This window comes from Crotalus tigris, unplaced genomic scaffold, assembly GCF_016545835.1.
Source record: "Crotalus tigris isolate CLP2741 ecotype Arizona unplaced genomic scaffold, ASM1654583v1 scf7180000018759.1681925, whole genome shotgun sequence".
NCBI classification, from domain to species: domain Eukaryota; kingdom Metazoa; phylum Chordata; class Lepidosauria; order Squamata; family Viperidae; genus Crotalus; species Crotalus tigris.
The window spans coordinates 905,612-1,027,507 of record NW_024097185.1 but is presented as its reverse complement, the minus strand read 5'-3'; the positions used below and the strand labels follow the sequence as shown (position 1 = coordinate 1,027,507).

General features: G+C 37.8%; 3 protein-coding genes and 1 non-coding gene across 10 annotated transcripts; 1 reads left to right on the top strand and 3 right to left on the bottom strand.

Moving 5' to 3' along the window:
* The first annotated feature begins 1,039 nt into the window (after positions 1–1,039).
* On the top strand, positions 1,040–20,966 carry CNOT11 (CCR4-NOT transcription complex subunit 11). Of its 4 annotated transcripts, XM_039355779.1 has the most exons (8): positions 1,040–1,721; positions 3,939–4,103; positions 7,275–7,427; positions 8,151–8,353; positions 11,023–11,225; positions 18,229–18,325; positions 19,362–19,495; positions 20,655–20,794. In XM_039355779.1, the coding sequence occupies exons 1-7, from the start codon at positions 1,190–1,192 to the stop codon at positions 19,485–19,487; spliced, it is 1,479 nt and encodes a 492-aa protein (XP_039211713.1). In that variant the 5' UTR covers positions 1,040–1,189; the 3' UTR covers positions 19,488–19,495; positions 20,655–20,794. The 4 variants fall into 4 exon arrangements, with proteins under 4 accessions (XP_039211713.1, XP_039211712.1, XP_039211714.1 ...); XM_039355778.1 differs by lacking the exon at positions 20,655–20,794 and having other exon boundaries at positions 19,362–20,648; XM_039355777.1 differs by lacking the exon at positions 19,362–19,495 and having other exon boundaries at positions 1,041–1,721; positions 20,655–20,966.
* A 5,779-nt stretch (positions 20,967–26,745) lies between these two features.
* LOC120313682 lies at positions 26,746–26,852 on the bottom strand. The gene has a single exon (XR_005558219.1). It is a non-coding gene; the product is annotated as a small nucleolar RNA SNORD89 (small nucleolar RNA).
* A 2,406-nt stretch (positions 26,853–29,258) lies between these two features.
* RNF149 (ring finger protein 149) lies at positions 29,259–42,735 on the bottom strand. Of its 3 annotated transcripts, XM_039355772.1 has the most exons (7): positions 41,829–42,735; positions 39,263–39,513; positions 37,303–37,371; positions 33,604–33,686; positions 32,045–32,141; positions 31,411–31,591; positions 29,259–30,810 (listed from the first exon to the last, which is right to left on the bottom strand). In XM_039355772.1, exons 1-7 carry the CDS (start codon positions 42,295–42,297, stop codon positions 30,752–30,754), a joined length of 1,209 nt encoding a protein of 402 aa, XP_039211706.1. In that variant the 5' UTR covers positions 42,298–42,735; the 3' UTR covers positions 29,259–30,751. The 3 variants fall into 3 exon arrangements, with proteins under 3 accessions (XP_039211706.1, XP_039211707.1, XP_039211708.1); XM_039355773.1 differs by lacking the exon at positions 31,411–31,591; XM_039355774.1 differs by lacking the exon at positions 29,259–30,810 and having other exon boundaries at positions 31,448–31,591; positions 32,032–32,141.
* An 890-nt stretch (positions 42,736–43,625) lies between these two features.
* Positions 43,626–66,903, bottom strand: CREG2 (cellular repressor of E1A stimulated genes 2). Of its 2 annotated transcripts, XM_039355776.1 has the most exons (5): positions 66,150–66,903; positions 56,919–57,088; positions 51,516–51,629; positions 50,288–50,371; positions 43,626–44,701 (listed from the first exon to the last, which is right to left on the bottom strand). In XM_039355776.1, coding segments are annotated over exons 1-5 (825 nt in total). In that variant the 5' UTR covers positions 66,606–66,903; the 3' UTR covers positions 43,626–44,700. The 2 variants fall into 2 exon arrangements, with proteins under 2 accessions (XP_039211710.1, XP_039211709.1); XM_039355775.1 differs by lacking the exon at positions 43,626–44,701 and having other exon boundaries at positions 49,139–50,371.
* Between the last annotated feature and the right edge of the window lie 54,993 nt (positions 66,904–121,896).

The window sequence follows — 121,896 nt, the reverse complement described above, 5'->3', positions numbered from 1 at the left end:
GTAGGAAGATGGTATATTTTAAGGTATCCAAAGTATTAATTTTGTTTAATTTCAGATTTCATGCTTATGGGATTTGAACTACTTTTGCACTGGAGCACAGAACTAGTTTAAATCTTCCACAAGATAACCTATTCAGATCTGATAGTCATGAAAATAATTGTCTCAGCTTAACAAACATCAGGTTTGTTTAAAATTAAATGGATAAAATAAGATAAAAACTCAGGATGAAATCAGAGAAATAAACTCCGTTAAACCTCACAGAATGTACCTGATAACATAAAGGGAAAAGTCTCCTTGAACTGCGTTTGACTTCTACCGTAGTGACTTTATAGATACATCTATGTTGATTTCCTGATAATAGTACTGAAGAGGTGTTGCCGTTGTCTTCTTAGGGCTCCCCCGCTCCAATATTCAGATATAGGCTACAGTCTATTTCTTGATAGCCACCTCAAGAAGTACTAACCAGGTCTGACCTAGCTTAGCTTTTCAAGATCAAGCAAGATGCGAAATAGGGAGGTACCTAAACCCACAGATTTTACATTCTAAGCCTAGGTGTAAAAATATTCTTCAGTCTTACCTCTAAATATTAAGATGAAATTGATTGAGTTTTTATTTAAAATTCCATTTGGAAATTAAACTACCAATCTATTAACATAGCAACATATTCGTTCCAGATTTCTAAAATCAACATGCAACGAAAATAATTTCTTCCTTTTGTTTTCCTGAGATGGCGTCTTTAAACAGCTAATAAAGTAGCTCCTATTTTCCATTCTTTCTTATATAGCAATGTTTCTTAACTTCGACAACTTTAAGATGTGTGGACTTCAAATCCCGGATATCCCGTTAGCATAGCTGGGTAGGGATTTCTGGGAGTTGAAGTCCATACATCTTATATTTGGCAAGGTTGAGAAACACTGTTCTATCGATATGCTCTTCCTACTATTTTCCTGGCTTTACGGCAGTACTGAAAAAGAGTAACCATTTCAAATGCTACAAATCGTTTTAGGGTAGCAGCGACGGGGGGGGGGACGGGGGACGCGGGAGGGGGAAAGAATGGGGGGCGGAGTGGCGGCTCGTTGAGGCACGCGCACAGGGAAGGGAAAACAAAATAATGAGGGGAGAGTAGCTAGATAGGTCGAGTGCACGGACGCGCACCGAGGGCCGCCGAGAGCGGGAAGGGTGGAGCTGGATGCTAGCGAGTGGGGTCCGTCTCAGTCCCGAGCCTGGCCGTGTTGTGGAAGCGGCGGCAGGTTCAGTTCCCGGTGGTGGGGCCGGCGCTGCTTCCGTCGCCGGTTATAGTAGCAACAGCAGCGGCAGCAGCAGTGAAACCGTCGCGTCGCTGCCAGGAAAGATGAGCCTTTCTCCGAAGGAACTGACGAGCCTGCTGAGCATCGTGTCTGAGGAGGCCGGAGGCAGCACTTTTGAGGGCCTCTCTACCGCCTTCCACCACTACTTTGGAAAGGCCGAGCATTTCCGCGTAGGCTCAGTCCTGGTGCTGCTGTTGCAGCAGCCGGATCTGCTGCCCACGCCACCGCAGCGCCTGACCGCCCTCTACCTACTCTGGGAGATGTACCGCACCGAGCCGCTCGCTGCAAACCCCTTCGCCGCCATCTTCGCCCACCTCTTGAATCCGGCGCCCCCAGAGCGCGTCCCCGCCGGCTCGGGGCCCGGAACTGCAGGGAGCGGCGGCGGGGACGAAAACGAAAGGCCGCCGCTGTCAGGTAGCTCTCTCACCTGGCCTCCGCTTGGGCCAGGGCGAATAACCATGGGGTCGGCCCCTTTTGCCATTTCGGTAAAAGCCTAGACCTCCTATGGTATTTAAAAAGATGAAACTTGTTTTGAAATGGGGGACGAAGCAACATGAATTCTTTGGAGGCTGGGTTGTAATATCTGAGCATTTTGCAACTTCTCCCTCTTTTAAACTGAGTGGTCAACCCTAGTTCAGTAGACTCAACCAGACTGAGAGGAATAATTTCGACATAATTGTAATTGCAATAACTGCTTCTCCTGTAACTCTTCATTAATTATTTTCGAATATCTCAGTTTTCAACTTCGATTGTTGCTGAGACTGAGATCCCCAGTTTAATGCTAAATATGACCTGATGAAAAATTGGAAAACATCCCTATTCTGTTCTAATTTAATCATCTCTGTGTTATATAACCTACAGGTTTTGGTATAAAAATGCACAATATGAAAGTAGACAATTGATGAATAGGTAGTATGTATCCTGTGGTAATCAGCATGCTTTTTGTTAATAGCAGTATTTGTACAGTAACATCATAAATACACATAAATATCAAGCATGACTTTGAACTACATTTGGAAATTAGGTCCCATACTGGAAGTAATATTTCTGCTGTCCTCTGTATATAATTGTTGACTAGAAAGTGATTAATAACAGCTAATGATTTGTTTAGATCACGATTGTCAAATTCGCCAAGTCAGATGACGTGTCGCGATGTATTGCGACTCTTTTTGCACTGCCGGCAATGGGGTGGGCGCAGCTTCGGTATGATGAAACCGGCCCACGGGCTGGCAGTTTGACACCCCTGGTTTAGATAAATGACAAATTGCCAGTATGATTTTATCTATGGGTAAGATCAGTGAATTGTGGCAATAAATGAAGCTATAGGTAATGTTTTATATTTGTTGATATCAAGGAACACTTATTTGTGGAGCCAATGATATATGCATTATTATGGTCATGTGAGCAACATTCTCTTCAGGTTGGGAAAGATGATGGTGGACTTTTTCCTGCCTTATTTACATTTTACCTTCCATTATTTCTACCTCTTCTCTATGGTTCAAGTTCTCTTAGCTTAATTTACAGCTGAACGGAAGCTTCGTATTTCATGTTATTGTATAATTTACTATACAAAAAATGAGATATTGCTTGTGAAAACCTAACTCAGTATTTTCTTAATGGACACTTCTACTCTGCTTACTTGATGGTCTTGAAGACAGAAGGAAAAATGTATTTTCACAATTCCCTCAATCCAGAACCTTACTTTTAGCACTGCCTTTGTCTCTCTTTCCACATTTTTCTGAATGGATTTAATGGCGAAAATTTTTTCTGCAGACCAGAGAGTGTGGGTTTGTGTGCTGCCTGCATCCCATGGATGGGGCTTTGCTTGTTTGTGCAGACCGGTTGTTGGCATACTGCCGCCCGATATCGGTCCACGGACTGGGGCTTGGGGATCCCTGACCTAGGGAACCTGGATTACCAGATAGCAATAAGACTTATATATCACTTGACAGTGCTTTAGAGCCCTCTCTAAGCAGTTTACAGAGTCAGCATATTGTCCCCAACAATCTGGATCCTCATTTTACCGATCTCGGAAGGATGGAAGGCTGAGTCAATCTTGAGCCTTTGGGATTTGAATTACCGAACTGATGGCAGTCGGCAGTCAGCAGACTGCCATCATGGCTCTAGATTAGTGATGGCGAACCTTTTAGAAACTGAGTGCCCAAAGTGCAACCCAAAATCCACTTATGCATCGTCGGGTGCTGGGTGGGTGTGGCCCATTGGCTGGGCGTGGCTGCGGTGGTAACAGCAGACTGGGTGGGACTAAAAAGTTCAATCAATCCCAACTTTGCGAGATCTTTTTTTTCCCGCGAGAAGTTTAAATTGATTGATTGAACCAGCGGCGGAGGCCTAAAGCGAAAAGGTTTTATAAAACCCAGCTGAAGGCCTAGGACTGGGGCAAGGGCGTGTGTGCCCACAGAGAGGGCTCTGTGTGCCCCCTGTGCCACGCGTGTCATAGGTTTGCCATCATGGCTCTAGATGGATGGTTGGATGATGAGAATCCCCTTTCCCTGCTTTTATCCCAAGAATTTCACTGAATTCATACTATTGTGGATTGAGCTCACAACAATAAAAATGCTATAACTTCTTTGAAAAACGCTACTACTATAAAATAACTTCTTTTGTTTTTAGGCTTTTTGCCCCCTATTACTCCACCAGAAAGGTTCTTCCTTTCTCAGCTGATGTTGGCCCCTCCTAGAGAACTCTTCAAAAAGACTCCAAGACAGATTGTGTCAATGGATGTAGGAAATATGGGCCAATCTGTAGATATAAGCGGTCTTCAGTTAGCATTAGCAGGTAACAAATCATTTCTACAGACATCTTTTTTAATGAAAATATGAAATGTGATTAAACTTGCATGTGAATATAGGGAGTCCTCAACTTACAACAGTTCATTTGGTGACTGTTTGAAGTTACACGGCACTGAAAAATGTAACTTATGACATTTTTCACACTTAAGACCATTGCAGCATTCCCATGGTCACGTGTTCAAATTTCGGATGCTTGGCAACTGACTCATTTATGATGGTTGCAGTATCCCAGGGTCATATGACCCCCTTTTGCCACCTTCTGAGAAAGTCAATGGGGAAGCCAGATTCACTTAGTGTCCATGTTGCTAACTTAACAGTTGCAGTGATTCACTTAACAACTGTGACAAGAAAAGTCGTAAAATGAGGCAAAACTCACTTAACTAATGTCTCATTGAGCAACAGAAATTTTGGGCTCAATTATGGTCATAAGTCAAGGACTCCCTGTATTTTTCTTTTTCCTCATAACTCATAGCACATTTTTAGTTTTACCTGAAGTTAATCATATGGGTTTCTGCAATATTAATTATGTATAGTTTTGGAGAAATAATTTTTGATATATTAGAAGGTAAATGATTTCCAATTTGGTATGGAGTCGCTGTCTGTTTTTGTTCATAAATCAACAAAGCACACAAGTAATATATTGTTTTGTCATTATTTGAAAACAAATACCCTATACTTAAAACAAAAATTTCCTTTTTAGAAACTTTCGTTTATAGAAATATTGATTCTATATGTGATGGGTCATTTGTGCACCGTGAGAATAGCAAATCCGGTTTCAAGTTCTAAGCCTTTGCTATGTTAATATCATTGAAATGACAAATACTCTGAAATGCAATGTGCTTGTATAAGAGCTGTGATAGAACTTCTAAAATTGCCTTTTGTGTGGTTCATAGTCCCACAAATTCATATTCCTTACAAGCTTGTCCCCCCCCCAAGAACTCACTTATTTATGAAATTTTATGCTAATATTGTTGACTATAGAATACTTCATTAGTACAAGGTAAAGGAGATTTACTATTTTCCCTGCTTAGAGAAGAAAGAGTTATAATTGAGTTGATGCTGAGGTTGTATTATCAGATTAAATTTTTTTTTAGCTTTTGACCCTAGCTATAAACTTTCAAGTTTTCAAACTCTTTCTTGTAGCAAGCTGACTTGAAACTCATATCAATCAGTACTATGGTCATATTGAGATTAGAATCTATTCTCATAATATTTTTATAAAGATGAATGAAACTATGAACAACTTTAATTTTTAATCTGATTCTTAGATTATTAGTTAGATATTTTAATGGACCTGGTCATTTGAACGTCAGACTTTTTCCTCTTTATTTGTTCTATTTACCTTCTTGCTCTCAAAGAGCTCTAGAGAATTTGAAAATTTGCATGCTATTTTGTGGCCTTTACCTAATAAAGAAATTGCTCTGATGTTTTTTTTTCTGAAGACTAACATGGCTACCTTTGCTTTTCACCTAAAGAAAATATAGTGTAAGTAACACATGAGCTTATTTTTTCTAATCTTTATCAGAAGTGTGAGAAAGGCATGGATAGTAGCTTCATGCCATTTATATCAGTAAGCATAGCTCACACATTACAGTAGTAAATTAATTTTGGTGGACCCTTCTATAAGCAGCTATTTGCGATATACATTATAGAATGATGGCTAAATTCATTCTCTTTCTTTTGAGGTTTAAAAAAGTAACTGCTCACTGTATCTTGGGAAGAGTGATCTAATCTTAATATTTACAGTGGATTTTTGTTGTTGTTATTCTGTCTCTCACTGTTAAAATAAATCTACCATTACTATAGACTGTCATTTCTTTTTCAGTGGGCAAACATACAAAATCAGCAGGGAATTAAATATTTTTTTCTCTCACTGTAGAAATTAATTCCATGGGATTATTGAAACACATTTCAAAATAATATATTGAATGAAATTGCCATGATCAAAATCTTTCTTAAAAATTAACCCTGAACATTGATACTACACATGCTTGCATTTTATTTTGTTTTATATCTAAGTCTGTCCTTTTTAAAGTAAAGATAATTTTGTTATAAACAGTAGTGGTATATAAGTCTGTCTCCAGACAATAAAAATATTAGATTTTTTTTTCTATATCTGTCAGCAAATTAGTTACCATTTAACTGCCAGTGGTACCTCAGTACTGTTCATTAATTGGTTCTTGAAGGTGCAATGAGTACCAAAAATGATCAGTAACAGACAAATATTTCCCATAAGGAATAATGTAGTGAATCACAAGACAACTGACATTGACAAGTTCTAGCTTGTCCATTGAGTACCAAACAAATGATGAGTACTGGGACAAAATTTTTCCATCAAAATGCTTTGAGTACCAAATTCAATGAGTTTCAAATCAGTTGGGTACCAAGGTGCCACTATATTTAGAAACTTTGGCTCTGGGACAGGTGCCAAGTTTAGAGTTTAAAAACTGTAGTGGAATGATTTGATGTTTTATAAATGTAATATGTGGAGACAAAATGTTTCCTTTTCAGCTATGAAGAATGCTGTATAAAGGCTAAGAATAACATTGTTGCTTCATAGAAACCACAGGGTTTTTATCTCTTAAGAGGCATAAACAAGAGAACAATAAAATTCTGCAAACATGCAGGAAGTGTTATAGAGCTCAAAAGGTAATAGTGATGTTGTGATAATCATCTTGTTAATTCAAATAACTGAGTATTTATTTATGGAATAATTTGTGTAAACTATTTTGTCCACCAATAGTCACTTGTTGGAAACTCAGCTGTATCTCTAAAAATAAAGTAGCATGGTCAAAGAGCTGTTAGAGATTAAAAGTTTTGGATTTTAAAGAAGAAATGATTTATTTATTTGTATTTGTAGTTATTTTATAAGTATCTCAAGGCAGCAAACAGACCTTCCTCCTCCTATTTTCCTCACAAAACAATCCTGTGAAGTGATTTGGGCTGAGAGAGAATGACTGCCCAAGGTCACCCAGCTGGCTTTCATGACTAAGGTGGGACTAGAATTCAGGGTCTCCTGATTTCTAGCCTGGTGCCTAATTTTTACAGCTAATCCTAATTTCTCATTAACAGAAATAGTGTGAATTTGTCACAAGTTTATTCTTGTTCTTGTGATTCAAGATTTGGGAAATTGAAATTGAATTAATTTTTCTTTCAGAACGTCAGTCTGAGCTGCCAACACAAAGTAAAGCTAGCTTTCCTAGTATTCTCAGTGATCCTGATCCAGATTCTTCAAATTCTGGGTTTGACAGCTCTGTTGCATCCCAGATTACTGAAGCCTTAGTGAGTGGGCCAAAACCACCTATTGAAAGTATGCATCATTTTGGAATATTTATTATAGAGTTACAACATAACAATTAATCATTTATTTTCCATTCCTTATTTCTGTTCATGTTTATATTTGAAAATAGTGGTTGTAGTTACTGTTGTTCATATGAATGTAGTCCTTCAGTTTGAAAAGCAGAGGATAAGGAGAAGATAGTTGCATATTTTCCATTGTGGTTGAACATGGAGCAGTGCCTTAGCTACTATATTGACTTTGCATAAACCTGTACTATATTCTACTGTTTATATTGATATTTTATATTGTATTATGTTATATTTTATTTAGAGTCACAATTGTTTTTTGTAGGGCCTTAAATTCTGTTCCTTATGCTTTGATTTTCCAGAATATAGTTTTGTTGGGCAGAATGGCATGGTGACATATTACTATTTTATTACTAACTCAGTTGGCATTGGAGAGTTTTATAAAGGATATCTCTGCAAAAAAATATGCTGCTTTATATAAAATTAGAGTCAATAAGTGCTAAGAAAGATCAGCATAGAAATATGCTGGTTTAGATGCTTGAGATTGTCAGTTTCTGGAATAGATAATACACTATACTACATGTTGCAAAGTAAACTACAAAGAATAATATAATGTATTATATATAAAATACAGAAGCATAGATCATACACTTGGGAACATTTTGATTGCTGGGTAAATATTTTAAAAGAGATATTTTTTAAAAAAGAATGTAATATATTTTTCCAGGTCATTTTCGACCAGAATTTATCCGCCCACCACCTCCACTCCATATTTGTGAAGATGAATTAGCTTGGTTAAATCCAATAGAGCCAGATCATACAATTCAGTGGGATAAGTCAATGTGTGTTAAAAATAGCGCTGGAGTGGAAATCAAACGAATCATGGCCAAAGCATTCAAAAGTCCTTTGTCATCACAGCAACAAACGCAGGTATGTTGTTAATTGCTGACTTGTTTAATTCTTTTAAAATAATATCTTAATTTTAACAAAATTAAAGCTAGCTCAAGTTTACTAGAACCCCAAGATTGTGATATAAGATTAACAGTTCAGTAATCACATCAAAAAGTAAAAATTAACATTCCCTATAACCTTTCTATGAGTTGCTGCTTTAAGATCATTGTCTTGACTTGACTTATATGCTGCCTTGCTATTGAAATTGAGAACTCAAAGCACTTTTCAGTGTTCACTAATTTTCTTAATGTTTAAGTTATTAAAACATAAAGATTGGCTTTTAAAGATTGGGGTAAAAAAAAGAATCTTCTTAAAGACACAAGAAAGAAGTGGCCAACTAACTACAGAAGAGCTGTAATCTGTATACTATGAGTTCACTCTGACAACTGATGGACTCTGAATGGTTGTTACAGGGAGCTGGAGGCTATTCCTGCTAGTCTACTGCATCTGAAACCTTGGTTGCCACTAAGATAAGATAAGATAACCTTTATTGCCATTTTTTTTACTGTGGGCACAATGGCACACATCAAAAATGAAATTTAGTTGCCCGCTCTCAAAGTGAAACACATACATGACACACACCTAAACATACTATGTATAAAACCCCTACATATACATAACAAATAAATATTAAATACTGTCCATCTTGAATATATAATGGAAGGAGGAAGCTTGAGAGTTCACAAGGTTAATGCGGTATGGAATTAACTATGGCTGAATATGGATGTTCTGTTACGGATACCATGAAGCCTCCTCCCAGAAGGTAACAAGGAAAACAGGTTGTGAAGAGGATGTGTAGTGTCCCAGATGATCTTACGGATCCTGCTCAAGCAACACTTCTGTGCTATGTCCTGGATGGGAGGGAGGGAGCTGCCAATGATCTTTTCGGCCATCCTCACCACTCTGCACCGCCTTCCTGTCTGAAGCAGTGATGCTTCCAAACCAGACTGGGATGCTGTATGACAGGATGCTCTCGAATGTCCCCCTGTAGAAAGTGGTCAGGACAGGGGAAGGAAGATGTGCTTTTCTCATGCGACGCAGAAAATGCAGGCGCTGCTGTGCCCGCTTCACCAGTTTCTCACTGTTGAGCGACCAAGCCAGCCTACTCGTTAGCTGCATACCCAGGAATTTGATGCTGGTAACCATCTCCACAGGTGAATCATTAATGCACAGAGAAGTGTGGCTGTGCCTGCCTTTTCTGAAATTGACAATGATCTCTTTGGTTTTTCCGGTATTTAAAACTAGGCTGTTTTTCTTACACCAGTTCACCAACCCCTCAACCTCCTTGCGGTAAGCTTCCACCTTGTCATCCTGAATAAGGCCCACTACTGTTGTATCATCTGCGAACTTCACAATATAGTTGGTGGCAAACCTAGCACAACAGTTGTGGGTCAACAGGGCGAACAGCAGCGGACTTAAGACGCAGCCCTGAGGAGAACCTGTGCTTAAGAAAGAACCTGTGCTCAAGAAGAGAAAACAGCTTTAGATTGGATTGTGCCTTTACAACCTCTACCATCTGATGGATCTTGTCACTCCCCATGGTTTACAGAGGACTTAAGGCAGATGAAACAAGAGAAGAGACAAATAGAGCATCACTGGCATTCTACAGGGAGAAGAACTTGATATGAATTAGAACTGCTGTTAAGGCCTACCTTGTGGTGATAGGTTGAGAGGCTCTAATCAGCCACTCAGGCCGTAGTTACCATTCAGTTGGATTACTGTAGTGCAATAAACATGTGACTAAATTTGATGAATGAATGAATGAAGGAAGGAAGGAAGGAAGGAAGGAAGGAATGAATGAACGAACAATTGCAGAGAAGGCCGTTTCCTTTATATCCTGTAAACGTCTCTGAACACGGGCAACTTCAAGAACAGCTTATTCTGCAGTTCTTAATATCCAGACAGGTTTATAATTAAGAAGTTGTTTCTCAGGTAACTAGATAATTGAGAGGTTGTATCTCAGGTAACCAGGTTGTACTATTTTATGGCTTAATGTCAACATTAAATGTACCAAAAAAAGAAATTAATAGTTGAGATCATGATTCCAGAGCAGCACTATCTTACACTAATTTCTAGTCTAGCAGCCACTTTGTGAAGCAACTGCAGTTTCTTAAACTTCTCAGGATGCTTCTTGCAATATCTACAACCTACAAATCTAGGGTATACCCTATCTATGATGAGCACAACCCTCCAGAGAAGAATCAAAACTAGTTAATAAATTGATTTTTTATTTATTAAATTTAAATTTTGTTTTTTATTTAATTTCATATTGACTGATTTTTAATTCAATATAAGTATGGTACATGTCTCTAAAGTTCTATATGACTTTTATTGGCTTCAGATAGGGGATAGAATAGAGTCCTGAAGGACTCTATTTAAATTGCTGACTTGTATATTTTTGTACTTTAATGTTTGAACATGAATGCTTAAACTATTAGCTCTACAGAAATCACTTTTACTAGCAATAGAATTTAAAACCTTTATTGGCAATTCCCCTCATTTTTGCACATCATGCCATATTGGCTGTCAATAATTACTGCGATTTTTCTATAATTTTATTTTAACTAGTAATTTAGATAAATAAACTAAGTTGAAAGGTAATCTCTTAATTGTTAATACTTAAACTGTTTTCCATTTTTAAAATGCAGCTTCTTGGAGAATTGGAGAAAGATCCTAAGCTTGTTTACCATATTGGCCTCACTCCTGCCAAATTGCCCGATCTGGTGGAAAACAATCCTTTAGTAGCTATAGAAATGCTGCTTAAATTAATGCAATCAAGTCAGATAACTGAGTACTTTTCAGTATTAGTCAACATGGACATGTCTCTACATTCAATGGAAGTTGTAAATCGGTAAGTAAAATGCTTTTATTACTATATATATTTAGTTAAACAAGTTTGATTTTTCAACATCTATATGAAGCTAGTTTGCAAAATTCCATCACAGTTTTCTCCCATGAAGAAATTATACTTTGAATGATTGTATTAGTGAAGTAAATGTAGTCCTCAACTTATCACTGGAACCAGAATTTAGTTGCTAAACAAGTCAGTTGTTAAATAAATTACGCCCAACTTTAATGATTTTTTTTGATCCAGTTGTTAAGTGAATCACATGGTTGTTAAGGGAATCTATTGCTTGTTGGAAGCTGGCTGGGAAAGTCGCAAATGGTGATATGACCTTGAGACACTGCAACCATCATGAACACATGCTGGTTGCCAAACATCTGAATTTTGATCACATGAACAGGGGGATGGTGCATAAGTGTGAGGACCAGTCATAAGTCACTTTTTTCAGTGCCATTGTAACTTCAAATGATCACTAAACAAATAGTTGTGAGTCAAGGACTATCTGTAATTTGATCTTCACACATTCTGTGGAAAGTAAGTGGTAGTTTGGAATATAATCTAAAGCCCTAAATCAGTGATGGCGAACCTTTTAGAGACCGAGTGCCCAAATCGCAAACCAAAATCCACTTATTTATCACCAGGTGCCAGGTGGACATGGCCCACTGGGTGGGCATGGCTGTGGTCATGGCAGATTTGGTGTGGCCAGGGTGGGCGTGGTCACCTCGATATTGCTCGTGGGGAGGGATGCCTGTGGGAGCCGGGCAGGTTGGGGGAGATCCAGGGGGTCTCTGGCAGGTGGGGCGGTGGGCAGGAGACTCATCCTGCAGGGTGAGATGAGGCGAGGCAAGGCAAGATAGGGTGGGGGTGCCATTGTCGCAGGGCAAGGCAAGACAAGGTCCAGGGCAGCTGCTGCCTGACACCATCAGCCCTCACACACAGAGGCCAGCGAGCGTATGGGGGCCGACAGTGTCCGTCAGCAGCCACAGCCCCACTTTGGAGCTCCACAGCCCGCCGCCAGCAGTTCAGAGAAGCCGCCTCTGAGCTGGACTGCTGGCTGACAGCTGAGGAGGTGATGCAGCGGGTCGTGCCCAGAAAAAGAGTATGCGAGGCCAGGAGGGATGGGACGGGGGGGAGGGAAACTAGCCATGCTGGGATGCATCCCGGCATGTGGGACCTCGGCGAGTTAGCGGGCAGCTGGTTGAAGAGGGACAATTGCCATCTCTGGGGCATGGTGTGTGTGCCCACAGAGAGGGGTCTGAGTGCCGTCTCTGGCACACGTGCCATAGGTTCACCACCACTGCCCTAAGCCCTTGACCCTTTGAGATATTAGGACAATGATCACTATAGGTTAGTTTACTATCCACTCTAGTAACATCCTTGTTTTCCTGTATAAATGGCTAATTGTGATTATGGGAGGTACTTTATAATTATCCTTTCACTGGTGTTCTAATTGCAGTTTCAGATGCTATATTAAGATAGAGCAGATCTTTTTTTTTTATTAAAAGTTTTAAAAAAATTTATACAATATATATCCCAAATCCCTCCCCCCTCCCCCACTTCCCAAAGCTGATTACAGGGTTAAAAATAAACAATCATAATTTAACTAACATTATCCAACTATATTAGCAATCAAATCCATAACATACTTTAACTCCTTTTCAAGATAAATATTAACAAATTAAAAACATAAATAATATAATTAAAACATAATACTAAAAATAATATAAATTCAACCATCTTAAACTATTAATAATAATCTAAAATTTACGCATAAGCTAAATAATAATTTTCAGTCTCATATTTATTCTGAATATAATCAATCCATCTTCTCCAAACAGAAATATATTTTTCTTGTGAATAATCCTTCAGATATGTGGAGATTTTTGCCATTTCTACTAAATTAGACACCTTAAGTATCCATTCTTCCATAGTAGGCAAAGAATTTTTCTTCCAATATTGCCCCACCAATAATCTTGCAGCTGTTATCAGATTCAACATCAAATTAATTTCTTTAACATCAAGATCTACAATAACACCTAACAAAAATAATAGTGGCGTAAACTTTATCTTTCTCTTAAAAATCTTTTGAATATTCCACCAAATCTTAATCCAAAAAGCTTTTATATCTTTACAAGTCCACCAAATATGATAATAAGTTGCATCTAAGCTTCCACATCTCCAACATTTGGGCTGTAAATTAGGATACATACAGGACAGCTTTTGAGGATCCAAATGCCACCTATAAAACATTTTATAAAAATTTTCTCTTAAATTTTGAGCTTGAGTAAATTTTACATTTCTAACCCAAATTGTCTCCCATGTGTCCAGTAGAATCGGCTCTTGAATATTTTGAGCCCATTTTACCATACAATCTTTAACTAACTCCGTTTCAGAATCCAATTCTATTAAAACATTATAAATTGTCTTTATATGGGCTCGAGTTTGGTCTTTAATCTGTTTTATCAAATTCACATCCTCTAAAGTAATACCAACCTTTTGATCTAAAGTCCATCTTACTAACAATTGGTTGTACTGAAACCAAGAATGTACAATATTTTCTTGCTTCAATTCAGCTAAAGCTTTTAATTGCCAATCCTTCCCTACCAAACTAAGTAATTCCTTATAAGAAATCCTATCCAAATTCACTCCCCTAGATACCCTCTCTATTGCGTGTCCAGGAATTCCCCAAATTGGAATTTTAATAGTTTAACCTATAGTAATACTTCTTCCAGACACGCAATAAAGCATTTCTTAAAATATGAGATTTAAAAACCTGATCTATTTTTTTATTATAAATTAAATATGCATGCCATCCATATAATAAATCCCATCCCTCAAGAAAAAGTATATTTTTATTAGTTAAATTAAGCCAATCACTAATCAATGTTAAAGCCACCACATCATAATACAATTTTAAATTAGGCGCCTTAAGCCCTCCTCTTTCCTGTGCATCTTGTATAATCTTCCTTGTGGGTCAGAATCAATTAATTTTGGCGATAAATCTTTCCTCATGTAAATAATTACTCCCCCTTTTTTCTGCAGAGCAGAGGCTATAAAATGTAATCCCAGCCGGGAGTTAATCAAATACTTTTGGTCCTTTGGAGTAATATGAGTCTCTTGCAAACATACAACATCATTCTTATGTTGTTTCAAATAGTGAAAAACTTTCTTTCTTTTCTGTGGTGAGTTCAAACCATTAACATTCCATGTCAGAAACTTAGCCATCTTTAGTGGCCTGAAGCCTCTGGAACACTGCTTGTAGATCTGCCATCGATGATCTCTTCGGTCTTGTTCCTCCCACTGGCTCTGAGGTAATCGAATGTGATGTAGATCCAGCATCCACTTTTTGCTGTTCTTTTTCTTTACGTCTATGAGCTGCACGAGTCATTCTCTGTTCCTTTGGATCATCTTTTGTCTCCAAACACTGTTGCATAGATTCAACCTGCAAATCTCCTGAGACTAATGACATTGCTCTTTCAGCCAGCTGTTCTTCAAGCTTTTCATCAATTCTCTTAGATCGTGGAAATGGTGGTGTGCCTGCCTTCAGAACAGAAGCATAAAAATCTCTTGCTTTAAAAACTGTATTAAGTCTATAACGTGTTCCATCATAGTTCACCACTATTCCAACAGGTAAATCCCATCTGAACTGAACCTGTCGTTTTTTAAGCTCCTCAGCCAAAAAAGCAAAGTCCTTTCTTTTTCTAAGAATTTTTGAAGGTATTTCTTTTAAAATTATAACATCTTGAGCTGCAATTTGAAATCCCTGCTTATAAAAAGCCTGTATAATTTCATTACAAAGTGATCTTCTGCAAAAATAAATAACCACATCTCTAGGTAAATTTCTTTGCCTCGCAACCCATGAATTAACCCTAAAAACTTTTTCTATCTCTCTCAAAATTTCTTCAGGTTCACATCCCAAAATAAGAGCTAAATCTTCTGCAATTTCTTCTCTCAGATTCTCTTGCAAATTCTCCTTCAGCCCTCTTATACGCAAAGCAAATTCCATGTCTCTATATTGTGACATAGTAATTTCATTCTGTGTTATATCAACATTATTTTCAACTTTTCCAACTCTATCTTCTAATCTTTCAACATTTCCCACCACTTTGTCCACATGCTCATCCATACGCTCTACATGGGCTGCTAACCCTTGGAGAGAGCCAGCACTATATCTTCTCTCATCTCCCTATTTTTCTCCTCAAAAAGCTCTGCCATCTCGTTTAATCTGTCGTGCTGTTTTCTCCAAAGCATCTTGTAAGTCTTTAAGTGTTAATGCCGGCAGTGGGGAGAAGGTGGGGGAGACTTCGGCTTGGATTGCTATACAGTCTGAATTACCGGCGAGGAAATTGAGCTTTTAGGGAGAGCAGAAATTCCAGGGCGTTTAGAAGCCATTTCCAAACCACTTCTTATAAGTCTTATATGATCTTATAAAACCAACAGCTACAAAAGATGAAAAGAGGGGATAGTAAAAACAATTCCCCCCCCCAAATAAGAAAGGAAAGCTTGCTCTTTAAAAAAAGTAACCAAAGTCCGTTACGTTGTTTAAACTTTCTTGCTAAATGAAAGTGAAAGTCTTTCTTAACATTGTCCTTTCAAACAAAGAAACGGCATTCCTCCACCATTTTGCTCTTCTTCCTTTTTTTAAAAATAATGGATGAAGAAGATACTTTAATTATTTCCTGAGTTAAAGTCCCAAGTTCTCACAATCCTGATCCTCCTGATCAGCTCCGTCCGCTTTTAATTTTACTCACAGATCTCTTTAAACAGTAGATGTGGAAGCAGCGTCTAGCTTTGTTTGGGGTGCGGAGATAGCCTGACTCCGAGGGAATTCTCCCCCTTCGTCCTCCCCCCAAAAATTTATGGAGGACCTGGGGAATTCAACCTCTATCCGAGAAAGCTCACCTCCTCCCCTTCTCCCAGGGAGGGAGGCTTCAAGCCGCGAAACAGCTGTTGTTCGCTGTCTCTGCAGGCTTTAACACATTCCCAGGACAGATGGCTAAAGAAAAGCCGCCATCGGCGCGGTAATCGCCACCGGAAGCCAGGATAGAGCAGATCTTGTCTATATGCATGGGAGGGAGAATATTGGGGAAAGAGAATTGTAAGGAGTCTTGCATGGAAGTGATGTTCTAATGAGAGACACTTGCAGTTATTTAATTGGACTCAAACACAGTTACTCTGTAATTTTTATATCAGTACAATTTGTATTGGTGATTCTTCGAGATAAATTTCAGCAATATTTACTCTTTTTGGTACTATGATTAACACAGTAGCTGTTCAAATGTAATATTTGACTACATTCAGTTTATAAAAAGCCAATATTCAAACATGCTGTAGTGATACATAATGGCATCTTATGGTATGACTGAAAACAATTGTTCATTCTTTTGAAGACTGCAAAGTTTCCTTTCCCTTGATGATAGGAAAGATAACATTCTAAATGGAATATTTTGATGTGAACTATGAGCAGCAGCTTTTGAGAGTCAATCAGAAAAATATATTCATATATCCATAATCTAACCAATAATTATTATTTAGTTGCATTCTGAGGAAGGATAGATATTACATTAACTGGGTGTCCTCTACCACAGCATGTTATTTTGGTCCATTTAAATATTTTATGTATTATAACATTTAATAATAGTATTGTTAGTCATGCTAGATGCTTTAATTTAACAAAAAAGAGATATAACAAATATTTTGAATGAAATATGGCAACAATCGTATATAATCACTCAGAACTACTGTTCCCCTTCTAGTTGAAAAATTTAAAAGCTTCATGTGGATAGTGTTTGGAGTACTAATCAATCATCTTTTTAAAATTAGGATAAATGTTGCCTCTTCTATCAGAATATCTTAGCTGTATTCTATCTCAGGTATAAACTTGCAGTATAAATTGAGATATAATGGAAATTATTTATAATTTAGCTATAGCTGAATGAAGTACAATGAAGAATGATTAACTCTTGTTAGGGCCTATAAACTTTTTATGTATTTTGTATAAATTGGGCAAGATAATTGGTGAAAGATGAATTAGTGGACAAAGATAAGCAGTCCAAAATGACTTAAATCAGTGGCTCCCAACCTTTTGTATACCCTGCACCCCTAGAACTCTTCTGATATATTCTCGCACCCCTTACAAAAGTTCGGGGTGAATTATGAATATACACTATAATTTTGAAAATCCAGGTTTGTGTACCCCCTGGAATATCATTTTGCACCCCCAGTTGGGAACCTCTGACCTAAAAGAACAGAATGTTTAGAAGCACAGAATATAATGGAACAAGAATACAATGTATATATTAATAAAAAACAGCAAAATAAAATTTTTTAGAAAATATTTTTATATCATGCCTTTATTATTTTTATAAATAACTAAAGATGATGAACATATCTAATATTCCTTCTTTGTCCTATTTTACCCATAACAATCGTATGAGGTGGGTTAGGTTGAGACTAATTGGCCCAAGATCATCCAGCTGGCTTTTCCTGAGGGACTAGAACTCAGTGTTACGATTTCTAAGCTGATGCCTTAGCCCAGTGATGGTGAACCTATGGCATGGGTGCCAGAGGCGGCATTCAGAGCCCTCTCTGTGGGCACGCACGCCGTCACCCCAATCATAGGCCTTCAGTTGGGTTTTATAAAACCTTTTTGCTTTAGGCCTCCACCGCCTAAAAAAAAAAAGGTTCAATCAATCACTAGATTTCAACTTCTTGTGGGAAAAAAAAAGATCTTGCAAAGTTGGTATTGATTCATTGAATTTTTTAGTCCCACCCAGTCTGCTGTTACCACCGCAGCCACACCCAGCCAATGGGCCACACCCACCCAGCATCCGACGATGCATAAGTGGGTGTTGGGTTGCAGTTTGGGCACTCGGTCTCTAAAAGGTTCGCCATCACTGCCTTAGCCACTAGGCAAACTGGCTCTCTGTTATGATACAACTGAAGTGACAGATGGATTATCAGCAAAGATGGCCAATTTGAAAATAATTAACTTCTAAATATTTAACAGGCTCACTACTGCAGTTGATCTTCCTCCAGAATTTATTCATCTTTATATATCCAATTGTATTTCTACTTGTGAACAAATTAAGGATAAGTATATGCAGGTAAGTGTCCAAAGACATACTATAGCCTTTTGGAATAAAAGAATTGAAAATGCAGCATTTGACACAGAAAAAATTCAGGGAAGCAAAATATATTGTGGCAGAGTTTAAGAACTGCAAAAAACCTCTTGACTAAAAAAATAGATTTTAGTTCCTTATGTTTTTATCATATTTCACATACAGTATACAGTATACACATAAGATGTTGCATACATAGAAGACCAAGGGCAGAAACAAAAATCACATTTAAGTTTCTTCAGAATATAAACTTAATAACAAAATTCTGTTTATCTCTATACTTTAAATATTTCTCTAGAATGAATAGAGCAGAATACTTCAGTGCCTCTGTATAAATTTGCTTATTCATATGCTTAAATATGTTATTGACAGCCAAAATACAAAAACAGTCATTGCTGCAAAGAACTTTCTGGTTGGATAGGAATATTGCTTTAATGGATAAATGTAGCCCTGTAGTTTCTGGATATTTTTCACAATTCAAGGGTCCATAACTTTATTGGTTTTACATTTGAAGGAGGATTTTAACCTTTTGAAATATTTATATTTTGTATTGATATTTATCTCTTTCCATTTGAACAAAGATGTTTTTTCCACATTTTTCCCCTTTAAAGGGTGAGATGTTGAGCCTATGCTCCACTTACATGTCAGATTTTATTAGCATGCCATTTTCCTGACCTTGATGAATGCAGACATTCCTTAACTGAACTATAGGGAGAAAGGAAGATGACTTAGATGGAGACCTGCAATATCCATTGCCTACGCAAATTAAGTCCACAATGAAATAACACCCAGAAGCAGCTCAGGCAGAAACCTCCCCAATTCAGAATTTGTTGCAATATTTTATTATATCTCAATAAAAATAGCCTACCTATGGAGTTGATTTTTACTTAGTGGGGCTGACATCAGGTGACTAACCATTTGATGATATATAATGACAGTACTCTCAAGGTGAATCTAGATTGGAAATTGAATGAAAGAACTTAATCTATTCCTGCTTTTCCCCCAAATCTTAAAACTTCAGATAATGGTGCATATTGTGAGGATAAATGAATCATTTGCAATGGTGCATATTGTGAGGATAAATGAATCATTTGCTGCTTTCACCATCCTTACAGGAGGCATCACTTTGAAGATAATAGCTTTTTGAAGTTTCACGTAAGAAACTACTAGATCTATTAAGAGACTTCACTGTTAGCTATTCTGCTTATCATGGAAGAAACTCATTTTTGATCTTTCCTGTTTTACATTAATTCTGTTCCAGAGATAACATTTCTGCATTAAGTCAACCATCACATATTCTTGCACAAATCCTCTGGAATGACTTCTTTCATTAGTAAACTCTTACCAAAACATAAGTCAAATTTGGGAAAAGGTCATAAACTGCTTTTAGTCATCAGTTTCTTTTTTTCTTATCACTTTTGAGGGAAGAGAAGAAGAAACAAAGTGGGAGATGTAATGCTTTGCTGTTGGTATCTAGACAGGTGCATAACTTCAGTTTTCTTTTACAAAAACAGATTTATAAGCTTGTTTAGCATAGCCTGGATTATTACATTCATTAGAAAGAATAATCCGCCATTAAATTGTGAGAAACCTATTAGTGTAATATTTGCATATTTTTCATTATAATCTTTTCTGGTTGAAAGTAGTGAATATAAAAAGGGAAACAAAAAGGGCTTATCTTTAGAACATTAGAACAAAAAAATCCGATTTCACCTTGCCTTAATTCCTTTGAAACAGGTAGTCCCCAATTTATAACCACAATTGAGACCAGAATTGTTTTTAAGCAAGGTGGTTCATTTCTACCTGATTTTATGATCTTTTTTGCCGTGGTTGTTAAGTGAATCATTGCAGTTAAGTGAATCATGACATCATTAAGCAAATCTGGCTTTCCCCATTGATCTGGCTTGTTGGAAGCAAGCTGGAAAGATTGCAAATGATGATCACGATTCAAAAATGCAACTGTCCTAAAATAACTGCTAGTTATCAAGTCCTAAATTTTGATCATATAACTGTGGGGATGCCACAATGGTTATAAATATGAGAACTGGCTGTCACTTTTCATAACTTTAAAGGGCCACTAAATGAAGGGTTGCAAGTTGAGAATACCTGTAATTCGGAGTTAATTTGAAATAATGGCAACATTTCAGCAAATACTTATGTGGTATTAGGAATATCAGTTAATTACAGAATTCTACAATCTTGCAAACCTGGATAAATTATGAGTTGACTTGGCTTCTTCAACAGATTTTTTGCTATAATATCAAAATTATTCAAATGTTTCTTTTAAAAAAAACATTGTTTCTGTTTGCTTTAGAATCGGCTGGTACGTCTTGTTTGTGTATTCCTGCAATCCTTGATTCGAAACAAAATAATTAATGTACAGGACTTATTTATAGAGGTACAAGCCTTTTGTATTGAATTCAGCCGGATAAGAGAAGCAGCTGGACTTTTTCGATTGCTGAAGACACTCGACACTGGTGAAAATCCTTCAGAAACAAAGATGTCCAAATAAGACTGATGTGGAAGATTTTTTTTTATTTGATTATTGTGCAAAAATTTCTGTATAGTTTTTTGTTGCTTGCAATTAAAATATTTGTGCTTTATTAAATAATGCCTTTCTGTTGAAGCTTTTGTTGATGATAGAACAACCTGAACTAATTTGAACTTTAAGTAAATTAACCTGATGTTAAACCTGAAACTCTACATGGGTGTCAACCTACCTAGCAAAATATTGTTATTGTCATCTGTGTCCCAACTAATTTTTATTTTTAATCAGTTTTTTAAAAAATAAATTAGAAAAAGTTGAGAGCTTACATATTGTCAATTAACGGATCACCCACTAAAAATGATAAACTACGGACCCAAGAATCATTCTTGCAAAGGTAACAGGCTGCTATGGAGCTTTAGAACAGGAATGTCAAGCTCGCAATGTCACGTAACGTGTTGCAACTTTTTTTCCATTGCTGGCAATGGGGTGGGCGCGGTTTTGCTATGATGCATCCGGCCGGTAGTTTGACACTCCTGCTTTAGAACATCTCTTTTTAAAAGATGCTTCTTTTTCAAAGTGCTACTAAAAGCTATGAGTAGACTGCTCTTGTTGAAGTATATGTTTGATTCAATCAAGTGCTTAACTAGGATTGTTTTGAACAAGTTTAAGATCAATGGCACATTAAACTCCTAGGATTTCCCAGTCAATATAAAATTGCTGAGAATACTGGGAATTTAACTTTATGCATCGGGAAATAGCGGCTGTCAATAATAGATCATGGCAGTGATCTTGCTAATGTGAAATACTGTATTTACCTCTGATCGAGAAGTGGCATTTTGAAAGCGATTTATTAGCCTATCATTTACTGTGCAAAATGGTTAGTTAAACCTATAATAGTTTTATAGTTTTTCAGGAGTCTCCTACTGAATTATTATAGTTCATACTAAAACTTCACAAAAAATAAAAAAGGATATTTATAAATATAATGGGAGAAATTCATGCTATTTTTTGGGGCAAAAACATTTAAGGCACTCCTTCAATAACTTAGAATAAAAGATTGTTTTAAAAATACACAAGCAGTAATAAGTTCTAATGGTATAATAACAACTAATAATTAAGCCTTACACCTCATAAATTAGAACAGGATACTGTAAAGATTTAATAATCAGTTTTCTACAACAAAAATAGATGTTTTGATATCTAATATTCATTTCAACATATTCTGACACTTTCAAGTCTTGACAGAAAAAACTAGTGTAATTCAGGACACTTCTATTTCATCTCCCAGGTATTTTTATAGCCAATTGTCCTCTGAAAATGGATGTTCAAAAACACATTCAATTCTATTTCCAGAAGACATTTTCAAGGCATCATCAAATAGCAATCATTTTGACTTAATTAGTTCATGGGGGCTGTGTCTTATTGATCAATGCTGGGTATGCATAGATCAATGGTGCCTAAATTGGTGATATACTTACTGTATAGTGTTCTATAACAGGTTCTTAATGAGAACCCCACCACCTTCATATAATATAAAAATGTAGCAGAAACATTTATTTTGTAATATACAAACAATAGCTTATTTATAAAAGTATCCTATGGTCAGTAAACTTAAGTTTTGAAAAATTTCATTTTTATACAAAGGCAGAAATGGCTTATTTCCACCAATATTTTCTCTAGATCTCTGAAAAACTAAAGGCTGGGAAACAAGGAAATACCCTGCAAAATCATAATATAGTTATAAAATAAATTCCTTGCACAAAACAACCTTAAACATTTGATTCCTAATCCTTTACAGCAGTGGCCCCCAACCTTTTGGGCACCAGGGACCAGTTCTGTAGGGGTTTTTTTGTGGACCGGAGGGGGCGTGGTTTTGTGTGTTGCCTGCATTCCATAGACTAGGGATTGGGGAGCCTTGCTTTACAGAATCTAGGTAGCCTACTGAAAAATATAGCAAAAAATCCAAGAAATTTGGAAATAAAAGGACCTGCTTCTCAGGAGTTTATTTAAAACTAGTAGATAGACAAAAACACAATAATATAGGTAAAAGGATTTATTTGACTTATAGTATTGGTCCATTTATTAACTGATTCTATTGAGATGTCTCTATTTTGGGCAGGAAGAGAATCAAGTACAAGGCTGCATGGTTTAACTTGTGCCTAATGCAGCCGTTGTTTACTTTGTAATCATTTAATGAGGGGAAAAATTATTTGATCCCCTGCTGATTTTGTATATTTCCCCACTGACAAATAATCAGTCTATAATTGTAATGGTAGGATTATTTTAACAGTGGAGGCAGAATAAGAACAACAACAAAAAAAAAAATCCAGAAAAACACATTTCAAACAAATTATAAATTGATTTGCATTTTAATGAGTGAAATAAGTATTTGATCTATCAATCAAGATTTCTGGCTCCCAGGTGTCTTTTATACAGGTAACAAGCTGAGATTAGGAGACTCCCTTTAAGAGAATACTCCTAATCTCAGTTTATTACCTGTATAAAAGACATCTGTCCACAGAAGCAATCAATCAGATTCCAAACTCTCCACTGTGGCCAAGACCAAAGAGTTGTCCAAGGATGTCAGAAACAAGATTGCAGACCTTGGGGCTTCTGGTTCTGCACAGCTAGAACAACAGCTGTGAAGATCCGTGCCCTACAGCTGATTTCTCTGGGGACCCTGAATGGGCCCAAAGCCACCCCAAAGAGGTGGCAAGGAAGGAGGGAAGCCTCGCTGATCCTGGGGAGACAGTGGTCGATCCGGATATCTGAGGAAAACTCTCCAAAAACTGACAGTAGGCAGGCTAGTGTCATTTGTGACTCTAGCTCAAGCTACATGCAGCCAAAGCCAAAAAGCACTAAATTAAGTATGATTGTAAACAGCATGAGTGAACTGGATAAAAATATTGATTCTCTCTTCTATCTGACTGATTTCCTGAAAAAAAAAAAAACTAGAAGTAAAAATCCTCTGAAACTGAGGGTGTTCTTTGCTCCACCCTCCTCTAAACATAAGCAGCGAATTAAGTTTTGGGGGGGGAATACAGAAAATTGAAAGATGGACTGGTACTAACATCTAATGGTAGATGAAAATACTGCCCTAAATATACAGCCCAGAAAGAAAAGCCTGTTGTGACCTTCAGGGTTTTCATTAAACAAAGAGCAGTTGTAACAAAAGAAAACATTGTGGACTATCTACAAAGTGAGAACTATAAAACTTAGAAAAAATTGACCTTCCTGGATTATAAATATTTAAATTGTGACTTTAAAGTGGTCATTATGGAGCATCAGAGATCTGCAGAAAGAACATACCAAGAAAAAATAAATAATTACCAGGAGGAAATGTATGTTCTGTTACAACAAATGCAAATGATATTAATTTCAAGCCATGAATTAAAAATGAATTTGAAAATTTAAATGAATGCATTCTCAATTTAATGTCACAATTAAATGATCAGAAAACAAAAAAAGAGAGATCATGTAAAGTAGACAACTGAATATAAACTAGTGGAGACTCAAGTAGAGAAAGACTTACAAGAAACATTGAACATGGAAAAGATAACTTGTATTCTAAGACCACAAAGTAAATGTGAGGATAAGGAAAAAGATTTGACAAAATGGATTGCTGAGCTGAGCTGTCGGGAGTACCACAAGAAATGGGGAGACAAGGGATGATGAGAGAAATCTTCAATGAATATGAAGGGGCAAAATCTTTTTACAAATACATGATGTTTGATTTGCCTACTATATCCACAACATTTACAAGATTATGGAAAGACTCTTTGATTCAATGGGATATATTGCTTGGGAAAGATGCTTGGCAAAAGAGGGCTAAAATGAGAATTGAGGAATTAGATGATGGGATGTATCAGAGGGAATATTTAAAAATTAAACTCTTGTTTGAATATGGTTGAAAAAATTGGAAGATTTTAATTTAAGAGGGATGAACTGTCCAAGTAAGACAGTATTTTCTCTTTCCTTTTTTGATATGAGAAATAGAAAAATGTTTGGGATGATCAATATAAAGGAAATGTTTTAGATATTTAAATGTAATTGATTTTAAGAAAATTCCAATGGATAACTAAAAATGGGAAAAATGTTTTGAATAGAGTTAAAAGATTAGATGATTGGATTTATTAAATGGAACATTTAAAGATTAAACATAGGTTTAATTATGGATAAAAAGAACAGAAAAAATTGGAAATGTGTATATTAGTTCAAGAGGGATATGTATTTTAAGTAGTATATTATTTTCTTATTTTTCTCTCCCTTTTTTCCTCTTTCTCATCTTTTCTGTGTTTTTCTTTTGTGTCTTTTTCTTACATTTTAAGACATGAAACTAGATTTAAATACTTTAAGATAATTAACTCTGGGAAAATTTTAACCAGTAAGAATGTTTTAAACATTGTAGGGAAAATAAATTTAAATAAGAATTATAAATAGGATTCATGACGAGGCAACCAAGATGACCAGATAGAAAAGAAGCATATTGATGTGATTCTTATTGGTAGAAATTTTAGAAAAATCTTTATATTTGTTATCTATCAAATTAGTAAGAATTGTATTAATTTAAGGTTGCAAAGAGAATATTATTGAAAGAAGAGAAAAGCAAATAAAGCTATTCTGTGGACTTTGGAATACAGAAACTGACTGATTACTTTGTAAACATAAACCCAGACAACATGCTGTTTACCAAATATCAAGGTGTTTATGTTAAAAAATCAATAAAATATATTTTAAAAAAAGATTGCAGACCTTGGAATGGGCTACAAGACTATTGCCAAGCAGCTTGGTGGGAAGGTGACAACAGTTGGTGCGATTATTTGCAAATGGAAAAAACACAAAATAACTGTCAATCTCCCTCGGTCTGGGGCTCCATGCAAGATCTCACCTCGTGGAGTTGCAATGATCATGAGAATGGTGAGGAATCAGCTCAGAACTACACAGGAAGATCTTGTCAATGATCTCAAGGCAGTAGGGACCAAGAAAACAATTGGTAAAGCACTATGCTGTGAAGGACTGAAATCCTGCAGTGCCTGCAAGGTCCTCCTGCTCAAGAAAGTACATGTAGAAGCATGTCTGAAGTTTGCCAATGAAAATCTGAATGATTCAGAGAACTAGGTGAAAGTAGTGTGGTGAGATGAGACCAAAATTGAGCTCTTTGGCATCAACTCAATTCGCCATGTTTGGAGGAGGAATGCTGCCTATGAGCCCAAGAACACTACCCACACCGTCAAACATGGAGGTGGAAACAGTATGCTTTGGGGGTGTTTTTCTGCTAAGGGGACAGGACAACTTCACTGCATCAAAGGGACGATGGACGGGGCCACGTACCATCAAATCTTGGATGAGAACCTCCTTCCCTCAGCCAGGCATTGAAAATTGGTTGTGGATGGGTATTCCAGCATGACAATGATCCACGGCCAAGGCAACAGAGTGGCTCAAGAAGCACATTAAGGTCCTGGACCTTAATCCCATAGAAAATATGTGGAGGGAGCTGAAGGTTCAAGCTGCCAAACATTAGCCTCGAAACCTTAATGACTTGGAGAAGATCTGCAAAGAGGAGTGGGACAAAATCCATCCTGAGATGTGTGCAAACCTGGTGGCCAACTACAGGAAATGTCTGACCTCTGTGATTGCCAAGAAGGGTTTTGCCACCAAATCATTTTTTGCAAAGGGGTCAAATACTTATTTCACTCATTAAAATGCAAATCAATTTATAACTTTTTTGAAATGTGTTTTTCTGGATTTGTTGTTATTCTGTCTCTCACTATTAAAATAAGCCTACTAATACAATTATAGACCGATCATTTCTTTGTCAGTGGGCAAATGTATAAAATCAGCAGGGGATCAAATAATTTTTCCCTCACTATAGAAAAGGACTAGCTGCAGAAAGCATAGACTGTTTTTTTATGGTGCTGCCAAGGTCAGATAAAAAGGTCGCTTCGGGAACTTTGCCATCATGCCTTGAGAGTAAACTGTTAAGAGGCACTGCAATTCGGCCTTTCATTGTCATCACTCCTCAGCAGCACATAGGGTATAAATTTTCTATAGATATTTAGTCAATTTGCAGTTTATGTAAGATAAATTTCAGTTAGTTCCAACTTGTAATTGAATAAACTGTAAAAAAAATAAATTTAAAATTCTACCTAAATAATCCACAAGTAAGAACACAGGCTTTTATGATGCCATATTCAGAGAATGCTGAAGCACACTTAGTTTAGCAACTAAAAATCAACTTAAAAGTTTCGTATTTCACAATTTCAGCACGTTTTCATATGCTGCTTTCAAAATTCTTAAAAGGATAAATACAGAGATAAATATGCAAAATAGTTGTTACAGAATAAAATGGCTAGTACTTAAGACATTGCAAATGTTCCATTTTAAAATAGAATTTTAAGATTGGCTTAAGTTATGGCTTGTTTCAGCCCCGTGACATTAAAATAACTGACGTAACATACCATTTTGTGGAAAGTGCAAATTCAGATTACACACACTGAAGACATCAGTTGTTTTATTTTTTTATGTTTTTTTGTAATATATTTTATTGAATTTTTTTAAAAACATAAATCACTTAATAATTGGTGAACAGTGTGTTGTCTGGGTTACATTTGTAAAACAATCATTAACAATTAATTTCTATAATCCATATTCCACATAATAATTTTAGTTCATTTCCTCTTTCTCCAAAATATCCTCTTTTGCAAACATTGAATTAATACAACTCTTATTATTTTGATAAATAACAATTGAACATATAATTTTTTCCAATATTCCTAAAAATAATAATTTCAATATAATATTTCTTTTCTATTCAGTCATTCTGGTTGCCTTATCATAGATCCTCTTACAATCGTTATTTTAGTTTATTTCTCTTACCAAATTCTAGATATTGTTACTGGTGAAGATTTTCTCAAAGATTAATTACATTTACAAATTTAACTCTATTTTTCTGTATAAGCCATCTCACACTTTTACATTTCTTAAGAAATAGATAAACAATGAAAAGAAAAAGAAAGGAGAGCAAGAGTAAAGAAACATAAGAAATAACATACTACTTAAAATATATATCCCTCCTAGGCTAATATATATTTATTTCCTCAATTTCTTATTCTTTTTAACCATAATTAAGAATATCTTTAATCTTTAATCATTCCATTCAATACCTCTAGTCATCTAGTCCTTTAACTCTTATTCAAAACATTTTTTTTATAATTTTCTTAAATTCACATTTAAGTATCTAAAACATTTCCTATATTTAAATCATTTCAACTTTTTTTTATTACTCATATCAAGAACAAGAACACAAAAGAGAAAAAAGCATACTATGTTAGAGAATTCATCCCTTTTAGAATAGCATATAGGTTACAACATTTTTCTATTTCTTTAACCATATTCAAACAAATGTTTCTTTTTTAAGTATTCCCTCTGATAAGTCCTTTCATCTATTTTCTTGATTGCCACCTTAGTCTTTTTCCTTTGCCCAGTATCTTTCTTGATCGATGTATTTTGCTGAATCAAAAGGTTTTTCTGTATGTTTGTAAATGTTGCTATAAATATAAAAAGTAAATCACTATCTTTATTAAGGGCATTTGCCCACTCATTTTTATTGGGAATCTTTTTCCTTCTTTTTCTCTCTGCTTCTCTTGTCACTTTTTGTCTCTCCAGTTCTAGTGTTTTCCCTGGTATCTCTGTAGTACGTTTTATCCAGCCTTTTTTCTTGTCCTCAGGTTTATTTTATAGTGTTGAAATATAAGTTTTTTTTTCCAAATCTAGTATTTCTTGTAAATTTTTCCACTTGGATTAAGTCATATTCCTTTGTTTTGTAGAATTCCATCTTTAAGTCTCTATCCTCAAATTTATGATCAGTCATCTGTTTTGACTGTTCTTTCTCCGTTGTATTTTCCTGAGGGTTTTTTTGGTATAAAATTGAGTTGGAGATGAGTTGATTTATATTTTCAAAGTTATTCTGGATTTCTTTGTGATTTGATATCATTGTTATTTGAATTAGTTGCAACATATCATATACCTCCTCTTGAAAAATATTCATTTTTTCTTGATAAGTATTTCCTATAAATCTCTGATTTTCCATGATCACCAAAAGTCCAGATTACCGCCCCCCCTGGAAATAGCTTTGGATTCAAAGTTGAATAAATACTTATAATCCAGACAGTTCAAAAAAGTTTTTTTTTGTTCCCTCAGGTTTGTAAGTCTCACTTTATCTACACAGCTGTTCTCTATTGTTAAAGCTTAGGTCACAAGTAGAGATTAATTTTTTCCCTAGATTTTACCATTACTGTCATAATCCTCATCCACCAGTAGGTGTCAGCACTGGTTCATTTGTCAGATTTTATTCCTCCATGAAAGGTTCAATTTGCTGCTTCCATTAGCAAAAGGGTGGGGCAAAAAAACCCCCCTTCACTCTCTCGGAGATTTTTTTTTTTTTTTGCTTCTTGGAATTTCCCCCCCTTCAGGAAAGTTGATAGGTAGGATAGAGAAAATCAATGTTCTTATCTAGATTCAAGCACACTGTTTAAGATCAGCTTAGAATAGTGCTTTTGACTTCAGTTACTCACAACTTGGGCTAGACTCTGGTGTTAAGCTAGCCTTTCTCCTGTTGGTTTCTGGAAGGCTTCTTCTGGACTGATTGGGTTGACCACCATCTCTCTGTGGTCCCTAGGACTTCTTTCCTTCATTGACATCTCATTGGGGCGGCTTCTGGCCTATTTAGGGTCCCCTAACAGGAAGAAACTCAGTTGGAGAGCACCGAGTCCTGAACCCCTCAAGTACTTCGCTGTGCGCAGAACCGGAAGTCTGAAGACATCAGTTGCTTTAACCCTAGCAACAACATTTCTTGGTAGATAGCTGCAGGCTTATGGATATTAACATTGATAACATGTGGCATATATCTGGCTTGTTTTTACCCAGGGTGAAATCTTCAGAACATATATTTTTCGGAAATCAAATAAAATATTTTTCTCTCCTTATTTAAAGCTCTGGTTTTAGCAAAAAAACAAACAAAAAAAAAAACCAACAACACCAAACACCTTGTTTCAGACAATAATAGTCTAATTTTAAATTATATATTTTTTCAGGTATTCTAGAAAGTTGTTTGAATATACATAACTATAAATAGATACTTCATCACTTTCCTTTGAGTGATTTAATAAATAACTAATGCAATGGGCTGAATTTGATTATATATAATATGGTTGATATACGCCTAAGGCCATGTGCTTTTCAGTTTCTGTATAAAGGTACATCGCTGCTATCTAGCACATTAAATGAATGAAGCAATATTCCAATTTGAAATATTGAAGTAGAAATGTAATTCTACAAGTACCCAGTATAGGTAAAAACCAAACAAAAAACCAAACACCCGAATTGTGCTACAGTTATGTAGCACTACATATAGAGTTTTTTCTTTCTCTTAGATGTATATTAAGACTTTTAGAACCGCTTTTGTTTTACATGTTTAAGCTAAGCCGTATTTTACAAGAAAATAATTCTTAATTATGCATATATAGTATAATATATCCCATATAGTTTATTTGTGCTGTTTATACTTGTATTACTGTTCCAAATGTATTTTTGAAATAATTATAATTTGCTTTTTTCCTGATAAGATTTTATTTTGTTTCAAACAAAAAGACAAAGATAGAAAGAGGTAGGAATGGCATACTATGAAAGGAACCATTTCCCCCCAGAATAAGAGTAACAACCTGACATCTTCAGATAATCTTTTTAAAAAGCAGTTTCTTTCTCTTCCTCCTTCTCGTGAATCAAAATCAGAACTAGTGTATCTTATCTTGTATAGAGAAAAGCTTTGTAAACAGGAAGCATATATTTCCTAAGCTAGATTCAAGTCCATAACATTTTTTAAAAAACATTTTTTTTACTATCAGTTCAAGTTTCTCAAATTCTCATTAAATTTGTAGTGATCCAGAAGGCAAATGATCATGTTGATTATCTCCACTGTCCAGTTCTATAAAAAGAAATATGAAATTCATGACGATGAACTACACTCTAAATGTAAGAATTATAACAAGTAATATGCTTATAATATGCATTGCATCAGAACATAATAAAAATATTAAGCTAAGCATACTTTGAACAATAAAAATATCCCAACTTGGCCTACAATCAGTATTAAATACAAATGAAATGAATCACTAAATGCATTAAATTTGAATTTCCAAAACAGTTAAAAACAGTTTCCTAGAACAAAATATAATTATTTGTATTCCTGTTTTTTCCATTCTTTTCCCTAGCTCATTTTCATTTTACCTTCCATGTATCATATTTATTTCTTATGGAACTATTTGTAATTATTGTTCTGACTGAAAGAACAAAATCCATACTACTGTACTGAATTCTAATGATAAGTATGTCACATATTTTCTAATCTAGAAAATTATATAATTATATAATTTTGAGATCAATGCTCTATACAAACAACAACCATGTAAGTGCTTATGTGGTTTCTCAGATATTTAAATGATACAAAGGTAAAAATAAAACTAAGTCTAGATTTACAAAGTAAAACTTTGTTCCTAGAAAAAGAAAAATCTCCAAAATTACCTACCAAGTAAAATTGTCGTTTCACACAGATTTTCTTTTAAAACATTATTTAATGCAACTGAGCTAATAGAGGATGCTGATAAGCCACTTGTTTCGTTACTATCTTCCTCTATAAAAATATTCCAGTTCTCAGTTGGTATGTTATTACTCATTGATTCAGGCACTGCAACTTTTTTAGATTCTCCCTTTAAAGTTAGAGGAAAAAATCATTAATTACTATGGAAGGGATAGAACCTGAAGAGAAGAAGCTTAATTGATAAATTCCAAGAATAAAATTATTAAATTTGATGGAATCAGACTTTACAGTATCTGAAATCAGCAAAATGACAGTTTATCCACTGCTTAAGAATATCTCTGAAGAAAAGCAAGCATTTTAGCAATAAGTATGGTTCACAGAAGCACTTACAATATTATATTGCCACACATACCAGGGAAGAACAACCTTTGAACTTTACTTTATATGCAGTTACCGGATTGTTTTTCTATACCCCCACCCAGTGCGCTTTCCAAACCTCAATGGCAAACTTTTGAAAATCTGAGATTTCTTACTCATTTTAATGGACAAATAACACAAGTTGTATAAAATATTTTGCCTTACTAAAAATAAATATATTTTATTACATACGTTTGCAACATACCCAATATCCTAGCGCTTTCATGATATCTAATTTACACATTGGACATGTTCTCTGTTCCAGCAACCAGGGATCAATGCACAGCTTATGGAAGATATGTCTAAAGATAGAAACACTACCATCAAAATCAAGTATAAGGACATTCTAAACCAACTTTTATATTTATAGAATAAAATCAGCTGGTCAAAAAATGATAATAAAAGCTTAATATAGGAAGTTTTGAGTTTGACAAACTCTGAATAAAGAAATGCCTCACTTGCCAATTATGAGCCTATTAATTAGGCTCATAATTCATATCTTTACAAGATGCTATGTTCAATAGCAGCACAATTATAAACTAACACAAAAATGTAATATGCAATGAAAGTTATAGGTGGCACTCAGAGAACTGTTGGAGAATAGATATCAGTTATGCTTCCTTGTTTGTGCAAAGCAAAATTTACAGGTGTGTTTAATTTCTATTTCATTCTCTTTTATTTAGAAGATTTCAATTACCATGAGATAGTTTCTGCCTATCCCACAAGATCAGGCAAAAATGACATGCTCCATCACTGAAGCTATATTGATTAGTGAGTCCTCAGACATGTCCCTTTTCTATCATGGTGCCCATCTTACAGGATTAACCTCCTCCCTGACATACACAGCCAACCTTGCTGCTTTCTGCAAATCCATAAAGACCTGGCTATATTGTGGGGCTTGATTGTTACCATAATGTTACCTAATATCATAATGAAATGTCTGCAAGAAAACAACCAAGCTCAGAGACCACCAAAGACCCCACAGTTTAACTCAATATTCTCTTCTATTGGGACCTGGCAACTGGAGCTCTTATGAGGGTAAATTCTGCATATTTTATTTTCGTGGGACTATTGATATTTATTTTAAACCATTTTAACTGATATGGCTATGATTGTTTTTATTGGTCTTGGTAAATAGGTTACTATATAAATATGTTAAATAAATAAAAAAATAAAAGTTACGTATATGAAAGCAAGCCCTGATCTGATAAATTTCCTAAACAAGCAATCAAAACAGACTGATATTTCTTGTAGTATGAATTATTGTTAAAATATTTTATGACCTGAAGACATAATTAATGATCACTCATTTAAGGAGAATAAATTATCCAATGTGAGATCAATAAGGAAAATGAACTACCTCTTCTAAATATATTCTAGCAGAAATAGGTTTTGTAATGAAATTTTATAATGTTTGCCTTTAGATCTGATATTTCTATTCCATAAAAAATAGCAATTCTTACAATACTTTAAGTTGTAAAAAATTTAAAAAGAAAACTTGCCTTAACATCAACCAAAACAAATTCTCTTAAATTTATTAGATTTAGTGTATATTCCAGTTTTTCCCAGTGTGGCATACAATGTACTTCTTTCTCCTGTAACAGTCACATTGTGACATAGATTTAGTGACTCCAATCTTTATACTTGAATGAACTACATATTGGCTAATAGTTTCAATGTGTGTACCCCCTTTTAAACATTCTGTGAACTTTTTTTGTTAAATATTTCTAATTGAAGCAAAGTTAAAATGTTTAATAAACTTACTTGCAAGGCAGAAGTCGAACAGTATCTTTTGCTTTATAGTTTTCGATGCATATAGCACAATTTTCTGCATCAATAGCCCAACACTTAAAAAAAATAAAGCCACATTTAAGTACATTGGTAATACAAAAACAGCTTGAAATATATACACTCAGGGCCAATTCTGAGAAGAAGCAATCAATGTATTCAGTTAGGCAGTAGAACCAGAATTTTTGAAAAAATGAAAGACTAGGATAATTGTGAGCAGTGTTGCTGTCTTCTATTGTTTTTACTGAAACCCTGAATTCCATTAGTTGGAACTTTGTACAAAGGAAATAAGATTTGAAAATTAAATAAGTCTAAGACCTGGAAGCAAGTAGTTGTCAATTGCTTCAATTCAGTTGTCAATTATAATGTTTGGAAGAGCACTGAGTTGGTGGTATTTAAAACTGAGATGGCTAATTCCATGTTATACAAAGATCTACCAGACTATGTACCTCTGTTACATAGTCTAATAGGACTAGGATATGGCAGACATACTGTATAAGTATTGAAGTATATTTTTCTTTCTTTTTGAAAATACATTTAAATCAAATTATCTTGATATTAGCAAAACGTGTTAACTCTGAGCCAAGGAAGTCTTGATCTGGTTGAATCTGGATGAAACAGACAGGCATTAGACTAGAGTCTGGAAAGACAGAGTTGCTTTTTACTCCAAAGAATTCTCTTCTAGCTCTGGTGATAATTCTGCATGAGGAAGCAGCTCTGTAATTTGAGAATCCTCCTGGACTTCTAGCTATGGTAGCAAGGAAAATGGAGGCTGCAGGGATATTTATCCAGATTGGGCTACTGCACAAGTTGGGGTTCTACTTGAAGCAGAAAGCTCTGCCCACAGAAACTCGTATCTTGATTGCCATTTATTGAGAATACTGCAATATTGCCATTTATTGAGAATACTATGCAGGTAATTCTTGACTCATAACCATTCATTTAGTGACTGTTAACCATGGCACTGAAAAAAGTGACTTATGACTGTTTTTCACACTTAGGACTATTGCAACATCTCCATGGTCATGTGATCAAAATTTGGTTGTTTGGAAACTGGCATGTATTTATGACAGATGCACTGTCCCAGCGTCACATGATCACCATTTGCAATCTTCCCACCTGGTTTCTGGCAGCAAAGTCAATGGGGAAAGCCAGATTTGCTAAACAACTGCATGTTTCATTTAAGAACCACAATGATTTGCTTAACTATTGTGTCAAAAAAGGTCATAAAATGGGATGCACCTCACTTAACTGTCTTGCTTAGCAACAGAAACTTGGGGCTCATTGTATTCATAATTCAAGAACTATCTGTAGGGAGCTACTTCTGGACAACCAAACTTGCAATTCATCCAAGATGCAGCCTCAAATATACTGGCAAAGCAGCGTCATTACATTCATATAACAGCTATAAAGGTACTGTGTTTTCCCAAAAATAAGCCCTACCCCCAAAATAAGCCCTACTTAAGAGCCTGGGCGGTCGGTCGGCCACCCACCCATTCTGTCACACCGTCTGGTTGCTAGACATGAGCCAAGGGGGAGGCAGGGGGAGCTGCTCCAAGCACCCTGCAACCGCTTACCGTGCTGAAGGGCCTGCGCAGCCAGGCCTACCATGCCCAGATACCTATCGCGCCTCGCCTGTTCAGCAGTGGCTTCTCCCACTTTCTCCTCCTTCCTCCTCCTTTGAATAGCCCTTCGCTCCCATTGCTGCTTTTTCAGTCGTGGATCTTGGTTTGTCCAGAGCCTGTGCAGAGGGTATTTGGAAATGAAGCCCTGCAGTGATAGGGTGGGAACAATTCCCTTTGCTTTTGGAATGGCTCCGAAATTGACTGAAAGGAGGGGCCCAAGGGCTCCAATCTGGCTTTGCAGAAAGCAAGAGGATTGGAGGCACATGAATGCACGCTAGTCTGGCGTCTCAAAAAAACAGGATTTTTCCCCCCCGCTGCTGGATTTTTGCTGCCATACTGTATAAATTTCTTTAAAGTTTACTTGATGCAGAATGCAGATCCGTCCCGTTCTGCATCAAATTATCTTTAAAGAAAGTTAAACAATATGGCAGCAAAAATCTAGCAGAGGGGGTGAAAAAACCCAGTTTCACGTATGGGGAATCTTCACTGCCTGCCTCCCCCTGTGCCTTCACTTTGCTAAATCGATCAACTAGAAGTGAGGTTTACAGTAGCAGGCCAAGTGTGCAGATTCCCTGTACATGAGACCGGGTTTTTTTCCCCTGTTGCACAGTCAGTGGTTGCAGGGCATATGGGGCAGCTCCTTGCCTTCCCCACTTTTGTTGCCTCATGGCAGCAGGACTGGCACAATGCCGAAGTGGGCCAGAAGCCATGCGGCTGTTGGTACCACTGCCGTGAGATGAGACAGGTGTCAGGAAAAAAATAAGACATCCCCCGAAAATAAGACCTAATGGAGGCAAAAAAAATTATAATACTGGGTTTTATTTTTGAGGAAACACGGTAGTTGTCAACTTACAACTGCAAAAAATTATGCCAGACCTACCAAAAGATACTTAAGACCCAAATTCAAAGTTGTAACAGCTGTACCACTACTCCCGCCCAGTCATGTGATCAGACTTTGGGAGCTTGGCAACTGGTTTACTTTTATGGCAGTTTGCAGCCTCACATAGTCATGTGACCATGATTTTTTTAATCTTTGCTGATTTCTTGTGTTCATTTCTGGTTTCTAACAAAAAAAAGGCTCCTTGGGTAAACTGAATTGCTTAATGACCACAGCAAAAAAGTTGTAAAAAAGATTACAAAATCAGGTCTAATCATACAGTGACCCACTCAATGAATTAAAGCCATAATTGCAATGAAAAAAAAAGGGGATCTCAGAGGTCTTCTAGTCCAATCCGCTGCTCAAGCAAGGCAGCCTATATACCATTTCAGACAAATGCTCAATTACAGTCAAAAGTTGAAGACTACTAGTAATTACTGCACTGGTTGCCAATAGGTATCTGTTACAATTCAAAAATTAATTTTAATCTATAAATCCCTATATAGGTTGTAGATACAAATAGGACCACCTCTTTTGCACAGAAGTCTGTATTGACTGGTATATACACTCTATCCAAATTTTCTGCTATTTGCTTAAGGTGAAAGGGACATGAGCCTGTAAATAACATTTTTCATTAGTGGCACCTATACTTTGGAACAGCATTGTCCCAGATAAGGGACACTCTTATCTGGAAACATCATTATTTTGGGAGTTCCAAAAACTAATTAAAACTTGATTATTCTGAAAGGCATTTGGATACAAGGATGCTGTCACTATGTAAATTGTATTTACTATATTTTTTATTAAACTAGGATTATTTATTTTATTAGTTTATGATTTAGATACATTTCATGATTTTACCGATGCAAATCATGAGAAACTTACTTAGATTTACAGTTTATTGAAACACAGCATATAAACTCAAAGATATGAAGGAATGTGTCAATAAAATACATGAGATGCGACTGTCAGTATAGTTAGTTAGCTGATTAATCACAAATTGAAAGAAAATACAACAAGTAACAAAGACATCTATTGATCCTACTAAATTTCCACTGATAATTTATATGGAGTAGAAAATGCATTCGTCTTGAAAGGAATTACAAATATTTTTTAAAAATCATTATTAAAAAATGAAATTTATTATTTCCAATGCTAAATTTAGTTAATTACCTTATCTTCGTCTTTTAGAGTACAGAGTGGCAGCTGAGCAATTGCGCCAATTGTTTCTTCTCTCTGACCCTTAAAAAAATAAGATATATTAATGTGTGTGTTACAAAGAAACATCTTTCGGGGCAATAAACACTGATCTAAGATCTGTCATAGCTTAAGTGAGCATGTATCATGAGATTTCCTTGGTTCTTTCTGAGCTTGGTAGTTTTCTTGCAAATGTTTCATTACCAAAATAGATAACACCATCAGTGCTTGAAGGGAGTGGGCTTTGCTCTTCTTTTTATATACTGGTGATTTGTCCTGTCAATGTTGCTGGGTTCTTGGTAGTTCCTAGAGTAGGCTGTGGTTTACTATTAGTATGCTTGTTTGTGTTGGTAATTCCTTGATTAGGGCAGTATTGTAAGATGAAGACATAAAATGAAAATCCACAGAATATTCTATAAGGACCAAGATGAAGGCAATAGCACAATTCAGATATGATAATCATTTTGCTAATATTCCCTTTTTCTGAGCCAAATAGTTACAATGGCTTTATGTTAAAAAATTAAGACTTTCAAGAATATTTGCTCAAATGGCTTGATCCATTAGTTAAGAACCAAAGCAAAATATTTCCATTGGTTAATATTCAAGCAAAGGGTTTAAACAATAAGATATAATTTAACAGGGAAAAACTAAGTTTTTCAACTAGTGAAGAAAAATGTAGGATGAAAGAGGCAATTGTACAGTGAGACAAAATATTATTTGATACCCTGCTGATTTTATAAATTTGCCCACTGATAAAGAAATGATCAGTCTATAATTGTATTGGTAAGTTTATTTTAACAGTGAGAGACAGAATAACAACAAAATCCAGAAAAAAATGCATTTCAAAAAAGTTGTAAATTGATTTGCATTTTAATGAGTGAAATAAGTATTTGACACCTTCACAAAACATGACTTAGTACTTGGTGACAAAACCCTTGGTGGCAATCAGAGAGGTCAGACATTTCTTGTAGTTGGCCACCAGGTTTGCACACATCTCAAGAAAACAATTCCTCAATGTGGCCCTGGTAAGCCAAAAATCTGCACACTCATGCTCCGTGGATTCTATCTAGGTGAGGGCTGAGTGAGATGTCTTTGAAAGGCCCTGATACTCTGTGATCCTTTGAGTTATAATAGTACAGATAAACAAATAGGTTGAATAAAGGAAAAGAGCAAGCAGCAAAAGAGAAACATGAGAAAAAAAATCACATTGTTTTCTATTATATCTGCTTTATGCCTAATTTATGTAAATCTGTACTAGAGAAACTGAAGTTGCAAGGACTAAAATCATGAGCTTATTTCACTGTGTTTGCTCAGCAGAGCCATGCAAAGTGTTTGAAATGTAATACATAGGAACAAGGACAGAGCATTAAAAAAAAATTTGTTAATGCAGTTATGCTAGAACGGGGTGTCAAACTGCTGGCCCGCGGGCCGGATGCACCATGCCAAAACCGCACCCACCCCATTGCCGGCAATGGAAAAAAAATCACAATACGTCGCAACATGTCACATGACATTGCGAGTTTGACACCCCTGTGCTAGAAGTAGCTCAGGAGCAGCTGTTTCAACAATTCAAATACTGTTAAGTGTTTGTACAACACCTGCTTGTTGAAAAACTTATTTTGACAGTTCTGTACAGCCTCAGCTTGTAGTATATTATTAAATTAATTAAAGAGGCAGTTCAACTTAGTTACACCTCCACAGATAATAGAAAAATAATAATTAGCATAACAATTAGTTTCATCAACTGAAAATAACTGCTACCTAACTCTCGCTTAAAGTACTAATCTGAACTATAATTTTCAGGTATATCTAGTTCTGGAAACAAGTTATAACAGATAGTAACAGGCAAATTTCAGGTTAAACAGCATTCAAAGATTAGGCAGGAAGATGCACTAACATTACACAAGGTAAAAAGATAATTACCACCAATAATTACCTGGCTTCTAAACTGTGATCCAGTATAGAGAAAACGTTGTACGTAAAAAAATATAAGCCATGCTAAAGATATAATCATCATTGTGATAAACGCAATTGCTACAAACACAACTGACTGTCCGTTGATATATTCTTGTACATGTTGTTTACCAACACTAATAGTCATTTTTACTGGAATTCCTCTTAGGACTGGCTCTAGGATCTCCATTCCTTTTGGATACCCAACCATAATTACTACTGTATTAGCAGTACCTATTGAAAAGAAGAAAAACAGGAATCAGATGCACTCTTCTACATCTCTTATTTGGTGAAAGAAACTCAAGCTATCTTACTGATAATTATAAGTAAATTAAAATTGTTCTTGCCATAGTTTTATTTCCGAGGTCTCTTGGTCCCAAGAATCTGACTAGGAACTAAAGGGGAGTAGGTAAGGATATCTCCTAGATTCTAGAATGATCACCTCTTGCTCTGAAGTATAAAAATTAAATCTGCTCATCTTTTTTAAGCAAGACTTTTTTCCTTGTGCAGCCTCAGTTGCTTTGGAATATACAGATTGCTACAACAAAATGATAAAGCTTGAGTATGCAAAATAATTAAAATAGAATTTAGATAGTACTTAAGATTTATGTTAAACTTAATTGAAATGTTGGCAGGATTTTTTCTGCCCCATATGTTCCAAATATTTAAGATGCTGGCCCATGATTCATTTCTAGTATTAGGCAAGGATGGTTCACATTTAAAGAAAAAAATCTGAGGTCTGAAAGGAACAGGACAGTGATGATTTCTACTGGATGGACATTGGGAGTTTTTACAGCTCAGTTTATTTGGGCTTCACACTACTGGAATAAAATAATTGTATTTAAATAGGCCTGTAGTTTTTTTTTAAAAAATATAAAATATAAACATAAAAGCATTTTAATGAGAAAATCCAGTTTTAGATTTTGCTATTTAACAGCATTTTATCAAGAATGCATTCCAAATGTGCTATGAGAAGGGGAAGTGGGCTATGATTTAACCCTATTTTTTTCCAGCCCAGTTTTTCCCATGATCTCTGCCTCTCCCCAATTTCCACATCTATTACAGCTTCTGTGGGCTTCAGAACTGGAAGTTCATATATTTTGCTTTCCTGATGGAACAGATATATTTATCATTTGTTGCTTAGACATCAGCAACATGCAATTTTTCTACTATGTCCTTAAAATTTTATATATATAGCAAATACTGAAAAATCCACAGTAAAGCTACCTGGTGTTTCAAAACTTTCACTGTAGCCCAGTGGTATTTTGAATTCCTCTGCCTCCAGCATACCCCTCCAGAATATATGTAGCCATTCTGAGACATATTAGGAATCTCAACAATAAAACAAACAAAACTAAACGAAAAGAAATGTTTTAGAAAAAAACACAAAAACATAAAGCCTTTGCAAGTCTTACAGGAATCATCTAATTGCGTTAGCAATGAGGACAATGGAAACAATTAAGACAATAATCTTCTCATAAACTAATTTGACTAACGAAAAATTAAAAAGTTTAATAAAATTCAAGAAAAATGGCCTAAGATAGAAAGGGCCCACCAGATGTTACTGAATTATAATTCCCAGCAGTCCAGACAACATAGACAATGAGGGTTCAGCCACATCTGCAAGGCCAAAATCCACTTTCTTCTATAAACAACTTCAGTGTCTTTCTCAGCAAGAATATCCAAAGTTGACTTCCTGTGTATCATATATAATATGCCATCCTAGAATTTACACACAATATTGGTCAGAATTTTTACAATTCTTAGATGATCTGAGGCAATAAATGCTTAGTTTCACGAAAACTGAAAAGCACATCATAATCATCAAAACTGAATATAATGGTCACAACAAACTCTTCATATAGAAATTCATTAAATAGCATGAGTCTAATTAGCCTAATTTTCTTTGTGATACTTGAAATAGCATCATTTTTTCCATAAAAGGAGCAGGAGAATTTTGTTACCTCCCATCCAGTTTCTTGACTCAACCAATAGCTCCTTGTTATCACGTCACAGAAAAAAAACCTCTGTAATTATATCTACCCATAATTTCCAACCTTCTTTTGGGTGACAGTCTGAAGAGTTTGCTTCATTTTAAAAAGAGGACTAGGCTCTTGATTTTGCACCCCAGAAATAAAATATTTTCTAGTTTGGCTACTTAAGGATGAATATGATACTTTCCATGTAGGCTTTTGAGATATTTGGTAGACAACTGGTGGGAGAAGTCTGAATGTGCTTTTGCTTTGATTCAACCTCCTGCCCTTAACTTTCTTCTTCTACATGTGAAAATTGTAGTTAAATCCACTTTTATTTCACAATATCCTATTCCAAGTTAATGCAGGCTCCTCCTCCCCCTTGACCAAATGGCAACAGGTTGATCAAGGCCGGTTCCAAGATTTCATTCATACCGAGTTTCGCCACTTCAGAGGGAAAAATCCTGTTTTTACCTTCCCAGTCCCTTACCATCGCTGTCGGCACTCACCCAACCCCCTTCGCAACAAAAATAGTTTTCAAATTACTTTCCTTATTTCTCCCCTCACTACACTGACCGAGGTACGACATAGAGGTAAGAGTGGAGTTGCCAAACTGAGGCTCGTTGTAGATGACCACGGCGGCCGCTTTCCTTCTTGCTGCGTTGGCAACTTTGTCCTTCAAGGGGCAGCCTCCGTGGGCCACCAAGGCGATCCAGGACTGAGGCGGCGAGAAGAGCGATCCCGCCTTTTTTTCTCCCGAGGAGCTTCCGGGCTGCATGGGTATCTCGTATTCCACCTTCGGGTCGCAGCCCGCCATGTGGTGGGCTGTTCCGCCGCAAGGGATGCCCACTAGGCCCTGCGCGCTCTCTTTGGGCGAGCTGTTCCCGTAGCGCCCGCTTTCCGCACTGTCCCGCACCGTGCGGTTGGTGTCCGGCTCGATGTACACCGTGCTCACCCAGGCTGTGTACCAGACCAGCGACCAGGAGACCCGCGGGCATCCCCCCACCGCCAGGAAAAGTAGCGTCACGCGGTGCGACGGCACCATTGTTTCCGGATGTACAAGGCGAGCGAGCCAGCCGGAGTCTGAGACAGAGTGGTCTCGCCCGCTGACTTGGGATACGGGTTTCGGCGGCGTAAGCAAGCGCTTCTGGATTGCCGCCTTGCCCAAGAGGCGGCCCACCTTGCCGGCAGATCGGCGCCTGAGCTTAGTAGATAGAGGCGGTGACTAAGTTCCCTCAGGTTCATCCTTTTTCTCCTCCTCCGCGCCAGGTTTCCGAGCGCTTCGGCCGCGCACCTTTATGAGCGAACATTTCTACCCAGGTTTCCAAAGAGGATTAGAAGGCTCGGGAGTCTTCGACTACAGCCGAGCGGAGTCGCGGGGCTCAGCACTCCGACCCCGAACGCTTATTACGTCTTGCTTGCAATTTGCGACTTTGCTTGCGCTTTCTATCTCGGCGTGCGATTCAGCCGCTGAAGTCTTTCCCCGTAGAGCAGAGGTGGGGAACTGTGGACCTTCTACGATCTGTGAACTTCAACTCCCAGAATTCCTGAGCCAGCCAGTTGAAGTTCACAGATGGTAAAAAGACCATAGATCCCACCCCTGCCGTAGAGCAAGCCAGTAGAAAAAAGGGCCTGTTTTAGGAGAAATAGCGTGGGATGAAATGGGTGAGAGACTTTGTTCCTTCTCTGTGGACTTCAGAGTTACAGTTCGGTGCGCGAAAGAGGCCCTATTAAAGCGAGCCTCTAAGAAGGCCAGCTCGTCGTGAAAGCTTTTTTATTCATTAGCAGGGCTTTGTTTAGCATTTCGGCAACACTTTGAGGAATTACGCTAGTGTTTCTCAACCTTGGCAAATTTAAATGTAGCTGACTGGCGAATTCTAGGAGTTGAAGTCCGCCCATCATAAACTTGAAGAGGTTGATGATTACTGAATTACACTAAAATCCCTATACCCTCCACCCTTTCACCTTTTGATTGAAAGCTAAGTTTTGTTATAGAAAAGTTGATCTGGGGCTTAATTGCAGACATAAAAATTCAATCATTTGAAAACCTTGGCATACACGTGATGAGCATATATTTGTCCCCCCACCAACGCTTATTGAATCTTCACATTCTCCTTAAAGCAATGATAGATAAAAATTTTCAACTCTGAGAACAAGCCTTGCACTTTCTGTATTGAAACTGACTTCAACCTTACTCTTGTCACATTGAAAGTTTGTACGGTAGTCGGTCTACATTAAAAGGAAACTAGAATAAATGAATAAATGAAGAAACTGGACAGCCATTTGTCCAAAATGGTATAAGGTTTCCTGCCTGAGCAGGGGGTTGGACTAGATGACCTCCAAGGTCCCTTCCAACTTTATCATTATTATTATTATTACATATGTAAAGAAAACACTACACATATGTATGCTTTTTTTTTGCTTTTTTTTGCTTTTATGAAAAGCCATATTGGGACATTAAGATTATACCCTCATTTATTGTTATTATCTTGTTTTTTTATGTATCCCTGCTTTTGACATTTAATCAGCTCAACTGTTTTATTTTTCAATGATCTTGAATTGTGATTACAGTTCTCAGATTTCCAAACTATAGTACTACTGGAAACAATGTTCAGACTTAAAATATAAATGACTGAGTTCATACCTTACACCAGGCAATAATGTACTTCATTAATAAAATAGTTCTCATTTCCATTAATACTTTATTAATATTTGATTGTATTAACAGTGTACGGTAGTCGGTCTACATTGTGTTACAATGTGTCACAGTGTGTTACAATGATCATGTTGCTCATAAGTGCAAATGGACAAGTAGGGCAAAATAAGGAAAATGTTTTTATCCAGTTGAGGAAAATATTTTTGAAATACATTCTTTGGTTAACTAGCAGTAGATAAAATAATGCTTAGTTCTTCCACAAACACTATATTACTCGCTGTGTAATTGTACCCAGTTACAATTATAATTTTAAATCATTTTTCACCAAAAATATAGCTGATATAAAATATGATAATTGTCATGGAGCTTTTTTATTAGAAAGCTTAATGTCTGCTAGTCTTCAAACATTAATATTACAGATGCATAACTATATTAAAATACTATCATGTTAAGTCACAGATTCTGATCCTGAACACCCCTTTTTATGATTGAATACATAATGATTTTACTTTGCCAGTCAAAATCAACAAAATTAAGATCTCCATAGGAAATTTTACACATTTCATCTTATGCCATCACTAAATCACAACTTGGGAAATGTTAGGTGAAGAAAACTTCATTGAGGAGTTTAGCAGACACTTATTCTGACTTCTATATTTTAATAGAGACTATAAGGAAAAAATGGGCTTCTTTTAAGGTGGAAAGCTGTATGAGGATCCCTCCATTTAAGTGCAGGAAATGCCTCAACCCAACACTGGTCCAAAAAATAATGGCTCTGAGAGATGGGCAGTCTCTAAATTTGATAGAATAAAAAATAAATAAGTAAGTAAATGCGTAAATAAATAAATATACAGTTCATTAGGTGATGGTGGCTCAGAGTTAAGATGCTGAGTTTGTTGGCTGGAAAGGCGGCAGCCCGGGTTTGAGACCCAAGCTCCATGTGATGGGGTGAGCTCCTGCCCTCACCCCAGCTCCTGCCAACCTAGCAGTTCAAAAGCATACAAACGCAAGTAGATAAATAGGTACCACTTCAATGGGAAGGTAACAGTGCTTCATGACCATATAACCGCAGAAATGTCTTTGGACAGCCCTGGTTCAATGGCCTTGAAACGAAAACGAGCACCACCCCCTATAGTTGGCAATGACTAGCAGAGTCAGTAAACTCCTACCTTTAGTTTCCAAAGCTTGCAAAGTAGAAAGGACTCAAACTTTGCATATGGGAAGGTGAGGAAGCAAAATAGATTCTTCACACATTGCAGATGTTTAAACCCCCTATTTCTCTTTTCAAAACTATTGAAACGCCTCCCAAAATACTTCTTTGCAGTCAACAAGCTACATAAATCCTGTGTTGCCCATATGCAAATGGCATATACCCCAAACAGGTAATTGAAGGTATGTGTATTGCTTTTATCTTGGCACTATGAAAGCCATATTTGTGAGATACCAGGACATTTTTACAAAATATGAAGACAACCCAGAATAGTTAAATCACATTAAATCTGGAGCATAAATTAATACTGTGCTATTTACAGAAATTATACCATTGCTTAAGATCTGTTGTATAATACTGTATATAAAATAATTGACAAACACAATCTTCTATGCCATGTTAAAAGATTTATGCTGTTCTTACAAAAGAAACATCCTCACTTTTTGAATATGCCAATTTTTAAATTATAAATCGCTTATTTAATGCATGATCATGCTAGATAGTTTTTTATTGTTCTAGTGTTTGATATGAAGGATCTGAATGAAATTCTTAAGAACAGCTTGATGATGTCCTTTGTTCATCACTCTAAAAATACATGATATCTCACCAAAGGCACAAAAATGCATCATTGTCAATATATAGTACTAGTGAAGCATAATCAAACCAATATGTCATTCTGTTTTACTCTGAACAGCGAGTGCATGCACATTATAATATTTTATTCATAAATAAGAATAAAATCTATTGATCCGTCTTTTGCTTACCACATGGCTTCTTAAAATAATCATTCCAGTACAGAAGAACCATCTGAAATTTACTATGGAGGTAAGGAATTTACAAGAAATTTGACTTTTTCTTGGATATAAGCAAAATAAAATGGTTAAAATATATAATTTAGAGTATTTCTAGATGCAACAATCCATTATTGCCTATTAGTTATCAGTTCCGATCATCATGAACATAATGCTACAGTATGAAAAATTGATATAAATGTAATTAATCACATTACTGGGAGGTGTAGGAGAAACATGCACACCTGAAACTGGGGAATGGCAGGATTTATACTCCTTGGGACCATTTGCACTACTCAGGTAACCCTGATGACACAGATAAGCCTACAGGGATTTCAATGACTTGCTAAAAGAATGCAAATGTCCAGCTCTCTGCAAAGAGAATAAATCCTGCCATTCCTTACCATCCAATCTGAGTTGAAGAAGCTTCTTGAATGAGAAGCAAAACATCTTCAAAGAAAAACAAGAAAGTCCAGTTACCTTGTGAAAAAAGCATTTTTGGGACTCTGTAATATAATTTATAATCCCTGCATCACCTAATATGTGGGATTGTTTTGGGAGCCAGGCCAGTTTCAGGTGTGCATGTTTCTCCTACACCTCCCAGTAATGTGATTAATTACATTTATAGCAATTTTTCATACTGTAGCATTATGTTCATGATGATCGGAACTGATAACTAATAGGCAATAATGGATTGTTGCATCTAGAAATGCTCTAAATTATATATTTTAACCATTTTATTTTGCTTATATCCAAGAAAAAGTCAATTGAAACTTGTAAATTCCTTACCTCCATAGTAAATTCTTCAGAGTCAGCTCTGAAGAAGCTTCTTGGATGAGAAGTGAAACATCTTCAAAGTAAAACAAGGAAGTCTAGTTGCCTCATGAAAAAAAGCACCTTTGGGACAACCATGACCTGGATGAATGAGAATCTCTATAGACATTTATATTAGAGAGGCTATTTAAGAATGTCTAGTCTCTTCTATATTAACTGGTCCCAAAATAAATTCTCCCTTAACTTTTAAAAAGAGGTTGTTTTTTGACATTTTAAAATATCAGCATAAAAAAAAAGGAATGCCTTATTGTGGACTAATAATATCTTCAACTTGGCTGGGTTGAAGTTGCCACATTTAATATGTATGTGAGTATTAGGCTGACCTGGTCAGATACCTTTTCTCTATTCAAATCTCTGAGAATTCAGTGACAAAGCTTATGCTTCTATTTTTAATTAATTGTAGTATCTCATTGTGTCCAAATGAGAGGAGGACTGTACTTCCCCAAGAGACTAGATTTGTAATATGGGAGGACTTGCTCAGTTTTAGCTGTCTTAAATTTGTAGGGATTTGATTTAAACCCTGCTACAGTGAGGTGTGCTTTTACACAATGATATACCTGTTTTGGCAGCCATGACAACTCATCAGCCATAGGATTGGGGATGATGTTTTGTGCCTTAATTGTGTTCCATTTCAGGTAATGCAGTACTCAATAGTGGGCAATTCTTGAAAAAGTAGAATTGCAAATTAAAAATAGAACTAGTACTGCACTGATACAAATGTAGTTGCTAGAATGCTGTCAAGATAACAGAAACACACAATGCCTTTAGTGAAAGATCTACATTGGTTGCCAGTGCTTTAAAATGTTGGAACTGACCTTTAAATCTTAAACAGCTCAGGGCCTTTTCCTCTAATGCAGTGGTTCTCAACCTTTTTAATGCCGCGACCCCAACCGGTAATAAGTCGAGGACTACCCAACTGGTTGTAAGTCGAGGAATTTCCCTGCCCGGGAGCACCGCACATGCGTGGTGCCGCCCCCTGCGCCAGCCGAGGCATAGCTGGCAAGCGGCAGAGATGGCGCAGGCCGACCACCAGCTGGCCCAGCCCAAGGGAGGTAAAGCACCCGCCGGGCCCCACGCAACCCTCCCTGCGTCCGCCGGCCTCCCACCTCCCACCCCTGGCCCTCCTTTACTTATATTTTTAGTAGTTGCTCAGCAGGGAGGGGTGGAAACTTCCAGACAGCTCGTCTTCGCTGCAGACAACTTGCAGCACCGTTTGCAGAATGGGACTTTTGGCGGGCTCAGCAGGGCAGAGACAGCCTGGACAATTCCTATTGGCTTTTGAAAGCCAATAGAATTAGACTCTATTCAAGAGAGTCTATTCTATTGGCTTTCAAAAGCCAATAGAATAAAAGGGAGTAGCACAGCTAAGGAAAAGGGGGAAAAATGGCAGACTGCGTTGTTTGGCGACCCCCGTGAAATGGTCATTCGACCCCAAATGGGGTCTCGACCCACAGGTTGAGATCCACTGCTCTAATGGAACACTTGCTCTGTTATTACCATGCATACTAAAAAGGGACCAGCAGGAACAACCCTCTTGAAGATATTCTCACTGGCTTCTCTTTCTGACATGCAGCAAATGGGCTTCTGTTTATTTCACAGCCCTTGTAAATTGTGATTTCAGAATTTATATTTCTAATGATGCATATTTTATCAAGAATTTAATTGATTACAGCTTAAATTTTAGTGTTGGTTTTAAATTATCAGCTAGCTAACGCTATCATTTTTAACTTTTGTTGGTCACCATGAGAACTCAGCAGTGTAGAATGGAGGGATATAAGTCAATCAATCAACTGATTAATGAATCGATCAAATAAATATAAACTATTGTTTAAAATTCACAGTATTGTTAATATTCTCTGTGGCTTGTTCAGACTTAAACAAGAGCAAAAATATAATATTGGATATGAAGTAAAAACTTCAGATCTCTTCTTCCTGAAGCAAGGAAGTTCTGAGAAGAAGCAAGGGTCTCATGCAGTAGCTTAATTGTCAGACCCTCAATGTATTTCTTTCTTATGCTTTCATTTTCTGATTCTGCCATTCTATTGGGGAGGGGATGCTAGTGCTGGGAAAGGGGGGAGGAATAACCTATGGGTCTTCTGCAATGTACTTCCTTTGCTTTGTTCTATCCCAGTTATGGGGAACCTTTTAGAGACCGAGTGCCCAAACTGCAACCCAAAACCACTTATTTATCGCAAAGTGCCAGGGCTGCATCAGCATTGTGGTGCCCTCAGGAGGCGTGGGGGACGTGGCCCATTGGGTGGGTGTGGCTGCAGTGGTCACAGCAGACTCGGTGAGCGTGGCTGGGGCCAGTCCCTCGCCATCTCCGGGGCATCCCGGGGGAGCCAACACCGCTTGCTCGCTCACTTTCTGCCCTGTCGCTTCCAAACGCCACGTGTTTGCTGCTCTGGCAAACTCTGCTGGGGCAACAGCGTGCATGCCCACAGAGAGGGCTCTGAGTGCCACCTCTGGCACGCGTGCCATAGGTTCGCCACCACTGTTTTATCCTCTTTGAAGTATCTCACTTGGGGTGTGAAAGGAATGTACCTCCGGCCCTCTGCCTTATCTCCAGTCGGATGGGAAGAAACCGCAGAGAAACCTGATAGCCTTGAGAATGGCATCTTATCGGTTCTTTCCCACAACAATTTAACACCTATGTATTGATTGGTTCAATTCAAACAGGCCTGTTGGACATTTGGGGTGGGGTTTGAAAGGGTTCTCTTCATGTAATGTTTCGCGTGGGAAATCCTCAGATCCTGCCTTACAATCCTGCTATCTATACCTTCCAATAAAAGTTCCTGTTGAGATAATGCAAGTTTCAAGAGTTCTGCTTTTTGGGGGGCTTAACTGAGGCAGGTTCTTACAGTAATATTTACGTGCAGAACCATAACTGCCAGCTGTATTCTTACTATTTTGTATGTTGGTCTGAGATAATGAAATGAAGTAAATTATCTAATGATTTCTGGAAAGTTACAGATCTTAGCTTTTTTCTATTTTTTTTCATAAAGCTATTTCTAAATTGTTCATTTAAAAGATAAATCTGTAGTTATGGAAAAATTAAATCTGTAATATAAATTGAATTAAAATGCAACATATGTAAAATATGTTACTAGATGTTTGATTAAAAGCAGTTAGGGACAATAATATATCAATCATTATACCACTCATTACATCTAGGTTTGCAATTTATATCCAGTTTTAGAATTTATTATTACAATAAATCTTGTGAGATTCATATTTATAAAAATCCAAAAGTATTCAAAACATCTTAAGCAATAACTTAATATGATCTGTCTCCAGACTGTTTAACATCTGCAGTTTTTTTTCTAATGTTCAAAAGTAAGTCTGCTCCAGTTAAGATGGAACCACATTCAAAACTTTGCACATAAATATTATTAAATAAATACTTGATAACATGGTATATAACACTCTTTGTTCTGAATTAAATATGAAAAAGCTGAATTCTCATACTTTAAAATTCAATTATGTTTTACTAGGAACTGCTTTGAAATATTCCTCCAAAGTAATAGTTGTAATTCTTCCATACCAGTCCTGTAGCCATATATGTTCAATATTCATTTTCATAAAGAACCATTCATAATTGCGAGGCCATTTTCTCATTATGGGGTGCCTGGAAAAAGAACCAAAGCTAGAAATGATTGGGTTACATTATTTTATAGATTTGTCTATGACATTAATATCTTTAAGATCAGCAGTTCAGTATTATATTTAGAAAATATAGCAGTGAACATTTAAACAGTGATTGTTTGAATGCAAGATTCGTCAAATGTTATTGGCTAATCATTGCACAATGCCTCTTGAAAATGTATCCTTTTTGCTTTTCATTTTATTCATATATCCATACATATACATCTATAAATTATGTCATGACTTGGAAAGAATGGAGGGAAGGAACTCAAAACAATTATTCTAGTTCTATTATAATATGGGATGCATGCAAAGAAAAAAAACCAGAAGTAATGTATGTCACAGGGAAATTCAATTTTTGGATTGTTTAATGTTGATATTCTTAAAACTGAGCTATTCCAGAGTAAGAAAAATCTATTTAATTTGATCAGTTACTTTGTTATCTATTATTTCTTCATGCTGAACTTGGATATTACTCAATTAACAGTGATATCATTAGGAGAACTGAGCCTTTGACCAAAAGGAATTTAAAAGAGCTTAATAATGGCTGGAATGAATTTTTGCTTTCAATTACAGGTAATCTTTTACTTGCAACCATTTGTTTAGTGACTGTTCAAAATTACAATGATGTTGAATCATGCGGTCCTCACACGTATGACCTTTGCAGCATCTCCATGGTCACATAATTAAAATTCAGGCACTTGACAATTGGCATGTGTTTACAATGGCTATAGCATTGAGGGCCACATGTTCGTCATTTGAGACCTTTTCAGATCTCTTCCGACAAGCAAAGTCAATGAGAGAAGCCAGATTCACTTAATAATTGGATGATTCATTTAAAAAACCACAATGAATTGCTTAACAACTGTGGCAAAAAGATCATAAAATTGAGTGCAACCCACTTAACAATTGTCTTGCTTAGTAACAGAAATTCTGGGCTCAGTTATGGTCATAAGTTAAGGACTACCTGTACAATCTGATTAGTAAGAAATTTCTTCCAAAGACTTTCTGGTATTCAGGAAGACAGTGCTTACATTTCCCAATAATACTCCAAATACTTATTTTATATTCTCTCCACTTCTTCCCACCAGACACACTTCAGAGGATAACAGTAGATTCATACAGACCTAGAAAACAGAGCTTGCTTGACAGATTCCAGTTCTTCTGGAGGCACTGTAACCATCTTTCCAATAAAGGTTAGCCTAGTACACCTTGGATCATTGGGATCAACAATTGTTTTTCTATAAGCATAGACATAATAAGCATAATAATTAATATCCAAATAAACCCAAATCAGAATCATTATTTAGTTAATAAAGTCATTTCCATAAGACATGCTGGCTTACAAATGCCTTTATTTGCTTAATTCTAGGTCAGTGATGGCGAACCTTTTAGAGACCAAGTGCCCAAACTGCAACTCAAAACTCACTTATTTATCACTGGGTGCCAGTGGGCGTGGCCCACTGGGTGGGCGTGGCTGCAGTGGTCATGGCAGACTGGGTGGGTAGGGCTAAAGTGGGCTCGTCCTGCGGGGCGAGGCGAGGTGGGGGTGCCATTGCCGCGGGGCAAGGCGAGGCAGGGGCTGAGATGGCTGTTGCTTGACAGGACAGCGAGTGCATGGGGCGTGATGGTGTCCATCAGCAGCCTCAGTCTGATGGCCCATCAACTGGTGCACTCTGGGGCTCCACAGTCCGCTGCCAGCAGTTCAGAGAAGCCGCCTCTGAGCTGGATGGACGGACGACAGCTGAGGAGGCAATGCAGTGGGTCGTGCCTAGAAAAAGGAGAGCATGCAAGGCCAGGAGGAACGGGACAGGGGTGAGGCATCCGGCAACGTGGGACCTCGGCGAGTTAGCGGGTGGCTGTTTGAAGAGGGACGGTTGCCATCTCTGGGGCATGGCACGAGTGCCCACAGAGAGGGCTCTGAGTGCCGCCTTTGGCACACGTGCCATAGGTTCACCACCACTGTTCTAGGTGCTCACATTATAAATATTTTATTTTGACTTTTGTATAATATTAGGACTTCTTTTTGTCCCAATCTATGTAACAGTAACATTTATGTATGAAGATAGTTTCAAAGGATCAGCTCAAACTCAATTTTATTTTTCAAGTATTGTTGTTTCAGAGTCCTTTGGTGAGTCCTGTTGCAACCAGAAACTAGACATTTCCAGGTAGAAATTGATGCTACTCCCTAAGTTTTATTTTTGACTCAACTGTGTCTGATGAATTGGAAAGTTTCCAGGATTTTCTTTAATTTTTTTTTTTTGAGACATTACTGCTTGCTTGCAGACAGTTTCCCCTTGACATAAACTTTTACTTTGCTTGTGAATACCAAATAGTCTGAAATCCTTCAAAGTGAAGCACTGTCTTGTATAACTAGGTAAGATCTATATGCAAATAATATGTACTCCAGGGATGGAGTGAAAAAGGAAATTGTATCTGTAGAGCATTCTTAATGTGTGCTTTGTCATATGGTCCGTTTCTAGGCAAGGTGCTTCTATTTTTGCCATCAATTTACTAGTTTGTGAAATGGATGCTTTATGACCAGCCATGTTCACTATAGTAGGCATTCAACAAACAGGCACCTGTCTGGGACCATATCCTTCTTAGCTAATAAAAATTCCAGACATTCTCCTTATTGGAAGAGATGAAAATCCTATAAAATGGTTCCCAAAGGAAAGATGCATTTGTGGAGCTCTCTTCCAGGTGAAAGCTTATAGATTTTCCCTTTCTTCCCAGTTCCTTTCTACATACTTCAGCAGAACAATTTGGTAAAAATTAGCAGATAGATTTACAGATAAGCAGGAAATGAATAGAGAAAAAACTCCAGTGTTTTCATAATTAATATCACAATATTTTTGGTAATGGCTGAAGACAGGTTGCAATGGTAAGGAAGGAAGAATATAGTTCTGAAGAAAAGGGTTATTGTAATATTTTTTTCTAATGTGCTTATCATGCAGGGAGGTTTGGTTCAGTAAAAACTGAATTGTCACTACATAATGTTATTGATAGAAATAATCTATATTCTACATAATGTAAATTAATAGAAATAAACTAATATAAATAAACTTTTAGGCTGATATTTGAAAATATTTTTATTTACTATAAGCACAATATATTTTGAGTCATCTCAAAACAAAATATATGTATAGAATAAATGGACTGTAGATTATAAGGACACAAAGTCTTATCTAATTCCAAGTGAATCATATGGTGATAATTTTTTCACCCCACCTACTTTCTGATTTGTTTTTTTTTTCACTCAACAGAAATTCCCAGTTAAAAATGGCTGAGAGACAAGCAATCTGCTTATTAAAATATATGTCTCTGTAACAATGCTGCCAACATCTCATCTATGGGAATAACCATTTTATCTGCTTTGTATCTAATCATTCGCAGTGTCAAGAAAAAAAAAGAATTATATTGATGCACTAGGCTAGGGCAAACTTCAAACTTCAAGAGTGACGCTCATCCAACAAGTTGTTTCATGATAAGCTTCACCTAGCGTACAACCTTTTTTAAAACAAAACAAAACAAAATATATATATGTTTCAGACAATGACCTACTTGGACTCTCTCAGCTGTGGCAGATAAAAATATAATCAATACATTCATACAGAAGCAAACACAAATTCAACTCTGGAATTGAATTTTGAGCACAAGCTTCTTAATGTACCATGAAGGTAATATCTCATGTTTATTTGGTAGAAGCCATAACAGCTAAATTTAAATATTTCTACCAAGTAGACATTAGATATTGATGCTTAAGATTAAACAAGGCAAGCAGAATTATGGTCAATGATAAAGACTAGTAGTCCCATAATGAAAAAATAAAATATGATGATGATGTCTTTCAGTAAATAATTTGGCTATGAAAAGAAAAGGGAATATATTTTAAACAATGTTATAGGATTAGAGATATTTTATACCAATGTCCATCCCCTCACAATAATAAAATGATCTTAAAAAAATCTCCCCCAAAAGATTCTAAATTATCCTGAAAATGAGATATGAAAGCTAAAGTATCTTTTACTTTAATTAATTGGCTTAATATTAAGAGTCTGGCCCAGCAGGAACTTTTAATTCATGATTCTAATGTATATGTATCAACATTAGTCTTGTGTGGAATAGAGCTTGAATTTATTATTTTTCTAATAGTGATCACTAGTTTCAAAGATGGCTAGATTATCTTTTGTGCTTTGTATCATTATTGTTTGTTTTTTAGAAGGGCATTGGGGCAAAAAGATCCAGGAAAACTACTTGCTCCTATCTTTTTTTGTTATTGTCAAATAGCTAGCTACCTGATTAAATATATAACAACAATACAACTTTTCTGCTTGAGAATGGCTTGTCACCTTTGTTTGTTGTTATTCATTTGATATTCTCTCCCATTGTGTTTTTCACATCCCTACCTTCAGGGTTTAGATATCCATTTATCACAGAAAAATCTTGGTAAGAGAAAAGCAACTTAAGAAGGTCATATGTATTGTTGGTAGAGAAAAGGCTGAACATCTCTTGTCCTGACTATTTAGGGGTCATATATTTTTTAAACTGCTTCTTCTTCCAAAAAACAGCTGTTCAGTCTTTAGTCTGTACTAGTGTTCTCAAACTTCGATAACTTTTAAGATGTGTGGGCTTCAACTCTCAAGATTTCCCAGCCAGCGTGGTTGAATGGGAAATTCTGTGAGCTGAAATCCACACATGTTGAGAAAAACTGGTTGATACATTGGCATTTAATTTTGTGCCTAGGTAAGAGATTCAAGTTTGAGTTCCATCTCCTGCTGATTGCATTCATGCAGACTTGTTTGCCAATTTTATATAGTAAAACAGGTTTGACTCTGCCTTCTTCCAGAAAATATTTTTTTGAATTCTCAGTTTTGCTTTCTGCCCTGAAATTCCTCTGTGCTCCCTTATCAAACTATTAACCAGATGTGAGGTTGCTTAGTTCCCAAGACTTCTTGGAAGTGCTGCCCCCTGCTGAGGTGAATATGTTAATAGAACTGCAAACTGTTTTCCTATTACATTTCCCCTCCCCTCCCCATCAAGATGCACACACCTAAGAAAAGATTTTGTTAAAATAAAAAATCCTATAGGCCTTTCCTGTTCCTTAGCACAGCAGTCCCAAAGCTTTCTGTCTCTGTGGATTGGCAGCAGTGGTGGTAGGGGGGAGAGGGGATGATTTCATGCCCACCGCTTGCATAAATGGAGCTTTGTGTGCTTGCTTGCTTGCCCGCTGCTTGTGTGGCCCAGTTCCCAATGGGTACTGGGCTGTGGGCTGGGAGTTGGGGTCCCCCCACTTTAGAGTACAAATGCAATAACATTAAACTGTTCAGCATTCTGTTATAACACCAAACATAAACCATCTGAGGTGGCAAATTGTTTTCCCAGCTTTCTTTATTCTCTATGCTATTATATTAGCTGTACATCATTGGTAGTAGAGGTCAATCTAAGGCAGTATTTTGAACTTCAAGTTCAGCAACTGTCAGTTGTTTAAATGGATCAAAATGGAGCCCATTTGTCCTATAAATTAGACTATCATCATTTTGCCTGGATCACAGTTCTTGTACCCTGCTTGCTCATTGCCTGCCTGTTTGTCTGAATAGAATTTGTTTAAAATTTGCAAATTTATCTGCTATATCTTTATATCAGAAACCCAGGAAAAAGTGTATGTGTTCTTCATTTAAGAAGTCAGCTTTGTACTTGGTAACGGTATAGTTTTCTGTGTTAATGAATATCTAAGAATCTGTGAAACTGCATAAATGAATAAGTGGACTGTAGATAATTATTTCTGAAGTGACTGAATTGGAAAAACTTATATTGTCATTTGCTTCTGTTTTGGAAAATATAGCTATGACTTGCTATCCTAGATATATAACTAAAAATGAATTTTCTGATCTTGTTTCTTTTATATCTTTGGATTATATTTTGGACTTGATGGCATTCCAGAGCAACCAGTTTCAACAGTGCTGAAAGACTATGCATGCGTCTCTCAAAGGAAATGAGGAGTAACAACACATTTTTGTGCTGCAATTGCTATCTGGAAAGACCCTAAAAGGTTTTTGTTCTAAAAATGAGCCACTTTCGTCTAGTGATTAAGGCAGAGGTCCCCAACCTTTTGAGCACCAGGGACCGGTTCCTTGGAGAGAGGTTTTTCTGCGGACCGGTGGGAGCGTGGTTTCATGTACTGCCTGCATCCCGCGGATGGGGCTTTGCTTGTTTGCACGGACCGGTTTCTGGCATGCCGCGGCCTGGTGTCAGTCCACAGACCAGGGGTTGGGGACCCCTGGATTAAGGCACCCAGTTAGCAAGCAGGAGTCTGTGAGTTCTAGTCCCATCTTAGCCATGAGGCCCAGCTTGGGCTGGTCACTCTCTCTCATCCCAACCTACTTCACAGGGTTGTTGTGGGGAAATTAAGAGGAGGAAGGAGTATTTGGAGATGTTTACTTCCTGAAGTTATTTGTAAAAAATAATAAAGGTGGGATACAAATAAATAAATAATCATTATGCAGTAAAAGTTTCCAAAATTATTGTACCTGCAAAAATCTCCTTCTGCCTCAGGTAATGTCAATGAAGCAATTGAGTTTTTCACCAGGTCAGCTACAGTTTTATCCTTTGGAGTCATGTAAAAGTAAGGAATCCCAGTGCTGTTGTCTGTGGGGCCATCACTGATAGATAAACAAGTCCCAAATGGTGTACCTTGGATCTGAAAAATTCCAAATGATTACCTCTTATAAAGCACCTTTGTTGCAAATATTTTTGAAGCAAGTTTAAAATCTAGATATTGGTATTTCTTACTTTAAACTCTGTTGGATATCAGAAGTGATTTGCAATTGATCACATTTAATCTGAAACACTAAGAAATAAATAAAAAAAGAGAAAGGGAGTTTTATTCTCATACTCATAGATACATTTTTGTACTTTTTGTTCAGTGTTTCAGATTAAATTTAGTATTTTTATCACACACCATTTAGAAACTAATAAAAAGGAATAGTTGTAGTGCAGAAATAATAAAGACTTCCTTCATAAAATATATTACTGCATACCTTTCTAGTATTTGTGATAATTTTATAAAGTTATATTATTTGGGGAGCAATAATTCTATGCAGAGAGCTAAATATTTCTAACAGAATTTCAAGCAATTTAGTGAAACTGCATTTTTGTTTATTCACCTACTTTTGTTTATCAGTATTATACCCCATTTATTCACTGCAAGTTGAATAAACCAGAATGCCACAAAAGTAATTAAAATCAAATGTTTTAAACAAGAGTATAAAGGCAACTGCAGATACAAATGCCTTATGTGTGTCATATATGAAGAGCTACTTATAACAAGATCTGAAGGTGATAGTTTACCTTGATCTTTAAGCATAGCAAAATTTTTAATGCAATAATTTTTTAAATGTAACTTTTCAAGATGAAATCTTCCCTTGAATTGAGCTCGATCCTTGGTGTATGTATGCATATCTCTAAGTACAGTTTTTTCTCCCCTTTGGTGATGGTGCTAAAACAGAGCAGTGCAGTGGCCCCCAACCTTTGGGGCATTAGGGACCGATTCCGTAGAGAGACGTTTTTCCACAGACTGGAGAGGGTGTGGTTTCAGATGCTGCTTGCATCTCATGGACGGTCTTCATTTGTTTGTTTGACCCAGTTTCTAGCATGCTGTGGCCCAGTGCTTGTCCACGGACTGGGAACTGGGGACTCCTGGAATAATGGATTGCTATTATCTCTTTTTATATTATTTTTGCACTTTCCAGATTAGATTTCTTGGTGATCTACCAACCAAATATTAATTACTATAGATGCAGTCTTACTTCACCTTCTGAATTAGCCATCTGCTGTGACTTCTTTCTTGCTAGAAAGAAAATCAAATTAGGATTTATTTTGGCATGTATAAAGTTGTGCTGTAAGAATGTTGGAGTCAGCTACAATGTCCTCCAGTTCTGTATGAATTTTAACAATATTGTTGTACATAACAAAAATGTTAATTGGGGTAGTGCACCGCTTCATTTTAAATTTTAAAAAGTGCTTCAGAGAATAGGGAGGTAATACATGTTATTTTTCTGCGGATTGTACATTGCAGTGTAATAGTAACTAATGAATTTAAATTTGAGGACAAAGTAAATTGCTTATGAATTGTACAAACAAAATGTGACTTGAGCTGTGCCCAGGAGAAATCCTAACTTTTTCTTTTCTCCTCTCAAGTATAATCCCTATTTTTCCCTGGGCTGTAGCCAAAAATGCTGTTACAGTTCTCTTAATTTGAAAGAGGGTTTGCTCTGGGACAAAACAGACAGCATTTTAAATAAGCATTGGACTTGTTTGGTCCTGTGGGCTAATTGTGAGTTATAGTATGTTCTTTGCCTCTTGACTGCCGTAAAAGGCAGATAGCAGGCATGTTCATAATACAATTACGTTTGTTAGCAAGCAGACCTCCCAATCCAACATCTTCTTATTAGACTACAATTCCTATCATTCATAGCCAGAATGCTACCAAGTAATGAAGAGTGAAATTGCCTTGTTCTTATTATCCCTCTCTTCTCCTTCTCTCTCCTTCACGTACACATAAACATGTATCAATGATTGTATAATCTGGTAATATATACAATTAGAATTTAAATATTATTGTTAAAAAACAAAACATAACCTCACTAAACTAAACTAATTAAGATTAAACAATATGAATGCCTTCAGTTTCAATGGGAATGTGAAAATTACATCCTTAAGTACCCTGTTAAAAACACTGAAGAATTTTAAATATTTTTTATTTGTGAGAGTACATAGTCCCATCCAATAGAAGGACAACAATGAGGTGAAAGATATTAACAGCTGATAGGAAATGGTAATTTTTAAAAATTCTTTCATGTATGTATGTATGTGCGAATTGTAATTTATATTAAATCATTTTTTATGTAGCATACTCTCACATAACAAATCATGAAAATGTATAATTTACAGAGTGGAATAGAATACTTTTATTACACTTTTAGACCAGAAGTCAAAGATAATCAGTTTAAAACTTGGATTAATAAATAAAAATTATCATAATAAATTGCACTTCAAAGCAAGAACCTGCATGTATGTAACATAAATTAAAATAAAATTTTATACCTTTTTACAAAGGTATATATTTCATATATCATCTAATAATATATATTAACTGTATTTTGAAACAAGTTGTGGGTTTTAAAATATACCCAATAATTTTAAAAATAAAGTCAACATAATTTTGGTTTGTTACCCCATTAAGCTTGTTAACTTAATTTTGTACTGTCTTTGACTAAAATATCAACCCAAACCACAAATACATTAAGTTTTTTATGCGGGTGATCAGTCTTCCTCCTAGGTTTCTTCAGCAAAAAATGGAATTACTAGCAGACAATCTCACATAGACATTTTACATTAAAAAAAGTAATACATTCTGTGTGGGGAAAACTGCCTTAGAAAATGATTTGGACTCTTCAAATGGTAGAAAATATGAAACTTAGTATTAGACTGCAATAGTTACACTAGATGTCTGGGCACTAGATGTTGTTCAATATTTTTAAAATCCAACATTAGACTACTTTATCTAAGGAATGCCTTAATTTTGTCCAAACTTGCTCTTTATAGTTTTAATAGGAAGCTGGAGAAACAGGTCTTCAATGCTATATATGTTTGAATTACAACTCTCAATAGGCTTCAACCAAGAATAAGAATTGATGGAAGTTGTAGTTCAACCTGAACAATATTTGGAGACCTAAGGATCCCATCCCTACTTTAAAAAATGACAATAGGTAATCCTCAACTTTCAACCACAATTGAACCCAAAATTTCCATTGGTAAGCAAGACAGTTGCTAAATTATTTTTGCTCCATTTTATGACCTTTCTTGATACAGATGTTAAGTGAATATTGCAGTTGTTAAGTTAGTAACATGGTTGTTAAGTGAATCTGGCTTCCCCATTGACTTTCCTTGCCAGAACCAAAAGGTGATTACATGACTCTGGAACACTGCAACTATCATAAATATGAGTCAGTTGCAAAGTGTCTAAATGTTAATCATGTGACCATGGGGATATTACAATGGTCATAAGTACGAAAAACAGTCATAAGTCACTTTTTTAGTGCCATTATAACTTCAAACAGTCACTAAATGAACTGTTGTAATTCAAGGACTACCTGAATCTAATCTCTTTTATATTACTAATACTTAAGGTTAGTTGGGAACAAAAACATTAATATTCACATTATTTTTATATTTCTAAATGAAAAGATTATAAATACATTAAAGCAAAATTGCTGTTGAGTCAGTCTGACTACTGAGAACTTTGTGGGCCCATCCATATAGTTTTTAAGGCAGTAACGTAGTGAGCTGCCACTGCCTTCTTCTTGGAGATTTTTCAGTTTCTCAATGTACCCTACTAGCCTGGATTTCCTGGGATCAATAAAGTTCAAGTATTATCCTGCCTAGCTTTTCATGATCAGCTCAGGTGAGCTGGTTGGTGACACCTGCTCAGATACCTACATGGAATAAGATAAATTACAGGTTGTTGTAGCTGTTGTCCCTTAAATCTCTGTAGCATATTATACTTTGCTTAATTTCTTTAGATCCTCAAAACTTTATGTAATCTCTTATTTTCTTCTTAAGTTAAAATTCATCCAGGTCATCTCTTAGCATTAATTTCTGTGAGCCAACTTATGAATCATATACTTTTTGCTGCATTATTAAAATAGTTAAATATGAGCGAGATGGCACAACTGGTAAATGACTTCATAACTGGCTGATTGACCCTATCCAGAGAATACTCATAAATGATTCTGTATTAACTTGCAGAACAGTATCAAATAAAGAGCCCTATGCTATTCAACATTTTAATTAATAATTTGGGTGAAGAATTGAGGGGACAATTATCTGAAATGTAGATGCCCTAAAATTAAGAGTAAGGTTTTAATACTTTGGAAGAAATGGGGAACATTCTAAGTGATCTAGGTAGCCTTGATATTTGCCTTGGAAAACCAGTATATGAAAGCATTTTCATATACTTCATATATTTAAATGTAGGATAAGATAAAGGTCAGAATTTTATGCACCAGAGACAAATTCCTTGTGTGTCCAATCACACTTGGCCAATAAAGAATTCTATTCTAATTAGAAGCAAACAAAGTTATAACTAGTAGCCAGCACGGGTTTGTCAAAAACAGATCATGCCGGCTTCCGGTTTTGATGTCGTGGTGGAACGGGCGCTGGAAGACGGGGCTCCATCTTTCACGTTCGATTTTGCCCCACTGGGGACCTCATAGAGGTGACAAGCAAGGAGGGGACCCTCGTTGATCGCAAGAGGGTGGCGGCCCTTCTGTTTGATCTGAGGAAGCTCTCCAAACCAGTGAGGGAAGCTGCTGACAATGGAAGACAATAAGCACTAACCAGCAACCTTTCAGCAACGTGGATGAAACTGGGTGAGACTCTATCCTCTCTTTATGACTCTAAGACTTCTTCCTGGAAAAAACTGCCCAAAGCACTCTCCCTGATGAGAGAGGGAAGGGGAATTTCTGCCCCATTCCCTCAGGAAAAGAAAAGCGGTGAATTAATTACTTGGGGGAAGCAGAGAAAATTACAAGATTAATTTGGAATTAATACACATACATGGCTTTGAAATTTGGGCACTAAAAGTGTTTTTGAGATTTTAAAAAAAGATTTGAAAAGTTTGTAATATAAGTTTGGATTTAAAAAGCTGGAAAAGTGCTAATGACATCTAGTGGAGAATTACAGCACTACAATTTGTTATGCCTAAAGGAAACTTGGCTTGAAGCCCAGATTTAGATAAGACTTTTGCTTCTGTTCTTGGAAACTTTCACTTTTGAAGACTGTAGATGGGAAAAGGGAAAAAAACTTTTGGGCTGCTTATCAGTGTGGCAGAGATGATGAACTATTTTGAAACTGGCCTGCCTGAACTACGAATCTAAATATTAACTGACTTTCAGAGCTGTGTTGTGGAACTATTTCCCTGCAGGAGAAACACACTTCATTGCTTGAGATGATGGAATATTTTGGATTACAAATCTTTGATTGATGAACAATGTTTATTATAAAGACCACCTACAAAAAATGAAATGGATGTCCCATACTCAGCTTTAAATGGTAAAAAACCATCTTTAACACATGTTCCCAAAGTCTTCAGTTTGATATACCACCAAGAAAATACAGATGAAGATCAGAAAGAAATTTTCTCCATGTTGAAATTAATACAAGACACTATTGCTTTAGCTTGTGATGAGACTAGAAATAACACAAAGGAGATAAAAGAACAATTTTCTAATCTAAATTTACAGAACATGACTACAAAAAAGGAACTAACTACTCAGAAAATAGAAGGAAAACTAGAGGAAGCACATCCAAAGAACTAGAAGACGGAGCGATAATATCAGAAATGGAAAAGACATCTTACCAATCAAGAATTCAGGACACATTTGAGGAAAAGGAAGAAGAACTGATTGAATGGAAGATAGAGCTGTTAGGAGAACTGTGGGAATTGGAGAAGGAAGGAGGCTGTTAAATGAATATCAATGGGTTTTTTCTTCCAAACACACTTCAACCAAATGGTCTTTCTTATTCCAAACAATATACACAAAAACAGAGGAAAAATTACTTGATGATTCAAATACATTGACTTGGAAAGTTAGTTGGCAAAGGAAGAAAGCTAGAGTAAGACTAAAGAAAATAGAGCTTTTGATCCATTAGATGGGATATTATATTATTAACTAAATGTTTGAATATGGTGAAGACTAGATAATTGCTAGAAATAGAAGTATTATCATAACTAGAAAGATAAGATTTGTAATTAGAATATTAGATTTTGTTATGAGAAGGGAAACAGGAAAATGCTTGAAGTTTGAATAAGGGAAACTTTTGGTTATCCAAATATAACTTACTTTGAAATTATAAACAATAGACACATTTTGAACACTGATGGGAAATTAAAATAATTAAAAAAGCGAAACAGGATACTGATTGAACATATGGATATTAAGTGCAAAAGCAATTAGATATGTTTTGGTTAGAAAAGTTACCTAAAACTAACATTATTGATATTATGAGAAAAATGTAACAAAGATGTTGATATTGAATTATATATTTATTAATAACAATAAGAATTGTATTTGTCTAGTGTGGGAAAACAGGTACTACTGGAAGAAGAGAGGAAACATTTGATCGTGTAATATTGGATCTAGATTGAAGAAGTTAATATATACCACTGAATTACTAATGGACCCAGACAACACATTGTCTATTAAGTATTTGATTGTAACACTAGAAAATTAATAAAATTTTTATATAAAAAACAGATCACGCCAAACCAATTTTATTTCATTCTTTGATAAAGTGACTAAATTAATAGACCAGCAAAATGCTGTGGACATAGTACACTTAGACTTCAGTAAGGCATTTGACAAAGTAGACCACAACCTGCTGCTTAATAAGTTAGAAAAAGCAACAATACCATCAGCTGGATCTGTAGCTGGCTGACAAACCATACTCAGCAAATAGTCCTCAATTGTACTACATCCACAAGGAGAGAAGTAAGCAGTGGGGTACCATCAGGCTCTGTCTTAGGCCCAGTACTCTTTAATATCTTCATTAATGACTTAGATACTGAGGGAATAGAAGGGGAACTCATCAAATTTGCAGATGACATTAAAATGGCAGGAATAGCCAACACCCCAGCTCAGGATCCAAAAAGATCTTGACAAACTTGCACAATGGGCCCTATCCAACAAAATGAGTTTTAATGTGGAGAAAAGCAAAGTTTTACATTTAGGCAGGAAAAATCAAAGGTTTAAGTAAAGATTAGGCAAGACCTGGCTCAAAAACAGTAACTGTGAGAGGGACCTTGGAGTCCTAGTGGACGATCACTTGACTATGAGCCAGCAGTGTGCAGCAGTAGCCAAAAAAGCTAATACAATCCTGGGTTGTATAAACAGAGGCATAAAATCAAGATCACGCGAAGTATTAGTATCGCTTTATAAAACTCTAGTAAGACCACACCTGGAATATTGCAACTAATTCTGATCACCATACTACAAAAAAGATGTTGAGACCTTGGAAAAAGTTCAGAGAAGAGCAACTAAAAATGATCAAAGGCCTGGAGACTAAAATATATGAAGAACTGCTGCAGGACTTGGGTTTGGCTAGTCTAAAGAAAAGAAGAAACAGAGGCGACATGATAGCAGTATTCCAGTATTTGAGGGGCTGCCACAAAGAAGAAGGGGTCACGATATTCTCCAAAGCACCAGAGGGAAGGACAAGAAACAATGGTTGGAAACTGATCAAAGAGAGAATTAAGGAGAAACTTCCTGACAGTGAGGACAATTAATCAGTGGAACAGCTTGCCTTCAGAAATCGTGGGCGCTCCATCACTGGAGATTTTTAAGAAGAGACTAGACAGTCACTTGTCTGAAATGATATAGTTCTCCTGCTTGATCAGGGGGCTGGACTAGAAGACCTCCAAGATTCTATTCTATTCTATTCTATTCTATTCTATTCTATTCTATTCTATTCTATTCTATTCTATTCTATTCTATTCTATTCTATTCTATTCTATTCTATTCTATTTGAATTTCCAGTATGCCCAATATCTATATAAAAATAAAGTGCGTATTAAAAAAATGACATATATTGGGAAATAAAGTCACAATTGATTCCTTTTTCACAATTCCATTACAGGAAGTATCTTGACCATTATGGAGATGTGATATTTGATCTCAGAATTAAATGTGTAACTTTATTGAAATCCTATCTTTGGATTTTGTGCGTTCCAATCAAGTTTTGACTCCTGCAGTTTTCTTAACAAGATTTCAGCAGTGGTTTGCCGTTGATTTCTTCTAGGGCTGAGAAAAAGAATGACTGGTTCAACGTCACTCAGATGCCTTTACACCAGAGATGGGACATGTCTTTAGGTCTCTAACCTGGTGCCTTATAAGCACTACACCAAACTGAATCTCTTTGTTGAAATAATAATGCATAAAAGGCTGTTCTGGAAAGTTCTTACATATGCCTAGTTTCCAAGTTATAAAGAGTAAATATGCAAACACACATTTCATTGTTAGAGCAGCAATTCTTAAACATGCATTTTAAATTATTTCAAACTTGGCTCCTCCCCCTTTATCGCAGGCAATTTGAAATTAGTATATTACAAACATCTTCTGGCACCATTGTTAGTGAACTGGAAATATCAAGGTTCTTTAAGTAATGAGAGGAAAATACATTTCAATTTTAGTGTTGCAGTAGTAAATTTTAAGTAAAGTAAGTAAAATAAATAAATGAAAACTTTATGCAACTGTTAATAATTTGGTCCCCATATTTAAATATTAAAAAAAAACAAAGACCAAATTTGAATCTGTCTATTATAATTGGAATAATTATTGGACAATTATTGGAAATTGGATACATTCTTCCTCTAATTGATTAGTTTTGGATTTATTATTTTTTTTGGTATCCACATTGCAGGTGTCAGTAAAGAGACAAAATTGTCCTCCTGTTTTCAGGAAGGGGGAAGGAAGCCCATTAAACCATCTCATTCAAGCCACCACTCAACTGTGGATTTGTCCCCAAATGACAACCGCGTTGCTCAGCAGAGCCAGTGCGTGGCTAAACAGAGCTGAAAGGCAGCAACAAAGGCTCGAAAAGAGGAACACAGTAGCGCTGTTGCAGAGCAGCGTTCGGAGGGAGAAGACGCAAACGCCTCCTTTCCCGCCTGCTATCAGAGAGGCGGCTTAAGGTGGTAGTACCTTTTCTTGGCTTGATATCGTGGCCAAGAAGCCCCAGCCGTGGCGATGCATCATTAACCGGGCCGTTCTGGCTGCTTGCTCCGGAGGAAGCGCTGGGCTGTCTGCTCCTTTGGAGCTCTCCCTCCGGTAAGAAAACATCCGCGACGGTGAAGAGATTTGCTTCGATCTCCCCGCTCCCGGCCTGGTCCGCATCTCCTCTTCTTCTTGGTACACTGAGGCCGGGTAACTCTGCTTCCAAATGCTGCTGGTGTCTTCAAGGAGGGCGGGGAGAGCCTCTTCGTTGGAGGAGCTGTCCAGCTCTTCTTCCACCTCGTTGGGCACAGACCAGGAGACCGAATTCACGATCACGTACCCGCAAGCCGGAGTCAGGGCCAAGCTGCCCCAGAGGGCCCAGGAAAGCCAGGAGACGCATAGAGCTCTTTTCCGCAGCTTGATCTCCGAGCAGGACCCGGACATTTTGGGCCAAGTCTCTGAGGCTACACGCTGAGCTTGGCAATTGAGCGCAAAGACTCCGAAAGATTTTGGCTGTGGGAGCGGCGCCCCCCTGTGGCCAGTACTCGCGGAACTCCGAGCCGTGACGACGGTTTCTTTTCGTCTGCCTGCCTCTGCTGCATTTTCGTTTCCTTGATTCAATGTTATCGATAAGGAGCCTTACGGAGTAATCAGTAGTATTTCCCCCGATATTATCAGCACATCGATATTTCATAGTTTTAAAAAAGATTTAGCACGAAAAATAAATTTAAAAACCCCACGAACGTACCTAGTATAGGTATTTTTTAACTGATTATGTGCAGTCAAGACAGCATCCAGTCTTTTTTTTTTCAGTTTCAAGTTTTTTTTATTGATTTTACAATATTACATTTACATATTTGAAAAGTAGCGTGGCGGCTGAGCACAGTAATTCCGTAACATTTGAATATCATCAGTACAAATCTCAAATTATTACAACAAATTAATTCCCTCCCTTTCCCCCATGATATCTATTGTCATGTTCAAACCAATACAGTTCTTATTCTAGTAATCAAACAAAAAATACCTTTCTAATATTCATCAATAATCTTCAGTCTATACATACCTTAATTAATTTGACATTCCACCTTTTAGACAATAACCTAGTAAGTTTTTTGTAACTTTAATTTGCCATTGATATTTAAGTTTAACGTTTAATCTTTATTATTTCAGGTTTTAAATGATCCCAATTTCTAAGTCTCCTATCTCACATTTGGAGCTAACAATAATTTTTTTTCTTTTCTTCCTTCTACTTCCTCCTTTCTTCCTTTCCAGAAAGAGAGAGAGAAAAAAACTAAAAATAAACTACCAACATTTATACCACAAACCCATATACAAATTTAATTGTTAGCACTTACACTTTTAAGTTTTACTTAACCTTTGTCTCATAACAATATCTTAAATTCAAATCTTAATTATTTGTAGACATTCAGATTACATTTAGTATTTAATTTTTCCAAATTTTTAATTAAACACAATTCCTTTATCCCGATTGCTCATACATTCTAATATTTAAAATACACACCTTATATATAAATTCTACCATCTATCTTACCCATCTAATGACAATATAACATTCTTATTTCAACATATTTCTAGATTTTATATGACCAAAATTTTCTTTATCTCAAATCGTTACAATGTCTTGTGTTCAGAATACATATTCTATCTATTTAGATATATTCTATTTTAGATCTCATATATAGATCAGAACCCCAATCTTTTTCAATCATATTCTGGCTTTTTTCCTCTGCCAGGTCATTTTTCGTATTTTTGCCTTAAATCATCAAAAAAATCTCCTTGTATTGTTGTGGCTATTGTTTGATGTTGATAAGAACATCCAGTTGATGTTTTCTTAAGAGGACTAATTGATTTAACCGGTAGTCTCTTTATTTTTCCAGTTCGATGAAGTTGTCCCGAAGTATTTATCTTCTCTGTCATCTGTTTTTCTTGTTTATCTTCAAATTCCTTCTGGTTTATAAGAAACGTCCTTTCCTTGTTCTCTATTATCAGTTTCTTTTTTGTGTTTTCTATTGTCTATATTTGTTGAGTATCTAAGTCTTCTGTCATAACATTTGGTTGTTTCACTTTCTCTATAGAATTCTGTATAGATAATTCTTTGATTGAAGTCATAGTTTGAGTTTGTATATCCAGAGCTTGCATACGTAGAGTTTGGATCATCGCTTTTAACATAGAAAGAATTTGTTCCTGTACTTCCTCTGTAGAAGAAATCCTTTCCTGTTCTCCTTCCATTGTAATATATTAAACTCAAGAAAAAGAAACTGACAGTCAGAAAGTCCACCAAATGGGGAGCTGAGCTGAATTTTGCAGATGGTGTTTCAAGGTTATTTTATATCTTATCTATTTTCAAAGCTGTCAACAAGTCTCTTAGAGAATAGCAGGTTACGTCTTAGAGTTAGTTGGATCTTTTTAGGTTCCCCCCCACTCTATTCTAAGGGGGAAAAAACCCCAAATCTTCAATAGTAATTAGAATAAAAATCAAGGAAAATATATATATATAGAGAGCAGAAAGTTGCAAATCTTATAATCCACCAATTTTAGGAAATAGGATTCCAATTAAGATCTCAGTATTTTTCCAACGTTTTAAACTCCCAAGTGGTTGATAGCTGCTGTTTCTGAAGAGAGGGCTAGAATCCCTCTTCCCTAACCAGAGGGGGGAAAGTACTTTAGCAGCTTATGCAGGTAATTAAGTAGTTAGGATGTAAGAGAGGCAAACCTCACCCAGTCCTGTCCATGCTGCTTTGAAGTTGCTAGATGGTAATGTAACTTCGGCTGTTTGCAGCCTAGGGACAAGCCATATTTCTATGGCCGGTCCTTTCGTCCGCCGGTTTGGAGGAATCGCCTTATCTGACGGAAGAGTTGCTGCTCTCCCGGGATCCAGCAAAAGCCCCTCCTTGCTGGTCGCCTCTTTGGGGCAACTTTCAGCCCTTTTCAGGGCCCCCCAGCGATACGAAACTGAATGGGGGAGAGAGAACAAGTCTCCCAACTGTCCATGGCGGCTGTGTGACGAACTGGAAGTCAAGACAGCATCCAGTCTCACCAACCACATATTTTTTCCCCCAGAATAGTGTATGGAATTAGCATATATAAATAGTAGGTGGTGCAAGTATCAGATTTTATCTGGACTGTCTTCTGTTTTGAGGAGAAGCATTAAGGTTCCTCTGTGCCAGGGTTTTCCAAACTGTGAGATGTACCTCCCTTGTGGTGGTGCAGAGTCCAAAGGCAGTGTAAAGAACCTTCTGTAGATAATCTTTGGTTAATGATCATTTGTTCAGTGACAGTTCTGAGCAGGAAACTTATGACTGGTCCTCAAAATTGTGACTGTTACAGCATTCAGTGACCACACAATCATCATTTGCACATTCTTTGCTAGCTGCCTACAAAAGATATCAATGAAGTTGCACATGGCACTCACGTGATGTCACGTGTAGTGATTGCATGGGAGTCACCCAACAATGACAACCAGATTGCTGGAATTGCTATCTTAAGTCAGCGTGAAGGCACATCTTACAGCCACATCACTTAGTGATGATTCTTGGTCCAGTCATTAACCAAGGTCAACCTATAATTACATTCTTACAATAAATGCACCTTCCCTAAAGTTTCATTGTTCACGTGTTCACTTTGGTGTTTTGATTTTTAAGGGAGAAATGTACATTAAGATTACACTAAAGGAGGTGTGATGGCAAAATATTTAGGAGCCCCTGTCATATGTATGTAGAAAAAGATAAATATAGCTGTCAATGTGAATGAAGCCAGAGATTAATTTTAGTTATTGACCAAATCACTCAGCTGAAGCCAAATTGCACAATATTATTCCATATGTCTAACATAGGATGCCCCTTTATGGATTACTGCCTTGTCGTGGCGAAGGGGCTTGTGTAACTCAATGAAGCTATAAGCTATACCGTGCAGGGCCACCCAAGATGGACAGGTCATAGCAGAGAGTTCTGACAAAATGTGATCCACTGAAGAAGGAAATGGCAAACCACTCCAGTATCTTTGCCATGAAAACCCCATGGACAGTACTAAAAGGCAAAAAGATATGACGCTGGAAGATGAGCCCTCAGGTCGGAAGGTGTCCAATATGCTACTGGGGAAGAGCAGAGGGCTAGTACTAGTAGCGCCAGAAAGAATGAAGAGACTGGGCCAAAGCCGAAAGGACGCTCAGCTGTGGATATATCTGGTGGTGAAAGGAAAGTCCAATGCTGTAAAGATTTTTTCTCCATAGGAACTTGGAATGTAAGATCCATGAATCAAGGCAAGCTAGACGTAGTCAAAAAAGAGATGACAAGACTGAACATCAACATCTTAGGAATCAGCGAACTAAAATGGACAGGAATGGGTGAATTTAACTCAGATGACCATCAGGTATACTACTATGGGCAAGAATCCCTCAGAAGAAATGGAGTAGCCTTCATAGTCAATAAAAGAATAGGAAAAGCAATACTGGGATACAATCCCCAAAATGACAGAATGATCTCAATTCAAATCCAAGGCAAACCATTCAATATTACAATAATCCAAATCTATGCCCCAACCACTGGTGTTGAAGAGGATGAAATTGACCGGTTCTATGAAGCCCTACAGCACCTTATAGAATTAACACCAAAAAAATGATGTCCTTATCATCATGGGGGATTGGAATGCTAAGGTAGGAAGCCAAAAGATAACCGAATAACAGGCAAGTTTGGCCTTGGAGTACAAAATGAAGCAGGGCACAGGCTGATAGAATTTTGTCAAGAGAATACGATGGTCATAACAAACACTATTTTCCAACAACCCAAGAGACGGCTCTACACATGGACATCACCAGGCGGTCAACATAGAAATCAGATTGACTATGTGCTCTGCAGCCAAAGATGGAGAAGCTCTATACAGTCAGTAAAAACAAGACCAGGAGCAGACTGTGGCTCAGATCATGAGCTTCTCATTGCAAAATTTAGGCTTAAATTGAAGAAAGTAGGGAAAAACACTAGGCCACTCAGGTATGAACTAAATGATATCCCTGATGAATATACAGTAGAAGTGACAAATAGATTTAAGGAATTAGATCTGATAGACAGAGTGTCTGGAGAACTATGGACAGAGGTTTGCAACATTGTACAAGAGGTAGCAACTAAAACCATCCCAAAGAAAAAGAAATGCAAGAAAGCAAAATAGCTGTCTGAGGAAGCTTTATTTATTTATTTATTTATTCATGAGACTTATATACCGCTTTAAGTGCAAGCACTCTCTAAGCGGTGTACACCAGTAAGAAATGTATATATATATATATATATTTACATTGCCCCCAACAATCTGGGTCCTCATTTTACCTACCCCGGAAGGATGGAAGGCTGAGTCAACCTTGAACCGGTGAGATTTGAACCGCTGACCTGCTGAACACAGTCAGCTAAAGTGGCCTGCCTTTGCAAATAGCTGAGGAAAGAAGGGAAGCGAAAGGCAAAGGAGAAAGAGAAAGATACACCCAATTGAATGCAGAATTCCAGAGAATAGCTAGAAGAGATAAGAATGCCTTCTTAAATGAACAGTGCAAAGAAATAGAAGAAAACAACAGAATAGGGAGGACCAGAGATCTCTTCAAGAAAATTGGAGATATGAAGGGAATGTTTCATGCAAAGATGGGCATGATAAAGGACCAAAATGGCAGGGACCTAACAGAGGCAGAAGAGATTAAGAAGAGATGGCAAAACTACACAGAAGAACTATACAAGAATGAGCTTAACGTCCCAGATAACCACAATGAGATGGTCACTGACCTCGAACCAGACATCCTAGAATGTGAAGTGAAATGGGCCTTAGTAAATCTGAGCAACAACAAAGCTAGTGGAGGTGACAGTATTCCAGCTGAGCTATTCAAAATCTTAAAAAACAATGCAGTAAAAGTGCTACATTCAATTTGCCAGCAAATTTGGAAAACTCAACAGTGGCCACAGGATTGGAAAAGGTCAGTTTACATTCCAATTCCAAAGAAAGGCAATGTCAAAAAATGTTCAAACTATCGCACCATTGCACTCATTTCACATGCTAGTAAAGTTATGCTTAAAATCCTACAGCTAGACTCCAGCAGTATGTGGATCAAGAACTACCAGAAGTACAGGCAGGATTTCGAAGAGGCAGAGGAACTAGAGATCAAATTGCCAACATACGCTGGATCATGGAGAAAGCTAGGGAGTTCCAGAAAAACATCTACTTCTGCTTCATTGACTATGCTAAAGCCTTTGATTGTGTGGATCACAACAAATTGTGGCAAGTTCTTAAAGAGATGGGAATACCAGACCATCTTATTTGTCTCTTGAGAAACCTATATGCGGGTCAAGAAGCAACAGTGAGAACTGGACACGGAACCACTGATTGGTTCAAAATTGGAAAAGGAGTCCGGCAAGGCTGTATACTGTCGCCCTGCCTATTTAACTTATATGCAGAGCACATCATGAGAAAGGCAGGGCTAGATGAAACAAAAGTTGGAATTAAGATTGCCGGGAGAAATATCAACAACCTAAGATATGCAGATGATACCACTCTAATGGCAGAAAGTGAAGAGGAACTAAAGAGCCTCTTGATGCGGGTGAAGAAGGAGAGTGCAAAAGTTGGCTTGAAACTCAACATTAAGAAAACCAAAATCATGGCATCCGGCCCTCTCAATTCCTGGCAAATAGATGGGGAAGAAATGGAGGTAGTGACAGATTTTATTTTTCTGGGCTCCAAGATCACCTCAGATGGGGACTGCAGCCAAGAAATTAAAAGACGCTTGCTCCTGGGGAGGAAAGCTATGGCAAATCTAGACAGCATACTAAAAAGCAGAGACATCACCCTGCCAACAAAAGTGCGTATAGTCCAGGCCATGGTTTTCCCAGTTGCAATGTATGGCTGTGAAAGTTGGACCATAAGAAAGGCTGAGCGCAAAAGAATTGAGGCCTTTGAACTATGGTGCTGGAGAAGACTCCTGCGAGTCCTTGGACTGCAAGGCGTTCAAACCGGTCAGTCCTAGAAGAGATCAACCCCGACTGCTCTTTAGAAGGCCAGATCCTGAAGTTGAAACTCAAATACTTTGGCCACCTAATGAGAAGGAAGGACTCACTGGAGAAGGGCCTAATGCTGGGAAAGATTGAGGGCAATAGAAGAAGGGGACGACAGAGAATGAGATGGCTGGATGGAGTCACTGAAGCAGTAGGTGTGAACTTAAATGGACTCCAGAAGATGGTAGAGGACAGGAAGACCTGGAGGAACATTGTCCATGGGGTCGCGATGGGTCGGTCACGACTTCGCAATTAACAACAACAACAACAAAACATAGGATGATAAATAAATCCTCTTATCTAACATGTCATTCTTGTGCAATATAAGACTGTGATGACAACATCATTTGGTTTCTTTTGCAGGACCTTTACAAGAATTCCTAATGGAGTAATGCACTGAGATATCCTGTAGAAACATGTTAAAATGTTAATACCACAGATATCTTTGGCAAGAGAAGACAAGCTGAAGACAGTCTAGGACAAACACATTTCATGTTTCCACTCTGTAAACTGCACTGCAATCAATAAGACTAAGCAGCAATCTAGATTCAAAGAGAAAAAGATGATTCAAATCACCTGTGGACATTTAGGTGTGTCTATTGGGAACCTGTAGAACAATCTGTACTTTCTCTTGCCAGGGGTGATCCCAGGAAAAGATGTTTAATTGTGGGTGCCATATGATGCTTCAAATAATTTTTCCCTACTTAATCTGTGTTGCTCTACCACTGATTGATGAACATCAAAGGCTCTGCTCTGACTGAATGGATAAAAGGGGCAGGAGTTTTTAAAAGCTGGTATGAACTTTATGAAATGTCTTCTGGGAAAAACTTCCTCCCTTAAACCCAATTTAATTGAGCAGCTCAAGAATGCTTTTCATGCTTCTCCTTTTAATTCTTTAAAATTACATTAAGGTAATGACCCAGAGCCTTTTTGGAATGGAGTAGATAGAATATAGAAAAAAAAATCTGGAAAATTGAGATGGAAGTAAATTTGTTTCAAGAATGAATATTTTATCAGAAATAGGCTATTATTTAATGATGTACTAAGACTATTTTTATTTTTTAAATGTGTTTTAAGTCTGATTTCAATGGTGCCTGATACCTGTGTCACTGTTTCTATTCCAGCTGAGTCTGAACCTTTTTCATCTTATGAATTCCCAGCATGATATCTTTTACTGAATTTCTGTAAGATATTATTAATGATGTTAAAAGCAGTGTACCCTTTGATTTCTTCTTCTTCTTCTTCTTCTTCTTCTTCTTCTTCTTCTTCTTCTTCTTCTTCTTCTTCTTCTTCTTCTTCTTCTTCTTCTTTCTTCTTCTTCTTCTTCTTCTTCTTCTTCTTCTTCTTCCTTCTTCTTCTTCTTCTTCTTCTTCTTCTTCTTCTTCTTCTTCTTCTTCTTCTTCTTCTTCTTCTTCTTCTTCTTCTTCTTCTTCTTCTTCTTCCTTCTCCTCTTCCTCCTCCTCTTCCTCCTCCTCCTCCTCTTTCTCTTTCTCTTCCTTTCCCTCCTTGATTTGGACTTACAGGGTTTATTTATTATCATTATTAGTCACACAGTCATCCAGATATTTAGACTAGATCTGGCATTTTCCCCATCTATTGAGTCCTTTCTAGGAGAGGCAGATGTTGTTTGATGGTATTAAAGATATCATCTCAGAATATAAACAGTTGCAAGTAAAGTTGCCTTCTGCAATTGATTAATATTTTGTTCAAAGCCATTGGTACTTAAACTATGCTCCAGATATTCTGGAACTGCACCTGTTGGCTATTACCATTGGCATCTTTGCTTTCTTTTGCCACAGTCATTCTACTTCTATTTGCAGGTCTTTGCATTCTATGGTGCTTAGAATGCAGTGTTGCAGACAAACTCTGCCCACAGCCTGGAATTCGATCCTGATGGGCCTCAAGGTTTACTCATCCTTCCATCCTTCCAAAGTTGGTAAAATGAGGACCCAGGTTGTTGGGGGCAGTATGCTGACCTTGTAAACCCATCAGAGAGTACTTTAAAGCACTATGGAGCAGTATATAAGTCTACGTGCTATTGCTATTGTCTTTTCTGACACATCTTCTATCATTATTCTTCCTGAAGAAAATCCATTAAGATCAGATATCTGCACATCACAAGGTTGATTATCATAGGACTGCTATGATAAGAAGAATCCCTCATCAAAGTTGCTTAGGATTGATAATTCTTGAAAAATCATGAGCATATATGAGAATAACTTAGTTGAAAATAATATGCTGCAGGATCACAGCACAATATGTGCACAATACCTAAATACCATTGACCTTGGAAGGATGGAAGGCTGAGTCAACCTTGAGCCAGTCAGAATTGAACTGCTGGCTGTTGGCAGAGTCAGCCTACAATACTGCATTCCACTGTGCCACCATGGCTCATGAAGATGGGGGAAGAGGTGAAGAAACAAGCTTTTTCAATAACTGGCCCAAAACTGTGGAATATAACGCCTCCTGAAAACTATGGGTTCCCCACATATTTTCTAACTAGTAATTTAAGAGAGTATTTGGAAATAAAATACATATATGTGTTTTGTTACGACTTGTTACAATGATTGTTGTTAGTTTAGGTTTTATATGCCACCTAGATTCTCTTCCAATTCAAAATATCCAAGGGAGAGAGCCTGTTACTTAATATCAGCCATGATTTAGGACTGGATAAATTATATCAGTCCAGACTATAACATCTGGAGGAATTTAAAATCAAATAGTGTAGACCGCTTCCAAACTCCTGTTTTACTGAGTTACAGCAAGAATCTCCATAAAAAAATCTAAATATAGCAAAGTAGAAACAGATAAACATTAAACACTGGCTCACAGACTCCAAAAAGTCATTATATTAGTGAGATGGGCAGCATAGAAAATAAATAAATAATCAATCCAATGGTAATCACTCAAAGAAACTTGGTGCTGTAAATTGATTAAATGTCTGAACACAGGATGAAGCCAATGGAAGCTCTCCCCATTCAACCTATCTCATATGGAGGAGGGAATGTTACATGTTGTTGTTGTTACTTGCGAAGTCGTGTCTGATCCATCGCAACCTCATGGACAATGTTCCTCCAGGCTTCCTGTCCTCTACCATCTTCTGGAGTCCATTTAACCTCATGCCTACTGCTTCAGTGACTCCATTCAGCCACCTCATTCTCTGTTGTCCCCTTCTTCTATTGTCCTCAATCTTTCCCAGCATTAGGCTCTTCTCCAGTGAGTCCTTCCTTCTCATTAGGTGGCCAAAATATTTGAGTTTCAACTTCAGGATCTGGCCTTCTAAAGAGCAGTTGGGGTTGATCTCTTCTAGGACTGACCGGTTTGAACGCCTTGCAGTCCAGGGGACTCGGAGGAGTCTTCTCCAGCACCATAGTTCAAAAGCCTCAATTCTTTGGCGCTCAGCCTTTCTTATGGTCCAACTTTCACAGCCATACATTGCAACTGGGAAAACTGTGGCCTTGACTATACGTACTTTTGTTGGCAGGGTGATGTCTCTGTTTTTTAGTATGCTGTCTAGATTTGCCATAGCTTTCCTCCCCAGGAGCAAGCATCTTTTAATTTCTTGGCTGGAGTCCCCATCTGTGGTGATCTTGGAGCCCAGGAAGATAAAATCTGTTACTACCTTCATTTCTTCCCCATCTATTTGCCAGGAATTGAGAGGGCCGGATGCCATGATTTTGGTTTTCTTAATGTTGAGTTTCAAGCCAACTTTTGCACTCTCCTTCTTCACCCGCATCAAGAGGCTCTTTAGTTTCTCTTCACTTTCTGCCATTAGAGTGGTATCATTTGCATATCTTAGGTTGTTGATATTTCTCCCGGCAATCTTAATTCCAACTTTTGATTCACCTAGCCCTGCCTTTCTCATGATGTGCTCTGCATATAAGTTAAATAGGCAGGCCGACAGAATACAGCCTTGCCGGACTCCTTTCCTGATTTTTAAACCAATCAGTGTTTCCCTGTCCAGTTCTTTAAGAACTTGCCAAAATTTGTTGTGATCCACACAATCAAAGGCTTTAGCATAGTCAATGAAGCAAAAGTAGATGTTTTTCTGGAACTCCCTAGCTTTCTCCATGATTCAGCGTATGTTAGCAATTTGATCTCTAGTTCCTCTGCCTCTTCAAAATCCTGCCTCTACTTCTGGAAGTTCTCAATCCACATACTGTTGGAGTCTAGCTTGTAGGATTTTAAGTATAACTTTACTTGCATGTGAAATGAGTGCAATGGTGCAATAGTTTGAACATTTTTTGGCATTGCCTTTCTTTGGAATTGGAATGTAAACTGACCTTTTCCAATCCTGTGGCCACTGCTGAGTTTTCCAAATTTGCTGGCAAATTGAGTGTAGCATTTTTACTGCATCGTCTTTTAAGATTTTGAATAGCTCAGCTGGAATACTGTCACCTCCACTAGCTTTGTTGTTGCTCAGATTTCCTAAAGCCCATTTCACTTCACATTCTAGGATGTCTGGCTCGATATCGGTGACCATCCCATTGTGGTTATCAGGGACGCTAAGCTCGTTCTTGTATAGTTCTTCTGTGTAATTTTGCCACCTCTTCTTAATCTCTTCTGCCTCTGTTAGGTCCCTGCCATTTTGGTCCTTTATCATGCCCATCTTTGCATGAAACATTCCCTTCATATCTCCAATTTTCTTGAAGAGATCTCTGGTTCTCCCTGTTCTATTGTTCTCTTCTATTTCTTCACACTGTTCATTTAAGAGGGCATTCTTATCTCTTCTAGCCATTCTCTGGAATTCTGCATTCAATTGGGTGTATCTTTCTCTTTCTCCCTTGCCTTTCACTTCCCTTCTTTCCTCAGCTATTTGCAAAGCTTCCTCAGACAGCCATTTTGCTTTCTTGCATTTCTTTTTGTTTGGGATGGTTTTAGTTGCTGCCTCTTGTACAATGTTGCTAACCTCCATCCATAGTTCTTCAGGCACTCTGTCTATCAGATCTAATTCCTTAAATCTATTTGTCACCTCTACTGTATATTTATCAGGGATATGATTTAGTTCATACCTGAGTGGCCTAGTGTTTTTCCCTACTTTCTTCAATTTAAGCCTAAATTTTGCAATGAGAAGCTCATGATCTGAGCCACATTCAGCTCCTGGTCTTGTTTTTACTGACTGTGTAGAGCTTCTCCATCTTTAGCTGCAGAGCACATAGTCAATCTGATTTCTATGTTGACCGCCTGGTGATGTCCATGTGTAGAGCCGTCTCTTGGGTTGTTGGAAAATAGTGTTTGTTATGACCATCGTATTCTCTTGACAAAATTCTATCAGCCTGTGCCCTGCTTCATTTTGTACTCCAAAGCCAAACTTGCCTGTTATTCTGGTTATCTTTTGGCTTCCTACTTTAGCATTCCAATCCCCCATGATGATAAGTCATTTTTTGGTGTTGATTCTATAAGGTGTTGTAGGGCTTCATAGAATCGGTCAATTTCATCCTCTTCAGCACCAGTGGTTGGGGCATAGACTTGGGCTACTGTGATATTGAATGGTTTGCCTTGGATTCGCAATGAGATCATTATGTCATTTTGGGGATTGTATCCCAGTATTGCTTTTCCTACTCTTTTATTGACTATGAAGGCTACTCCATTTCTTCTGAAGGATTCTTGCCCATAGTAGTATAACTGATGATCTTCTGAATTAAATTCACCCATTCCTGTCCATTTTAGTTCTCTGATTCCTAAGATGTTGATGTTCAGTCTTGTCATCTCTTGTTTGACCACATCCAGCTTGCCTTGATTCATGGATCTTACATTCCAGGTTCCTATGGAGAAAAGATCTTTACAGCATCGGACTTTCCTTTCACCACCAGATATATCCACAGCTGAGCATCCTTTCGGCTTTGGCCCAGTCGCTTCACTCTTTCTGGCGCTACTAGTACTAGCCTTCTGCTCTTCCCCAGTAACATATTGGACACCTTCCAACCTGAGGGGCTCATTTTCCAGCATCATATCTTTTGCCTTTTTGTACTGTCCATGGGGTTTTCATGACAAAGATACTGGAGTGGATTGCCATTTCCTTCTCTAGTGGATCATATTTTGTCAGAACTCTCTGCTATGACCTGTCTGTCTTGGGTGGCGCTGAATGGCATAGCTCATAGCTTCATTGAATTACGCAAGCCCCTTCGCCACAACAAGGCAGTAATCCATGAAGGGGATGTTACGTGTATTCAGCTTTAATTCCTACAGGACATGGATGACATAAATAAGATATTAGAGAACAGAATACAAGCATTACAAGTCTTATGTTGTGATGGAATGCATAGCTGGAGAAGGAAGGGGAATTCTCACGAAGAACACCAAAGTTTCCAGGGAGGGGGCAGTATATTCCAGAGAGAGGCCCAAAATAAGAGACTATGCAATTCTGAACTGGATGGGGGAGGAAAGAAAAGATTGAGGGTAGCCATACCCTAGAATCTCTTTTTAATCTACAAGCTCAAATTGATAACTTTGATAAAAAGCTTGATAAAATTACCAGGGTTTCAAATCAAGTTAAAGGGGATACACAGATGCAAGTGACCTCAGCCAAGTCAGACCTACAATTGGATGGATTGGAATCTATGTCATTGTTGGACACTTGAAGAAGAAGCAGTTTGGCTAGAAAACAGAAGGCATGTTTCAGAAGGCTGAAACATGGATTTTATAGAATTGACAGATTGGATGAGTGATGAACTGGACTGTCTTAAGAAGATTGATGGAGATTGGAGAATGTTATTTATTATATCTAACTGGAAACAATTTGGACTGGACTTTCCTGGGAAGACAGATCAATTTTTGAAAATGGATTTGTTGTCTGGTGGTATCTAACCAGTCAAAAACTGACAAAAGATTCTGTATTTTGGTTTACAAAGAGATTTCTGATCAAAGGATACAGTGGAGATATCTAATAAAGAAAAGAACTAGGAGTGACATGATATCAGTCTTCCAATATTTGAGGGGCTTTCACAGAGAAGAGGAGGGGTCAACCTATTCTCCAAAGCACCTGAGGGTAGAACAAAAAGTAATGGATGGAAACTTATCCAGGAGACATCCAATCTAGAATTAAGGAGAAATTTCCCGACAGTGAAAACAATTAACCAATGGAATGGTTTGTCTCCAGAGGTTGTGGATGCTTCATCACAGATTTTTAAGAAGAGATTGAGAGCCATTTGTCTGGAATGATATAGGGTCTCCTGCTAGAGCATGGGGTTGGACTAGAAGATCTCCAAGATCCTTCCAACTCTGTTATTCTGTATTGCCTGGAATGAGCTGGTCTGTTTCTCCCCAACCAGATGCAAATAGCTTTGAGGCACTGGGTTAGTAGATTGACAGCTTCATCTGCACAGCCTGGAGTTGAGAAGTGGAGCTGGGCATTATCTGCATACTGCTATCAGAAAATCTAGTTGGTTTTTCAAAATGCAACAAGGTTAGAACATAGGTAAGAAGTAAAAACATTCAGTTATGTGAGTTTGCAACTCTGCCCTCAATGTGTTACATGTCACAATCTTGTGCTCTTAAATATTTGTGTTGTCCAAGAAAAGGCAGAGACATCACTAAATAATCAACCAACAAACTCTTGAACTAATTCCTTCAGGTACCCAATAGGGAGAAAATGCTTTGAAATGAAATGAAAGATCAAAAGCACATTTTCTATTCATTTGCCTCTTAGAACAAGATATACCACAATTAGCAAATGAAGTTTCTACTCCCTTAGTATAAGAGTTGCTATTGCACAATTTGAATTGCAACAAATTAGTCAAAGTGCATGTGAGTATATATGAATTACTGTGCAAGTTTATGGGGAAAACTCTTAAATATCTACACATGAATTCTGAAAAGAGCTTCACTTCTTAACTCATATTTCTAAAAAAAGAATAACAGGGTAAAGTACATTGAGGGAGAGCCCCTTGCCACAAAAATATTTTAAAAATGCACCCCAGTTTCTTCTGAAGTTGTGGAGTTTGGAGTCTAAAGCACAGGTAAAAAGGGGATGGTGACCATCCAAGAAAATGGCAATGGGAGATGGGAAGAAATGAAAAGGAGCTGAGGAAGGATAAGAAAGTGTTCACAGTTGAGCACAAAATAATACGACTGAGGAGACTAAGAGTCATGGGGTTGTTGTGGGAAGAGCCGTGGGGGAGAAAGTCCTATCTATGCTGCCTTGAGGAGAAATGGAATAGAAATCTAACAATAAGAACAAGCAAATATGTGGCTGTTAGACCTCTAAGGAATAGCAATTGCACAATACTGTATCCAAGAAGACAACATGGATGTCCATGGAGTCAGAAATAGTCAAGGTCAACTCATGTCTTTTCTTTTTTAAATAACATGGACAAGAATCTGAACAAGACAATAATTAGAGGGTTCACCTAACTTCTTTCTGGTTAATAATTGTATTAGCTCTTTTTCCCCTTTTCATTTGCTTACATTAATCATTGCAGTCTAGGAGAAGGAGAAAGGTCTTATGAGCTGGAGACATTTGATTAAATATGAAAAAAGACTACTGTATAACTTCCTGCAGTCACAATGGGTTCACCTGAAGAAACTATTATTAAAATGTTATTTCATCACCAGAATTTATTTTTAATTCCAAAGGTAAGACGTGTAATGCTTACAAATAATATATCAAGTAGATAAAACTTACAAAAATATTCAATATTTTAGCTTCTTTCTTTCTTTTTCTGGTGTGACTTGAGTCTTGATGACTCACTGGACAAGTCCCTTCAATTTTGGGGGCAAAATTTTCTTTTTTTTATTTTTATTTAAAAAGTTTTATTAACAATTAACAGAATAAACCCGCTAACCCACCCATCCCCACCCTCCTACCCCCCCTCCCCCACTTCCCAGAGCCGAGTACAGGGTTATTACAAACATATTAAACATAATCTAATTAAATTTAACGAATAGGTTAAACATAATCTAATTAAATTTAATAATTTATACAACAACTAAATTCATACTTAACCCTTAACTCCCTTTAAACCTTAATAACATATTATAAACAAATCCATTTTTAAACAATTATTATAAAAACCATAATAACAGTAAATAAACTAAATAATTCCAATTATAAAATACTATTAATAATACTTATTATATTAAAATTTAATCAGAGCTTCCGGTGGTCAGCGACGATGATGGCGGCTACTTCGTAGCCGTCCTCCTGGGACGGCGTTAGATCTGTGGAGCACAGCGGACATCAGCTGGCCCGCGGCTCGAAATCCCCTTCCCGGGCGAAGGGAAGGGGTAGAGACTACACGAATAGAGGTAGAACCTCTTAACCCCCCCCTGGATTTTTTTTTGGGGGGGTAGAAAGAGTGCTCCCTCGGAGTTCATGCTTTCTCCGCCTCCCAGCTGTTTTTGTTTCTTCGGAAACAAAGTGAAACGCCGCTACCATCTCCGCGCTTAAAGTGTTCTGATGAGTGACTTCTAAAGCGGACAGAGCTGTCTAAAGGATTTTATTTGGAGTGTAGTGTTTTATTTTTCTTTTAGTTCATGTTGATTTCTTTCTTTTTTGTTTTTTACTGGTCTGGATAGTGAAAGTAAGATGGCGTTTTGAAAGTGCTTTGCTTTTTTTTTTCTTTCCGGAAAGAAAGAACGGACTTAAATGAAACGTATGGACTGCTTTTAAGCTTTTCTTTTCTTTTGAAAGCGTTTTGGAGGTTTTGAATTTCTTTTCTTGCACTCTCTCTGGTTTTTTCTTTTAAACCTTAAGGATTTTAGTATTTTCTTTTTCTCTTTTTAAGAAGAAAGAAGGAGAGAATAAGATTTTGAAAAATGGCTTCAAAGAGGCAACCAGCTTCTATAGTTTCTAAGGTGGTCTCCTCTCCTGCAATTCTAACAGTACAACAACAACTCAAAGCTACACCACCAGTACTGCAACCTAAAGTTACACCTCCACCTTCTCCTCCTTTGCCAGGCTTATCTGCACAAGACATTAAAGATATAATGGGTAATGCTGTATCTCAAATCAGAGAGGAAATGAAGCAACTTCTTGAACAGAACAAGTCTGAAAGTAAAGAGGAAATGAAAGACCTTCTTAAACAGAATAAATCTGAAAGTAAAGAGGAAATGAAGGAGCTTTTAGAGGAGAATAATACTATCTTGAGGCAAGAGATAGTAACAGCTTTATCAGGCCTGGCTTCTGTGGTCGAGAAGCTGGACTCCAGAGTGGAAGAGGTTGCAGATAAAGTAGACCTCCTTGAAGATAAATTCCAAGATATGGATAAAAAGATGGAAACCTCACAAGAGGATATTCTTATGTCTCAGTATAGGGAAATGGAGTATGCTTTGAGAATTAGGGGTCTGAAAGAAGATATGAATCAAGATTTGACAGAGATGGTGCTTAATGATCTAGCTGTTGTTCTGAATAGGGACAAAGATGGACTACGAAGAGAAGTGGAAAAAATTTACAGAGTTAATTCCTGGATTGCAAAACAAAAGAATTTGCCAAGAGATGTGGTGATCTACTTTGCAAAGAGATCTCTGCGTAACGAAATCATACAAGCTTTTTATAATAAGAGATTCCAGATTGCTGCCCAAGATGTCATTATTTTAAAGGAAATCCCATCCAAAATCTTAAGAAATAGAAAAGACTTTGCCTTTCTTGCTAATGAACTTAAAACAAGACTGATGCCATTCAGATGGGAGATTCCGATGGGTATTGTTTTGAGCCATGCGGGGACACGTTACAGACTTAACATGGTTGTTAAAGCTAAAGAGTTTTATAATACGGTCCTGGGAGCAGGCTCATCCTCATCTATGAATCAGAAAGCTCTGGGCGGCAAAGAGGTGGAACAGCAGTCTGAAGGATTAGGTCTGATGGCTGCTGGAAAATTACAGGTGGAATGGTCGCGCCAAGCAGAGGTCAAAGAGCAGAGAATGACTCGTGCAGCACATAGACGTAAGGAAAAGGAACAACAGAAGAAAGAAGTTAAAGAATCTTCTCATGAAAGTGTCTCGTTGCCGGTGGGAGGAGCAAGACCCAAGAGTTCTGCAACACATTCTTCAATGGCAGATCTTCAGGCAGTCTTCTCCAGGCTCCTGGTCAAGGGAGATGGCAAAGTTCCTGACCTGGAATGTTAACGGCCTTAACTCTCCTCAGAAAAGAAAGAAAATTTTTTATTACCTAAAGCAACATAATAATGATATTATTTGCTTGCAGGAAACCCATATTCTACTCAAAGATCAAAAATATTTAGCTAATGCTCGTCTGGGATCTCATTTTGTATCTCCTGCCCCTGGGAAAAAAGGGGGTGTGGTTATTTACGTTAAGCAAAGTCTACCAGTTTGTCTGGTAGAATCAGATCCTCAAGGAAGATATGTTATGATTGAACTTGGTTTATATGGTAAGAAAATACTTATAGTGGGACTGTACGCACCAAACCAGCAACAGGAACAATTTTATAGATTGTTACATCAGAAAATAACTTCGCTGGACTATAGATCTGTGATATTAATGGGAGACTGGAATGGTGTCTTAGATACACAAAGGGACAAAAAAGGTTCTTCTACCTTTTTTAAACAGGCCAAATTACCTAAAGCCTTTTTTGATCTGAAAGAGGACTGGGAGCTGAGGGATTATTGGCGTGAACGTAATCAAGAGGAGAGAGACTTTACCTTTTTCTCAGATAGACATCAATCTTTTTCAAGAATTGACTTTTTCTTGATTACAACTGACTTATATAATAGGGTAAAGAATGTAAAAATTTTTCCTAGGTCATTGACGGATCATAGTCCAGTTTGGATGGAAATGGCTGATGAAAAAGAGGAGAGGAGATCCTGGAGGGTGAATGAGAACTTATTTAGACAAGAAAGGAATGTTCAAAAATTAAAGGAGTACTTAAAGGATTATTTTGCTTTAAATATGCATAAGGGAACATCAATATCAATGGTCTGGGATGCAGGTAAAGCTTTCATGCGTGGGATTTTGATAAAAATTTATGAGGATTATGCATCAGCTTATACATAAGGATCAATCGGGTTTTATAATTGGTAGGTATATGAAAAATAATGCTAGACAAATTATTAATTTATTAGAATATTTAGATAAGAATAACCAAATCTCTGCAGGGCTGATATTTTTAGATGCTGAAAAAGCTTTTGATCAATTGAATTGGCAGTTTATGTTAAGAGTAGTTGAGGAGATGAATTTTGGAGAAAAAATATTACAAGCTTTTGGTGCTATATATCAAAAACAAACGGCACAACTTATTGTTAATGGGGGTTTGTCAGAGGTTTTTACAATAGAAAAAGGTGCAAGACAGGGATGTCCATTGTCACCGTTACTATTTGTTTTAACATTGGAAATTTTGTTGATTAAAATTCGAGAGTCGCAGGAAATAAAAGGAATAGAAGTTAACAAAAAAGAATATAAGTTAAGAGCTTTTGCAGATGACTTGGTGGTTACTTTGTCTCAACCTACCTATTCTGTAGTAAAGTTACTACAACTGATTTACCAATATGGACGGGTCTCGGGTTTTAAAATTAATAATAATAAGACTAAAATATTATCTAAAAATATGACTAATCGGGATAAGCAGATTTTGGTTAATTTGACTGATTTTGAAGTTGTTGATAAGATAAAATATTTGGGGGTTAATTTATCTGTTTCTAATGTAAAATTGTATAAGAATAATTATGAAAGACTGTGGGTCCGGGTACAGAAAGACTTGAAGAATTGGGAGAAGTTACAGTTATCTCTTATGGGAAGAATTGCAGTGATTAAAATGAATGTCTTACCAAAATTTCTCTTTCTGTTTCAAATGCTACCTATTTTAAAGAATGAGGTTAATTTAAATGAATGGCAGAAAGGTATTAATAAATTTATTTGGGCAGGGAAAAAACCAAGGGTAAAGCTTAAAATTATGCAAGATTTCCGTGAGAGAGGTGGACTCAAGGTACCGAATTTGAAATTATATTATGATGCTGTGTTTTTAACATTAATTAGTGATTGGGTAAATTTAACAAATGTAGAAATACTCCATCTGGAGGGTTGGGATTTACTTTTTGGATGGCATGCCTATTTAATTTTTAATAAAAAAGTGGATCGGGTTTTTAAATCTCATATTATAAGGATTTCTCCACTTCGGGTTTGGAGGAAATATTATAAAAGTGATTTTAAAATACCATTATGGGCTATACCTTGGCATGCGATAGAGGGGATAAGGAGAGAAGTTAAAATGGATAGGGTTTCTTATGCACAACTACTTAGATGGGATGGCCAAAATTGGCAGTTAAAATCTTTGGAAGATTTATTACATGAAAATATTACCTATTCATGGTTTCAATATAGACAAATAGTGGATAGATGGAAGATGGATCGTAATATGGGCTTGCTTAGAGAAGATGAAAATCTTTTTAAACAAGTAAAGGATCAAAGACGAATTCACATTAAGAGAATTTACGGGGTTCTAGTGGAACTGGATTCAGAATCAGAACTAATTAAAGACTGTATGATTAAATGGGCACAAAATTTTGGTGAACCAGTTCTACTGGATACCTGGGAAACTATCTGGGTGAGGAATGTCAAATTTACACAAGCCCAGAACTTAAGGGAGAATTTTTATAAAATGTTTTATATATGGCACCTTGATCCACAAAAAATGTCTCTTATGTATCCTGACTTACAGCCTAAATGTTGGAGATGTGGTTGCCTGGACGCCACTTATTATCATATTTGGTGGTCGTGTAAAAATATAAAAGCTTTTTGGATTAAGATATGATGGAATATTCAAAGAATTTTTAGAAAGAGGGTAAAATTTACCCCACAATTGTTTTTGTTAGGTATTGTTACTGATTGTGATGCTAAGGAGATTATATTGATGTTGAACTTGATTACAGCTGCAAGGCTGTTAGTAGGGCAATATTGGAAGAAGGAATCTTTGCCTACCTTGCAAGAGTGGCTTTTTAAAGTTTCCTATCTGGCGGAAATGGCAAAGATTTCGGCTTTCTTAAAGGAGCAATTGCAAGAGAAATTTTTTGCCATATGGGAAAAATGGATAAATTTCACACAATACAAATTGGATAGAAAAAAATACCATTTAGCCTTTTTATAACTTGTATATAAACTTTGATATTTTATAGATTGTATTTTTTCTCTTTTTTCTTTTTTATCTCTTTTCTTCTTTCTTTTTTCTTCTTTTTTAAGCACTTTTTCTTTTTAATGCCTATTTTTTTTTGTTATATATATCTTATTGTTAATTATTTTATAAGTTGTTTAACTTTTTTTTAGGATTTTTTAAAATTTTAATTAAGCCTATATTCAGCTCTGGGAAGCCTGGGGGGGATGGAGGGGGTGGTTTGGGAGGGGTTGGGTGAGGGTTGTTTTGTTTTTTGTTGTTGTCTTTTTTGTTTTTTGTAAAAACTTCTAAAAATTTTCAATAAAAAAAAATTAATCATAAAATAAATGGAAATTTTTAGTTCCATATTTAATCTGAATATAATCTATCCATCTTCTCCATACCATAATATATCTTTCTTGTGTATGATCCTTTAAATAAGCAGAAATTTTAGCCATTTCTGCTAAATTAGAAACCTTAAGTGTCCATTCTTCTATTGTAGGCAACGAATCTTTCTTCCAATATTGACCTATCAATAGCCTTGCTGCTGTAATTAAATTCAACATTAAAATAGTTTCTTTGACATCAAAATCCTCAAAAATCCCTAATAAAAATAGTTGAGGAGTAAACTTTATCTTCCTTTTAAAAATATTTTGAACGTTCCACCAAATCATAATCCAAAAAGCCTTAATATTTTTACAAGTCCACCAAACATGAAAGTAAGTTGCACCAGAACTACCACATCTCCAACATTTGGGCTGTAAGTTAGAGTACATACAAGACAACTTTTTAGGATCCAAATGCCACCTATAAAGCATTTTATAAAAATTTTCCCTTAAATTTTGAGCCTGTGTAAATTTAACATTTCGAATCCAAATTATCTCCCATAAATCCAATGGGATCGGTTCCTGGATATTCTGAGCCCATTTAACCATACAATCTTTAACCAATTCCGTTTCCGAATCCAATTCTATTAACACATTATAAATTCTTTTTATGTGAGCCTTATTCTGATCTTTAATCTGAATTACCAAATTTTCATCTCCTAATGTTATTCCAACTTTCTTATCTACAGTCCACCTATCCCCTATTTGTAAATACTGAAACCATGACTGTAAAATATTTTATTGCCTTAATACATCTAAAGATTTTAATTGCCAGTCATTACCCGAACAAATAAGTAATTCTTTATACGAAAGTTTTTCAAAATTCATTCCCTTAGAGATCCCCTCAATTGCATGTCCAGGAATCCCCCAAATAGGTATTTTATAATTTAACCTATAATAATATTTCTTCCAGACTCGAAGTAGGGCACTTCTTAAAATATGCGATTTAAAAGCCCGATCTACTTTCTTATTAAAAATTAAATATGCATGCCAACCATATAATAAATCCCACCCTTCAAGAGAAAGAATATTTTTATTTGTTAAATTGAGCCAATCACTTATCAAAGTTAATGTGGCTGCATCATAATATAATTTCAAATTAGGCGCTTTAAGCCCTTCTCTTTCTCGAGCATCTTGCAAAATCTTAAACTTCACCCTTGGTTTCTTCCCAGCCCATATAAATTTATTGATACCCTTCTGCCACTCATCCAAATTAGCATCTTTTTTTAAAATGGGTATCATTTGAAACAAGAAAAGAAACTTTGGTAGAACATTCATTTTAACAGCTGAAATTCTCCCCAACAATGACAGTTGCAATTTTTTCCAATCATTTAAATCCTTTTTTACTTTTGTCCATAATACTTCATAATTATTCTTATATAATTTCCTATTAGAAGCGGTTATATATACTCCCAAATATTTAACCTTCTTCACTATCTGAAAACCTGTAAGTCTAACTAAAATTTCATTTTCCTTCTCAGTCATATTCTTAGACAATATCTTAGTCTTATTATTATTTACTTTGAAACCAGAAACTTTCTCATATTGAGTTATAAGTTCCAATAAATAACTAACTGATTGAATCGGTTGTTGTAAAGTTAACACCAAATCATCTGCAAAAGCTCTCAATCTATACTCACTCTTATTTATTTTTATTCCCTTAAGTACTGTAGACTCTCGAATTTGAATTAACAAAATCTCCATTGTTAAAACAAATAACAAAGGAGATAATGGACAACCTTGTCTTGTACCCTTTTCAATATGAAAAGTCTCTGTCAATCCCCCATTAATAATAATTTGAGCAGACTGCTGCTGATATATAGCCTTGAGAGCATATAAAAACTTATCTCCAAAATTCATTTTCTCTATTAATAAAAATAAAAATTGCCAATCTAATTGATCAAAAGCTTTCTCAGCATCCAAAAATATAAAAGCCGCAGGAATCTGATTATTCTTATCCAAATACTCAATTAAATTAATAATTTGTCTTGTATTATATTTCATATATCTTCCTGTTATAAATTCTGACTGATCACTATGAATTAAATCCTTCATAACCTGCATTAATCTATTTGCCAAAACTTTAGAAAAAATCTTATAATCTACATTTAAAAGAGATATAGGTCTATAATTTTTAGGTTCAGTAAGATCTTGATCCTCCTTCGGAATCAATGATATAAAGGCCCTTCTCCAAGAAGGAGGGATCGAAGCTCCCAATAAAATACTATTAAAAAGTTCTTTTAATGGCTCTATCATTTCTTCAAATAATATTTTGTAATACTTAGCCGTTAATCCATCTGTACCAGGGGCCTTTCCAACCTTTAACTGCTTAATAGCAAAACCAATTTCTTCCGAAGTAATTAAACAATTCATCACATTTTGTTGTTCGTTAGAAAGTTTAGGAAAATGTACTGATTGTAAATACTTCTCTACATCTAAAGCATGTATATTATCACTAGCATATAATTTTGTATAAAAATCTAAAAAACACTTTTTAATCAAATTCTGTTGATAGACTTCACTACCCTTATATTTTACTTTCTCTATAATTCTTGCCTTCTGTTTCTTACGTAATTGATAAGCTAACCACCTCCCAGGCTTATTTGCATTACAGAAAGTATTATGTCTCATATAACGCAAGTTGGTTGCAACCTGGTCTGCCATTAACATATTAAATTGCGCCCTAAGCATATCTATAGAAGTCTTTAACTTATTATCCGTTGGATTCAGAACAAAATCCCTTTCTTTTAATTTAATCTCTTCTTCAATTTCTTTACGTTTTTGTGTCAATTTAGGCTTAAAAGCATTATTCATATGAATCAAAACTCCCCTCATGTAGGCTTTGCTGGCATCCCAGACCATAGACATTGAAGAGCAAAAGTTTCTAAAAATGGTTTGCCCTTACCTTCTTCCTCAACATGAGAGACAGTGGAGAGCTGATTCCGCAGCTTTTCAGAGTAGCTTCTCTTTGCTGCCCTGATCTCCCTTGTTAATACATTCCTGGCCTGATTGTACAGCATTCTATCTCCATACCTGTTGGCTTCCTCTTTGGCACAGCATAGATATTTGAGCTTAGTTGTGGACCAGGGTTTATTATTACTGCAGATGTGTAAGGTTTATTTATTTTATTTATGAGACTTATATACCGCTTTAAGTGCAAGCACTCTCTAAGCGGTGTACACTAGTAAGCAATGTATATATATATTTACATTGCCCCCAACAATCTGGGTCCTCATTTTACCTACCCCGGAAGGATGGAAGGCTGAGTCAACCTTGAGCTGGTGAGATTTGAACCGCTGACCTGCTGAACACAGTCAGCTAAAGTACTGCACTCTAACTGCTGCGCCACCTTGGCTCTTTTAATTTAGTTGAAAAAAGAGTTGAGATTTTGGGATAGTCAAGGCTGTGGTTGTCAAAAATCAAATAGAACCTAGGCCTCTAAAACTACACATTGGTATTAGGGATTTACAATTTCCAGCTGCACTCCAATATAGCTACAGTCCTTTCTTTCTTTCTTTCTTTCTTTCTTTCTTTCTTTCTTTCTTTCTTTCTTTCTTTCTTTCTTTCTTTCTTTCTTTCTTTAATTTTTTATGCTGTAACAAGTGGCTTACAATATCATAAATACAGAATAAAACAATTATATTCTAAGTGGCTTATAATATCATAAATACAGAATAAAACAATTATAGGATTAAAACATTAAAATATCAGACATTAAAAGAAAAATCATTAAATTTAATATTAAAATGAATAAAAAACCAATGTGTAGACTAGGTGGAAATATTATAATAGTTTACTGCCACTCCAAAAAGGGATTCCCCCATCGGAGTCCCAAGCCAGTTGACAAAGCCAGGTTTTAGGCTCTGTGGGAAGGCGAAGAGGGGGGTAGCGGATCTTACTTTGGGGAGGATGATATTCCGAAGGGTGAGGGCCATGGCAGAAATGGCTCTCTTCAGGGACCTTGGATAATTGATCTTGGCATGATAGCAATTTTATGAAATCACCCTCTGCATACTAATATGGTATGCTATTATGTCTACCCTGCTCTTTTCATGTATACTATGAATGGATGACTATTGATACTATTGGACCACAAATAATTCATATAATTGTTTTCATTAATCTTGACGCTCAGGAGTTCCTAGAATTTTATTTAGCTTCTCATACTTTCATGAATAAGGCCATCTGTGGATAAAAGAACCTCAAGTATTTAATCCAATACATTAAAAATGTGCCATCCAAAAATAAGCCAATTTTGAAAATAAAAATCTTGAGGCTTTCCTTATTTACAAAGTTTACACATTTTAACTGATTTGCCAAGGCTGTACAGATGATAAAAGCATTGTCTCTTTAAGACGAAACGTTCCTGGTTCGTCTAAGGCACAGGTCGGCAACCTGCGGCTCCGGAGCCGCATGCGGCTCTTTTAGCCTTCCCCGGTGGCTCCCAGCCTCCTCTGCCTTTGCAGAGAGAGACAGAGACAGAGAGAGGCAATTGCACTTCCCTGCTTCCTTCTCTCTCTCTCTCTCGCTCTCTCTCTCTCTCTCTCTCTCTCTCTCTCTTTCTCTGTGCGTGTGTGTAAAAGATTGCACTCACAGTGTTCTCCGAGGAGCTGAAAAGCTTTCTGGACGGAGCTCCTCCCTTTGCTGCATCTCTGCAGGAAGCAGGAAGCAGGAAGGGCAGGAGAGAGCTAGCTAGCCCAGCTAGGCTGACTCAGGAATTCTGGGAGTTGAAGTCCATGAGTCATAAAAGAGACGAGGTTGCTTACCCTGAGCTTGTTGGACAACAGCTTGAAGCTTGCCAGGTGAGCAGCAGATAGGAGAGAGAGAGAGAAAGAGAGAGAGAGAGAGAGAGAGAGGAAAGAGAGAGAGAGAAAGAAAGAGAGTGGGGGAAGAGGAGTGGCAGGCAGACCAAGGGCAGATAGAGAGGGAGGGAGAGAGAGAGAGAGAGAGAGAGAGAGAGAGAGAGAGAGAGAGAGAGAGAGAGAGACTCTTTTGACATCTAAAATGAAGATAACACTGCATATATCCTTTTTTTACCTGTATGTGTATGTGTATGTATGTGTATATATATATGTGTGTGTGTGTGTGTGTGTGTATACATACATACATACACACACACACACATATACACACACACAAACACACACATACAAACACACACACACCTATAATAAAGGTAAAAAAGGATATATGCAGTGTTATCTTCATTTTAGATATCAAAAGGATTTTGCAGCTCCCGGTGGCTCTTTGCGGGTCCAAGTGGCTCTTTGAGTGTTTTGGGTTGCCTACCCCTGGTCTAAGGACAGGTAAAAAGGTATGGTGGGAAGAAATGATAAAGGCTTGAGGAAGAGTACCGAAGTATTAGGCTATTGTGTAATGCAACACTGCATTGTGATGCATTTAGAGGTTTGTATCTTGTACAAGATACTGTAGGTTCAAATATACCTCAGCAAAGAAAGTTCTTAACAACCCTATGAAAAAGGTTAAAGAGAGAGAGAGAGAGAGAGAGAGAGAGAGAGAGAGAGAGAGAGAGAGAGAGAGAGAGAACAATTCCCCTTTCCCTTGGGTTATTACAGAGCAAACTGACTGCTAGGTATGCCACTGTAAGTCATAGAAATCTAATAAAACAAATAAACAGCAAATATGTTCCTGTCTGATTCTGAAGATGGCAATTCAATCATAGAACTGGAAATGCCATCTTCTATTAATGCATGAAAATGCTTCTCTTGCATCCTTAAGAAGTGGCCTTCCTTTATAACAGTCAAAGTTTGCCAATGTTTGTCTGGGAAAATCAGCCCCAAAGGGACCATAAAGATGGTGGAACTGATGCTGCTGAATTTGATACTTGATCCTGATTTCTTAGTGCAGCCATCTTTCATGCTATGATTCCATCTATTTTGATATTTTAATCCACTAAAAGCTACCAAGAGTTGTATGTAATTGTGCAACTCTTGAGATAAATGATGATAATAACTAAAAAACCCAACAATTATAGAAAAAACAATACCTTCAAGAGTCAAGCCATCATGCAGTCATTAACATTCCTGATTACACAGGAAAGTGTAGCACAGAAGTAGCACATTGAATTGCATCTGGAAATTGTCTAGGAGACAGGACAACTTGCATAGTAGCGATGACTCATGGGAGTAATGATAAATGCATGTTACAGCTGAGACCTCTGCAACTTAATCCAACAGATGTCACACAAATACCTCAATATACCCAACATGTGATGCTCAGCAGAAGGAGAGAGGAAAATTCAATATCAATTTACCTAAAGGAATGAACAAATATGAAAATCCAGACGCATCTACAGCATAGTAAGTCTCTGCTTAGAATTCCTGGACAATAAATGTTTGTTTAAATCATTTCTATCGAGTCATCCGTCTGTTTTAGATTGAACTCAAAGCCATGTGTTCTGTCTGGAACAGAACAGTAAATTGATATTGAATTTTCCCCTCTCCTGCTGAGCGTCACATGTTGGCAAAAGACATGAGGCTGGCTGGACAAAGGATTCCCATCTGGCTAGTGTCCAGGAAGTCTCTCAATGACCAAAGACCCTTTTAGACTCCTCCCAATGACCCATCAACAAACCTAGCATTTAACCCAATAACTGCCAGATATTCTAACGTTACATAAAGCTATGCTAAGTCCAGAACAATCCCCAGAAAATCAGGGTGAGATTCGATCATGACAAAGGGGACAGCATAAGCTCTCTCAACTTCAAATCACATTACCACTGCTTTGACAGAATACTAAATTTGAATTCAGGTTCTGGATGACCTGACACTCATTGCTGTCATGGAACCCCTGAGCTCCTGAGCCACCTCAGACTCCATTCCCAGAGAAGGAAGACTGAGAAATTCCATTGCCAATCTGGAGTCAAGGAGATCAGATAAGGAGGTTGCAGTGTAGGAAGGAAGTACAATAGCAACAGTCCCAATTGATCCCTAGAACCCAATGTGATGAACAGGCTTTCACAACCAGGAACTTGTGAAGCAAGATTCCTGAAAGCCACAAGAGATTCTGTGAGTCAAACAGCCAGTCTTGCCTTCATTGAATGGTCTCTTCCTCCCCATCCAGATACAAATAGTCTTGAAGCACTGGCTAGTAGATTGACAGCTTCATTTGCACAGCCTGGGAGTGAAATGTAGAACTAGATATATTCCATACACTGATAACAGAAAATCTAGCTATTTTCCCCACTTATAAGGTTACAAGGTCAGACTGTAGGTAATAAGATAAGACCAGAAGGTTGCAGGTAAGAAGATAAAAGTATTCTGGGTGAAAGGATATTTGATATGCAGGGTTCAGATATGTGAGTTCGCTGTTCTGCCCTCAGTGTGTTACACGTCAATATTTATTACATCTAAATATTTGTGTTGACCAAGAGAAGGCAGCAACATCACTAAAGAATCAACCAACGGGGGCGGGGCCAGCTGTCAAGAAGAACGGGTGTGCTGGACGATTCTCCGGAGCGTCTGCCCACGTTTCCGACCGCCTGACAGACCTTTTGAGGTCCCTGGTTCCCTGGAGGGAGACCGGGAATAATAAGGCATCCTGAGGAGTGGTCCTTGACAGCGGTTGGGACTAGCGAACTTGGGTGAAGCCTTGGTAAGTTGAGCAGAGGAAGAAGCTGGTCATCAATGGTGGCTGCGAAGAAATGACAGCTGTCAGCTGTCCGAAGCATAGCGGTGGCACAGCTGGATGGAGATGTGACAGCTCCAGTTAAAGATAACCTGAGCAGTGATCCTGACAATTGAACAGAAGGCTCTGGTGTAAGAATGCTCCGGAAGATTTCGAGAGGACTTGAAGATTTTGAATGCCCACAAGAGGGGAGGAGGGATTTTTCCCTGCTCCTGGAAAAGCGGTGAAAAGGAAGACTTGGGCTTAATAAGTTTGCCTATAGAGCAGTAACATTACGCTGGTTGGATTCAAGGAGAAGAGGAATCACTTTTTTCTTTCTTTACTCCAAGGAAGGAAAGTTTGACTTTGAAAGGTGAGCTTGCTACAAGTTACAGAGTGAAAGTTTGGAAGAAATTAAGGAGGTAGACATTTTGAAATAACACAGTCAGATTGAACATCAGAGACAAAGAGACACCTGCTGGGTGAATTGAGAATAGCCACAAGAAGGGAAAAAAAACAGGGAAAGTGATTGTTGAATGTATCTAGTCTTGCCTGTAAAGGTTAAATAGTCATCTGTGCAGAAACTCTTGATCTTAAGTGAGGACTCTGTTACTCTGGAAAATACTACAAAAACTGTAAATAATGGGGAGGCTGGTTTGGAGAATTGAGAAAAATGTCTAGTATCCCCAATCTTACAAGGGTTGGAATAGGGAGGAAACAGACAACACAGACTACATTGTTGGAACCAAGCCCTGCCAGGCAAAGATTGTTAGAAGAAATGGCTCAAAGAGATAGGACGAGTTCATTTAGAGACTTGCAACAAATGTTGCAAGTAATGCAAGACATAATGTGCAAAAATCATGAAGATTTTAAAAAAGAAATAGGAGAAGTAAGGAATGATACAGGGGAACCTAAGGACAAAACTAGTTCAATGGATGGGAAATTTGAATCTTTCCATCAGCAGATGATGAAAACTGAACAAAAATTGTTGGAAATGGAGGAAAGGATGGATAGAGAAGAGCAGATGGTAGATAAAATGAATGAAAGACTAATTCAGGCTAACAAAGAATTAGAATCTACTTGAGAAAGCCGCTCGCTACCTACAGTTTCAAAATGTATGTGAGATGAAAGGTGAAGACCTTCCAGTAATAATGTTAGATATACTAGCGGGGGCCTTGGGGTCTAGCAGAGAAGAGATGGCTAGCGAGATAGATGAGACCTATTGAATACATGCAAACTATGCAAGACGGCACAATCTTCCCAGAGAAGTACATGTTAAATTTATTAAAAAATCAATTAGAGATGAAATACTATTCCGGGCTAGAGATGATGCTCTGGAGTACCAAGGTAGACAACTGATTGTTCTCAAACAAGTACCAAAAAGAGTGAGAGATTTGAGAAGACCCTACCAACAAATAACATTCAAATTGACGAGAAAAAATATCAACTTTAGATGGTTGACCCCGGAAGGGATTCTTGTTACATGGCAGGAGAAAAGGTTCCATTCATTGGTAGTGAGGAAGATTTAGTCGAAAGAGAGGCAAGACAGAAAGGAGAAATACTAGCCCAGGCTGTTGAAGGAAAGGAAATGCATCTTAAAGGAAAGTGGGTTGAGATTAGAGAGGATATAGACAATGGGAAAAATGAAGGGAAATATGATGAGGATAGACCTAAAGAAATTAAAGAGGCCAGACTGACAAGATTGATAGTGGAAAAAGAAAAGGATCTACAACCTCAAGAGTCCAGGCCGACAATAATAACAAGATCTAAACATAGATAAGGAGGGGAAAAAGGTGTTGAATCCATATCCATTAATGTTAATGGTCTCAACTCTCCAATAAAAAGGAAAAAGTTCTTAAACAAACTCAGTAAGATGAACTTAGATATAATTATGCTACAAGAAGTTCATATAAAAAAACAATATCAATATTTATTAAACTGCCCTAAATTGGAGAACATGTTTGCGGCACTTTCACAATACAAGAAAGGAGGAGTTGTAGCATATATTAAACAGGAAATTTTGGCAAAGCAAATTTATAAAGACGAAGAGGGTAGAATTTTAATCGTGGAAATAATTTTGAATAAAATGAAAATTCTTCTTGTGGGAATCTATGCCCCGAATGAGGGGCAGAAACAATTTTACAAAAAAACTACACAACATTATTACTCAACTGGAATATGATAACATATGTATAATGGGAGATTATAATGCAATCATGGATAGACACCTAGATTATAAATGTGGAAAGAATAGAAAAAGAACTAGAGGAACAATACCTTATACATTCCTAAAAATGGCTGATGAACTTAATATCCAGGATACTTGGAGAGAGAGGAATCTAGGGAAAAAACAGTTTACATTCTATTTTGGACGTCATCAATCATGGTCCAGAATTGATATGGTGTGGATGTCAGCAGACTTAAATTTAGAGGTAGAGGATATTGTAATTGATACAAACTCCTGGGCTAACCATAATCCAATTAGAATTAGATGGAAAGGGCAAAAAAGAATGAGGAGATGGACCTTGAAAATGGCAATCCTAAAACATAAGAAATTGAAATTGGAAGAACAAATGGATCTGTTTTTTGAGACAAATAAAAAGGAAGATACGAACTGCCAAAATTATGGGATACAGCCAAAGCGTATATGAGAGGCACTGCAATTTCTTATATGTCCAGGGAAAACAAAATTAAAACACAACGACTAAGACACTTAGAAGAAGAATTAAGTAGAGCTGAGGAAGATTTACAAAAGGAACCACAAAGACGTGAGTTGAAGCAGCAGATAGATCTAATTAAACATAAGATGAACATTATTGGGAAGGAAGAACTAGGACAGCAGATAAAATGTACTAAACAAAATTTTTTGAAAACGCCAATAAACTGGGGAGATGGCTGACCTATAAAATTAAAAAACACAATAACAAACAGAGGATTACTAAACTTTGCAACGCAGAAGGTGACATGGTGTATCAGAACGAAGGAAAGAAATTAGTGGCATATGAGTTCTATAAGAACTTATATAAAGATGACGAATGGAGAAATAATTATGACATTGTACAGTATTTGCAGACAGCTGACCTACCGAAATTTCCAAAAGAATTTAAAACTTTGTTGAACAAAGAGATAACACCTTTGGAACTTGCAGAAGCAATTAAGAAACAAAAAATAATAAAGCACCTGGGCTAGATGGTCTACCTGTAGAAGTGTATAAAATCATACAAGAACTTTTAAGCCCATTAATGTTGGAACTATTTAATGAGGTCTTAACAAAAGCTAAAATACCGGCTTCATGGGAAGAAGCTCTCCTTACTCTGATTCCTAAGGAAAAAGCAGACCTGGTGCATATTAAAAACTATAGACCCATTTCATTGTTAAACTCAGACTATAAGATCTTTATGGCTATAATGGTGCAAAGACTTGAAAGATTTCTAGCAGATTTTATACACTCTGATCAAAATGGCTTTTTATCAAAAAGATACATAAGAAATAATGTTAGGATTGTTTTGGACATATTGGAGTATTATGAGGTGCACAATGAAAAGCAAATGAGTTTAATCTTTCTTGATGCACAAAAAGCTTTCGACAATGTGAAATGGGATTTTATGTTTAATCAATTGTCGTATATGGACTTTGGGGAAAACTTTATAAATATGTTTAAATCAGTCTATTTTAATCAGACAGCGAAAGTAATAATTAACGGAGAAATGACTGATAGCTTTCCAATTCAAAAAGGTAAAAGGCAAGGTTGTTTGTTATTGCCATTGTTGTTTATATTATCCCTAGAGGCATTGATCAGAGTAATTCGAAAAGATAGACAGATCAAAGGTCCAGCGATCAAGAAAGAAATGTTTAAAATACGAGCTTTTGCAGACGATTTAGTTTTTATAATTGAAGAGCCATTGCAATCAGGGATAAGATTGATGCAAGTATTGAGTAAATATGGGGAAATAGCAGGTTTGAAGATAAATAAAGAAAAAAACTAAAATGTTCATCAAAAACATGACTAAAGTACAGAAAACTGAATTGGCTGATAGAATAGGTATTCAAATTACAAATAAAATAAGATATTTAGGGATACAACTAACCGCTAGATGCGTTACACTTAAGAGAGACAATTATTATAAACTAATTAAACAGATTAAAGCTGATTTAGATACTTGACCAACCTACAGCTCTCCTTCATGGGCAGAATAGCTGTAATTAAAATGAATGTGTTACCGAAAATCTTATTTCTGTTTCAATGTATACCCATAAAATTGGATAAGAAATTTTTTCAAAACCTCAACAAAATTATTCTCAAACTTATTTGGCAAGGAAAAAAAGCAAGGATTAAATTAAAATTATTGCAGGATTCGAAGGAGAGGGGGGGACTTGGCTTCCCTGACATGGAAAAATACTATCAGGCTATAGTTTTACTATGGGTGCGGGACTGGATACTTTTGAAGAACAGGAGATTACTATGTTTGGAAGGTCATGACTTACAAATAGGATGGCATGCTATGCTATGGGACCAGAAATATAGGTCACATAAATATTTTCGCAGGCACTATATTAGACGGGCTTTAATTGATGTATGGGTCAAAACCTGGCAACCAAACTACACTCAAGTCCCTGGTTGGATCTCACCATTAGAAATATATGTACATCCAAAGTTTATTCAATTAGGGAAGATTATAACATATAAAAATGTATTAGATGAGAGAGGGGAATTGAAATCCAGGAAAACTCTTCAAGATGAAGGGATAGAATTAGAATGGTGGGCATACCTTCAATTACAGGCGAGATATTGGAAAGACAAAAAAGAATTAGGCATAAAAATAGAATTGATAGGGGTTGGATAAAATACTATTAGGTACTGAGGATAAAATGATTAAAAAGTTATATCATTATCTGTTAGATAAGGCAATGTATGAAGAACAGGTAAGAGAAACCATGTTAATGTGGAGCAGGGACTTTGATCTCAACTTTGATCTGCATATCTGGCAAGAACTATGGGCACTGTTATGTCCTGGGCCGGCAGGCACAGGCTGCAGCGATTGGCCCGGGCAGACCATGTAGATGCCCGGGACAAGAAAGGCTGCTTCCAGCCTTTGCAATGATTGGCCAGCAAAGTATTGTGCAGGGGGGCTATAAAAGGGGGCTGCACCATTTAAAAACCTGTTCTATTGGTGTTGCAATAAAGGAGACTGTTGGAACTCGTTGCTTCGTCTCAATGCCTCTTTTCCTGAAACAGAACATTGGTGACGAGGGTGGGATGCCTGCAAGGCAAACAGATTAAGAAGCCAAGCTGACTCACCACAGGGGGGCTTGCAGCTTGGAGAAGTGTGGCTCCTGGAGACTGACTTAGCCTGCCAGCACTGAGACGCTGGAGGTAAGCTCAAAAAAAGGGGGGGGGGGCTTCTCAATCCTTGCAGCAAGAGGCGTGGACGAAGTTCCTGGGCTGAAACAATGGCAAAGATAGGCCGGCTTTCAGAATTTGACACAGCTCACCCAGAATGCTGGAGCTCATATGTGGCCCAGGTGGAGAACTACCTCCGGGTGAATCAAATTCGTGAAGATGACCTCAAAGCTGCCACCTGCTGTGTGTGTGTGGGCAAGAGACCTTCGAGATTGCGGAGAATCTGGTCGCCCCAGCACCACTGGAATCAATCACCTACACAGAATTGAAGAGGATGCTTCGAGAGCATTTTGAACCTAAGCTCTCAGTGATTGCCTGGCGACACACGTTCGAGCAGAGGGACCAGAGGCCTGGTGAGTCTGCAGCAGAGTTGGTTGCAGCCTTGCAACAAGCAGCTAGGCCCTGCGAATTCAAAGACTTGGAGGAGAGACTGAGGGATCGGCTGGTCTGTGGCCTGCGAAGCCGGGAGCTGCAGCAGAAGCTCTTCGCGAAGGAAGGCCTCACGTTCCAAGACGCCCTGAGGGAAGTTTCAGCCGAAGAAGCAGCAGGCGGAGCTGTGAAGGCCTTGCGGCTCTCCAAGCTCCCGCAAGTTCCAGCCACCATCCATCAAGAAGTTGCTCACGAAGAATCCGAACAGGATCCAGAATGGGAGGTGGATTGGCTGCATCAGACTTCAGGGAGAAAGCCTCAGAGAGGGAAGGCCCAGCCAGCATCATACCCTCGGTGCATCGGGTGTGGAGGCCGCCATCGCCGCGCAGACTGCCATTTCTGCTCCACCATCTGCAGGGCCTGTGGGAGACAAGGCCACATTGCCTCCGTCTGTTTGGGTCGCCAGAAGGAACGTTACTCAGAAGAATTGCCTCAGAAAGGTACCAGGGTCCCCAGCCAGAACAGGGTGGGCTTCTGCGCATCACGTAGGAGCGTTTTTAGAATGGGGGTCCACAGGCCACTTAGGAAGAAGCTTCACATCAACGTGAAGTTGCAAGGGGTCCCCTTGTCGATGGAGCTGGACACTGGGTCTGCTCTATTGATCATCTCCCTAGACACCTTCAACAAGGTCTGCAGCAGAAGCGGCCTACGGGTGAAACTCAGGCCGTCAAACCTCATCCTCACAGATTTCCAAAATTCCAGAGTCAACGTGAGGGGGGAGGCCACACTCAAGGTGCAGTGTAGGAATTTTGAGGGGCTACTGGATGTAGTTGTGGTTGGGGGAGACCGTATGAGTCTCATTGGACTCGACTGGTTTGAGGCCCTGGGAATTCAGGTGACTGGAATACACAGTGTGCAAACAACAGGCCTGGCTGGGGTCTGCAAGGAGTTTGCAGATGTGTTTAGTCCAGAACTTGGCTCCTACAAAGGCCCTCCTATTTCTCTGAGGCTAGACCCAGCCATAGGCCCCATTAGAATCAAGCCACGCAGGGTGCCCTTTGCCTTAAAGGGAAAAATAGATGCAGAGCTGGATAAACTGATTCAGCAGGGTATCTTAGAGCCTGTGGACAGTAGTCCATGGGAAACGCCCATAGTTACACCACTGAAGGCTAATGGTGAAGTCCGAATCTGTGCGGACTACAAGTGCACGCTTAACAAAGCGCTGCAGCAGCATTCATACCCAGTACCAGTGGTCAGTCACATTCTAGCCACCCTCAAGGGGGGCCAGATCTTTGCTAAGCTTGACCTGGCTCAGGCCTATCAACAATTGCCCATTGATGAGGAAACGGCCGAGGCCCAAACTATAGTGACTCACAGGGGGGCATTCAAGGTAAAAAGACTGCAATTTGGAGTAAATGTGGCCCATGGCATCTTCCAGAGTGTAATGGAGTGAACGCTCTGAAATATCCCTGGCGTTTGTCCGTACTTTGACGATGTCCTCATCGTTGGGAACTTAGCTGACAATTTATAATAATAATAATAATAATAGTAGTAGTAAAGTTGGAAGGGACCTTGGAGGTCATCTAGTCCAACCCCCTACACCATTTCGGACAAGTGGCTGTCCAGTCTCTTCTTAAAAACTTCCAGTGTTGGAGCATTTACTGCTTCTGGAGGCAAGCTGTTCCACTGATTAATTGTTCTCACTGTCAGGAAGTTTCTCCTTAGTTCTAGGTTGCTTCTCTCCTTGATTAGTTTCCACCCGTTGCTTCTTGTCCTGCCTTCAGGTGCTTTGGAAAATAGCTTAATTCCCTCGTCTTTATGGCAGCCCCTGAGATATTGGAATACTGCTATCATGTCCCCCCTTGTTCTTCTCTTCGTTAAACTAGACATACCCAATTCTCGCAACCGTTCCTTATATGTTTTAGCCTCCAGTCCCCTGATCATCTTTGTTACTCTTCTCTGTACTCTTTCTAGAGTCTCAACATCTTTTTTACATCGTGGTGACCAAAACTGGATGCAGTATTCCAAGTGTGGCCTTACCAATGCATTGAAGAGTGGTATTAATACTTCACGTGATCTTGATTCTATCCCTCTGTTAATGCAGCCTAGCAGTGTGTTGGCCTTTTTGGCAGCTGCAGCACACTGCTGGCTCATATTTAGGTGATTGTCTACTAGGACTCCGAGGTCCCTCTCACAGTTACTACTATTGAGCATGGCGCCACCTATGCTGTACTTGTGCATTTGGTTTTTCTTGCCTAAATGTAGAACCTTGCTTTTTTCACTTTTCATTTAGCCGAAAGGCTGAGAGCCATTTTGCTACGTTTCCGCCACGCGGGGCTGAAGCTTAAGCAAGACAAGTGCAAGATCGGGGTTACCTCCACAGAGTTTCTAGGATTCCGCATTGATGCTCAGGGCATCCACCCTGCTGAATCCAAGCTGCAAGCAATTCAGCAGACCCCAAGTCCCAAATCCAAGGGTGAACTTCAGGCTTTTCTGGGACTGCTAAATATTTACCACTCATTCCTTCCTCACAAGGCTGCAGTGGCTGAGCCATTACACCGGCTCTTGGACAAACAGTCCCCGTGGCAGTGGACACAAGCACATGAAAAGAGCTTCAAAGAGGTCAAGGCCTTGCTCTCTTCAAATGCGGTCCTTGCGCACTTCAATGAGAACTTGCCACTGTGCATCGCCTGTGATGCATCCCCTTATGGGATTGGGGCTGTGTTAAGTCACTTGAAGGCTGATGGAATGCAAGTCCCAATAGCATACTACTCTAGAACCCTATCATCAGCTGAACGCAATTATGCACAGATAGATAGGGAAGCCTTAGCCATAATGGCTGGCATAAAGAAGTTCCATGACTTCATATATGGCCACCACTTCACAGTCTTTACAGACTGCTGGGGTTGTTCACAACGAACAAACAAACCCCACACATAATATCCCCCCGAATGCTGAGGTGGTCTATCTTCTTGTCTGCATATGACCATACACTGGTTCACAAGCCAGGTAAAGAAATGGGTGATGCAGATGGTCTCAGCAGGTTGCCATTACAGCAGATAGAGGCAGATCCAGCACCTGCCAATCGCATCCTGTCTATTCAGGACTTGCCTTAATCTCCCCTCAATGCTAGGGATGTGGCTGCAGAAACAGCCACTGATCACATGTTAACACGCGTGCTGACGGGCATTGTCTGGATGGCCTGACACATGTCCAGGCTCAGAATTCCAGAGCTTCTGGCAGAGGAAGCACGAGATTTCCACCTTAAAGGGGTGTGTCCTATGTGGTAGCCGGGTAGTAATCCCAACTTCATTGAGGACTAGAGTCCTGCAGTCTCTGCATGAGGGACATCCGGGAATAGTACGGATGAAGGCGTTAGCACACAGCCATCTTTGGTGGCCTGGGCTCGACAAAGATGTCGAGGCCCAGGTCCACGGGTGCACTGTCTGTCAACAGTCAAGGCCAGAGATGCCCCAGGCCCCAGTTCATAGGTGGGAAGAGACTCATACCCCATGGTCGAGGGTCCATATTGACTACGCTGGGCCCTTTCAGGGGCAGTTCTTCTTAATTCTCGTGGACAGCCATTCCAAGTGGCTAGAGGTCGTGCCTGTCTCCTCCACTACCACTGCTAGGACCATCCAAGTGCTGAGAGGCATCTTTGCCACACATGGACTTCCCGATGTCCTTGTCTCCAACAACGGGCCCCAATTCACGTAGTTTGAGTTCAAGGCGTTCCTCCAGGCCAACATGATCTGGCATGCCACATCGGCACCATTTCATCCAGTTTCCAACGGCCAGGCTGAACGAATGGTGCGCACAACCAAGGATGCCTTAAAGAGGATCACTCATGGGACCTGGCATCACAGACTAGCGGACTTTCTTCTGTGCCACTGCACCACACCTTGCACAGCTATGGAAAGAGTCCAGCTGAACTCCGCTGGGGTTGCTGCCTCATCATGAAACTGGACAGATTGCACCCAGACCAGGTGGCTTCACAGGTGTCACAGCTGCGGGCACCTAGGAGACTACAAGTGGGAGATCTGGTCTGAGCAAGGAACTATGGACCAGGACATCTCTGAGTCACAGCAGTGGTATGCAAGTTCTGTGGGCCGCTGTCATACGAAGTGGCCTTGGACGATGGTCGTGTGATCCGATGTCACATTGACCAACTGTGCTGGAGGCTTCCCAGCAACTCTTCCACTCCTAGCTCTGCTCTCGGGGGGGGGGAGGAGGACCACAATTACGATTGTGGACCATGGTCTCTCCAACATCCCCAGGCTTCAGCTATTGCTCCAAACAGGAAGTCTGCAGAAAGGGGGTTTGCCATGGAGGCAGCTCCGGACTCTGGCACTCAGGCCACTCCAGCTGTGGGTCTACGGCTCAAGGGACAGTGCTCCCAAGAGGAGTCCAGTGGGGACTTGGGGAATTCCACCCCCCCCAAGGAACCCTGGCTTGGATTTAGCAGATCCAGCCAGTCAGCAGCTGGGTGGATCCCCTGAGTCTTTGGGGCAACAAAGTCCTGGTCTGCCTAGCCTGGCAGGCGAGCTGGCAGGCCAGGCACACACACTGGCCATGAGAAGATCAGGGCAAGCCAGAGGTCCTCCCAAATATTTACAAGACTATGTACGGTCCTTGTCAGTTCATGGGCAGGTCTGGTTGTCTGGGTTAAGTAATGCAGCTCAAGGGGAGTGGGGAGCATGGCAATAGCGAGACTGTAGTGTTGTGTATATATAGATGCAACGTACGCAATGTAATGGAATGTTGGAGTATTTAAAATAATAAGTGTGTCTTATTATTTTAGCCAAGGGGGGAGGGGTGTTATGTCCTGGACCTGCAGGCACAGGCTGCAGCGATTGGCCCGGGCAGACCATGTGGATGCCCGGGACAAGAAAGGCTGCTTCCAGCCTTGCAATGATTGGCTAGCAAGGTATTGTGCTGCCTGGGACAGGAAAGGCTGCTTCCAGCCTTTGCAATGATTGGCCAGCAAGGTATTGTGCAGGGGGACTATAAAAGGGGGCCGCACCATTTTAAAACCTGTTCTGTTGGTGTTGCAATAAAGGAGACTGTTGGAACTCGTTGCTTCATCTCAATGCCTCTTTTCCTGAAACAGAACAGGCACGAAATAGGAAGCTCACCTTGGCCACATCCTACAAAGAAAACCTTTACAAAATGTTTTATAGATGGCATTTCCCACCCATAAGACTAGCTAAAATGGGCCCAAACATTTCCCCTATGTGCTGGAAATGTAATTTGTGTATTATCACATGTGGTGGGAGTTCCCGAAAGCTTGTGACTTTTGGAACAAGGTTAAAAAATGGCTAGAAGAAATACTAATGACAGAGGTAGAGCTAAAACCAGAACTCCTCTTACTAGGTATTACCATGCAGAAATACGATAAAGGGGCACTTTATTTAATGTTACATATTTTCATGGCTGCCAGATTGGCCTATGCACAAAACTGGAGAAACAAAGAAATTCCAACAGAAGAAGAGATGCTATATAAAATCTTATCGTTGCTGATATGGACATGCTTACTGTGGAATTAAAGAACAAGACAGAAACGGACAATTTTGAAATCTGGGACAAATTTTATTGCTGGTTATGAGTCAAGGAGAACTGCTTGGGCTTTAAGTTAGTGTTAAGATTGTGGTATATAAAACTGTAAGCTAGTATATAGAGAAACAAATTTGAGACTGTATTAGATAGGAAAATATGTTTATATAGAGATTAGGAACTATATGTATGACAAGGAACAAATTGTTAGGATTATATATACTGGAACGACACGTTATGTCCTTTTTTGTTTTAACTGTTTTATTAATAAAAAACTTTTTAAAAAAAAGAATCAACCAACAAACTTCAGGTACTCAATAGGGAGAGAAGTTTTGAAATGAAATGAAAGACCAAAGTGACACTTTCTACCCACTTCTATCTTAGAACAATATTTACCGTAATTAGCAAAAGAAGCATTTCTATTCTCTTAGTAGAAAAGTTTGTTATTGCACATTTTGAATTACAACAAGTAAGTCAAAGTACACGTGAGTATACACATGCATCTTCCTTCTCCTATTTTCTGCCCAACAAGCCTCTGAGGTGAGTTTAGCTGAGAGAGAGTGGACCTCCCACTTAACAGCCTTATGGTGGACAACTAGAATAGAACAGAACAGAACAGAACAGAATAGAATAGAAACTGGAAGGGACCTTGGAGGTTTTCTAGTCCAGCCCCCTGCTCAAGCAGAAGAACTATACCATTTCAGATAAGTGACTGTCTAGTCTTTTCTTAAAAACCTCCAGGGATGCTCATGATATTTGAAGGCAAACTGTTCCACTGGTTAATTGTCCTTACTGTTAGGAAGTTTCTTCTTAATTCCAGGTTGCTTCTCTTTGTGATTAGTTTCCAACCATTGTTTCTTGTCCTGTCCTCTGGTCCCTTGGAGAATAATTGACCCTCTCTTCTTTGTGGCAGCCCCTCAAATACTGGAATACTGCTATCATGTCATCCCTACTTCTTATTTTCTTTAGACTAGTCAAACCCAAATCCCGCAGCCATTCTTCATTTGTTTTAGTCTCCATGCCTTTGATCATTTTAGTTGCTCTTCTCTGAATTTTTTGTTTCAAAGTCTCAACATCTTTTTTGTAGTATGGTGACCAAAATTGGTTGCAATATTCCAGGTGTGGTTTTACTAGGGTTTTATAAAGCAGTACTAATACTTTGCATGATCTTGATTCTATGCCTCTGTTTATACAACCCAGGATTATATTAGCTTTTTTGGCAGCTGCTGCACACTGCGGACTCATATTCAAGTGATCATCCACTAGGACAGTGATGGCGAACCTTTTAGAGACCAAGTGCCCAAACTGCATTGGTGGAAGGGGAGAAGAAATAACCTGTTCCGAAAGAGTGCCAAGACCTCATGGAGGTGTTCAGTGAAAAGAGTGTGATGTCCTGCCCCCTTACTGCCTCACAGACTGTGTCATCAAAATCCTGCCTGGGACGAAGCTTCCCAAGCTAAAGATGTATTCCATGACCCCAAAAGAGATGAAGGAACTGAGGGTGTCATGCCCCCATCAGACCCTGAATCTGCTGAGGAAGATGAGCTGGAACTGGAGCCAACGAAGATCGAGGGGGAGGCGTAGTTGGCTTCAGAGGAATATGGGGAGGAGCAGGCCGAGGCAGACCAGGGCCTTTTGGGATTGGGATGGCTTGAAGGCAGGGAGGAACAAGGGCAGGATGAACTTGAGAGACAGAGCTCAGGCGATGAGCAAAGGCCACCTCCTCTTGATCCTAGAGCACGGAAAGTGGAGAGAAGGAAGGAACAATGCAGACAGCCCGACTACTCAGGAGGAGAGAGCCCCACCCCTCTCCACAAGGCACACCTGGGGACTGAGACTTAAGGAGACGCTGTAGGGAGGGGCATTTGTCGGGAACAAACACTGAATTATTGGAGGTTTGTGTGCCATTGCCAACGTTGGAAACAACTCTCTGATCTCTTTTTCTGTCCTGTGATTTCTACTTGTAAACCCTGAAACTCTGACCATTGGACTGGCTGACAAACTTGATTTGGTGCTCCAAACCTCAGTTTGAATTTTGGCTTCTCTTCTGAAACTACTGAGGCAAGCTTGTATTTCCACAGACTTGTGTGTTCCTTTCTTTGTTATCTACTTGGCCTTGAGTAAATTGCTGTTCTAATCTAAAAACGTTTGAAACGACTTGCAATCAGAGGCTGCTGAAGGGGTGTGTGTGTGTATGTCGTTACTTGTTCTGAGACTTGCCAGAAATGTGGGAGCATTTAGGGGAACATTTGGAGCAATAAAGGGGTGGTTTGAACTGCCAGCTGACTGTGTTGCCTCTGTGTTGTGCCCTGGGTCATCATAGAGGGAGTACATTGACAAGAACTTGGCAAGGGGGTTTATTCAAATCTTGAGTTGCAGCCCCAGTTCTCTTCAAGGAGAAGAAAAATGGGTCGCTTAGATTATGCATAGATTTTCATAGGATTAATGGAGTGTGCATGGAAAATATGTACCCCCTCCCCCTCATAAAGGATATGTTGGGCCACTTGGCCAAAGGCAAGATATTTACAAAGCTTCACCTGAGGAAGGCATACTATCAAGTGAAAATTAAGGAGGGTGATGAGTGGAAGACTGCCTTCAATTGCCCTCTGGATAGCTACCAATTCAAAGTGATGTCATTTGGGCTACAAGGGCCCCCCGCTTTGTTCATGCAGCTCATAAACGAGGTGCTGCATGAGCACCTTTACAAGGGGGCTTTAGTATTTTTTGATGACATCCTCATTTATACCAAGACCATGGAGGAACGTGTGAAACTGGTGCGGCAGGTGCTGAAAAAACTATTGGGTGCTAAATTATATGCCAAACTGTCAAAATGCAAGTTTCATAGTCTAGACTGGACTATTTGGGCTATTGTGTATCATGCGAAGGGACAGAGGTGTACTCGGGGAAAGTGAAGTCCACCTTGGAGTGGCAAGCCCCTTGCACCTGCAAGCAGCTGCAATGTTTCTGAGGATTTGCAAGCTTTTACCTGCAGTTCATCCCCTTCTTCACCAAGATTGGCTTACCGGTCATTGAGTTGCTAAACATGGGAAAAGTGGGGGAGAAACCCTTACCAAATCAACCTTTGAACTGGATAATGGAATGCCAAGCGACATTTGAGAAATTAAAGGGGCTGTTTGCTGCTGAACCTGTGTTAAAACACCCAAACCCTGAAAAACCTTTTGTGACCCAGGTGGATGTCAGTGATGTGGCCATGGGAGTCGTCCTCCTACAACAGAACACCAAGGGGAATTTATAGCCATGCGCATACACATCCTACAAATTGAATGAAACAGAATGGAGATGGGTGATATGGGAGAAAGAGGCTTTTGTGGTACAATGGGCATTGATAACTTGAAGGCAGATCCTGGAAGGGAGCAAAGTCCCCTTTGAAGTTTGGACTGATCACAAAAACCTAGAGGCTTTGCAACCCCCATGCAAGCTTTCCCCTAAGCAAGTCAGATGGGTGCAGTATTTCAAAAGATTTGATTTTGAGTTGAAGTACATCCAGGAGAAAAAAGTTCCTAGCTGATGCTGTTTCCTGCATGCCTCAGTACAAAAGCACCCGGTGGTGAATTCAGTCATCCCCAACAGTCAGCAAGTAGCACAACTAATGACTAGACGGCAGGAGAAAAAGAGGGGCTCACCCCCCACCAATGCATTTGCCCAGCAGCTGAAGCAAGAATTGCTGACTGAACCATGGTTCACGGCTCACCAGGCAGAACTAACTATGACAGATGAGTTGGTGTGGAAAGGAGACAAATTGTATGGCCCTGACAGCCTGCAGCTGCAAGTTTTGCAATGCAGCCACAATACCAAGCAGGCCGGTCACTTTGGTTTCCTGAAAACTCTACATCTCACTAACCATCAATCCTGGTGCCAAAGATGAAGAAGGACATTGAAAACTATATGGGGAGTTGTGCGGTCTGTGCTGCCAGCAAAAGACTGTCAGGGAAGAGCCCAGGGCTATTGCAATGGGTAGCTGACCTGACCAGACGTTGGGAGGAAATAGTCATAGACTTTATCGTAGAACTTCCAGAAAGTAGGGGGAACACTGTGATTTAAACTGTGATAGATCTGTTCTCAAAGCAAGCCCACTTCATTTACTGTGCTGGTCTCCCTCAGCCCAGAGGCTAGCAAAGATGTTCTTGCAGCATGTCTACTGACTGCACAGGGCACCCAAGCAAATCATTTCAGATTGGGGGGTCCAGTTTACTGCCAAATTCTGGAGGGAGTTTATGAGGATGATTGGATCCTCCCAGAGGCTCTCTTCCACTTTCCATCTGAGTATTAATGGATCTGCGGAATGAGCCAATGCCATAGTGGAGCAGTACCTGCATTGCTATGTCAACTATCAGCAAATGAACTGGGCAGAGTTGCTGCCATTTGCAGAAGTGGCATACAACAATGCAGTACACAGCAGCACTGGTTTCACTCCATTTAAGTTGGCCACAGGAGTGGAGTTTGTGCCAATACCAGAATGCCCCCAGGAGCCCCCATCCTCGAGCACCCTGAGTGATTGGGTGAGTTTGTTCCAGTGAGTCAGGAATGATATGAAGAAGGCTTTAACTAAGGCAGCAGAGAGTCAGAAGAAACAGGCAGATAAGAAACAAACTCCCCAGGAGGCTTTCCATATAGGGGGACAAAGTGTATCTGTCTACAAAATATTTTAAGTTGAAACAAAGTTTGCAAAAAGTTAGGCCCGAAGTATATAGGTCCATTTCCCATAGTTAAAGTTATTAAACCAGTGATGAAATTGATGAGATGGTTGGGGAAAGTGCATCCTGTATTCTATTGCAGTTTGCTAAAGCCAAACAAGGAATCCACACTGAGGCCAGTCGGGATGGCAGCTCCTGCCCCGATAGTGGTGGAAGGGGAAATGCATTACGAAGTAAAGCAAATCCTCGACTCCAGCATCCATAAAAGGAAATTGCAGTATTTGATTCAATGGGAGGGTTACTCCATATCAGAATCTATATGGGTGAAGGTGCAGCATGTAAGTGCAGATCTCTTGGTGAAGTGATTCCACATGAAGTACCCCTGGAAGCTGGGACTGGTGCAAGAGAAGAATTAGCAAGCACTAATGTGTATTCTGTTTATTCTTTTCCCAGATTCTCTTTTATTCCTAGGGGGGCAACCTATCAAGCTATGAACCCTACTGCCTTTAGGACTGCGGTGTGCTTCTAGCTTGCCAACAGATGGGGGGAGGGAGATGGGGCGAACTTTGAATCCACAGGTGTCCTTATTATCGTGAGACCAGAAGTTTTGTTTTGGCGAACTGAAGTGTTTTCCCATAATAATGACTGGGGAATGTATTGGACAATGTGACCTGAACTGTCAGAGAGAAGAGGATGAGATTTATTCTTTTAATTAACTGCTTCCCACCATTTCTTTAGAGGTAGCTTTCACTTTGAACCTGCCGTAATGATTCTGCTCAATAAAAATTACATTAGAGTAATTAATGGCTCTGGTGTTTTTCTTAGTTGGGCTTCTCAGCTGGAGGTTGACACTTGGGGTGTTCTGTGTTCTTTTTGTTGTCATATTCTACTTCCCAACTCATCTATTCATTATTTCCTGGTCTTTGCATAAAGTTGATTACCCTGAAAAGGAATAGTATGAAAAGTAGCTATGTTTGGATCCACTGGTCTACAAGGAGAAAGCCTCAGAAATGAAAGTAGCTTAATTTTACCAGAATTGGGTCACTAATAAAGGAAAATTAAGTCCTGAGTATTAATTGACTCCAGTTTCCAAGATACAGCTTCAGGTCAAAATTGCATCAAAATAATTCAAAATTACGAGGAGGATGTGCACTTATGCTCCATAACTTTTCTGCAAAATGTGATATAGCAATTGTGCCACACCAATCATTATACATTTATTTTTTATTGATACCAATAATATAACTTTCCATTCTTTTATTGGTTTTTCATGTAACATTTTCATGCTTTTTGCATGAAAAACTGACACGCTCTAACATCAGATTAAACGAAAAGTTTCCACTGTTATAATCTGGAGTCCAGTAGCTCTGCTTTAACTCTTAGGCAATTTCAAATCCCTGAGCAGGTCATTTAGTTCACTCTGTAAAAGTAGATGTGGTTCAGGAGGAGCATATGGTGGGCTAAAATTTGAGTCTGCTGACATCAACGGCCCCGGATCATCGTCTTTATCATCATCTGAGTCTAGAAATAGGATTCTGGTGGATCTGGAATTGGCAAGTCCTCACCAGGGTGCAGTGCAGATGGAATGTTTGGATATTCCATGGTCCACTTATTCTTTCCTGAGATTCCTTTTGCAATTGAGAGAACCATGCAAAAAGTAGCAGTTGCTACTATGATTGGTGGGTTCCCTCCAGACCATTGGAACTGCAAAAGGCATGGACTTTTTCTTCTTGTTTAGCCAATGACACAGATAATTTGAACATGTAATGCAACAATAATTAGGGGCCCAACTCTTATCCTGATCCCCTATTTTGCATCCAAAATATATATGGTGTGCCTTTTTTATCTCTGCAGTCATACTGCACTTTTGAGATGCAAATGTAACCTTGCCACAAATGTAGCAGAAGCTATCTGCATTGTTTACACAGTTTTGTGGCATTTTGGCTTCTGAGGGAAAATATCATGCAGTTGTTCCTGGGAAATGTTAGGCAATGACACTTTCACAAGTCATCAGATGTAACTGAATGATGCGTAGATCTGATCAAGACAAATGTACTTTACAATAAAAGAACAATAAATTACAATTTGGTAATAATCTTTAGGCTCAAAGTGAAGATAAATTTATACACTTCCATGTGGTACCATTTTCATCATTCTACTGTACTTTGTTGAGACGTTACGAGGCATCATGATCATTAGGCACCTCCCTCCATTGTAGGCAAATATACTCGCCTGTGTATAAATCTTTATTGTGAAATATCTTGAAAACTTCAGCCAACCAGCACCTTTACCACCTGTTTTCTAATTCATCTAATCAAAATATGTAAGAAGTAACACATTTTATCTCGGAGGTCAATACTTTCCCAAAATTGGTAGACCAGTGAGTGAAGCATGAACAGTATACAAACTTTCCCATGTCCTTTCTGTCTTATGATGTTTTTTCTTCTAGTCTTCAATCTTTCTCTTCTGGCAATGGGATATTCTTACAACTTATCAATAATTAATTTTCAAAAGACAGAACTGGAATCTCTAACTAGAGCTAAGTCATCTATATCTCAATTGCTAGAATGTGCAGTGTGGTCCAGTATAGGAATAAAGATGCTTTCATTCATCACCCAGAGATTCTCCCAAATCCTTGCCATATATTTTCTGTTGCTCAAATGCCAGTCTACATGAATATTGAACTACTTTTGAGATCCTTCCAGGACAGCTGATCCTAAGGCAAATATTGGCATATTCAGCAATTCTGGCCAGGAATTCTTCAGGGTATAAATTGGATGGAAATGAGACCGATATCATTACTAAATGTGGACTATAAAATCTTTATTTCAATAATAGTGGAGAGACTGAAAAGATTTCTAACTGAATTTATACATCCAGATTAAAATGGATTTCTACCAAAGAGACAAATAAAAAATAATTAGAGTTATAATGGACATATTGGAATATTATGAAATGCATCCAGGGAAACAATTGGCATTAGTATTTCTAGATGCTCAAAAGGCATTTGATAATGTTTCCTGGCAATTTATGACTCAACAACTAAAGATAATGGACTTTGGACAAAATTTTATAAATATGATTACAACAATATATCATAAAAACAGCAAAAGTGATTGTAAATGGAGACTATACAGAGAATTTCAACATAAGAAAAGGCACAAGACAAGGATGTCCACTATCTCCATTGTTATTTATTTTAACTTTGGAAGTTCTAAATAGAAATATTAGACAAGACTCAGAAATTAAAGGACTAGAAATAAAAGGTGAAACTTATAAATTACAAGCATTTGCAGATGACTTGGTATTCATCCTAGAGAAACCTTTAGAGATGATTCCTAAATTATTGGAACAGTTTGGAGAGATAGCAGGACTGAACATAAACAGAAAAAAAACTAAAGTGATAGTTAAAAATCTTACAGATAAATAAACAAATAAAAAAACCCCCAAGTATCAGAAAAAATAGAATTACAAATAGTCAAAACAGTTAAATATTTGGGAATATATCTGATAGCAAGATGCTCAACAATAAAGGAAGATAACTATATAAAACTACTGAATCAAATAAAACTTGATTTGGAAAAATGGAAAAAACTTGCAACTGTCGATGCTAGGAAGACTTGCTATGGTGAAAATGAATATATTACCAAAAATATTGTTTCTATTTCAAACGATACCTATAAAACTGGAGAAAAAATTCTTTGAAGACTTAAATTCTCTAATTTTAAAATTTATTTGGCAAGGAAAGAAAGCTAGAATTGAAAATGTTACAAGAAGCTAACGAAAATGGGGGTTTTGGCTTGCCAGAGTGGGTTTTATATTATCAAGCATCAGTATTAATATGGGTAAAAGAATAGATTACTCTTAGAAATAAAAGGTTGTATTTGGAGGGACATGACTTACAACTCGGTTGGCATGCTTTCTTATGGTATGGGAAAAATAAAATTCATAGATATTTTCAAAACCACTATATTAGAAATGCATTATTACTAACCTGGGAAAAAATAAAATATAAAATATACTTGAAAATTCCAGGATGGCCCTCAACAATGGAAGCATTTGTACATCCAAACTTAGTCTTGAGAAAATATGGATATATAAAGATATTTTAAGCTCTGAAGGGAACTTAAAATCTAACCAAGAGATGGAAAACCAGGTTATTGTTTTATCATGGTGGGTGTATCTACAAATGCAAGTGAGATATGACAAAGATGTTAAATTATACAGATTTTATAAGGAGCAGACCTTGTTTGATCAGATATTAACCTCTGATGAGAAACTAATTAAGAAAATGTATAACTTTTTATTGAATTTGAAAATGGAAAATGAACAAATAAAAGAAGCAAAGATAACGTGGGCAAAGAATTTTGGATACAATATAGATTTAGAGAAATAGCAAAACTTATAGGAAAGAAATTATAAATTGACAATGTCAACCTCTTACAAAGAAAACTTATATAAAATGTTTTATAGATGGCACTTGCCACCAGCAAGACTAGCAAAAATGTTTAAAAATATGTCGATAAATGTTGGAAATGTAATCACAAGTCAGGTACATATTGTCATGTATGGTGGACATGTGTTAAAGCAAAGAGATATTGGACAAAAATACATACTTGGCTAGAAAAGAAGTTGGGAAAACATGTAGATTTTAAACCTGAATTTTTTTATTACGTATAATGCCAGAAAAGCTTGACAAACTTGATTTTGATGTGATAACAGCAGCAAAAATCATATTCGCATAATATTGGAAAAATGAAGAAATACCACCAGAGGAAGAAATAATTAAAACAATACTAGATTGTGCAGAAATGGACAGACTTACTGTGAGGTTGAAAGAAAAAGAAGAAACAGAATATTTTCAAACTTGGGACTTATTTTATCAATGGCTGGAGAAAAGAATAAGGGATTAGGAATTCAGTTTGTATTAGTGAATGATAGACAACACGTTTGTTGAATAAGTACTTTTGAATTGTATTAAAAAAATCAATAAAAACATTAAAAAAAGAATGAAAAGAGAGCCAGCTGTTGTGGTGGTTAAGAGATTCAGGCTAGAAACTCAAAAACCAGGAGTTTTCGTCCAGCTGGATAACCTTGGGACAGTCATTTTTTTCTCAGCCCTATGAAGGAGGCAATGGCAAACCTGTACTGAAGCCTTCCCGCACAAAAACAAACATGCCCCCCTGCAAGGTCTTATCCAGGCTGGAATGGAACAACTTGCCACTGCCGCCTGGCCACAGGACACTTTGCCCTATGCAACTTGTCGTGGGGACAACTTGCAATGAGCCTGGGCCTTCCATTCTGGTTTCCAAAGAGACACAGACACAAACAGACACATACACCCCCCTCATTCTGAGCTTGGGGACTTTTATCTGCATCTATGCTGGCAAGCTGCCAATTGCACCCCAGGCTTGGAGAGAAGGACCTTTCCTTCAGCATGCTGTATGCACACACATACACCCCCCCTCTCATTACAAGCTTGGGGACTTTTATCTGCATCACACCTGGGCTTGGGGAGAAGGACTCTCCTTCGGCGTGCTGTTAGTCAGAGAACTCTGACTAGTGCTGCTGTTCCCGCTCTGTAGAACATCTTGCCCCCAGAGGTAGGAAAGCTCGCAATCTTTTGGCCTTCTGTAATGGGGTCAAAACCTGGCTGTATAGGCATGTGTGGGGGATGTTAGGGCCCACACATACATAAGAGAGAATCCATGAGACCCTTCCCCCACTCATACCTGTATTCTCTTTAAGTCTCCCCATTTTGGATCTCTCGTCTCTTGCAATTTTATAATGTTGTTTTACATTTTTACATTTTAATCTTAAATAATTAAGTTTTAAAGTTTTATTTTATTTATTTTATTAATTTATGGTGGCCTAGAAGTGAAGATGCTCGTCTCCTATTCAGAAGGTCGAGAGTTCAATCCTAGACAGTGACAGATGTTTCTTTATCAGGGTGCAAAGAGAAAATATCCACTGACTGTGAATTCTGCATAGGCATCAGGAAGGGTACCTGGCCAGTAAACATTCAGGTCCATTCAGTCACCTTGACTCCTAGAGCCTATTCCCAGAGCCTACCCTGCCCAGAGCCCCTTGATGAGGGAGATGGGCAGTTAATACGTTTAATATATAAATAAACAAACATACGTTAATGATACACTTCTTTAAATCACAATATTATATGTCTGTTTAGCACACAGCTATATGAAAAATAAAATAATGAGGTAAGCTAAAAATCATAACAAATATTCTAGTAAATTGTTAAAAATGTTGAGATGCAGGATATATTTCTTACATAGTTCCTTTTTTGCATTGTGTTCTTTTTTTCAAGGAAATAGTGATGGCTTTGTTAAGGAATTGATTTCAGTGTACCCAAATTGTATTGTGAAACTTTTTGATCTTCCTGGAGTTGTGGAAATATCAAAAAAATATAATACATTTTCAGATAAATCCCAGATCTCTTTTCATGAAGGTAATGTGTGCTTTGAATCAATATCTTTGCCATTTCAAAACAGTAGTTGAAAAAAGCTAGTATCATTATAGAGATAAGTTTTATGAATAGGAGACTAAATTGTTTCTCCAGGTTGATAGTAGAATTAACAAATTCCTATTTTATTAAGAGATTTATTCTTATTACAGGGGATTTTTTAAAAGATCCAATTCCTGAAGCAGATCTTTACATTTTATCAAGAATCTTGTGTAATTGGAGTGATGAAAAGTGCATCCAGCTGCTAACAAATGTATCTACAGCCTGTAAGCCAGGTAAGCATTGCTAGAAAGAGAAAAATTCCCATTTGTGAATGAGAAGACAAGCAAGCCAACCAGATCCATCCATAGCTTTTTTATATATTTGCAACAACCCTTGATAATATAGAGATAGTGCTCAATTTATGACCTAAAAGGAGCTCAGAAGTTTGGTTGTAGGTCATTGCAATTATTAAGTGATACAGGTAGTCCTCGACTTATAACTATTCATTTAGTGATTTTCGAAGTTACAACAACACTGAAAAAAAGTGACTTATGACTATTTTTCACACTTACAACCATTGCAGTCTCCCAATGGGCACGTGATCAAAATTCAGATGCTTGGCAACTGGTTCATATTTATGATGGCTGTGGTGTCCTGGGGTCATGTGATCACTTTTTGCAACTTCCTGACAAGCAAACTCAATGGGAGTGCCAGATTCACTTTATAACTGTGTTACTAACTTAACAACTGCAGCGATTCATTTAACAACTGTGGCAAGAAAAATTGTAAAATGGAGCAACATTCATTTAACAACTATCTTGTTTAATATCAGAAATGTTGGGTCCAATTGTGGTTTTAAGTTAAGAACTACCTGTAAAGCATGTGACCATATCGCTCAATGACCACAAGTGTGGGTCTTTCAGTTTATTAAGTAGTTGTCTGTGTTGTTAAGTGAGTGGACTGAAAAACTGCATGCCAAAAGAGAGCAGGCAGTTCCTTTCATGCACGGAAAGGAACCTTTGCACGGGCTACAGAAAGGAAGCTTGGATCCCAAAGGTCTGATATGCGATGGAATTTAGTGGGTTGGATTTTCAGGAAGGAGGGGGCACATTGCAGAGGAATAAGAGACAGCTGAATTCAGATAGGCTGTGTAAAAGAAAGAGGATGAAGCCAACTCCTCCCTAATAATTCCCGACTTACACTTCATGAATGTAGTAGTCTGCTTCAGTTTGGCAAGCGGCCTATATATGTAGAACACTAAAGACATCTATCATCATCATAATGCTAATAATACTAATAGTAATACTAATTGTAAGGGATAATAAGATTAGAAATTGTTTAATTATCTTATGAAGAAAATTAATCCTAATGACATAGTTGAAACTTAAGCAGTGTGATTAATAGTTGTAAAATGGAGTAACTTGAGCTTTTAGAAGTGCAAGATTGTTGCTTAGATCTCAGACATGTAGCTTGTTCTTAGGAAGTCAACTGTAACTTCAAGCAGAGAAAATAAAAAATAAAGGTAGAGCTTATGCTAGCAAAAGTAGGTCATGCTTAACACAACAGGAACAGACGCAAGGGGCTTTTTCCTGGGAGGGGAAAAAGAAATGTATTTTGTTTAGGCGCTTCGGATTAGCTCAGTGGTTCTAAACCTTTTTAATACTGTGCCCCCCAACCGGTCATAAGTTGAGGACTACTCAACCGGTCATAAGTCGAGAACTAAACCGGTCGTAAGTCGAGGACTACCCAACCGGTTGTAAGTTGAGGACTTTCTCTGCCCGGGAGTGCCGCGCATGCGTGGTGCCGCCCCCTGCGCCGTCCGAGGCATAGCTGGCAAGCGGCAGAGATGGAGCAGGCTAACCAACGGCTGGGCCACCAGCTGGCCCAGCCCAAGGCAGGTAAGGCACCTGCTGGGCCCCACACGCGCCAGCGACCCTCCCTGCGTCCTCCGGCCTCCCACTTCCCACCCCTGGCCCTCTTTTACTTACATTTTTAGTAGTTGCTCAGCAGTGAGGGGTGGAAACTTCCAGACAGCTCGCCTTCGCTGCAGACAACTTGCAGCACCGTTTGTAGAATGGGACTTTTGGCAGGCTCAGCAGGGCAGAGACAGCCTGGACAATTCCTATTGGCTTTTGAAAGCCAATAGAATTAGACTCTATTCAAGAGAGTCTATTTTATTGGCTTTCAAAAGCCAGTAGAATAAAAGGGAGTAGCACAGCTAAGGAAAAGGGGAAAAAAATGGCGGACTGCGTTGTTTGGCAACCCCTGTGAAATGATTGTTTGACCCCAAATGGGGTCATGACCCACAGGTTGAGAACCGCTGGATTAGCTGACCAGGATGAGCATGTGGGCTGTTGAGTGCGATAGGGGTGGGAGGGACCAGCTTCATGAGAGGTTATAAATATATGCTTTTTAAAATTGTATGTGTGGCTTTTTCTCCTTCGTGGGTTAAGTCCACCAGCTTTTGGAAAAGCTTTATCCAAATAAAACTTTGTTCTTGGAATTCCAATTGAGTTTGTTTGTCTTTCAGACCTTGAGCCACATCCCAGATACTAATACTAATACTAATACTAGAGTTGGGAGGTCTACTAGTCCAATCCTCTGCTCAGGCAGGAAGCCCTATACCATTTCAGACAAATGGTTGTCCAGTCTCTTAAAAACTTTTCAGAGGATAATATTGTCTTGAATCACATACCTGGCACATGGAATTTGTCAACAGTACTATGTAAATGGATTCTCTGTATCCTTATTATGGCCCAAAAATTAATACTGCAGCACTGGAAAGATAACTGTAAGGCCCATTTATTCAGTGAATTGGCGACCTGATAATATTTTCCACTTATGAGAAGATTGCCTGTGGATGTAGATTTTGTACGGATAAATATAAAGAAATATGGAACTCTACAAAATACAGTAGATTAAAAAATCATAATTATGTAAATATATTAAAAAGCTATTCTTCTTGTGCCATATCCATTATCGGCTGTTGGTGATCACGTTGGTGATCCTGTTTTTATCAGCAGCCGCACGAAAAAGTGCTGCTGAGTTTTGTCCAAACCAGTCCCTTAGATTTTGAAGCCACGATGTTCTTCTTCTGCCTGGACCTTGTTTGCCTTTAATCTTTCCCTGGAGGATTAAATGGAGTTTTCCTCATTAGCAACAGGTACAGTGGGAGAGTTTGGTTGCCATACATAATCATGCTTGGTTCCCAGAGCATATTGTTCTCTGGAGTGCGAGTATGGTTCTCTCTGTGTTATCTGTACTCATACTTTCTCCCTTTTGTACTGCCCATTTCTTTATTTTTTTCCAGATTATATTTACTGCCAGTCAGTTTGGCATCTTTGATCTGCTGAAAGAGTCAGGGGAACTGCTGTCCTCTGGGACCGTGGTCGAGCGCTTGAACACCAGTTTCATTGGGATGCAGACGCTGCTGGGAGCCTGTGTGGGGTTAAAGGTCCTGAAAGTAGAATGGAAGGATGGCAAAAGTAATCCTGTTAAAAGGAGGAAGCAGATACAATTATTATTTTTTTTTATCTTTTTTTTTTAATTGAAAATTTTTTAAATTTTACAAAACAAATCCCCTCCCCGAAACCCCCCACCCTCCCATACCCTCCCCCCCCTCCCCAAACCTCCCAAACCCTCCCCCAACCTTCCCAGAGTTGAGTACAGGCTTAGTTAAAATTTTTCAAAAAAAAGAAAAGAAAAACTTAAAACACATATAAATCCTAAACAAATCTAAATACCTTAAATTAAATAGGTTATCTTCTCTAAAAAAATAATAATTACAGTCCTTAAACACATTATAATATACTCTAAACATTTTCTAACATCATACTTATAATATTATTCATCATTCTGTATAAACTCCATCCAAGACACAAATTTAAACATTACTTTCTTTGAACATCTATACATCTATATAAATCTAATCTCTCCCTCTTTCTTTATCATAAAACAAAAAAATAAACATATAAACCTTCATTATACCATTGAAACAAAACACTCTTTGAATACTTAAGCTAAATACTTAAACTTAAACTTTAAACAAATTATCTTCTCTTAAAAATAATAATAATAACAATAATAATTAAAAAAATCCAATCATTAAACACGTTATAATATACTCTAAACCTTTTCATATCATACTTATATTCCATCATTCTTTATAAACTCCCTCCAAGACACAAATTTGAACATTACTTA

Bases quoted from the DNA above. Each gene is read 5' to 3' on its own strand.
- CNOT11 (XM_039355777.1), top strand. From the start codon at position 1,190: ATGCTAGCGAGTGGGGTCCGTCTCAGTCCCGAGCCTGGCCGTGTTGTG. The intron at 7,428-8,150 runs GTATGCATCATT...ATATTTTTCCAG, and splicing joins GCCAAAACCACCTATTGAAA to GTCATTTTCGACCAGAATTT. The intron at 18,326-20,654 runs GTAAGTGTCCAA...TGTTTGCTTTAG, and splicing joins TTAAGGATAAGTATATGCAG to AATCGGCTGGTACGTCTTGT.
- RNF149 (XM_039355772.1), bottom strand. From the start codon at position 42,297: ATGGTGCCGTCGCACCGCGTGACGCTACTTTTCCTGGCGGTGGGGGGA. The intron at 33,687-37,302 runs GTAATTAACTAA...ATTTTTTTTAAG, and splicing joins CTCTAAAAGACGAAGATAAG to TGTTGGGCTATTGATGCAGA. The intron at 31,592-32,044 runs GTATGTTGCAAA...CTAACTTTAAAG, and splicing joins TGAAAGCGCTAGGATATTGG to GGAGAATCTAAAAAAGTTGC.
- CREG2 (XM_039355775.1), bottom strand. From the start codon at position 66,605: ATGTCCGGGTCCTGCTCGGAGATCAAGCTGCGGAAAAGAGCTCTATGC. The intron at 51,630-56,918 runs GTACAATAATTT...CTATGCTTATAG, and splicing joins GCAGAAGGAGATTTTTGCAG to AAAAACAATTGTTGATCCCA. The intron at 50,372-51,515 runs GTCTGTATGAAT...TTCTTTTTCCAG, and splicing joins AAGCAAGCTCTGTTTTCTAG to GCACCCCATAATGAGAAAAT.